The sequence below is a fragment of the Gymnoscopelus microlampas genome (assembly GCF_963454915.1).
Source record: "Gymnoscopelus microlampas genome assembly, chromosome: 4".
NCBI lineage: Eukaryota > Metazoa > Chordata > Actinopteri > Myctophiformes > Myctophidae > Gymnoscopelus > Gymnoscopelus microlampas.
This window is the reverse complement of record NC_139941.1, coordinates 41,522,517-41,633,781: the sequence shown is the minus strand read 5'-3', so window position 1 is coordinate 41,633,781 and position 111,265 is coordinate 41,522,517. Positions and strand designations below refer to the sequence as shown.

The 111,265-nt window shown below is 40.9% G+C and overlaps 8 protein-coding genes across 14 annotated transcripts; 4 read left to right on the top strand and 4 right to left on the bottom strand.

Moving 5' to 3' along the window:
* The first annotated feature begins 1,909 nt into the window (after window positions 1-1,909).
* Window positions 1,910-15,417, top strand: ggt1a (gamma-glutamyltransferase 1a). Its single transcript, XM_084054701.1, has 13 exons — window positions 1,910-1,993; window positions 5,897-6,073; window positions 7,719-7,849; window positions 7,960-8,049; window positions 8,697-8,889; window positions 9,060-9,220; window positions 9,501-9,650; window positions 10,376-10,512; window positions 10,958-11,145; window positions 11,967-12,094; window positions 13,024-13,136; window positions 13,238-13,351; window positions 14,001-15,417. Exons 1-13 carry the CDS (start codon window positions 1,968-1,970, stop codon window positions 14,145-14,147), a joined length of 1,755 nt encoding a protein of 584 aa, XP_083910827.1. The 5' UTR covers window positions 1,910-1,967; the 3' UTR covers window positions 14,148-15,417.
* A 2,650-nt stretch (window positions 15,418-18,067) lies between these two features.
* anapc5 (anaphase promoting complex subunit 5) lies at window positions 18,068-31,912 on the bottom strand. Its single transcript, XM_084055049.1, has 18 exons — window positions 31,775-31,912; window positions 30,340-30,622; window positions 30,144-30,223; window positions 29,896-30,002; window positions 28,775-29,021; window positions 28,346-28,412; window positions 27,944-28,045; window positions 26,738-26,928; window positions 25,792-25,873; window positions 25,403-25,495; window positions 25,108-25,289; window positions 23,367-23,502; window positions 23,101-23,175; window positions 21,774-21,895; window positions 20,704-20,811; window positions 19,751-19,898; window positions 19,134-19,296; window positions 18,068-18,837 (listed from the first exon to the last, which is right to left on the bottom strand). The coding sequence occupies exons 2-18, from the start codon at window positions 30,535-30,537 to the stop codon at window positions 18,626-18,628; spliced, it is 2,313 nt and encodes a 770-aa protein (XP_083911175.1). The 5' UTR covers window positions 30,538-30,622; window positions 31,775-31,912; the 3' UTR covers window positions 18,068-18,625.
* A 2,710-nt stretch (window positions 31,913-34,622) lies between these two features.
* On the top strand, window positions 34,623-47,242 carry rnf34a (ring finger protein 34a). 3 transcript variants are annotated; one of them, XM_084053929.1, is made up of 8 exons: window positions 34,623-34,757; window positions 35,777-35,995; window positions 39,297-39,689; window positions 40,183-40,239; window positions 42,173-42,374; window positions 42,979-43,008; window positions 43,699-43,749; window positions 44,998-47,242. In XM_084053929.1, the coding sequence occupies exons 1-8, from the start codon at window positions 34,752-34,754 to the stop codon at window positions 45,183-45,185; spliced, it is 1,146 nt and encodes a 381-aa protein (XP_083910055.1). In that variant the 5' UTR covers window positions 34,623-34,751; the 3' UTR covers window positions 45,186-47,242. The 3 variants fall into 3 exon arrangements, with proteins under 3 accessions (XP_083910055.1, XP_083910057.1, XP_083910056.1); XM_084053930.1 differs by having other exon boundaries at window positions 34,644-34,757; window positions 35,754-35,995; XM_084053931.1 differs by lacking the exon at window positions 43,699-43,749.
* Window positions 47,243-47,562: 320 nt separating this feature from the next.
* Window positions 47,563-61,295, bottom strand: kdm2ba (lysine (K)-specific demethylase 2Ba). 5 transcript variants are annotated; one of them, XM_084054274.1, is made up of 12 exons: window positions 61,241-61,293; window positions 58,971-59,331; window positions 55,091-55,315; window positions 54,610-54,753; window positions 53,267-53,353; window positions 52,360-52,647; window positions 51,104-51,915; window positions 50,641-50,804; window positions 50,087-50,248; window positions 49,416-49,634; window positions 48,937-49,022; window positions 47,563-48,762 (listed from the first exon to the last, which is right to left on the bottom strand). In XM_084054274.1, the coding sequence occupies exons 2-12, from the start codon at window positions 59,022-59,024 to the stop codon at window positions 48,757-48,759; spliced, it is 2,247 nt and encodes a 748-aa protein (XP_083910400.1). In that variant the 5' UTR covers window positions 59,025-59,331; window positions 61,241-61,293; the 3' UTR covers window positions 47,563-48,756. The 5 variants fall into 5 exon arrangements, with proteins under 5 accessions (XP_083910400.1, XP_083910398.1, XP_083910399.1 ...); XM_084054272.1 differs by having other exon boundaries at window positions 47,563-49,022; window positions 55,091-55,312; window positions 61,241-61,295; XM_084054273.1 differs by having other exon boundaries at window positions 47,563-49,022; window positions 52,360-52,638; window positions 61,241-61,294.
* Window positions 61,296-62,120: 825 nt separating this feature from the next.
* On the top strand, window positions 62,121-65,907 carry orai1a (ORAI calcium release-activated calcium modulator 1a). Its single transcript, XM_084054596.1, has 2 exons — window positions 62,121-62,417; window positions 63,335-65,907. Exons 1-2 carry the CDS (start codon window positions 62,304-62,306, stop codon window positions 63,878-63,880), a joined length of 660 nt encoding a protein of 219 aa, XP_083910722.1. The 5' UTR covers window positions 62,121-62,303; the 3' UTR covers window positions 63,881-65,907.
* An 8,838-nt stretch (window positions 65,908-74,745) lies between these two features.
* Window positions 74,746-89,808, top strand: LOC311044077 (histone-lysine N-methyltransferase SETD1B-A-like; the record flags this gene model as incomplete). The annotated part of the gene is made up of 16 exons (XM_084055498.1): window positions 74,746-74,883; window positions 75,031-75,135; window positions 75,728-75,998; window positions 76,115-76,227; window positions 76,404-77,501; window positions 77,966-78,313; window positions 78,455-78,659; window positions 79,284-79,495; window positions 79,797-79,911; window positions 80,564-80,980; window positions 81,274-82,326; window positions 82,864-83,021; window positions 83,835-83,960; window positions 84,450-84,569; window positions 88,449-88,586; window positions 89,635-89,808. The coding sequence occupies 16 exons, from the start codon at window positions 74,746-74,748 to the stop codon at window positions 89,806-89,808; spliced, it is 4,791 nt and encodes a 1,596-aa protein (XP_083911624.1).
* A 107-nt stretch (window positions 89,809-89,915) lies between these two features.
* Window positions 89,916-96,680, bottom strand: hpdb (4-hydroxyphenylpyruvate dioxygenase b). Its single transcript, XM_084056245.1, has 14 exons — window positions 96,621-96,680; window positions 96,406-96,432; window positions 96,078-96,140; window positions 94,954-95,058; window positions 94,647-94,689; window positions 94,178-94,260; window positions 93,962-94,051; window positions 93,621-93,724; window positions 93,393-93,470; window positions 92,172-92,334; window positions 91,722-91,793; window positions 91,521-91,643; window positions 91,272-91,388; window positions 89,916-91,113 (listed from the first exon to the last, which is right to left on the bottom strand). The coding sequence occupies exons 1-14, from the start codon at window positions 96,621-96,623 to the stop codon at window positions 91,003-91,005; spliced, it is 1,182 nt and encodes a 393-aa protein (XP_083912371.1). The 5' UTR covers window positions 96,624-96,680; the 3' UTR covers window positions 89,916-91,002.
* Window positions 96,681-102,559: 5,879 nt separating this feature from the next.
* Window positions 102,560-104,929, bottom strand: LOC311043046 (cullin-1-like; the record flags this gene model as incomplete). Its single annotated transcript, XM_084054179.1, has 1 exon — window positions 102,560-104,929. One exon carries the CDS (start codon window positions 104,927-104,929, stop codon window positions 102,599-102,601), a length of 2,331 nt encoding a protein of 776 aa, XP_083910305.1. The 3' UTR covers window positions 102,560-102,598.
* Between the last annotated feature and the right edge of the window lie 6,336 nt (window positions 104,930-111,265).

Here is a 111,265-nt window from a genome sequence, read left to right as displayed (position 1 = left end):
GGTGGTGTCAGGGCAATAACCCAGCAAGCTGATAACACCACGTTCTGCATCTTAAAACCAATGCTGGAATTTATCATGATGTCTATGTCATTTGTCATACTGACACTTTGTCATACTGACACTCATATATTTAATCTGCACCCTATACAGAACTCAGGCAAGATGTTGGGTGGGACAGCCATGCAGCAAGGCATCAGCGGCCAGCAGGGAAGGCCAACAGGGGTTCAGGCGGGGTGTGAGTAGGAAGAGGGCTCAATGAGGGGAATCGGCTAGCCTGGGATCCAGCCTGCTTCCCTACGTTCGGCGGACTTTTTTTTCTCTCTTCGTTTATCAGTCTGGAAAGCCTCCTATTGACTCGTTTTGCAGAACTACACTGGAACTACATATGTTACGTTAGGCAACGTCGTTGCTGATTGGATGTTGTTCAAACGAATGACGAATCACAACGATCACACCGTTTTTTTTGTCCCGCCCTGCACCACAGACCAATCAGAAGCCACGGCACGATTCCAGCCGTATGCCATGTCCCGCCTCCCTTGGAGATAGGAGGCTTTCCAGACTGATAAGCGAAGAGATAAAAAAAAGTCCGCCGAACGTAGCGAAGCAGGCTGGATCCCAGGCTAGGAATCGGCTGGAATGATAGACCTTTATTGATCCCGCAGGGGAAATTCAGTCGCCAGAGGCAGCATAGAGTTAAGTTACATATCTCTGCTGTCCGGCAGGAACCAGCCAACTCCAAAATGTTCATTTTTCAGGAAATGAAAAAAACAAAACAAAAATGGAGTTAGGAGGTTTTGTTCATCATTGATAAGAAGAACAGCTGAATGGACCTCCAAGCTCACAATGAGGTTGGAGGTCAAAATGGGGTGGAGCCTGGAGTTAGCAAAACCAGCTAACTCCACTCCCCTTTGCTGGAGTTAGCTGGTTTAGCAGAAAGTTTGAGGATCCAATGGAGTTAGCTGGTTTTGTCAGAAGCACCTTTTAATACTTTTCATTGGTTCAATATTTTTTTTACCAACACACAGACGTAAAGGGTGTTCAATAGCAACAATTCAATTTATGGGGAAAAATGCAAAAGCGGAAAAATGGAGTTAGCTGGTTCCTGCCGGACAGCAACGAGAGAAAAGTAGCCAACTGTAGGGTACAGCAAGGGTAACAATACAAACATTTTTTGGGGGGGGGTCAAACCCCCCAAAACGCATAGAAAACGATGCATTATACCTATAACACAATACAAACACAATGGTCTTACACCTGCATTAGGGACAGGTCGATTTTTAAAGAAGGGTACCCCTGGAGAAAATGTATGTGCCCTGATCTAAAATGCCATGACCCTCCCTTTGACTAAAAAATAAAAAAATCAATGACCCTCCCCAAGTGATTAAAAAACAAAGATTAACCCTCCCCGCCTATAGGAGTGTCACGATATATTCGTAATATTTTTTAAATTATTTTTCTTTTCTTTATTTTATTTTTTATTTTTTATTCTTTATTGTCTCCGCCAGGAGACTATGTTTTCACTTCCCAATATGCAACACATGCGGCAAAGAGTACTTAAATTGAGTAAAAATACTTAAAAGTACTCAAAATTAGTAAAATTACTTAAAAGTTGAAAAAAATAGTAAAAATACGTAAAAGTGGATAAAAAAGAGTAAAAATACTTAAAGGTTGTTAAAATGAGTAAAAATACTTAAACGTAGTTAAAATTAGTACAAATACTTAAACATAGTTAAAATGAGTAAAAATACTTAAGTTGATAAAAAGAGTACAAATACTCTTTTAGTACCGCCTCAATACCAGCACCCACATATCAAATAGAGTAGTACTGTCTGAATGCCAGCGCCCACACATCAAATAGATTTGTACTGACTGAATGACAGCACACACTCATCAAACAGAATAGGCACCGCTTACTCACACTGGTTGTGATTTTTTTTTGAGCTGTTGGAAATAACTAGGCTGTCCAGATGAGGCCAGATGACAAAAATATGAGGTTTGTGGAATTTATAGTTATGCAGTGTTATATTATATTTGTTATATTAGTGTCTATCTGTCCTCTGAAACAATGGGTTTATAGTTAGTGAGAACTTCACTTCTCCCTTAAGCTTGCACAAATGTATTTATTTGTGTGTACAAAGTACAATTGTTTTTTAAAGTGCTTATAATTGTTATTTTAAACTAAAGATGATGGCCAATGTTGATGATACATGAGAAAAGAACATTAATAATGTATCATATCGATATCATATGCCCAACATCATGTATGTATCGTGAAAGTTGTGTTATCTTGACACCCCTAACCCTCCCCATCAAATACAACAACATGACATTTAAAACTGATAATATGTCCGATGTTTTGCTTTCCACATTGATTAGAACATTACTGTAGTCAGTCTTGCTAAATGCACAGTGTAGTGTCTGTAGTGGTAGCAGAATGGACAGTGTTCTAAACTCACATGTGGGAAACCCATTGAATCCCATAATTATTAACTACGGTGACAACACTGTTGCCTACATCATGGGGTTTCAACTGGTGGTCCATGGAGGTATTGCATGTGGTCCCTGACCATGCATTTAGTAATGTAGGAAAGTGAAGATTTGTATTATATTTTATTTTATCGATGGTGGATACTGTTAATGTGCGTGACAATAGAAAGGAAATTCAACTCAAGGATGACAGTTTTACACACGCACACAGCATAGTGTTTATTTAAGGGAGGCTTTAGTACATCAAGGTAAATACAGGCTTTTATTTGATGTATGATGACGCATCAATGTTGTCAGTTACTCGGAAGTCGGACATCCGACTGAGTCAGACATCCGACTTCCAAGTTAACTGACAACATTGATGCATCATCATACATCAAATTAAAGCCTGAATTTACCTTGTGCAATTCGAAAATGGCCCCTGTCTAAGTCTTAACAATTAGGCTATCAATTATGGCCTGATGATTCTGGTTTTACTTGTGGAGCTAGGCTGGCATCTTTGCACAACTGTCCATATAGATCCAAATTAATCACTTGCACAGAATTACTTCAAATGATTATGAATATCCAGTTATAAATTGGTCATTGTAACCTACCTGGTGTATGTAATTCTATGAGCAACAAAAACACTTAAAAGAGGATATCTCTGTGTTGGATAATGCAATATCCCAATATATCCTAATATGCCTAACACCTGTTGAAGTGTTGCTTAATTGTTCAACTACCATTGTTAAGACGCTGAATAGATTTGACTGGGTCGTTCACACTTGCTGTGTGTTGATGGCTTGTTAACGACCGTCATTGATTCTAAATAGACCAAGGTGTTACTGGATTTGAATCCTTCATATCATTTGAAATAGAGAGGGGTCATTGACCACTGTTCTGCTGTACTAAAAATGTATATAAAAAACAGACTATTTCATCAATTCAAAATTGCATGATCCTCCCTTGGATTCAAAGTAAAATTAGCTGACCCTCCCTTGTACTAAAATTAGAAAGGCATGACCCTCCAATATTTTCCTCCAGGGACCCCCTTCTGTAAACTTCGCCTGGTCCTTTTTAGGCTACTATTCATGATTATTTTATTATTTACTGGAGCCAAGGTATGGCACCTGCCATACCTTGCCATACCCCATACCATAATTGACGCCCCTGGCCACAATATACCCCAATACTAAAGGATGCACTCCAGGACAAAACAAACACAGTCACAGTGACCATACAGTATCCTGCCCCAAGCTTAGGCAAAAGCGTGCACAAAAAAACATGCAATCACAGTGTCATTATGACATCACAGAAGATCCTGATATCGCTACAGTGTCAACAGTGTAGTTCAATAACGGCACCCTACAATTTTACTGAGAGAAACACTGGCTATATTACGATGCGGTCTCTGTGCTAGAACGTCAGAGTCAGTGGCCGTGCGGGAGTGAGTATTTCTCTCGAGTTATTTGACTGTTGCCCGGGCAGAGAGAGAATCATGTGCTTTGCTGTAAATCCTCATAGGTACCGGCACAAAGGACATGCCAAGTCTCATACAGTTCCACCCAATGTAGATTAATCTATCGTTTCCCCTCCTGCTCAGTTGCCCCATGATCTCCATGTGCCAAACTGGGTTTCAGGTGGGTTGTCGGTGAGGACGACTCACAGGTTTTCAGACGGGCTTCGGCAGCGTGCTGGGCAGTGGGGACTCTGTGACCCAATAAACACAGGTGTATAAGAATGTGGGAGGGGCTGGGCCCAATAAGGGCTGGGGAAATAGGGAAGATGACAGACAAACGGGAGTGGCCAGAGGGGAGAGAGTGACGTGAGGTGTCAGGAAAGAGGGACCAGCCACAGATTGACGAAACAGGAGAGGAGAGACAGAGACAGGAGAGAGGCCAAGCCAGAGGGGAGAAACAGAGAGACACTATATCATGATATATTCCTCTTGAGGTAATTAGCTGGCCTTTAATTAATCTATCAATGTTGGTCAAATAACTCGTGTTCATAACTTGTTTTAATTTGACTGCCAAATCTTAACTGTACTTAACTCTTTTTGCTTTTCTTTGTTTCCATAAATGAAATCTACATGAGGGGAAGAGGTTAAATTATGCAAAGAACACATCAATGTTTCTTGGAAATGACGCATGTGCATACTGAGCAAAGGTGGGAGACTCAGAACTGGATGGTACTGATTAGATTTTGACCACAATCACAACAGCAGCAGCAGCCCACAGGTTCATTTGTCAGAGCTCTATCAGTGCACCCTAGCAACAGGAGTGCATGGCAGATTAGCAAAGGTAGCAGAGAGGGTGGTCTTTTAAGAAATTCTTGACATTCTGTATGTCAGGTGGGAACTATGGCGCTATGTGATGGCTCAGGCATCTCAATCGGTCCGAGGATGCCGGCGAAGAGAGACATATTGACCGTGACGCAGGTACCGCTACTGTTGGCCTAGGCCTAGCCAATCACAATGCCCCGTGTCATGGCTGGCAACACTGCCTGCATCAATAAGCAGATCACCCACCCCTTCATTTTGGCGGGCCCACGAGACGCATATCATAGTGGAAAGTAAGGTTTGAGGGTTGGGGAGACAAAATTAGGAGTTTCCTTCCAAACTGAGTTATTGAGATTTTTTGAGGGGAAAAAAAAGAAAGAGAGAGAGAGAGAAAGGGATCATTTAGTATTTCAAATCAGTGTAAACTGTTGTGAATTTAGTTGTAGAGTGGTGAGAGTGAGTGAGAAGTTTACTAAGTACATGCATATTACAGTATGGTTCACATTACGTGACCAGAAGATATGAGTTGTAACAGATATAGAAAGGAATAATGATGTCAATGAGTGCACAATAAATCATGATGTTCTACGATGTAGATTAGTTGTCCTTGCATCAGTTGCATCTTGTATCATTGGGCATATAGTATCTGATAAAGCAGTGACTATATTATTCAGATGAGAGTGAATCAGTACAAATAAAGGTTAAGCACGTCTAGTATTCACGTCCAGATATCCAGATATGAGATCATTACACCAACAATATTCATATTAATTACACAAATCCTATTTTTTCTCAGGTCACAGTATATATAACAACAACACATCACAGATCATCTGAACATGATGTCTGAAGTAAATGTGGAGACAAAATCCAAAGATGATGCATGATGCACCGCAACCTATAATGACAGCACTGGCCACAAGTCCTACTGTGTTATTATTGTTAGAAAGACATGCTTAGGGCACACATTGATTCATGTGATGATGACAATGTACTGTACGTAATGACAGCAGAGGCGCTGATGTCAATGATGGTAATGATAATAAAGGCAGCAGACAATTCATTCTGCTGTTGGAGGTGGAGGAGAAGGTGGTGGGTAATAAGGTTTCTGACTGACTGACTGAGGTGATTTTGAATTTTCCTGGGCAGGAAAATGGTCAGGAAGTCCCTAGTTGCTGGGCTGGTGGTCCTGCTGGCGGCTACAGTGGGCCTGTTTCTGGGAGTGTTTATGGGCCTGGGAAGGAAGAACACAACCGTTCCTTCAGACCACTTCTACTCCAAGGCTGCTGTGGCAGCAGATGCAGGAACGTGCTCAGAAGTAGGGAGGTAAGTGTGTGCGTGCGTGTCTGTTTCCAACAATCTTGCAAGGATTGTTGGAATTTGTGGAAATTGTGTGGGGCTTTTCAGGTTTTCTTAGGGTTAAGGCCCTAGTTCTGGTATTGATGTGGAGCTATGTGTGTGTACCGGTGCATGTTTATTGTACAGGTGTGTGTTTGTATATCGGCATGTATCTGCAGTTATGTGTTTGTATGTCTGTGCATGTGTCTGCAGGTGTGTTTGTACTTTGCACTGTGTGTGTGTTTGTAATATGTCAGTGCATGTGTCTACACTGTAGGTGTGTATTTGTAGCCTCGCGTAGCCAGACTATATCACTGCGTGTATATGAGTCTGGTGCTTCTATGAGGACGTTTTTTTCCCCAAAGGGCGGCATCAAAACAATGGCTCTGGACGCAATAGACCAATTATTTGTTTACTAACATTGAGACTGGACGCACAGGTGATTGTTTCACGCAATCAATTCACAACCTGTTGTTTCGGGGTGCGCTGGTTTCAGCACACCCCAACCCCCTCTTGTGTGTTGGCTGGTGAGGCGCGTCCTAGCGAGACCTGACAGAATGGGTTTCATTGCGCGCATACTGGTTGCACGCATACTGGTTCTTATCAGTGTGACGTCGTCTGTTAAGGGGTCTATTGGTTAGACCTACAACCAACTACCAATTACAGTCTCCCATATTTTAATACTGGGCCCTGATTGGTCACCCCAGACTTCGGGAGCAGGAAATGGATTCACAACGGAGCGGTGCCAGACCCAAATCACAAGTGCATTTTTTTTTTGCACTGGCAGATTAGTCTGGCTAGTGTATTTGTATGTCAGTGCATGCGTCAACAGGTGTGTGTGTGTGTGTGTGTGTGTGTGTGTGTGTGTGTGTGTGTGTGTGTGTGTGTTTGAATGTCAATGGCATGTGTCTACAGGTGTGTTTCTGTGTTTGTATGTCAGAGCATGTGTCTGCAGGTGTGTTTGTATGCCTGTGTATGATTAATCGTCGACGGTCATCATATCGGTATCAGCAATATCATCCTTAAAAATACAATATCAGTATCAAACAGCTGCAGATTCAATCAGTGTTTTCTGGAGATGCTTTCAAAAGGCTCAAAAGTTGGGAAAATTATCAATTTATATTGTTTGAACTTATATGTGCACCAATAGGCCTAAAATACATCTGGTAATAAGAATGCACTGTTTATTATAATTCTGCTTACTGCAATTACTGTATAACAGGTGTAAGATAAACCCTACAAAAAACGTTTGTATTGCAATATCAGTATCTTTGGATTTGACCATGCAAATAGTCAGTAATGGGGTATCGACCAAAATCTCAATATCGTGCATCCCTAATGCCTGTGCATGTGTCTGCACTGCAGACGTGTGTTTCTATGTGTGTGTTTGTATGCCTGTGCATGTGTCTGCAGGTGATATGTTTGTATGAATATGTACATGTGTCTGACTGTCTGTAGATGTGTTTGCATGTCTGTACATGAGTTTGCAGGTGTGTGTGTTTGTATATCTGTACATGTGTCTGTAGGTGTGTGAACGTGTGTTCAGGCGTGTTTACACGCCGTATCTGAACATGTGTGCAGGTGTGTGTGCTCTGTGAGTCCATTGGTTTCTAGTGTGTATTTCTGTTCTCAGAGACATTCTAAAGAAGAATGGTTCAGCGGTGGACGCATCGATCGCCGCTTTGCTCTGTGTTGGTCTTTTGAATGCTCACAGCATGGGAATCGGCGGAGGGCTCTTCTTCATTATCTACAACGCTTCCACGGGTGAGCTTCTGCCTTTGTCTGTGCTTTTATACAGGGGACTCCCCTCCATAATTAAAAGATAATTAAATAATTTAGCCCTCATCAATCTGTCTTCGCTTCCTGCTCAACAGGGAAGGTTGAAACGATCGACGCCAGGGAGACAGCCCCAATGAATGCCACTGAAGACATGTTTGGCAATAACACCCAACTTTCTCGTAAAGGTATCAACTGGGTCCGTTGTTCTAGAAAATAGAACTAGAGATATTGGTTCGGCACAGATCTCACGTGATAACGGAACATTAATTGAGAAGCAGATAGAATACAATGTTTTCATAGAGTTGCTGTGTCATGGATATATTTCAATATGGAAATTATTTATCCACCAATTCTGGGCATAATGCTAATAAGTAATCAAATTCTTGATGACATTGTAGACATTTTCTTAAAGGCATACTAGGTAACTTTGAGCCTAAAACTTAAAATATATATTTATATATTTATTTTGCATTTTTCCCCTCAATCAGCCACAATATAATTATGCTGGTGTGTTTTGTGAGATCTCTGAACCTGCCATTTTCCCTTTAAGTCTGCAAAACCTTACCAAACCTAAATGTATACATGAAACTCGTGTTCACCCATTACATGCTGCTAACATGTAAAGTAAAATAAATAAATAAATAAAACAAAACGACAAAGAAGCCAGTACGGTATATACAATACACAGTCATTGGTATGAAAATGGTCACATAACTTACATAATTGCATGGTGATGACAGCCTTACTATATAGTCACTCTTCACAAGGCAATCTAAAAAGGCACGGAGAGAGCTTGTGAAATTACAATACTGCTGTTGTTGTTCTGTGACAGGTGGATTGTCCATTGCCATTCCTGGTGAGATCCGTGGTTATGAGATGGCTCACAAGAGGCATGGAAGGCTGCCATGGAAGGAGCTGTTTAAGCCCAGCATTGCCTTGGCACGTGACGGCTTCCCTATAGGAAAAGCCTTGGCTCATGCCCTCTACAAGAGCAAAGAGTCTATTCAAGGAGATGCCAATATGTGGTGAGGAGAGAATGTTAAAGGAATTACATTCTTAAAACAGCTTTTTTTAATTTTCTTTTTTTAATTTATTGAATTCCTGTTCAATAGCTCCCTGGTTTTATTTAGCTAATTATCATGCAGGCTTCTTCATTGTTGGAATTTCTTTCTTTCTTTCTTTCTTTGCGTTTCAGTGAAGTGTTTTGTGATTCACAAAAGAATATCCTGAAGGAAAACGATATTGTCAGGTTTCCCAGACTGGCTGACACCTACCAGAGGATAGCAGAGGAAGGACCTGATGTTTTCTACAACAGCTCATTGGCCCAGAGCATCGTAGAAGACATACAGGCAGCAGGTCAGTCTTTCCTCATCCGTTACTCCTGAGCACGATTACATACAGGAAATCCAGTAGGAGACTGAGAAAAGTAAAACACAGTAAAATAATTAGCACCAATTTAACCCAAACAATGTACAAATGAAACCAAATGGACCCGTAGCCATACATGGTTTCACTAGCACTAGTCTTCTGTGTTAAATTAAGACTTCACTGTGTCTGCAGTGATAGTCAATAAAGATGTAATTGTGTGCTATATCAGGGTTATACCTACAGATACAGTAACTGTGTTTTATGGTAGGTGGAATTATCACCTTGGATGACTTACTGGAGTACCAGCCGGTGCTGAACGAGAATCCCCTGAAGCTGAGTGTGGGGGAATACACCATGCATGTTCCAGACGCCCCCTCCAGTGGCCCAGTACTGGCACTCATCCTCAACATTGTAGATGGTGAGAAGCCAGGGCAACAGCTTGTGCAGTCGTGTGGAACAAAGGTTTCCCATCAGGGTTCTTCCTCTCTCTGCCTATATGGGAAACACAGAACATACACAGTAAAAATCCTCTGTGTTAATTTAACTCAGATAATGTGCAAAAGTAACCAAATGGATTGCTCTCTACTGACAGTATTACTGTGTAATCCCCATACTACAATGAGTCGAGTCTGCCAAAGTTCATTCAGAATCAACAGAATCATTGTACATTTGGAGCAAAGACAAGTGCTGAATGATTTTCTGGCTGAATGAGTTTCACAGTTACATTTGATGACTGGGACTGGTCACCAAGGTGATAGATCTGGAATAGACTTATAGCATAGTGATGGAGAAATGTAATAGTAGTTTAATAGTTCCACTCAGGTGTCAGCTATCTGCCCATTGAAAAAAAAGGTAGCTAGTTATAGCTACTGGACAAAGAGATGACTGTCAAAATGTACAAAAGCAAAAGGCAAGTATATCTTTAGATGTGCAAAGCAGAAGGCACACATATAGGCCGATACATCAAAATCATTTGTTTATCAAGCACACTTCAGAAGGAAGCATGACCCAAATTTGGATACAGTACATCATGTTCTCGGTAATCAGAAGGCATCTATTCCACTCTGTAATTCTGAGTCTAGTCTAGTCTCAAATGTGATTCCAAATGGGATGATAGACATATTTTCTTCTGATGTTTTGCAGGCTACAACTTCACAGGGACAAGTGTATCTACAGCCGAGAAAAAGACCCTGACATACCATCGTATTGTTGAGGCATTCCGTTTCGCGTACGCCAAAAGAAGCAGACTTGGGGATCCACGTTATCTCAATATTACAGATGTAAGAGGCATTGTTAACATTTTCTGCAGGCTATGTAATTGAGAAGATTTGCTGAGTATGCATTGTCTTTTTCGCCACTGGTTCACTTCCACACAGTTTACACACATTCTGCCCAGTACAATCACCATTTTCTCCTGTAGGCCAATGAATAGCTGGAGTGGGGTTGTGGCTTATTCAAGGACACCTCAATAGAGAGGGTTTGCTTCATCAATATATCAACCGTTTATTAATTAGAATTCAGGCAATATTGACTACTAAAGGGTGCTGCCTATGACATACATTTTCATGATGAAGACAGTAAAATCATCATCATCAGTCTCATCCTGTATAAAGATCTGCATCAGAGTGTAGTGGCTTGCCAACAAAATAAATAGTTTGCTATTTATAATCTCCACGACAAACCCTAACATGTCCGAGTCTCTGACTGATTGCTTTGTTTTCCCAGCTTATCCATAACATGACCTCAGACTACTTTGCTGACGGCATCAGAAGTAAAATCACGGACGACACCACTCACCCGGACAGCTACTACGAGCCAGAATACTTTGTCCCAGACAACCACGGGACGGCACACCTGTCTGTCATTGCTGAAGATGGAAGTGCCGTGGCAGCCACCAGCACAATCAATCTATAGTAAGAGCACAGAGCAAAAATATTGGGGGCAACCTTGGGGGAGGGTCTGGGGCCCACCGATTACCCTTAGGACTCACTGAATGCATCAAATAAAAAATGCTGAGGGGGTCCAGACAATAGGCCTCAGAAATATTTTAATGCCCTATAAAAGCTATCAGTCATTCAGTTGGCAAAGGGTGTTTCCTCTTAAATATGGTACCTACATACCCTGAAGTAGTAGGGAGGGCGACCCCTCTACGTGCACACGGTATTTTCAGCCCTGCAAGGAGAGGTTTTGTCAGGTCAAGTGCAACATATTTAGGGATATCTCTTTAGACAAAAAAAGTTGTGACACACCCTCTATTAAAATATATATAATTTTATTATCTACAAAAATGTTGGTAAAAACATCATATGACTTGACGTTTCACAGCCTACAACAGATGATCATCTGATGGCCAACATGGCTGAAATGTCATGATTTTGTAGATTTAAAAATATTTAATGGCGTGAGGGTTGCACTGTTTTGTGTGATGGCATCTCGAATAGCTGTTCGAGCTCAAACCTTGGTAAACTCTGTAATATGTCAATTATCAAATAAATCAGACTGCTGTTGTCAGCAGAAATGTATACTGTATATGTTCTGAAAAGCCATGCCTGGTTGAACATATAAATTGGGTTTTGACTGTTTAAATAAAAAAATGTGTCAATCACAGAAACTGGAGTGATCCATTCATACTTTTATTTATACAATAAACACAGGTTTGCCTGTAATGCTAGCTGAGTTTTACATGTAGTAATGGTAATATGAAACATCAATAACACCTGTTCCATGTCACCAGCTTTGGTTCCAAAGTCATGTCCCGATCAACTGGCATCATTTTCAATGATGAAATGGATGACTTCAGCTCCCCACATATGACCAATGGTTTTGGAATACCTCCATCACCCAACAACTTTATTCAGCCAGGTAGGACTGGATTACATTGACATATCGAAATGGTATATCTTCATAACCTACTCAGTCCAGGTCATCCGTGTATCTGTCCGTTTTGATTACGTGATTGAACAGTGTGCGTGTGTGCGCGTGTGAATCGACAAGTGAAGTAGTTCTCACTGTACTTTGAACTGTAAACCACATTGTTTCAGAGGATCGATAGACACTAATAACAAATATAATATCAATACTGCATAAATATAAATTCCACTAAATATAGTGATAAAAAAATAACACCCCAAGGAGTGGGGACCAAAAATAATTGATGAATTAATTAATTAATTAAGTCATATTGCTGCCATCTGGACTTCACCAATCAAGAGTAGCCTAGTTATTTCCAACAGCTCCAACAAATAATAATTCTATAATACCAAAGAGGGTTGCATGTACAAATCCTTGGCTTTGATGCCATCTTTGATTAGATGAACTGTTTTTAAATGTACGCCGTTGTCTACTCTATAGTGATAGAGTACTCTATAGTTACTCTATAGTAACGGTAACTCCATTTGTCACTGGTGTCATTACTCATACTTTACTGTATTGTTCCATCTCCTGTACTATGTCTACTTGTCTTGTATTGATAATATGTCAGTTTTTGTATGGATAGTTTTATCACCACTTTTTAACAGCCTGCTCAGGAACTACAGATGAAAATGAGCTTCTGGCTAACTCTGGCTCATTTACGTGGACGTGAAAAATGACATGTTGATTAATGTTTATTTTAGTTTATGCTATTTATATTGCTTTTGTTATTTTACCATTATTTCAATATTACAACCGCTGTACTGTACTGCCAATAAAACCATGATGTACAGTGCGGCACACTTTACCCTAGATAAAGACATGACAAAAATGTCTGTTCATTAAATAGTCCATTTTGTTCCTCTGCTACTCTGTTGTAGGCAAAAGGCCCCTCTCTTCCATGTGCCCTACCATCATCTTTGACAAAGACAACAGAGTTAAAATGGTCGTTGGAGCCTCTGGGGGAACAAAGATCACCACAGCCACTGCCTTAGTAAGTCTGACTCATCATTCATTCTCCACACGATTAGTCAGACTCAGACACGCATACAAGTGTCTCATGTGTGTGTACCCTTGCCCTTTATGCACACACAGGTCATCCTGAATTCCTTGTTCTTTAACTACGACCTAAAGAAAGCTGTGACCGAACCTCGGTTTCATAATCAACTCAACCCAAACATGACAGTGGTGGAGCAGGGTTTTGAAAAGGTAAGTCAAAGATGCCACTTGACTCCAAGGCCTAATGATTGTGTTTTCACCCGTCTGTCTGCCTGCCTGTTAGGGGCTAATCTCACAAACCACTGGACTGATACAATTCTGAAATAATTTATCTAACTAAACTTATATAATGGAAGTGAATGGGCTGAAACGATGTCCAAATATGGAGTCAGATACATACTGTAGATCATGACAGACGTCATAGACTGGACCTGGTGGAGACTAGCAGGATATGCGCTCCAATGAGCATATGAATCTCTGCAGTTAATAATTAGTCATAATATGACAAGTGTTGCTTGCCAAAAATAACAGATTCACGGCGAGTGACGCCATCGTACAACAAAAGTACGATTGCTTTACAACAACATTAAATGCAAAGCCATAACTGTATGTATTATGAAGAATATACATAATTATTTACATAAGAGATTACACACAATTGTGTTAGCTTGCTCTGGAATATTTGTGCATTTAAGATGATTAAGATGTGACGTTAAGGATAATGATGTAGTTCCTGATAACAATGACAATATTATTTATGCTGAAGATACTGACGAGTTAATAATAGCGAAGATGCCAATGATCATAATGACAACGATGTTAATGATAATGGACAATAATGTCTATGACTGCATGGCAGACTATCCTAGATGGCCTGGCTCAGAAGAACCACGTAACAGAGCTGCTGAGGATTCCCGATTCGGTGGTCCAGGCAGTGGTTAGACAAGGGGACCGCCTCTGTGCCGAGTCTGACCCAAGGAAAGGAGGCTATCCAGCTGGGTATTGAGTCTGACTTCAATCAACCCCCCCTCCCCTCTCTCTCTCTCTGGAGTATCCCCCTCAAAGACACAGCGACAGAAACAAAAATATGTGTCTGCAGTGAATGCCTCTGAGGGACAAACCAGTGCTAATCTAAGCTATGAAGAGAAAGCCACTCTTTCCTTTTTGAGTTTAATTTATTTGACTTAATCGTGGAAAAAGACTCTCTCTGTTGCAATACCTCTTTCACACTGTAGAATCCTGGGTGTTAATTCAACTCTGAGATAATATAAATGGATAAATTAACACTGAGGATTTTACTGTGCATGCAAACCAAATATTCAGCCTTTCTGCTTTCCTTGACATTATTTATATTTATTACTATTTGTGTTTTGAGAAAAAGAAGTGAGATTGTGCCAGAGATTGTGGCATTTTGAATCATGTAACAAGAGATCATCACAACTAATTATTGATTGTAAGACATTTTGAAAGCCGAAAAGCACATCAATCTTGACTTTTTGGATCTGAGATTGATTTAGAAATAGTAGTCAAATTATTAGAAATGAAGACTATGTGGACAATGAGATAGACTACCCCGAAATTTGGCAAATGATACTATGAATGAACTACTTGTTCTTACACTCCACATTGCATCAGTATGTTGTAGGGAAGAACTTCGGAGATAGGAGGTTGTCAGTGTAGTTTGTTTGTGTGTAAGGGGGAAAGATTTTAAATTATCTTGTGTCAAATAAGGCTTTGTTTTCATACGATGACCATATAAAGCGACTTTACTGGTCACAGAAGACCAGTCGTCTAAATTCTGGGCATGTGATTACATGAAAAAATATGCAGAAATGCATCGTGATGCGATGCGTTGTAAGCTGGTAGATGAGTTTTTTTCAAGATAATTTAGAAAATGTTTGTGGTTAAGTGGTTGAGAAGCTGATCATGTGCAAAACTGTTAGTATGGGCGCAGTGACTCGGGTCTATTTGCTACCATGGATCTAATTAAATTATTACTTCTATTTTTTGTGATGCAGAGTGTTGTGAAATGCTCATTGAAGTTGTAAATGTTTAATACCGAGTAGAGGTTAAGTGAATGTAAAGGGTGTTCAGAAAATACATTTGCAGATATATTTTTCTAAACATGCATTGTTCTTATGCTATGCTTGTTGCCATGCTTGTTATTAAACATTTTGATCAAAGATGTTATTTTTTACATGTGGAACCTCTGCCAGTTTCTGTACTGTACTGTCACTTCTGAAATCCCAGCCTTAAAGGGGGTACAGAAAAACAAACCTGAGTTATCATGTACCTCATTTCTCACCTATTTAAAAAAAATATAAAAATGTTGTGCAATTTCCATTTTGGTTTGGGAGTTATTTAGTATTAATGAGTCTGAACTTGTCCTTTGGTGACACCCAGACTTTCAGGAATGGACATTCTAGATGGATCAGTTTTATGAACTTAACACAAGGTATGGCCAGAGGCGAGTTAAGATGTACAGTTAACTGAAAGAAATGCCACTCTTACTAAATGGAGTATAAAACAAAATGTCAGCCTGTCACAGAAAATGGCAGAATGTGGCATCCCTGAAGCCAGCAACCGCTTCTACTTTCACTGTAAACTGATGTACAGAATACTAAGAAGGCAATAAATCACTAAGTTGGTACTCGGCCTTAATACCTACACTCCATCAAAGAGTACTTTTCAAAGAAGCTCCACATACCTCAGTGCCAGCAGCAGTGCCTGGCTTGAGTCGAATTAAAATTATTCTATTGCATTTTCAGCACATTGCTATTAATGTATTCCAAATAGTGTCCATTTATGTGCACATGCTCCATCTGGTGTCTGGTACTTATTTTTTCCTGTTAACATACAAGCCTTAACATTCGCTCTATTACACTTTGCTTATCGTGGGATTCATGCAACCTTCTACTCCTGCAAACACTCAAGTGTAAAAACTGAGCAAGATCCAAGATTCATGCTCTTATTTACATAGAAAGCCTGTATCATGTTCCACAGACCCTATATGATCTATTTGTTTATAGAGGGCAGTGACATGAAGCCAAACAGTGTTTGAAAGTGGCACTTACTGTACATTCAGCCAATAGGAACTTTCAGCATGGTGGACCAGATGGTAATTGGCTGAGGTAGCTGAAGTCCCGACTAACCCTGAGGATTCTTAGCACATATACATACATTATTTGTAAATAAAACTAAAACAAAAAAACATACAAGATTGAATTGCAAAACAAAAATGTGATTAAGTTCTAAACTACTAAAAAAGTTAAAAATAATATAATTAAAATGAATGTAATTAAATGCATACCGGTAGTTCTGTCTGTGCTAAATACGGCATCACAAAGGGCAGCAAAAGCCACGCAAAGATTAGTAAATTATACACGCTAAAGTGTAGGTTGCGTATTGCATTAAACCTAAATACTAGCGCTGTTCCAAATTGCTTGCATGTACCTAATATACTGCAAAGAACATTCGCTACCAGCAGTAAAAAATATGTTGAAGATTTCCCTAGCATCCTGTACATGATAGATTAGATAGGATAGATAGAATAAATAGACAGACACACACACACACACACACACACACAGACCTCCAGGCCATTAAGGGGCCGTTCCACTTATCTGAGGGACAGGTCTTCATTTTCCCATACATACTCCCAGAGTCCTGGGTGTTTTATGGAGGTTTTTTCCCAGAGGGGAACAGCCTAGGATCCTATGGGAGAGAAATGTATCCTATAGGGAGAAACGGAGCCCCCCAGGTAGGGTAGGAAGCTCAAAACAAGTCAGTAGCAACAGCAGAATAGCCATTTGACATTGGCGGAGATGTTTTTGCGCCCATGACACCCACATACTCAGCCGCACTGCTCATCTCACAAATGCTTGTTCCCTACAAATGATAGACAATTATTCATATACTTGACTCAGTTTAACTAATGGGTCTCACAGACAGAGGAATATAAATTATTTTGAAATACAGTGTAGTACAATCCTATAGCCCATTAGTTGATGTGAGCTTGCAAGTGCAACCTATTACCCGTTACATGGGTGTTGGGACAATTGAATTTGGCCCAGTCATTTGTATAAAGCTCATTCATCATTTGTTGAAGGACATAATGCCTGAAGGACTTTGTCCAAAATGCTGTATTTCAATAAGATTTCAGCAAGAGCGGCATTGCATTCTCTTAGATCAGACTCTCAAAAGAATCTAACATCATTGCTCAGATCTGTTCAAATAAATTGCATTTCCCTCACTAAGATATCTCATGATATCTCATTTCAGGACGGTTATTTTACAAATGTGATCATGATCCAGAGGAAATGTTTCTCCTCAACAGCCACAGCAACCAAAATGGACCCCATCCTCATCAGTATTCTTTGAGTGGAAACAGAATCATCTAACTCACTGAAAGACATTCATCTTGTGGCGAACTGTGATATTACCATCATTCATCAAAAAGCTGAGGTTGACGCAGCCCCCTAGCCATGACAGCAGCCCGATAAACTTTCAGTGTGACACTCTGTAGAATCGCCTGCGAACATTCATGTTTGACAAGCTGCGGTTGACACCGACAGACGGAACACATTGCTATTGTTATATTGTCAACCTAGGCCTATCAATCAAGTTCCTCCCTGATCCAACAGCAGAAGAGACAACGGCTCTATTCTGGTAGCATTAGAAAGTCTGTGTTAATTGGACTATTGAGTCGCCTGAAATTCAAGGTGAAGAGTTCTAGAATTGTCCCTAGGCCTAAATAGTACAAAAGGAATGTAATGTAGTTCTAACAGGGGAGGCCAGATATTTATCACCATCTAGTGGCGATCAGGCTTTAAAATCATAGCAGTAATTAGAACAAATATGGCACAACAGGAAAGCTATGTTGTGATGAATCACCTCAGTATAATGTATTGTATATGTATTGTACACTTTATTGGTGCATTGCAAAAAGAACAATTTGCTATTTTACAAAAGTGCCAAAATTGCTTATTGAAGAGTAAATCACTTAAACCGGCAACTAAGCCTCTTTTAAGGTTTCCGTTTCATGAAGTCCAGAAACATTATGGTGAGCTCAATGCATCAACACTTTTTTCGGTTCTCAGAAAATATGCCAGTCTTGTAGAGCGACTTTGTCAAACAACACCTTTCCACTGAAGACAAGACTGCTGAAAGTCTAATTCATGCTTCAGAGGATTGGTATGACAAAAGAACATTTTAAAAGGTGTCATTCAACTCTTGAGCAGTCCGCAAATGTCATAGTGTGTTACCCACTTAAGCCTGACACAGTCACATGACGAAAATAGCCTATGTACAAGCTCACGTGTCGTGATGTGAGCTTAAAGATCTGCTATTTTCACTGCGCAACACTGGTGTACACCGTGTACTTACTAGGACTAGGCTACTTTTACTGCGATTTCTTGCCTATAACGACATGCCCAATATAGGGATACCACGGTTAATGTGGTTAAACCTGTGACGAGGGAACAGCTACAGTCGCATGGCAACTGATGCTCCTGGTGACTGCAATTCCAGGTCCAGCAGGCGGAACAGCATGGCACATTTGTTACGTTGGGGTGTTTGTCCCGAGGCGTGGTAGAGCCGAGCCTGCAGGTAGTACACGTCACGGAGACGCTCCTTACAGTTCAACATGGAGAAATATGACGCAGCCTCTTCCAATGTCTGGACTGCCAAACTCAGAGCTGGAAAGAGAGAACAAAAATAAAGCCATGAAAGGAGGATAGTGCAGGATAAATATTATTTGGTAGGTATACTGTTTGGTCACCTTAAATAATTGTATAACTTGATGTGACCTATGAAATTGGTAAATATTGTGATCAGGAGGATTGAGATACCTGAAATTGGTAAATATTGTGATCAGGAGGATTGAGATACCTGACATTACTGAGACATTTTGATTTTGGCAGCAGATCATTTTGCTTGGTTAATGGTAGCTATGATAGGGATCTGTATTTGGCAAAGCGCCTATGGCTGTTACCTGCTTGACCTTGTCCATTTGGCCTGAACCCAGCCATTGCCATCTGACAGCGGGCTGCCAGCAGGAGAGCTCGGCCTTTGTCCATGACTGCTCCGTGTGCCAGAATCGGCTCCATGGCTTCATTTAAGACACTCAGTGCCTGTTCAGGTACTCCCAACATCAGCTACAGAGAAGACCATGAAGAACAATGTAAAAGAAAAAAATGAAGGAACAAAAATGAAATAGGTATGTATTATGAACCTGTCACTATGCTGTTTGCAGTTTGCATATACTATTATGTGTGGGAACAATAATGGAATGGAATGGGCAGCTTGACGGTACAAAATTAGCCTGGCATTGCCAGACTAATCACATGGGATCACACACAAGTTGCCCATCGTGGGGAACTTGTGAGTGATCCCACGTGATCATTCACAAGCAATGCCAGTACAGTACATAATAGCACTAACAGCAGGTTAGGATAACTGTCAGCAACACGCTCAAATGTTAGTTGTACCAAAATCAGGCTCTGGAAACACGGTATGTGCATCAGAGGAAGAAGATTTGTCCCCGATAACAGCCATCCCATAGTAAGGATAGTTATGGTTAGACAATAAAGATGCCTGTCTGTGACTGACTTGAGTGAAGGCCAAGTGGAGGATTGTCTCTGAAGCCAGGGCCTGCAGATGGTGCTGTCTAGCCAAAGCCAAGGCCTTCAACAGGAGGGGGAGGGCTGTGGAGAAGCCAGAAGACTCCCAGTGGAGCGCAGCAGTGGAAAGCATCACCCTGCAGGAGATATAAACAAAACAAATTAAAGACAACAAGGCAAAGATAAATCACTTACACACAAAGCAATATATTAAAACCCTCAAATCAATATACTATTGAAACCCTCTGTCATCACTCATTGCTTATATTCATAATCTAAAATTATAAAGCAGCCGTTGATGACAGAGATGCTTTGGTAGAGGTTTGGGTTGTGTAGTTATCTTGCCATGATGTAACTCCAAATATTGGCCAGACATCTTCAATAGTTGCTCCTCTTAGATAAAACTTACTTTCAACAGGTCTGAAATGCAGACTTTTAGTTGATAAACAAATTGGATTCTGCCAATGTATAAAAGTACATAACATAACAGAGTTATGATTTAGGTCAACTTTGTGCTGATTTCACTATTCGAATAAGGAAGAAGATTCAGTCGTACATACACTTCTCCAACTGAATCGCTCCATTTGCTATAACATGTGTAAGAAATGACAGTACAGTATCTTTATCAATTATTGTAAACAGATGGGACAGAAGAGAAAAATAAGGTTTGTCATTTTACACATCGTCAGAATACACTTTGTTCGTTTGTGTTCTAAAAGTCTTACTTTGAGACCTGTTTGACCATGCAATGTAACTCAATGGGGAGGCTATTTTGGCTGATATATTTTTATATCAGACAAAAACTATTTTTGTAGTTACGTCATGGCAACTACACACCAAAACCTCTACCAAATGTGATTGTGTGTTAAGAAATATTTCAGGTTGCCAAAATGAACACAAAATGTTGTGTTAGACGCAAGACAAAGTCTCCTATCCTCTTACCTGATAATCATTTCTGTACATTTTGACCTCTCACAGTGTACTTGTAGCCTCTGTAAAATGCTGTAGGCTTCAGTGGTCCTGTTAAGGGCCTTCAGCACTTGAGCTTTCCTGTTTGATGACAAAAACAAACATCATTAGAAATGGAGCACACACACTTCTAAGTATGACACACCCATCATTATTGATGTGGATTAAAGACTTAAGTTGGCCTTAAAGGGGCAAGCACTTTCTTTTGTGTGTGTCCGAGTATATTTCTCGGCTTGAGTATTCCATCTACAGATAACGTTCAACTGAATATGAATACTCACAAGATGCACATAAAAGACAGAAACATAAAGTCTACAGTGTGTCTCTATGTGGTAAAATGCCCATACAGTTGACGCAAAATGTACCTACATTCTAAGTCAAATGTTAGCCGCTTATTTCTGCACATTTTGGGCTAGAGCCAGGCGACGTGGGGCAGCTGCGAATTTAGACGAGGTAATATGGCGCATTTGTGGAGGTTGAAAATAACCAATGCCAGAGCAAATACATCTAATCTAAGATTGCTTTAAAGGATTTACAAGTAACCCTCATGGACTTTTGTTTGAGCCGCTGTGTTTGAAATAATTACACTTTTGAACAAGTTCATGGCTGGTAAAGTCAAGATGACAACAACAACTTGAAAGAAGAAAGAGTCCATAGCACCATAGCCCTAATTGACCATAGGTAAAAAACACAGATTTCAAAAACAAAACAATTATATTATGTACTGGGCTTGTGGTTAGAGTGTCCGCCCTGAGATTGGGAGGTCGAGGTTCAATTCCCCGGCCGGGTCATATACCAAAGACTATACAATGGGGACCCAATGCCTCCCTACTTGGCACTCAGCATCAAGGGTTAGATTGTGGTTAAGACCCTGCGACATACTAGCGTCATGTCCATCTACATTATGTACATCTACATTATGGTTGGGGGATGTACTTGTACATCAAGCCGCCTGATGGTGGCTCGGGAATCGTTGGTTCCCAAGGCTACTTACATATACATTTTAGACTAAGTTTGTATTTGTATTGGCTAGACAAATATACCTGTACAATCCCTCAGAGTTGTTTAAGGCAGCGATGGCAGTGACCTGCGGCTCTGCCAAGTGGTATTTCCCATCGTTCATGAATCTTTCAAACTGGATTTTCAGCTCACACAACATCCAAAGCTGTTTCAGACAAAAACATCATGGCATCAACAGCACTTAGAAAAAAATGTAAGTGCACATACCAGATATGCTAAATGTCAGGACAACAAATTTCATATTTATCACTAACCATGGTTCATCCCTAGCGTCGATCCCACTTTTCTATGCTAACTAAAGCAGAAATGCAAAACCAAGGTAGAACTTAGAAGTCGACTTCTGGCTGGACCCTGAAAACAACTGAAAGCAGGAATTTTCTTGTTTTTCAGCTGCCCTCTATGAGAATATCTTGCATTTGGACTAACCTGTAAGATATCCGCAATACAAAAGCCGTAATATAAAGAGACTTTATATGTCTGTAATTTGATATGTTGAATGTGCGCTATGTTTGTAGATATATATTGTGATGCAATGTATGTGAGGATATATATTGTACATTCTTCTGTTCTATTCATATTTTTATATTTATCTTTGATTACTTCTGATTCCCCCCCTTTCCTTTCTTTTTCTTTTCTCTTTCTTCATTCTGGTTGTCTTTTTTTTGTCTGTTTTTTACTTTACTTATTCTTCTTTTGTTGCTGCTGTCTCACTAGGGAAACAATGTGAAATACTGGATATGAAGACTGTATTGTGAATATGATGCACTAATATTATGCATAAATGTATTGTCTCTCCTGATGATAATAAAAACAATAATTTGCAACAACAAAAAAATACACAATATACACACCACTGCATTTAAATCAAATAACAGACGCATAATTATCAGAGTCTGATCAAGAATCTATATAATACCAAGCCCCCTTTGGCAGCTCTCACACAGTAGCTCTAACCAGCATTATGTTGATGCATATCCTGACAGCATTTTACGACAATGAAATAAAATGTCAGCAAAGGCGAGAATTACCCTGAATCTGGCCATGTAGAGTGTGTTGAGTGTATAGTGAGGAACAGTCGACAGCAGCAAGTGTTGTCACTACTCAGTGGTTACAGAAGACCGTGCACTCCTTATGAAGATCCCGTCAAGATCCCAGATTAATCGCTTTCTTTTTAACATGGTTGGTCAATTGCTCGACTTAATTTCAGCCCAATTTTATACAAATAATTTAAAATGTGATAAACCCCACATTGGATATTTTTTTACGTTGCTGTCTGAATGACAAAATGTTTTCAGCACATATCTGACCAGGGACCAGCGGTGCATCAAACTGGGCGGTAGTTCAACTCACCTTAGCATGTTGCGTGTGAGGAGGAAACTGTTCCTTCAGGTGCTTGAGAACCTCTGACACGGCACCATACAGGCCCTGTCAACAGAACAGCCGCATGGACAAAAAAAGGCTTACTCTAGGGCCAACACTGGAACTCAGCCCAGGGGCGGGCTGGAAAGGAGATCAATGTTGATTACCTTGCAGCAAGGCAGGGCATACAGACTAATGGGGGGTATTGTAACAGCAGGACAGCAACCAGACAGATGAGATTAAATCGGATGCGCTACCTGCTCAGCATGCAGCTCCGCCAGGTGGCATAGCGCCACAGCGAAGGCCTCGGTGTTGTTCTGTTGGACGCCAAAGTTGACTGGCTCCAGACTGCTCATGTTCAGAAGAAGCTGGGCCTGTTGCTGAGCCATGGTGCTGCACAAGACAAGGTGATGGAATAGGAGGAAATATGTGAACAAGCGCAAAGTCAGAGAATATTAACTTGTTCAGTTATTGTCCAGTTGGCCACTCGTATAGTTCACTGCAGCTCAACATACAAGTAAAAACATGCTCATAGGCAGTGGCGGAAAAAGTACTCAATTGCTTTACTTAAGTAAAAGTACCATTATTGCAATGTAGAATGACTCTGTTACAAGTAAAAGTCCAGAATTCAAAATTGACTTGAGTAAAAGTACAGAAGTATTGGTATCCAAATGTATTTAAAGTACCAAAAGTAAAAGTACTAAAATGTTCGCTAAATAGCAATAGCGACGCGTTGTGAGCTATTTTCAAATAGCCTAGGTATAAAATAGGGCTAAAGTGGTTAATGTATGTTTTATAATGTAATAATTTATATCTGCAGTAACTAAAGTTTTAAAAATAATTGTAGTGGAGTAAAAGTACAATATTTGCCTCTCAGATGTAGTAGAGTAGAAGTAAAAGTATAGACAATTGGAAATACTCAAGTAAAAGTACCTCAAAACTGTACTTAAGTACAGTACTTGAGTAAATGTACTAAGCTACTTTACACCACTGCATACAAGTAAAAACATGCTCACTGGTGATTCATAGCCAGCCTAGTGGAGTTGTCCTATGATAAGCATGTTGACAATTTCCAAATATGTTGCAATCTGATTTGATCCACAATTACTATTTTGCCTACAAAACTACAATTAAAGTCAAGCTGTCGTTATTTTTAAGTCCAGTTACTTTTTATATAATTTTCCACTGGTATATTTTTCACAATAATTCCATTCCACATAAATGTGGAAAACACATTTTTTTGTGTCTGCCCTGACAATCGTGCCAAAATGAGGCAGGCAACAGAAATCTACCAGAAATGTATTTACTTATGTATTTTAAAGTTAATACATGAAGTTAACACATCTAAAATATCCTCAGCGGTAGGCACCTACATAATTAGCTTTGGAGCGGTATCTCCGTGGTTGTTTTCAAACTGGGGAATACCAGTTCTAACCATACAGAACCAGAGGTGTTGCAAAAAAAGCTACTAAAGTGAATGGTATGGCTATTATTTAGCATCATGGCTTTTAATAAAATTAATATTGCTTATGAGCTTTGCCTTAGCTTTTTGGTTGATAGCAACAACTGACATTAAGGTAACGTGATATCACAAAGTGCTATGGCCGCACGATTATGACTAAAATGATCATCCTGATTATTTTGCTGAATATTGTAATCACAATTATTATGATTATTTAGTATATGCATGATTATGATATTTGCTTCTTAATGTTTTTGTTTCAAAATGTGCTTCCTGGTACCATATAGGGAAATAAACCATTAGCCAATAAGAATAAAATACACTTTAGAATGGACGAATGTCTGAGTCACTCAGTGTTCCTGCCAGGAAAGATTTGAACTGTAAATAGTTCTCATGGTCAGAAACAGCAGATAAACCAATTACTCTTTAGCACAGATCAGAATGTGTGGAAGCTCTTTTCTCAGTAAATTAGCATTTTTGTGAGACTGAATGCCAAAGAACTGTAGTCTCAGCAAGGCAAGGAAAGGGAGACTGACCTCTTGCCATACATCCTCCATATGGAGGTAGTCTGGGCTAGGCTGATCTCTATCAGCTCTGACAGACTGTGCTTCCAGTGCAGGATATCTGTGTCCTTCAGTGCAGCCATCAGCTCATGGGCTGTCTTGCCCTGTACCGCCCCCTGCTGGACCAATGACTGAATCCCCAGAGAAGCCAAATACTAGAGAAGAGAGAGCATAGAGAAGTGTGGGTGGTGCAGTTAATGCACATCTAGGTAGTATTAACTGCCACTGTCCTGAATTGTTGCTGTCTGAAGGCTCATGCTTTTCTTACCGGAAGACAGAAATGTGCAGCCATTTTCACAGAATCCGCAGTCAACACTGAGCTGTTAGATCCTTTCATCTGTTCCAGTGTGTAGAGCCAACTCTGAGGCATGACAGCGCAAAAGAAAGAAAAAAAAGAGTAGAGGGAAAACAGTTTGAGATAGAGAAGAGACACAAAAGGTGCATTCAAAAAATATTTAAAAGAACATATTTTATTTTACCTTTATTTATTTAACTAGGAGAAAAAGAAATCTCCTTTCCAAGGCAGCCTTGGGTCATAACAGGCAGCAGTGCAATTTAAAACACACATGAAAGAAGCAATACAATAAAAGCTAAGAATAAATCAAATTAAAGTAACAAAATTAAACAATAATAATAAAAAAAAGAGCATCATTTTACCAGACAGTGCTGCAAGCACACATGATCGTTGGACTCCTGGGCGATGCGGATAGCCTCTTGTAGAGCCAGGCCAGCTTGCTGACTGCAGAAGAAACAAAACTGTATCAGTCACATTTTAACCAGAAGGGAGGTTGGCCTAGAGATAGAGGCTGACTAACTTTAAATACTCTGGTTGTAGCCTCTGCACCTCTGTAAGCTGATTGTATGACGTTCTGTATAGTAGTGTGTATATCTGTCTGTCTCTTATATGTCATCATGATTTGTATGCGTGGGGATCTCATTTTAAACAAGCTTAGTGCTTTATGAGCCTTCCAGTTTAGTAGACCTTGTATTGTGAATTTGTACTTCCATGTACTGTTGTTCTCATGTCTTACTAAATAAAGTACATCAATCAATCAAGCCACAGGTGTCCCAGTATTCTGACCTCAGTAATTAAACAATGTATATTGCATAGAATGCTTTGTGCGTGTGGGTACGTGCGCCTTTGTCTCTACTAACAAACCCATGCATGCATGTGAAAGGGAGAGTTCAACAAGTCTATTGCAACATTCACACTAACAGCGACAGGCTAAAAGTCATTTACAAAGGAAGACAGTGGCATAAACCCAAAACTTGTCGCTGCTTCGGGGGTCAATCTTGAACTGGCCTCAACGTTTTCAACGCTCCACTGACAGGGTGAAGGATCAACACATTTTGTTGCACCGTTTCCAGTCCCCTTGACTCACAATTCTTGCTCTGTACTGTAAATGGAAGGGTCAGACTCATTCTTGCCGGTAACGAGATGAGTTCCCTTTATATTTATGCAATGTCTTCAGCAACACTTGGCGATTCTGCGGCAATGTTTTGCAGCAACAATGTGAACGCAGTATGTCTGTGTAACTTGACAATAAAGCCTAATCCAAATTATTCTAGATGTGTATAAAGGCTTTCATTAAACATCACTCACTAGTGGCCAAAGCGACAGTGCAGACTGGCTAGATTGAGGGCAGCGTAGCGAAGGCTCCTGCCATAACCCTCATCCCCATTGCTCTTTCCTTCACTGCCCGACAGGATGAGGCGGTCAAAGTAATGCAGGAGACTGTGTGTGGAGATGTAGATGTCCTGAACTCGTATGCTGTTCAAGTAGTTCAGGTAATGCTGAGGAAGAGACACAAGGCAGCCAATTAAAGACAAACATCTGCCTCTCTGGGTTCTCTCTTAAACCTACTGAATGACATTCGCAATAATGATGTTTCCTTTTGTTTGTTTTTCTGCTTTATTTAAATAGGACAGTAAAAGAGAAAATGGATGGTGAGCATAGAGGAAAAATGAGAGGAAATCCAGTTTGGCAAGTAAAAAGCAAATGTTGAGACAGCTTGTTTATACAGACTATTTGGTTTGTAGAACAGTTATGGTGAATGCTAAAATCCATCTGCCCCTACCATCGACGGTTAACTTCTTAAAGGGATATTTCACTTTCAAACATGTTTGGGGTAATTTTAACGTCTACTCTGGCTTTTGTGAGCACCACAGACAGTTTTTAAGTTGCTTGATTCAGTATTTAGATATTTGATATTCATTTTATCAGACATGCCCCCTTCCTATACTGTACAAACCCATTGTAACTTCAAACCCCATTTTAACCATGTTAGATTCATCGAAAACACCTGTCCTTGGTTCTGGTGACTGATATTGTCCTTCTAATGCGTAAGGAGCCGTGTTTTTTCAATTACTTTTTTCATAATAGAAAAAACATATTTGTGAATGGCTAACACAGAAATCCATAAATGGGCATAAAAGGGACACAGTGAGCCTCAACAATGGCGACTCCAGGGCCACATATGCAAATTCTGTGTACCGTAGTTAGACAACAGTTTCCGTTGTGTGACATCAATGAATTTTACGCTTGTGACGTCCACCGTCGACCCAACATTGACATTGGAAATTAGGGATAGCGAAAATAGCCTATCTACAAGATCAGAACATGTTGCATCATGATGCGTTTTGATCTTGTAGAGCTGCTGTTTTCACCATTTTTATTTTATTTTTGGAAATCTTTTTGAAAAGATGCACAAAATAGGGACACCGGGTAAAAAAAAGTGGCTAATAAAAAAGCTAGTTTCCAACTGTGATGCAAATTAATGTGAGGGAGTGGATGAGAGTGGACCCTCACCGCTTCGGCAAAGTCTGGGTTAAATTTCAGCATGTTGTTGAGCTCATCCTGTAAGGCTGCTGGCTTTAGAGATTTGTTCTCATCATTCTTCAGAAGATAGGCCTGGGGAGAAGGGATGTTTGAAATCAATGCCAAATACCACTCATTGCTACTGCACAAATCTGTTTGCTCAACAGAACATAGTTGAATACTGACTAATAATCAAATAAATATACAGTATCATCAGTAATTTGTGCAGATGAAATAAAAACAAGTTGATGTGCAATGTACAGTACATAAAGTGTACAATATCCATTTGCTTTATTCTCAACAGCATAGCAAAGTTATAGAACTCAGGTACCGTATGGCAATGGCCTACCCCTGTCCTTAAAATGACAAAGAAAATTGTTGACCCTTGCTCACCTGCCTTGCAAGAAAATACTCTGCTTGTTTTTGTGAAAGGGGACCTCTACTTGGTGCATCATCAGTTCTAAAATGCAGAAGAACAATAATAAAAAGAAAATACAGAACTTCATTGTAGTATATGGTGTGAACTTCAAAAAAAAAAAGCTTCTGTGCAGTGGCTAATGATGATATATTCTAACAGAATAGATTATAGTTTGTATTCATAGAAGCATTAACAGCATTGACTAATTTAACTTAAAAAAAAGCATTCTCAAACCTATTGGGACTTTTAAAGTGCAATACATGCTCCTTTAGACATCCAAACCCCCCCCCCCCCCCCGGGAAGTCAGGTGAAATAACTACTTTTTGGGGTTAAAATGGGTGTTAAGTGGTTAAAAGTCAATTGCATATGATAAATAGGCACTGTACACTTTTTTTTTTACCAACCGAAGCTCTGACTCGTGCAGCGGTGTGTCTGCTGGTTCCTCCTTCTTTACCCGGTCCACTATGGCGTCCTCATTACCAGTGAGGTCCATGTCTGCGTCATCTGCAAACAATGGGGGAGGCAACTCCACCTGGCCTTTAGGCTTGCTGTAGTGGCTGAGGTAGTACTGCTGCAAGGACTTGTAGAGCTTGTACACTTGGCTGAAGGACAGTTTGTTGTAGGCAAGAAGCATATGCCTCATAAAAAGACCTAAAAACACGGATTCAAGGAGAATAATTAGCTTATTGCCTTAATACAGTCGATCTGAACCTTTGTAATTTGAAGGATCCTCAGTTTGATATGCATTACCGCAGGCCACGGACCCCCATTTGATACGATCCCAAACGACACTATAAAATCCTCAGTGTTCATTTAAATCCGAGTTGAGGACCCATAAAGAGTTTATTTTATTCCTCAATGTAGTATTAATCATTTAGCTGGCAAAACCCTAGAACCCTCTCAAGGACCCTGGACCCTACATTGAGAACTAGTGTAGTACAGTGGTTCTCAACCTTTTCAGGCTGCAAGCCCCCCCCCCAAAAAAAAAAAGATCCCCCACCCCGACAAGCACTTGAAATTGTAGGAGTTGAGGCATTACATTTAGTTTAACTCGGTTCCACAGATAAATATTGTGAAAATAGCAGATCTACAAGTTCACAACGTCTCGCGAGGCTGAGCATGTAGATCTGCCTCTTTATCACTTAATATTTCACAATTTGGCCAATGGATGTTTTTTATAGTATAGTTTGTTGATTACTTTTGACGCATAAATGGTGTAATTGTTTAACTTTAGTGGCATTAAAAAGGTCTTAAAAGTCTTTCATTGTCACTTTACAATGTGCAAATACCCTGTATACACTTATACTGTATGTTGGTTTGTTTACTGTTGAGTGAAAAAAAAATGTTGCACTAATCATCTGGGGAGTGGGGAGGGGACCACCCCCCCCCCAAAATGACCCACAGGTTGAGAACCACCGTTTTAGTACACACAACAACATACTGTATATGAGACAGCCTAGGCCAAATCACTGAATTGACAACTGGCTTTCAACCAGAATGTTAAGAGTTACAAAAGATTACTCACCAACAACACTGGTTTTATAAGCCTCAGATTCAAAGGCATTGTAAGGCGTGGGGAGAGTGGAAAAGAAACACTCCATGTGAAGAACTCCATCAGTCATTTCCTGTAGCCTTTAACAAATGAAACCAAACGGTATACAAGATGATGTATGGTCTGTAGTCAATACAAATGGCTAACATGTAAAAAAAATTAAGAGATTGAGAATAAAGGGGAAGCAATCAACAATACAATATTATCTCCAAAATGTATACCTGTATTTAACACCATATGCAGTTTGAGGACAACAATCTTCTACAGTCTTAATAAACTGTCCAAGAGTCAAGTCTGGTCCCTAGTGATGACAGAGGTGACCACAACTTATGAGAAACATTCAGATTCAAGATACATGCAGAGGTTGAACTGTATGCAATTCCACAGCTTTTAACAATATGAGAGCAAGTAACTAACCTGTTGTAGAGGCAAAATCAGTTTGTTAAGTCGCCTTCTTTCTGGCAGAGCAATCTTAGACGTGGCCATCTCAGAAAGCAAGGCGAGGACAGAGATCTTATACGGCGTCACCCAATCTTTGATACCAAACACATTGGCGTGGACGACACCGTTCGTCATCATTGGGTTGAAATACAAGCTTTCGTGCACACTCGCCATAGTTTAAAGGGCTGTTTTCAGGTCAACCTGACCCTGGCTGTAGTGCAGTGGTCGTCCAACGTTTTTCAGTCCAAGGACCCCCTAGCTGAGAGAGAGACAAAGCAGAGAGCCCAACGACATGGTATAAAAAAATGTGTTGCAGATTAAACTTCTTCATAGATTTCATAGAGCTTCATAGACTTGACACTGTCATCAGTATAATATGTTGGATTCATGTGTATTTTCAAACATTTAACCACTTGACACTTATAAACTTGACCTTTCACTCTGTACTTGGTCATTGGTCTGCTCTGTTTTTTCCCCCTCTACATTATTGATTGATTGATTGAATACTTTATTCAGAAGCTTGCAGAGAAAAAGCACATGGAAGTACAGTTTACAATACAAGGTCAACTAAAATGTATAGCCCAGGAAAGCCGCAATGGCTTGTTTCAAATGGAATCGTCACGTATTCATGGAGACAATAAAAGACAGACAGATATACACCACTATGCAGAACATTTTAAAAAGGTAAGAAAAACAAAAACAAAACAAGAAAAAACAAAGAAGCAAACCTCTTTGCCAAAAAAATAACCTATCTAAGCTCACAACGACTCGCAGCGCGAGGCGTTCTGGGCTTGTAGATCTGCTATTTTTGGTTAAAGTTCTCCTCAGAACAGGGATGCTAGGGTTCAAGTGGTTAATGTAAAACAAAAACAAAAAATTATCCTATCACACAAAGATTTGTGTGATAGGATAGTAGTAACTGTACAAAGTAAGTGTACAAATGGAACCAAATGGACCCGTTCCATTTGTACACTCTCAGAGTTAAATTGACATAGATTTTACAATATAAATTGCGGTCCAAGTGATAGAAATGCTATTAAATGGGGGTCTGTAGCCCTAATGCAAGTCAAACTGGGGGTCCTTGAAATTAAAATGTGTGAGAATCACTGCTAGGGCCGTAAAAAATCTTCTCTTATGGGGGTCCCTGGCATATCTTTTGAAATGGGGGTCCGCGGGCTAATAAGTGTCAATTTGGGGGTCCTTGACATGAAAACGTTTGAGAACCACTGCCCTAGGGACCCCGAACCCCTGTTGAAGACACCTGCTAGTAGGGAATTATACAAGCTGCTGTCTATAACAGCTAAACAGTCAGCTAACGTTAGCTTTAATAGCTAATGTAGCTGCAGACAGCCGCTCAATGGCAATGTGTGAATTAAAGCCGGCAAAACCTCAGTAACTTAATGCACGGTACCTTGCAAACGAACCGTCTTTGTGAAATCCAGCAGCAGACACTTTCTTTTACAACTTTTCCCGTAGAAGAGTGTGACTTTATGTTAATGTTTACATCAGTGTTATTTCTCTCACGCTTTGCTTCAAACCGCCCTCCTCCTGTCCACTGAAACATATGTCATAGACCACGTGACGCCGAACACAGATCCCCTCGATGAGACAACTCTCTAATGTGAAAATTTCACAACTTTACATTATTTTATTTTAAGAGGACCACATTGGATATAGTTGTTTTGTTATGCGTTGTTGATTTATATTTTGTATGTATTTTACATGTAATATTAATAATAATTAAAAATACATATATTATTATAAATATGTATGTATGTGCACTGCAGATACGTGTGTGTGTGTGTGTGTGTGTGTGTGTGTGTGTGTGTGTGAGAGAGAAAGTGTGAGACAGGGTATCAAGAAGACTCACCTCAAAACCAACTCACCTCAGAGGTAGGAATACTCACCCCGGAAGACTCACCTCAGAGGTAGGAATACTCACCCCCAAGATTTTCGGGGGGTAGGAACACTCACCCCATGACCTGAGAAAACTCACCTCGGAAGACTCACCTCAGAGGTAGGAATACTCACCCCAATGTTTAAAAAAAGGTAGATCTACCGGCTTGTGAGCTTTCCATTTTCACAGAATGCTTTCATAATGTGAGCTTTCCATTTTCACAGAATGCTTTCATAATGATGTTTAATCCATATCTGGATTAATCCATATCTGGATTAAATTCTTTCTTTGAAGGTATAGAATTAATAAAGTGCTTTAAATAGTGCTTTAAATACAAGGTAGATTTCATCAGAAAAGGTAAAAAGGTAGATCTACCGGCTTGTGAGCTTTCCATTTTCACAGAATGCTTTCATAATGTGAGCTTTCCATTTTCACAGAATGAATGAAAGGTAGATTTCATCAGAAAAGTGAACAAGGAATGCAAATAGCAAATAGCATGGTCATTTGCTATGTGTCTCCAGCTCCACACCTTGCCCCATCCACCTATTAGATATCAAACAATGAATCATTAAGTGGAATGGGATATTAGTGTTAAGTGGTCAACCCCCCTCCTCCCCTTCACTCCTGTGCCCCCATCAAACAAACAAACAAACAAACAAAGGTAGGAACCCAGAGAAATGAACATTCCAATGTCAATGTATGTTGTTAAATTACATTTAGCTAATTAAAGTGCTTTAAATACAAGGTAGATTTCATCAGAAAAGTGAACATTCCAATGTGTATAATGCAAACAAATACTTACTTAACAAAGAAAAATGAAGAAAAACTCCAGTGAAGGTAAAACACAGGTATAATGTTTTGTTTTCTGTGTGAACACATTTGTGAGAAAAGCTTTTGGTAAGCATTATTGAACTTTAGTTACTTTAGTTACTATTAGATATACATTTCACTATTGTAAGCATTATTGAACTTTAGTTACTATTAGATATACATTTCACTATAGTAAGCATTATTGAACTTTAGTTACTATTAGATATACATTTCACTATTGTAAAACATGCATTAAACACTTTTCCCTATTTTTACCTAGGATATTTAGTTACCTACTACTTTGCTGGTATAAATGATAACAGCATAGAACATTGCATTGCACACATGCATTGTTTGAGAACTTTAGTTTTTAGAAATATTACTTTTGGTACATTTTGATGCCTTACTCTTTGTGTGTGTGTGTGTGTGTGTGTGTGTGTGTGTGTGTGTGTGTGTGTGTGTGTGTGTGTGTGTGTGTGTGTGTATTTTAAACACAAATATATCATTGAACAACATAATTTGGTAATTCTATACCTTCAAAGACAGAATTTAATCCAGTATGGATTAAACGTGTCTCATTATGAAAGCATTCTGTGAAAAAGGAAAGCTCACAAGCCGGTAGATGTGCCTTTTTTAAACATACAGACTTGGTGTAGAGGGGAAAGGTTAAACCCACCCAAAAAACAAAAACTCACTGTACATTACACCATTGAGTTTTTCTGGGTGAGTCTTCCTACCCCCGGGGTGAGTGTTCCTACCCCCGGGGTGAGTGTTCCGAGGTGAGTTTTCTCAGGTCCTGAGGTGAGTTTACCCACCCCCCGGGGTGACTGTTCCTACCCCCGAGGTGAGTATTCCTTTTTCAGTTGAGGTGAGTTTGTCTTGAGGTGAGTCTTCTTGTATTCTGAGACAGTGGACCACAGCATAATATGCTGTGTACATTAGTCCTTCCAGAATGTAATGCATCCAAAGCCCCGCGTCCCCTCCCACCACCCTTTTCTTTTAAACTAGAGGGGAAAGTATTAAATTAAATAATGGGATAATGAGGATTGTACTTGTCTAACCTCGCGTCACCAGTAGTTGTCACTCAGTCTCTAAAGTCAACAGAGTCTGGCCAATCACAGTGCCACCAACTCCCGGGCTATGGGTCACTGTTTCCGTGTTATGATTGGTCCACTCCTTGCATCAAGTCACTCGCACCAGTGTTGCCATGTCCGCTTACGATTAAGCTACTCTGGGCTTGTTTTTCTGTCGCTTGTAAATATTGGTGGTTGCGCGGGTTGCCTTTTTTTGGGCTTGTTTCAAAAGTGTAGTTGTTTATTTGGTCTTGTTTCCCAAATTCCCAATGTTTTGATTTGTGTTGTTAAAATGTCAAATTGTTTTCAAGATTTTTTTGAAAAGAAATAGCAGATCTAAAAGCTCACAACGCGTCGATCGTTATTTTCAAATAGCCAATGTGAATGTATTATGTTTAAAGGGCGATGCATGGGCTCGCTTCTTTTGGCCTTGTTTTCATAGACCCTGGTTGCTTATTTCTATTGCAGAATCTGGCAACACTAGTTCTGTGCAGCCGTTGGGAATGAAGAACAGACAGAATGACAGACAGTTCGTCTAAAGAAGTCAAGCTCCTTGTTGCAATGATTCGACTATCAATCTATTCTCACACATTACACACATTGGGGCAATGAAGGTACGATTACATTGATTTATATGATGGCTCTATTTAGCTCACCTTAATTGGTCTCTCGACTGTTGTGGCTAACGTTAGCTAACGTAGCAAACCAAGCTTCATGTTGTTGTCTCTGCCAGCTGGCATTAAGGTTAGCTATTGCTTGCTGTGTAACGTAATTCGTTTAAGTGAAACATATGTTGTCTCAACTCTGAATTATGTTCTTTACTAGCCATGGATCAAGACATCATAGATGATTTTTTTTATCGAGTCTGACTTTTACTTTCGTATCAGATCTTGATCATCATAGATGTGCAAATGTCAAAATCGATCAAATACACCTACGATAGTCTTGATCCAAGACTAGTACTTTACTATCCCCAGATGGTTTAGGTTTCAGTGTATTTTTCTATCCCTGTAACATCGTATAGTTAAATCTTAAGAACCACATAAAATGCAAGTGTTGTTTTGTCAGTGTTTATTGATAATATATGCCCCCCCCCCCCACATTACTTTGCTTGCCTGCTTTGTTTATTACGCTCTTCAACCACTTGGCAAAATGCTTTGAATTGTACCCAGCTAGCCTTGGATCAAGACTATCATAGATGTGTTTTTTTTTAATCGATTTTGACATTTTTATGTATCCAATACGAAAGTAAAAGTCAGACTCTATAAACTACATCTATGATAGTCTTGATCCAAGGCTAGAATTGCACCCAGCCACAATCAGCTTTTATATGAGGTCATGTGTCAGTGTCACTCATATAAATGTGCAATAACCTGTGTGCAGTGCACACAGTATCAAAGCACGACACCTATTAATTTCAGGTTGATTCTGGTATGCACAGATGGGACTCCCCTGAAGGCAGATATGCAGACTTGAATATATTACAATATATTATATCAATCCATTATTACGTCATATCTTCAAGTCTTGATCTAACTCTAACTAGAGAGTAGAGACCCGACAGCTCATTGAAGAAAAATATGTCGTGTAACTAAATGCATTATAAACAGGTATCTGTTTTTGGGAATGCCAGGCAGGGGCCACGTCCATGTGGGCTTCATGCTGTGGTCTGCTGAACGAAGTCATGGGCACAGGGGCAGTTAGAGGCCAGCAGCCAGGGTTTGGTGCTGGTGCCGGACCCTTCCGCTTTGCCCCCAGTGCAGGATACTCCACATACCCGCCCACCACCTCAGGGAGCCCCAGTGTTGTGTGTAAGGCCTGTGGCCAGGCCTTCTCCGTCTTCAGGAGGAAGGTACGTTCTAGGGCCTGTGTGATAATCCAGTGGTTGGGGGCCCCACATGATTTTGGGGGGTCCCCAGATGATAGTGAAGTGACAATTTAAGGACGTTTAAGACCTTTTTAATACCTAAAAATAAAGAAAAGAAAAAGGCCATTACAGCATCAAAAGTAATCAACAAACTACTGGTCAAACATGTTTGACCACTATGAAAACTGGTTACACAAAACTGGTCAAAAACAAGCTTTGTGAGCTTGTAGATCTGCTATTTTCACAATATCTGTGGAACCGAGTCAAACTAATGTAAGGCCTCAACTCCTACAATTCCAAGTACTTATCAGGGTGGGGTGTCCTGTAGCGGTCCCGGCTGGCCATTAAAAGGGTGAAGTCTGACTGATGATTTCTTGGTGGTTCTTTATTAAATCAACGTAGAAACTACAAAAAAAACATAAAATACATAACATTAATCAATTAATCAATACAATAATCCATAAACATCTCAAGCTCAAAATGGTACAATACATTTTCCCATAAAACTCATGGGCCTATATCAAAATTATCTAAATTAACTTACAGAATGCATAAACCATCTTAATAGAAACATACATTAAAAAGGTACAAACTATAGCAATAACCCTCAGACAATAAAAGCCAACAATAAGATCACTCAGATAACAATAAGACCATATAAACAGTGCAACAAATCCATCAAACAGAGACATATACCTTGTTCCCTTCCAGCTAGGTGCTAATTGTGGTAGACAGTGGCATGGTGTGAGGCTTCCATTCGTTCCATAGTTTGTCATTTTAACCTTCCGTCCGTCCGTCACCCATCCTTCCAGGGTCCATTGGCGTCCGTCCTTAACCCATCCTTCCAGGGTCTATTAGTTTACAAACATTTTTTCAACACTGTGCAGTCATTTTTGCTCTTCACCACCAAGCCCATTTTATTGTTTGCTGCAGCCCCACCCTGGCATCAGCACCAGGTGAACTTGATTACTCTAATTGCAGCTGATTTGCTCCTGTGAGCAGGAAACTCTTCAAGTAAAAGCCTCACAGACCTGATGTTTTGGCAGGAAGTCCTTCAAAATAAAAGTATCAGGGACACCACATTTATACTCCTGGAAACCCCCCTTCGGGTCCGTTACAGGTCCCCAGTTCAAGTTTGATTCTTTTGGGTGGTCACGGCCTGAAAAGGTTGAGAACCACTTCGATAATCAACCAGGGCTAACCTGTGATAATCCAAGTGTGAGTTTTTACATTTTGTTGATAAATGTTCAAGAATTAGGTTTACTCCAATTTATGGCGGAAGAATGGAATCATTTGGTTATACACATTATTTAGTCATTTACAACACAGGGGCAGCCTGTCCTATTTGTGTGTGGGGGTGTTAATGGATTGGATTCAATCTGGAAAATATGTTTCTAATTATACTATTATGCAATTCCACCTTCCTTCTTCTGAAAGTGCCAAGGTGTGCAGACGAAATAAGCCTAAATCTAAACCACTATTCCAAAGGGATGTTTCTAATGCAGAATCAGTGGTTATGGTACAAATGTATATGTAATATTATGATTTGTCCTCTGAGACACTCAAGGAGAATGCACTGACCACTGGATTTGAATTAATTCCATATAGTTAAACCATATGATATGATTCTGTAAAAGAAATGTACTGTGTTAGAGGATAGGAAGTAACCTAATTTACGGCTACAATCTGAGGATTTTTTAAAAGTAATAAAACATAATTTTTTAACCAATATGTATGGTATTGAATTAATGCATTTCATACATGCGTTGTAAAGGTTTGCTGTCACAATCCATTAGATCTTCCTTGCTGCATGTGACGTTGTGTGTAGCAGAGCCATTCAAGGAGAGTTGCGTCATCTCCGTTCACTTTGTCGGGCCAGGTCTTCTACATAGCATTCTACTCGCGAATAGTGACAAATCCCTAAACCGGAAGTTTACGGAATGCACTGGAGTTTATGAGCATTTGTAACTATTTCCAGTTTACATGAACCACGTGACCGGGGCTGTTTCTGCCCCCTCATTGGCGGAACTCTCTAATCCAAGGCTCTGGTGTGTAGTACGTAATTGCATCAGTCAACAAATGTCATTTTTGATTGATGTAAAGCTCAGATATTTATTCAATTCGAAATCTATTTCAAAACACGGTTTTATTCTGCAAGAAGACATTGTTTTGACAAATCCCACGGCAACTTCCTGAAGTGCACATGGTTCATTATTTCTCTGTGTTGGTACGTGTATAAGGCAGTAATCATACATCAGTTTGCAGCTTAATAACATGGTGGCTGCCTCCATATGTAACTTAAGGGGGGGAAATACTGAAGCCAACAAAAACACACACAAAATAAAATGTACTGTTTAACTGATAGTATTAATGGTTAATTATTAATATAATTACTGGACAACAAAAAAAATCTTAGGCATTGTAACTTTAACATACGTCCTGAGTATACTGATTTTTGGTGAGAATGCTCCACTGGATGGTTGCAGTCTCACAGACAGAAGGACTGCTGCAGATGTCTGTAATATCATCTTTTTGGAGGGCAGTGTTATGTTCATATGGCAGCAGGTTAGCATTCAATTACTGCTGTCTGAACCTTGTGCTGCACTTTCTCATGCCAGCTGAGAATCTAATCCCTCAGCTCGCATTCGTTACTGTTTGATGTTTGTCACTTAAAAGAAATGGGCTGCAGCCTGCCTCTGTGTCTGGGGTAGCAGAGCAGATGTGGATGGTTAAAACATGCAGCATTGGTACTGACATCGATATGCTTTCCACAGGTCTTGGTTTGTTTGTGCCAGCTCTCTATACCTCTGTCATGTACACGGTATACTGCAAAGCAAAGAGCGCATACTGTAGGCGAAAATGTTCTAATTTTGGGTATTAAATGAATCGTGATCTTTTTAGCTTCTCCCATGAATGATTTATGACGATACCAAACATAGCAATTGCACAGCAGAATGCGCATGCTTGCCGATGTGGCGGCCGAGTGGGTAGAGAAGCCGCCTGGGAAACAGAAGGTTCGCGGTCCTGGCCCTGGTCTGTGTGTCCAAGTGTCCCTGAGCAAGACATGTAACCCCTAACTGCCCCCCGAAGCGCTGCCCCCATAGCTCCCACCGCTCCTGATACTTAGGATGGGTTAAATGCAGATACCTCATTTCACTATATATGCAAATATACAGTGACAAATACCGCAAAAGAGTGCAGAGTAGACCAACTATATTGTTACATTATAACCCACACGTTCGTAGCAAGCCTCAGTCAATTGTTTTTTGTTTCGTTTTTTACACAGCATATCTGCTGTGACTGTAAGAAGAGCTTCTGTTCGCTCTGCTCCGTGCTGCAAGAGAATCTGCGCATTTGTACCACCTGTCACCTGCTGAAGGCCACGGCCTTCCAGAGGCCGCAGCTCATGCGCCTACGCGTCAAAGACCTTCGCCAGTACCTGCTGCTGCGCAACATCCCCACGGACACCTGCAGGGAGAAGGCGGACCTGGTGGACCTGGTGCTGTGCCACCAGGGTCCCGAGGAGGAAGACGAGGACCCCGACACGGCCAGCCTCACTTCCCGCTCCCTCTACACCCCGCCGCCTCCATCAGCCGCCCAGTCTGCCACGGAGTTGGTTGCCCTTGCTACCTCTCAGGAGGAACCACTCAGCAGGAGTGACAGCTCTGATACCAACCAGGTAGAGTGAACCATGGGAGCATAAGACGAGCTTGTATTTCACTTTTAAACATCTGCGGTCATTTTGAATTTTTGAATTTCAGATATAGCAGATATCGCGATGTGGTATGTTGTGAACTCGTAGATCTGTTTTTGGAAAGATTTGTGAAACTTTTTTTTTTTCAAAGTCCAACACATCCAAAGAGAGAGAGAGAGAGAGAGAATGACAGCGGTTTGATATAATCTCTCGTTAGAGTTGCCACTCTAACGAGAGAGAGAGTGACTCTAAGTAGCCAAGATCCACTATAAATACTTGTACCCGTTCTACTTAGGGAGCAGTAAGCTTGTCTATTAATGGATGGTAAGAAGTATTGTTGTCCACCCAGGTATCAATGGTTCAAGCCAAGGTGTGACTAGTCCTAATCCTTTTATTGGCTTGTCTTGGCCAAGTAGTAATAGGGTGCTATCCTTGTAGCGCACAGTAACATCTGTGTTTGTTGTTGATTATGTTGCAGGATATAGGTGATGCCACATCAGTCTCCCTCCTCAACTTGGACCCCAGTACTCCTGAGGTGATCTTTCACCTAATTTCTTACTAGGCTGCACAATAAATAACTTGACGCTATGCAGGCACGGAGATCCCGGGGGGGACGGGGGGGATTTGTCTCCCCTTAGCTTCAGATTGGACCTCCCCCCAAGTCCATTTTAGAATAATAAAAATAAATGATATAAAAATTACTTATTTAATAGAACCTAAACCGACTTATGCATTGTAAGTAACGTAAGTTCCGCGGCCCGAACGTCTAGCGTGACGCGTCGTTCACTTTGCAGTGCCACCTTACAGGCACCTCACAGTGTGAGAGAGAGTTTTGTGCTCTCCTAAATCCACGGCAGGCTTTGAAAGTACCCACTTCAGAAAGAGGTGACGTGCATCACCTCTCCAATGACCAAAACCCACTATGGAAGCCGTCGAACTGGTGCGATCTGACGGCATCCTAGAATTTATAGGTAGGATGTGATGTCATGCGTGATGTCATGCTGTCGTGAGATTACGTCACACTGGCTACATACAACGTTACAACGTACATACTGACAACCGACATGGCGCAGGATTCAAATTGTATATATAGATTAATAATGAAGAATTAACATAACACAGTGTCAAATTAGCTAGCTTAGATCGCGTGCGGGCAACCCCTCCAGCCTCAAGTCAGATTTCCGCCCCTCACGCTATGTATTACAGTGCCCGTTTTGATATCACCCTTAGCCGGGTGTATGACGTTCGAGAAAAATGGCTGCCGTGGTAAGAATATGGTCAATTGCAACGGCAATATCTACTGTTTGAATTTACAGACTGCATTCTGATGCAATTATTCTTTTCAGAGAGTAATATTGTTAAAGTCAGCTTCCTAAACAGGCTGTATGGATGCGAAACAGAATCCCTGGCCTTTAATCCAGTCTGGGCAAATCCTTTGTTGAGGCCTCCCCTGGCCATACTGTATGCATCCACGTCGTACCCACAGGTTACCTGCTAAATAATAACAATAACAATTTCAGTGTTAGTCGCAACGATTTCCCTCTCTGAAGGCAACAGTATTTACATACTCATGTTTCTTGATTAGAGATCACTAGCTTCTTTAATCCCTGTCAAATGAATGTCATAAGTAATGCTCTGCACAATATTGACGATGTGTGGGTGTTTGTGTGTGAATAATGTGATTGCCATCGAATCACAGTCCACATGACACCCCTTTTTGTGCAAATTTGGTTTTCACCACATGGAAGAAAAACAATTGGTTGAAGAAATTAAATGGTAATGCTTTGGTTTGTTCAGTTTGAAAGTAATAATAAACTTTCTCTAAAGTGATTCGCATTGCACATCATCACCATAAAATGTTGTTAAAAGACCATCTGAAACACTTTTGTCTCTGACAAATTAAGTGCAGCCTCTTCCCAATAAGAAAATTACACAAAGTCCTTAATGTGCAAAACCCCCCAATAAATAAAAGCAATAACGTATAAAACGCATAAAAATCCCAGACTTTAATTTTAGAACAGGATTCATGAAAATCCAAACGGACCAATAAAGAAAATGATATTGTTTTGTTTCATGGTTCATTATGGAACCATGAGTGAGTGCATGCACAGGTCTCTTTACGGTATGTTGACTAATGCATAATGTATACTCCATTGCATTGGTTCTCAAAATGGGGTCCGGGGGACCCCCCGGATTAATGTAGCGTCACAATCATTTTAACCACTTTAACCATATTTTATACTTTGGCTATTAAACAATAGCAGATATACAAGCTCATAGCGCCGTGCTATGAGCTTGTAAATGTGCTATTTTTGAAAAATCCCTGGCTCAAAACATATTTGAGATGGGGGGTCCGCAGCCAAATAGATATCATTTTGGGGGTCATTGATATGAAAAAGTTTGAGAACCACTGCTCTGTAGTATAACAAAGTGTCAGGTTTCATCCAGCTCTCGTGCTGTCTACTCAGGTGAGCCCTCAGACACGGCGGCGGGCCAGGGCATCCCTCTCGGACATCTCTAGTCTGAGGGACATCGAGGGCCTGACGGTCCGGCAGCTGAAAGAGATCCTGGCCAGGAACTTTGTCAACTATTCAGGGTGCTGTGAGAAATGGGAGCTGGTGGAGCGCGTCAGCAGGCTGTACAGAGAGACGGAGGAGAACAGGAAATCAAGTGGGTACTACTTATTGTCCTGTAACATTTACAATTTACATCCTTAACGGGAGCGTACCTTTTTGTTAAAACACGTGTTGAATAGCTCTATATTCCCATAGCATTCACTGTTTTAACGTGTTTGTTAAGAAACGGGGATCTCCCTGTCTCTCCAGATCTTTAGTAAACAAAAAATACATTTACAGGTCGGGATACCAATTTCATCCAATCAGAAGAGAGAACTCATACAGGAATCCAGGATAAAGGAAAATTAAATTGGAATTGATGAAACAAAAACAAAAAATCATACATAATTGGAATTGGAAAATTATTAAATTGAAGCTGATAAATTGGATCTCTATATGATTTGAGGAAATTGGTGACACCACTGAAAATGTATTTTCTGTTTATTAAAGACATGGAGAGATCCCTGTTACTGAACAAACTATCATAATATAACAATGATATTAGAATACTATTAGAATGTAGAGCTATAACCTTTTAACAAAACATTTTGTTTTAACCAAAGAAATATCACTTACAGCACCTTTTAATAATTGAGCATGGTATGAAAGCTAATGTTTACTCTTTTAAAGAATGTGATTTGTCTTTTTTTTTTCTTCAGTGGAAAATGTGAGCGGTGCTATAACTGCAGGTAAGAGATTGATCCTGTCTGTGTCTGGGTGTGTGACAAGGTTATTAGAGTTAAGTGAAAACGTGCTGTGTGTGTGTGTGTGTGTGTGGGGGGGGGGGGGGGGGGGGGGGTTAACTGAAATAAATATAAAAACTTCAGACAAAAATGAAAGTTACTGAAATTAAAAATAACTAAAATAACCTATAATAGGTTTCTTAATAGACTTCAGAAAGTGCTGTGTTTTGGTAATACCTATTCTGAACTAGTCCATTCTTGCCCCTAACAAATCCCCTCATATTGTAATGAAACAAATACAACTAATACGGATAGTAATAAAACCAAAATAAAATATATTAATCAATAAAAACAAAACTAGCCAAATTAAATAAAAATCTAAACTAAATACAAAAGGAAACTATAATAACCTTGATGTGAGGGAGAGAATCTCATGTCTATGAAGCATGACAGATCAGTACAGAGGAGAGTAGGTAGTCCACCCCCTTTATACTTTATACCGAAAATAGCAGATGTTCAAGCTCATAATGGAATATGTATGTACTGCATATTAAATGTAAAAATGTAAACGGTATAGTACACATGAGAATTTCCTCCTATACCACTGATCTAATGTCTCATGCTTTATTCTACCCCCCCCCCCCCCTCCCCACACACACACACACACACACACACACACACACACACACACACAAGTGGTTGCCTATCCACCTCCACCTCCTATCTGCAATGGAGGTGCCATGGGAGGTAAGGTTTACTAATACTTAGCCACTGTTGTTTTTGCCCCTGTGTGTCACTTATGCCATCTGACTTGCCCACTCCATTGTCCAACGAGTGTCACCTTTCACCTGTCATCTTTGCCTGCCACAGTCATTGTACTCATCGTGATCCATTGCTCATTGTTGTCATGTGTGATGCAGTCCTGAATTGCTTGGTTCATGCTGTGTTGTCAACATGAGTGATATGTATTTTAATCGTGCATGAGAGTAGCCAGCTTCTCTGCTGGTATATCAGGAAAACCATGAAATAGGCTGCATTCTCTTTTGTCATGTGAGAATTGGTTTATCCATTCTCCTATTCTACTTAAGAGGCCCATTATTATGTCCACCTGTTCTTTGTCATGCACAGAAGGCATTGAGGAGCATGATATGAACCATTCTTTGTTTAATCTGACGGCTCCGAGATAAAAAAGAAAATCTATTATATTGACTGTTAGGTTTCTTATGTTAAATGGGCTCAGAATTGCAATATTTTTGGGCCATTCACTCCCTTACTTAACACACCTGTCAGTGATAAAGATTGGCCAGTTGTCATGGAAACACCTTGTCATGAAGCTGTAATGAGATGATGATGACATTTTCCTGGAATTGGTTTTCCCCCTGTGGCTTACACCAAGCACAACTGTGCCAAGATAAGTCATTCTGTCTAAGGCGAGTTATTTTAGTTGTAAAAAACAAAACACAAAAACAACCTGGTTACAGTGTTCATGCTGTGCCTCATCCAGTGTTCCAAGCTTTCTACTTCAGTTCAAGACATTACTATCCCAAATGGTACATCTGGTTTGCAGCAAAGCATGTAACAGTACATTTTGAAAACACATGATCCATTAAATGAAAACATTAAGATGCATGAAACGATGTCAAGTGCAGTAAACAGTCATCCCTGCGGGTGTATGGCATCTCAACTGAATGAGAAATTCAATCTGTTAGATTTAAGCCTAATTTATAATTCATCGTATGACGTGTCATGCGACGAAAATACCCAATCTACAAGCTCACAAAGCGCTGGCGGATTCGCCGCATTGTGATCTTGCAGATTGGCTATTTTGGCATGCGACTCCATCATACGACAGAGCATAAATTAGGCATTAGACTCTGGTCGCTTGAACCCACAGGCTAAAGTGACGGGCTCAAACTCTGCACGCGATGGATGACTAGTACTGTATATATGATACTATGTTGACATTCTTCTCCCTGTCTTTGTTTTTCATGGCAGACGGTGACAAGGGTCAGCTGACAACTCTTGATGACAACCTCTGCAGGATCTGCATGGACGCCGTGATAGACTGCGTCCTCCTGGAGTGTGGTCACATGGTCACATGCACCAAGTGTGGCAAGAGGATGAGCGAGTGCCCGATATGCAGGCAGTACGTGGTGAGGGCTGTGCATGTCTTCAAGTCCTAATGCTCTGCAACACTGCTCCAACCCCCCCTCACCTGTCATCCTTCTTCACAGAAGAAATGCATCTGTGTGGGCTTGTCACTAGGAGACTCAGACTGTACCTTAACCCACACCCATGCAGCTCAGCAAAGTCTTACCCGAATGCCCCAAAATATGTTTTATTTGTGGATGTTTAATGTTTATATGCCCACTTCACCCTCTGAAACATAACTCACATTATTTGCACATTGAATAATAAATAATATGAGAAAAGTGTTCTTTTAATTTTGACCCTGAATTTTGACTTTCTAGTATGACCAAGGAAAAAAAATGAACCCAGGACTCTAATCCGTAATTAATTATTCATTCCATTACTAAACATATCTGTAACATGTTCATTCCTGAAACGTCTGTGATGCTTTTCTTACATGTGTTCTAACCTGAAGAGGAATGTGTGGCACGCGACCACGTGCGATCTTGTCTAATGCAATTTCTCACCCTCAGATCTGCCTATGAACTGTAGCTAGCACTACTCTATTGTCTGAGAATCTCCAGCAGGGCACTTCTCTTAACAATTGCTGCAATTGACTTACATATCTTAGTAAGGGTCGAGGACAAACACATGGAGCTTCACTTCATAATAGAGTTAGGGTGAGTCAACTAGGTGCCAAATAATGGGGAAATCCCTTCATGCTTCTCACTCTCTTTCTCTGATCTGCCTGTGGTTGCTAGTGTGTGTGGCTGTTGATCGCCAATTTAGCATGTTCTACCAGAAAGCACTTTTGTAGTATCACACACTGTACTAATGCACCACCACTCACATGCAACTGCGAAGTATAACCTGTGATAGTGGTGTTTGAGATGGCATGTCTTTCATGATGGCATCTTATTCCTTAGTACCTGCTAGACATTGAACTGCTTTATTTTTTTTTATTTTTTTTTTAAGGTTAATATCAATATTATGCAAAGGAGGAAAAGCAACATGAGCTCACTGCTCCCAAAATGTATTTTTCCAATTATGAAGACACGTCATCATTCACATGCTAGACTAGATATTTGATTAAGTCACTTCAGCAAATAATTGGCATTCATATCAACTTAATAGAAATGGTTAATGATGTAAAATCTACCCCGATTAATCAAGTCTACCTCTGGTCGGTATCACAGAGATGAGGTCTTGAAATCCAACATGCACAGTAAAACATCCTTGGTGTTAATGTACCTCTAAGGGTCCATTTTGGTTCGATGTGTACACTCTAGGAGTTAAACACTTAAAATTTTACTAACGGCAATATATGGTCTCTCTGCCACACCCTGTTTCAGTATGTGAGTTTTGAGACAACAAGGAAAACGGTGCTATTTCATTAAATCATCTTCTGTGTTTTCTGTTTGTGTTGTGGATGCGGTTTGTCTACTTCCCCCCCCTTTTTTTTTGTGTCGTATATCATTGGGAGTGGATTGAAGTGTCTTAATGCTTTTAGACAATTTTATTTCATGTAGTTGTAAAATATTGAACTAACTATTCAAAGATATAGCAACAAGTTTACTGACACCTGTGGTATAGATAGTATATTAAAAAATGAGTTGCTGTACAGTTGCATATATTAATATCACTGAGATGTATATATCTATTTTTTTCCATTTGATTTAAAATGTGTAATATCAGATTATTGAAATGGCCCCTCAGATTGGGTTAGTTTATTACTAAAGAATTACGTTTTACTGTCAAGTGATTTGAAATGCGTTATAACTGCATCGGTTTGCTTGAAGTGTCTGTCCCTATTGGAGAACCAGAGCATGACAATGTTTGCCTGTGTGGTGATGGGTTTGAGACATGCTCCCCTACACCTACATGATCTGATCTCCTGTCCTGCTCACTGCAAAACATCAAAGTCTGTACTGTACTCAACACAAAGTCAACATTGCTGCTATCTCAGAAAAGGATGTCCCATATAATCAAATACAGTAGCTCAGCAGGTTGCACTTTCCCTGGGAAAGGGTGTAATTGTGTGCAAGGTCTGTTCTTTGTATTTGGGAATGTTGAACTTTTTATTTTGGTAATTAAAAAGATTTTTTTCAAAGTTGTGTGTTTTTGCATAATTAGAGAGAAAAGAGTTGCACCTTTTATTTGTGGGTCCCATGGCAGCTGCTTCAGTAGAAATGTACCAATTAAACCTTTTACATTGGGTCACATAAGGCTGGGGAGTCATGTGTTATGTTACAACAGAACCTTCTGCACAGATTGTGCTACAACATAACATTCTGTACAGATTTAGTTTGAGATGTTAGGTATGTATGGATGCTGCTGGCAAACTAAAGCCTAGACCTATAGTATACATTTCTTCACAAATTACATTAACATTCAGAAAGGGAGCCATTTCTCATAAAATACTCAATGCGGTACAAAGGAGATAGATTTTTAATGACATAATACCAGCACTTGGTTTTAGATTTACAAATATAAACAATGTTACCACATTCACCTGAGGTGATATCAGGGCTATTACAGCACAACACGTGCCCCCAAGGGGCCAAAATATACACAAATAACATCTATTGTGGTATTATTTGAACAGAAGCAAACATATTTGCATTAGGTTCTTGGTGTTTGTTTAAATATACAGATAGCCAGATGGGGTGGGGTTTACCACATCAGGATAACAAGTCAGGTAGCGTAGGCTGTCAGTCATAGTAAATGAACTTCAAATGTTTTCCTGTAATTGTTCCAAGCTTCCTGGCAGTCATTGTTTTTGCCCTATGTGGCAAAACCCACCCATTTGGCGCTGCAGTGAGCTAAAGCAAACCACCAACGTTAAGTATTAGCAAATATTTGACCCAGGTTTGTTTCACACGATACCTATGTCAAATATTCATTACTAAATAGCTTAATTGAATAAATACAAAATGAAACATCAATAAGTTAATGTTGGAGTTCTTAGAAAAAGTTCTCAAACACACCACTCATTTCACAAACAAAAGGTGTAAAATAATAAAAGGGTAAATAAAAAAAAGGGTGTCATCGAGAAATATGAAAATCATATTTTACTATTTATTTTCATTATAGTTTTTGAAATAAAATTCTGGATATTTCATTTCTATTTATGATATTTGTTCAGATATTTATTACATATATCCATCATCCATCTGCAACTGAGGTTACATTAAATTGCTTTTGGCACACAATTGACATTTGTACACAGCTGTATAAAGGCAAATTGATAAATAGGATGATACTCAACACTTGCTGTGATGTCTATCTGGAAAAAATGCTTATTAACAAATTGTTCTCCAGAGGAAGTGTGAAAGGACACTGTAAACCCATGAAATGATACTTGTACAAAAATATTTTCTTTTTCCAGAAACAGATAAACCGACAAAGTTTAAGTCATTCTACAAGCACAGGTCTTTGTAAAAGTACAATCATAAACACAAATACACGCATGCTTTGTTGTTCGTCTTCCTGCTTCAATGTTCAGAGAACGATCCCCTTTCAATTGATGAGTCAGTTGCTGCGGATTGCAGCATCCAGAAAGACATGTGGTAGAGCAGTGACATTCCCTGTCTCTCCTTGTAACTCGCTTAGTGTGACATTGAGTCAGATCTATCACAGAGGAGTTAAAACAAAAAGTCTTAATTTGTTCCATGTAGTGCAAAGGTCGTCTTTCTCGCATGTTGGGGACTAGCTGACCTTTTGGAGCAATTTGTCTTCTTTCAATCCAAACTGCACACTCACTGACATCTCTGCAATGAACCTCTCACAGGCCATCTTGCTCACCTGTTTACAATACCGAAGGTCAATTTGACAGATGCTTCCACAGCGCTTGAAGAAGGTAAGGGAGTGGTCTGTGACCCTGTTACAAACTGAAGGGAAAGAGAGAGAAAGAAGAATCTAATATTAGCCTAGCACTTAGCCAGGAACTTATGTTGGACATTTGCTCACTATAAAAGTGTGATATACATCGATGATGCTCGGCTCCAGAATGCTCATTAGCTGCTTTCAAGGTAGGACAATTAATTTTCTTTCATTCACTTTACAGGAATATCAAATGTGAGCTCAATACACTACTAGAGCAATGATTTGCAATAGTCACACTTTTGTCACTGCTGTAAACAACACATACATGTCTAGCAGACGGGCTGCTAATGATTTTAAAGGGGCTCCCAAATTGTATTAGATATGAGCACGAAACAGTTCACAGCAGCCATTGGCTGGTGGAAGAAAACACAAAATGATCATGAGGCGAGGTGTCTCACCCGACAGGTTGATCTCTGTGAGGGAATCCCTGGTTGTGGTCCCTGCAGCTGTCAGGAGGTTGACAGACTGGTCGTTGATGTGGTTGCAGTAGCTCAGGTCCAGTTTGGACAGGGAGGGCATCTGTCGACAGATAAGCCGCAGGGATGTGTCCGTGATATCCAGCCCGGCCAGACGAAGGTCCACCACGTTCCGAAGCTTACTGCGGTTGTCCAATTGGCCTTAGGTTGGACAGAGAGAATCATTCCCAACTTACATATAGTTCTGCACGATTGTGGCAAATCATTATAGTGATACTGATTAAACATCTATAATGTCACTTTCTTTTAAGTTGACATTTTTAACAGCAGCAGGTGGTTTTGTTCACATAACTAGTTTTGTAAGCAAAGTTCAGCAACAAATAACAAAATTTGCTTTCATAAAAAAACACATTTTGTACAACTAGGGGTCTATTTTGCTAAATGAACATTTTAATCTGTCCATTTGTTTAACCATTGAGTAATCACACCAAAAATAAATCATGGTTAATTTAATTACATCCAGTAGGGGGTGCTCCAATATATTCTCAATTGGTCTGATTATTACATTCTGTTAGCAGACGATATAAGACAGCATGGTCCATTCACTGGACACATTTATCCAAAAGTCCAACACAGCAAAACTGAAGTGCTACCAGGTCTGTTGTCTGTGGGTGGTGAGAGAAGGTCCCTCATCTGAGCATCTTTGAGTCCCTCCACCCACTGCACGTCCAAGGTGCGCAAGAGTGGGCAGCTGGATGTGCAGAGAGCGGAGACAGCCACCCAAGAGCAGCCTGAGAGCTTAAGGACACGCAGACCTGGAAGATAAAACACAACACACTGGTATAAAACTGGGAATCACACATGGGAAGTATCAGTTTTATATCAAAAACTAAGATACAAGCTCTTCTGAGTCCATAATATGTAGAGCCAATTTATAATATTATTTCTTGTGGTAGAGTGGCATTTTATTAATGCTAAATGCACATCACATCAACACAGTGTTCAGAGTTTGCAATTTACAATTTAGGCATTTACAGTAGAAGACAATCCTATCCAGAGTAAAGTTCAAGGTCAGAGTTAAGTGGCATAGGCTAGTCAACTAACAATCACCCCATTCGGATGCTATCAATGCATTGAATGGGACATTATGGGTAAATAGTGGAGAATTTAGAGTAGCCAGTCATGCACCTGGCTGTGGCTCACATACCTGGCAATCTGTTAATGAGCCAGCTTAGCTGTTTCTTAGAGATATTAGTCCAGCTGAGGTCCAGGGAGACTGGCTGTCGACGGATGATGCCGCTGAGCATGAGTGGAGTGACAGAAGTACACCGGTTCAGATCTATCTCCACCCAAAGTCTCTTGTCACAGCACCTGCCAAAACAAATAAACAAACAACTCACTATTTGCTAAAGTTTTCTATGCATTTAAGTCCGGGATTAGTACGAGCCTTAATCTTTTATTTAGTATATAATATAATGCCCTGTCACAGATATTTAAATGGTGAAGAACAATTATTTCTAAGTTTTCACAGCAGAATAAACATTAAATAGGAAACACGCCAGTATATCAGTGTTTCTGCTGTTTAGATTTTTTTTTTTAAAGGATGGTTTTTCAAAATGTAATCATTACAAAAGTCAATGCAAACCCCTGTACTTGTGCTGTGCATTTACCATCTGTTCCAGGTCTTGCTAACTCTCATGCAGACACACATCTCCTTGTGTGTGAGATAGCCAAACACCTTCATCCACAACTCCCGCTGTAAGACATGGGTCTTCCCATCTCTCAGGGGCAGTCTGTCAGGCGGCGGGCTGATTGGGGGCGGCCGGATGACGTGGCGCTCCATTTGGACACACTTGGGCGGAGAGCGTGGCGGCACTGGACGAGTGGTCGGGGAGCTCCTGTTGAATCCCAGCGGGGTGATCTGACTGGGATAGAAGTGGCGGAGCTCCCACGGGGTTCCGTTCATCTCCTTGGTCCTGAGGTGGGGCCTCTGATCCCCCAGCTCGTTGCCGTTGCGGAACACAGATCTCTTGGGCTCCTCGTTCTCGCTCTCGGGCTCCCCCTTGAGGGGCTGCCGGTTTTCGTTGGCAAGGCAGGCCTCTGTATTCTGGATCTCCTGGTTCAGTGCTTTGCTCAGTTCTTTGCTCAGTTCCTTGTTGGGTAGGCGCCGCTTGCGGCGAGCTTTGGGTCGAGGGCCTTTCTCCTGGGTCTCGCTGCCACCCTCACTGCTGGGGCCGGCCTGCGGAGAGCTGCAGAGAGACTGGTCGCTGTCCGCGACAGGCGTCTTAAGGGCAGGATTTAAGAATTCTGTCTTGAAGTCCCTATCTTCTGTGTCTTCCTCAGCCTCACCCAGGCGCCCACTTCGCTCTAAGCCGCGCCGGAAGTCAGCCTCCCGTTCTTCCTCGTCCTCCTCTTCGTCGTAGTCCTCTTCCGTCTTGATTTGATGCAGGAGTTTGGGAAAGAAAGAATCGTCTGACCTCTCCTGTAGCATAAAACAAAACAATAACAAATGTAACGCTTAAACATTGCTTATACAACTCAATGCAAATGCAATTATTTTTACATGCTGGTTAACCGCAAGCAACTTACATGCTATCTGCATCAAAGTTGCAATACAAAAACAGAAATCTGATTGTATTAGACGACAATGAACTCCCCAATATTGCACCTGCATGGACAGCTTGGGTTATCCTTGACAGAGACAAAGAGGATAACCCAAGCGGTCCATACAGGTGCAATATTGGGGAGTTTATCGTCGTGTAATACAATCAGATAGGACTTTTCTGTTTCCTAATTTGCTTAGAGCAGTAAAATATGACGTAATAACCTTCACATGTGTAGCACAACATGTCACATCAGTTGCAGAGCTGTACAAACAACAAAACCCATCAATAATAACTAAAGACCAATAAAAAAGAACACAGACCTTTTTCCTCACACTGAGATCATCCTCCTCGTCATCATCAAAGAGCTTTCGTTTCTTCCTCAGTTTGTCCTCAGGTCTGGGTCTCGGTAGGCCACTGGGGGACAGCAGCGGTGGCTGTCTGTGGAAGGTTTCTTCAGGTCTGTACCTAGGGGTCTCCTCTCTGTCTGGTCTCCTCTTGGCTGTGGATGGCATGTCACCCTCCTCCTTCACAGGCTTCTGCTCCCTCAGCAGGGAGCCAGGGAGGTTGGAGGCGTACTTGAACCCTGGACCTCTTTTTTGCTTACATGCCAAAAGGGACAAAATAGGGGGAAGACAACTTTATACCTTTAGCCTATCATAACTCGATGAGCTACAATGCCACCCTGGGTTTGATCAACTGAGCTCTGTGTGCCCAAAAGCACTGATATATTAGACACAGTTTCCTGCCTTTGTGACTGACGGAGAGAGAAGATTCATATGATAGAAGTGACTAGAATGTAAACAGGAAGTGGCAAACACCTGACAAGCTTTGAGATGAAATACACAAATATAAATACATCATTTACACAAACACAACTATATACACAGTAAAATCCTCTGTGTTATTTTAAATCTGAGTGTACAAATTACATTTACACAATCTTAGTTACGATCACTTTACAAATGGATAAATGAACTCTGAGGGTTTTACTGTGTATTGTGAGGATCAATTCATTGTTGTTCCTGTGCTGCTGTTGTCATTTGCTTATTAAACCACCAAATGTGCTGCAACACTATTGCATCACAAGTGAAAATATCTTAATCTCAGACACGCAAATTCAAGACATTGAAGCATTAATCTCAGACACGCAAGTTCAAGACATTGAAGCATTAAGCTATCACATAATGTAAATGCTGCAGTTCTTAACACATTTATATTGGTACTCACTTTTCCTGTTTTCCCAGCATGGTTACACTTTGGACATTCCCAACAGTTAGGAAGTTCATCGTTCACCACGCCCGAAGCATCGTTTACCTGAAACACCAATGAAATGTGTGACTAATGTGAGAAACAATTGGACATAAGAGAACTTCTTCTTCTTTTTTACCAAAGAACACTATAAAAGGGGAAATGAAAGTAGCTGTTATGTCAGTTTAACACATCCCCCCTCAGTAAGAACTCACTGAACAGAATGTGCCAAGTATAAACCAACTTATTATACAATGACATGTGTGCACGTCAGTCAAAACTTCAACTTTTGAGTGATCTGTCTAGATCCTCTCCTGAGGATAATCCAGGTGCTTTTTGTCAAATGTGAGATTAGCTTTCAGAGATAGCAGTTATTGGTGCAGCTTGCTTCAATTACTTTCTTACAAAAGGAGGTGTTGATAGATTTTTAAGCAGTTACTTTTACACGATCCGAAATATTGCATGCATTTGAGTACAACAGACAAATGAAAGAAGCACCAGACTTTGGTGTCTGTTTTTCTCTCACACTCCCTCTAAAAGCTGCTGCAAACCACAATGAGGCTGATCAAATTTGACATCCTCTATAAGCTACTGCAAACCACAGGTCTGAACAATGTTCACTGAAATCCTGCTGTATGACTGCTGTTTTGTGTATTAACACAAAAACAGGATGTGATATACAGTACTGAAGCTGTTATGTGCTACATGACACTGTGGAAGTCTAAAAACTGGTTTGGCCAAGCCTACCAAGACTGCTAAACCAGTAACAACTTGCTACATTTTTGACAGAATAGTTACCAACAGGGTGTGTACTGCTTTACATTTTGCTTTGCATTTGGTTCGTGAAATGCCATTGGACTGTAACTATTATGGCCTACTTACAGTAGTATCATGCGATTTCCTCTGGCCCAGGCATATCCTTTCCAGCAAATATGAGTCATGTTAAACGTGCCATTTAGTGGATGCTTTCATCCCAAATGTCACACAGGACTATTATGGCATTATGGTTTTATATGGGTAGCAAACCAACTCTGCCAGTATTGGTGCCATGCCATATACTATCCGAAGAGTTATCCAGGACTAATGCTAGATGCTGAATGAGGGTAGAGAAATGAGTGGTTTCAGTGCAACATAAACAGGAAGTAAACACTTGATGCCTCATCAAATCGTATTTCACCACCACAGTCCAAACCACTGAGTCATATAAATTAAGAAGGTAAAATGGCACTCAAAGCACATTCCCGTAGCACACGAGTCAGCCGCGTGAGTCACCTGACTCAGGTGAAGTGCTGCTCGCTCCGCCTAGTTTGTCCTTTCCTTACCTTGAGGCAGTTGGGGTGGACGATCTCATTGCAAATGGAGCACTCCATCAGCATGAAGTTGAACTTGTCTTCCTCTTCCTCTAGAGTTTCCTCCTTGCCTGCCTCTTTACACACCACACACACAGCTGTATGGGGCAGGACTGGCTGCAAAGAGCAAACGTATGTTTTGTCAGGAAAAACTAAATACCTCACAAAGCATACAAATATATTAAAAGGTTAAATGTTTTCATCAATTATGTTTCATCTTTAATAAAAGGAACTGTTGAAGTGCAACTTGGTTTTAATTGGATGCATTACGTACAATCTAAATTCTGCTACATCTTCTGAGTTTATGAGTTTTGTGATCTGCTAGTCTATAGAGTTCTGTTGTGAATGTTTTGTACAACACAAGCAAATAAGTCGGCAAAACATTACATGCAATATGATAATATTAATAATGTAATATGTTTTTTTTTTAATGTTTTTGAAATTGCAGACTGACCGCAATGCACTGTCTCATGATGCAGGACTGCTTCATGCGGCCCGGCCCCCCAAACTTCTTCATGTCTTTGCAGAAGTGACATTCGCCGCACTCCGTCCGCAGGCACGCCTCACACTTTCGGCAACGCGTCCTCCTGCGCCGGGCGCCCGACGAGCTGCGATTGGACGGCAGTTTGACCGCTGCCGACACCCCCATCTTGGGCTTGGGCCGGTTGGCTGCCCGCTGCTGAAGAGAGGAAATCAGAGAAAGACTTGGTGAAATGCTGGTGATCAAAGAGACAGAAGGTTGCATGTTTGATCCCTGCAACAGCAAATGTGTCCATCCTATGTGTCATTGAGCAGGACAAATATCCGTTACACCTCCAGTGGCACCGATCCTAGTTGAGGTTGTGCTCTCAGGTTGAATGTGTACATGTACGTATGCATGCTTGTGAAATATACACAAACATAATTCAACAGTGATTGAACAATATGCAATATAGCAGTAGATGCGATGTTAAGATGTTCCCGTTTAGAGAATCAAGGATGTATTTAGACATCACCCCTGAAAGTAAACCTTTGAAGCTGTGCAAAGCAAACGTCAAGTCTCTGACAACGCCATACCGATCAACTTCAGTTCAATGACAACATATCCACAGAGTCCACCACATCAATGAGCTTTTCAAATTAATTTCAATTCTCTTGCCAGCTTCTATGCAAGAATAATAAATCCACAAATGTAAGACATTTCATAAACCATTAATCTGGTTCCTGCTGCAGAAACGAAGGTTACCTTGGCAACACGCTTGCTTTGCTTGTGGCAACAATTTGAAGAGGGTAATGAAAAGAGATGGGGGGAAAATAGGTCTATAGACGGGGGTCAAGTAATGTGTGAGTATTTTATCATTTCATTATTTGTTATTTTCTCATGGAGAGAAGATGGTACATTCAAAGTACACTGAAAAATATGGTAAATACAGTGTCTTGTTTAATTAAAATCCTACCTTCTTTAAGTCTTCCGTAATTATCAAATGCTATGACTCTAAATGACTGAATCTGAGTTAAGGGTTGTCCTTTGAGTGAAACCATGCTTAATATGAGCAAGTCTCATCGCAAAACAGGGAGAGAAGCTAATAAGATGGAAATGCACCACGGCATTCCAGGATAATCTGTAGTAATTGTTTCTGAATCATAGGACCTGTAAAGAAGTGAAGCTAGTGCAGAATCTGATGACTTTCAACAGAGAAACCTCTCTGACTATCTTTAACATGCCGTCCTCATTTTATCCCTTCAGACAATACTCAAAAGCCTGGCATTGGTCATAGAGGAGATTTTTGTCAGCAGTATATATGGATACAAAGCTACATTTTTGCAAATTTTACAGTAAGTGCAAAACAAATTATGACATGACTCTTTGTTAGTTATATAAATCCAAAACAAAATAGGCTACCCTATTTGGAGAACAAGATTGCTGCAGCATGGCTACCTGTGCCTTCTTGAGCATTTCCCAAGATGAAGCTATATTTTAAATCAAGCAATCCATCATGGAAATATCCATCAATAGTATAGCATGATGGTTTAAATAAAAAAGGTCAATGATTTATTCACAGCAGCTCACTCCTCTCCTCTGTAACACTCTCTCACAGTCATTATGTAATATACCAGGACATTCCATGAGGAACGGATATGTGTAATAATAACGAAATAACTCCTGAAAAGCCACAGAATTTGGGCAAAGCTTAAAATCACTAGTGAGTTACAAAGAACAACATGTTCCTTCACGTTTAGCAGAACACCTCCTTCACAGAATTGCTTCATCAAGAGAACTTTTGGACAGAGAGAGAAAGAGAGAGATGTTGATAACCTGTCCCCATGTCTCAACTTTGGCCAACCTCAAGCTCATTACCTTAACCTTGGAACCATAACAAGAGGTTGTTTTCAAAGTTAAAGCAGATGAGTTGGGGTAAAAATGTATCTTACATTTTCTGTACAATCTGATCAACTGTGGCGGGCATAATATCAGGAAGACATAAGAGGAAGGAGTTACAAGACCTATGACTTACTGTAACAACATAACACCATGTTCAACTGTGTTTACGTCATCTCATTCCAGGATTTGTCTGAAACTGTTGCTATTCGGAACCTATTGGTAGGGGACCTTTAAACGGATGATTGTTGTGAGACAGATTTCAGTAGCAAAAGAGGGATAAAAAGCTGCAATGACTTGTTAAAATAGACATTTATAGAAGCAAACAACATGCACCATCATGTAGCTCACACAATGACGCATCTTGAGAGATCATTCTATTGGAATTCAGTTCTAACATTAAAAGCCAAACATTTTCACAACACCCACAGAAGTGAATGTTTATCTACGAAAGACTTCACTCACTGCCAACCTTTTCAACCACTTGTCTGAATGCTATTACATGCACTTATTTTACAGAAGCCATGTATCTTATTATAATTATTTCTTAAATGTTTCATTATCCAAAGACTATGAGATTCTGTTGCTGTTTTAATGGACCCTTTGTTCAAAACACTGACATAATCTGATTACAACAGATTACGGCATCAAATAATTGCTGTTTACAAGACAAGAACAATCCTGACCTCTTCGGTGCAGGTAGCCTATAAAAGCAAAGATCAGTTGACCAGCATTTACTGTAACTTGTTGAGTAATGTGTCAAGAATTCGCGATTGGTTTGCTGCCTAGGCCCCATGAACAAAAACATGGCCCAAATATATGAGTACAGCCCTCTGACTCAGACTCAGCGTGGATTTCAGTGGGAGGAAGTCACAAGGCTGCTTGACTCCAGTGGACCTTGTTGCCACACTGGCTGCACAAAAGAGAGGGAAATGTTTAACACCTCAATCACTGTGCAGAGAAGAAGAGCTCGGCATAGTAACCCCCCCCCCTCCACGACTGTGGGTAATGTTGGAGCATTGTACTTGTTTAAGCACAACAAGTAGTTTCCTCAACTGTTTATTCAAGCACAGGGCAAGTATCTGTCTATAAACTGCCAAGAGAGAGCCGAGCTAATGCCGTGCTTCACAAGTCTACACAAATCAAAAGGTTTCTGAAAACCTGGCTGGTCAAGTGGGCATTGGGAGCCCTGTGGAGAGGCCTGTAAAAGTAGTCCAACAGGCAGGAGCGGTAAAGTGCTGTAAGAGCCTCCTCATTGTTCCCTCTCCCCCATCCCCCTCCCCAGTTCCTGCTGAACAACATCGCCTAAAGCCTTCTTAAAGGCACAGAGTAGGGAAGTTTGAGAAGTGAGAGAAAATGAAAATAGGTAAAAACAGCCTCTCGGAACACGTAGAGAGAGAGTGTGTGTGTGTGTGTGTGTGTGTGTGTGTGTGTGTGTGTGTGTGTGTGTGAAGGGTACAGACAAATCAGAGCTTTTACGAGGAAGGAAGAAGTGTAATGTTTATATGTAGTGGAGTGGAGGCTGCGCAAGGTTTCTTCAAGCTACACTGTTCAGATAAACTGCGTTGTCTGCCACATTTTAATTCAATAAGAAATGTGTCTATGCGAGGCTAACATAACAAATTATAGATATTGGATCCACCGATGTAGGGCAAGGGATGCATAGAGAGCAAGAAATTCCCTCCAATGACCAACTTGGGCATTCCATTCAAAACAATACATGATAGGTGACACCAAAACAACCGGGAGAATAAAGGTAATAGGCTTCTTTCAGACACACTGTGTGACTGTGCTGTCTCTGTTCCTTGCTACTAGAGTAGATAAGGGCAGAGAGGCAAAGACAGAAGGTGATTAGGGAACAAAACAGCATTCTTCTCAAAAAAGGATTAGTGATTCATCGCACACGCTTCACAAATACATAACAACAGTGTGTCCAGTGAAAAACACAAAAGCAGAAAGATCAGCAAGCACCGACCTGTTCCGATTCTGAATCATAATCCTCTTCGTCTCCACTCAGTGACAAGGCCATGGTTACTCCTCTCTTCTCTCATCATTTGTCCACGGCACAGAAAACTGACATGGCTGAAGCCTCCAAGCTCCTTGCTGCTCTGCTCGTTTCCTCCTCTGCTGTGGCTCTGGGCCGCCCCCCTCTCCCTTCTCCCCTCCCTTCTACACACACGCACACACACACACAACAGCAGCTGCACACAGACACACACAACAAGGCGTCAGGCAAACCTCATGAATATGCCTCTATGCGTCGTAGGGAAGGTCAGGCAAAGAAGGGGGCAGGCCAAGCCAATGGTGAGGCAGATGGCTTTCGGTTACAAGGTGGCCTACAAAGGGGGCGCCCAGAAGCAGAGAGGGGAGGGATCACTGATGACTATGGGTGGGACAACAGAGCAGGGCTAGTAGGCAACAAATAGAGTCAGGAATAGCTCAGCAATGTAACACGTCACAGGAACAGTAAAAATAAATGTTTATAATAATGTTTATATATATATATTTTGTATTATTATTATTATTATTAAAAAAAGTTTTGTTTAAATTCTGTCTCCCACTTTTTGCTGTAATCCTGTGACAAACAATAATGATGATCAGGAAGTCCATCAGTTTCTCTGGGTGTGATTGCTTTGTTTTTAATACCCACCATGCCCCTCGGCTATGATGGTTACTCACAGGATGATGCTTTATGACATTCATCCCACAGTTATGCAATAAAGTTATGCAGTTATGCAATAAAATGCATTTATCCTGGTATTATCATTACAGTTAATTACAAGTACTATCGCTTTTTAGTCCTCTTGAATTCCCATGAGATTTTGTATGCATGGTTCAAATAGTTGTCCAACTTGTTCTGACATAATACAGTTTGTTTGTCCCTCTTGAGTTCAAAGCATTATCTGAAAGGGCCATGTCAACCACAACAAAACAACTAGTAACTTGTCAGATGAGGGAAGAGAGAAAAAGATCAATTTACATACTAATAGATGATGAGACATAAATACACCTTAGAATAAGCATTGTGTAAATGTCAGCATTAAGCATCTATCTGCTTCTCTATGCTCTAACACTATGCAATTATTGTAGTGAAAATGAGATAAGATAACCTGATAACCCAACCTGATAACCCAATATATTAACTGTGCAGGAAATGGCCTTGGATCAAGATTATCATAGATGTATTTTATCGAGTCTGACTTTTGCTTTCGTATATCATAGATATGAAAGCAAAAGTCAGACTTGATAAAATACATCTATGATACGAAAGCAAAAGTCAGACTCGATAAAATACATCTATGATACGAAAGCAAAAGTCATACTCAATGTCGATCCAAGGCTAGTGCAGGAGTATATTTCAGGACAGGTACACTATTAGGGGTGCTCCGGCGAAATGCACCCACACTATTATACACCTTTGAATATGCAGCTAGTTTCTGACTGATAAAGACTGATTATATTCCCTCCCTGTTAATGTATTGTGCACAATAGGCATTTCATATCATATGTGAACATGGTAAACCTCGCATGACTTGGCTGTTTTCTGCAGCTGCCACTTGGGAATGGGATGGCTATTAGGAGCAAAGAGACAGGTGTTGTTGTAAACCTGGCTGGTGGTAGTGAACTTTAGAAGCAAACAACATAAGTAAGAAAGTAAGTCTCGTCACTACTGAATATTAACTGGTTTTCAATCAGCTTTCAAGTGATATGGGAATAACATTTTGAGTAGCCTAAAACAAATACTAGTTTATAATGAAAAACATGAATTCATTAAAAAATACGAGTTGAATTCGGCCATTCAATATGCAATAGAGGCAAATGTATTTAAATACTAAGGTTATCATCTGATGATATGTGATGCTGATGATGTCTGACATCATCACAACCTCACCTAACCTGCTGGCTGGCACTGGGAGGGAATAGCTAACTAGCTAAGCTAATAATAGTGAGTGCAACTAACTAGACTATAGCTGTAGACACGCAGACCTTTCCAATAATATAGAATATAGTATATCGTATTATAACGTTTTGTATAAAAAGGCTTGTCTTGGAATTCGGAAGGAACCATTTTGGCACGTTGACCACTCTTAATAAACCCCCATGTGACCATGTTCCTCCCGAATGACTGTGCACAGTCAGTATCACAGTTCATTTAAGCTTTAATCCCTTGGAATATGAGAGGGGGGGAAACTGTCCGAGTATAAAATACCTATTTTTGTTGAAAAACGTGGGCTGGATACTTACGCTTAAATTGGCGCAATGTAGCGGACTGTTGTTGTTGCTGAGACGGTGACAGATTACTACATCGTGCGCTCCGTGAGGGTCACAAAAAAGCAACCTACACAGCCGTAATTAATACAGTCTGAGATTAATTCACTTTGTAGGTTACAGATCCGGTGTAGAGCGGATAAGGAAACAAGCTGTGTGTCTGCATGTATGTGCGCGTTGCAAAATGAAAATACCGAATACAGTAGGCGGGCTTTAGACCGGATCTGAGCTTTGAGCAGTAAATAGAAACCCGGGCTTTCCGCTGGTACTGCGGAACAAGCCTGGTGACGCCAGAGCATTGCACTGTGGGTAATGTATGTTTTGTTTCCTGCAGTGTTGCCATGTCCGCGTATTATAAGCGACTTTGGACTTGTTTTTCTGTAAAGTTGCTTGTAAATATTTGGTAGTTGCGGGTTGCGTTTTTTTGGGCGTGTAGTAGTTGCTTATTATTTGGGCTTGTTTCCTAATGTTGTTTAAACCAGTTTTTCATGTCACGGACCCACATATTAATATATATTTGTCTGCAGACCCAACCTTCTGAAAATATTTTGTACCTGAGACCCCCATACAACATTTTGTGGATTTGAAAAATATTACTACATTTTCACTTTTCCCCCCCAAAATAAATCTTTGAAAATAGCCGATCTACAAGCTCACAATGCGTCGCATTGGGACACGTTGTGGGCTTGTAGATCGGCCATTTTCAAATAGCGGGTTAGAGCGCTCTGGTGGCCGCTTCTTTTGGGCTTTGGTTTCATAGACTTGGTTGCTTATTTCTTTCACAGGATCTGACAACGCTGTGCCAGAGCAGTGCACTATGGGTAATGTAGTATGTTTAGTTTCCTGGTAGGTTGACAGTCAGCTGTTGCACCGAAAGTTTCTTGGCAAGAGACAGATTTTCGTGTTTCTTGCGTTGTTTGTTCCATGCAACACCGTAGCGAATCTCATATCCAAAGTGCGGTGGTCATCGACGCGAACGTCGAATATTGTACTTGAAAACCGTAAAATAACTGCGAAAAGTAAAACATTTACTATCGGAATGAGTTTGAACGAGCACTCCTTACAGGCACTGTCATGGAGAAAACTTTACTTGAGCCGAGCGAAGTTAAAAGCCACCAGCAGGACTTCGGCTCTTTTATCTGGTTTCGCCATGGTGAGTAAAACTTTGAAGATCCCGATGATCATTTTTGTAACATGTTAAATATTTTGCATATCTATACACTTGATTGATTGATTGATTGAATATGTTATTATGTTATTACACAGACATGCAAAACAGCACGCGTACAGTCAAACACTTGGTCTAAAAGGATAACACCAAGAAAGACCTTGCGGTCTTATTTCCATTGTATTCTATGTATTCAATTCATCAACATAACACTAAAATTCAATACCATCACAAATATAAAACACTGTATGTACAAAGTAGGGGGAGGGGTGATGATCACCTGTCTAATCTGATCAGAATTACTTGAAGGCTTGCCCACAATTTCGTATGTAAAAAAGAAAAATCAATAGATGACGCATAATGTGTGATCTGGCCATGTTCATGAGATGCGGTTAATCAGGGCCAGTCAATTAAGTGTTGATTGATTGAATACTTTATTAACATTTTGAAAATAGTACAGTGGTACGATTATACTATGGTGCTAAAAGGATAACACTAAAAGCGCTCCATAGTAATCTATTAGGATATTAATAGAATATTAGGTAAGACACTGCTAGTCTTGTTCATCCCAAATAGAGCTATTCTCTATATGAAGAATACCAACTACTCTTAAAAATAGACTAGGCATATTCAGTTGAGTCTGTGGCAACTGGTGGGTGTGTGTGTGTGTGTGTGTGTGTGTGTGTGTGTGTGTGTGTGTGTGTGTGTGTGTGTGTGTGTGTGTGTGTGTGTGTGTGTGTGTGTGTGTGTGTGTGTGTGTGTGTGTGTGTGTGAGAGAGTGTGAGAGAGAGAGAGAGATATTGCCTAAACATGGGTGTCACATAATATGTACCATTCTGTTACTGCTCACATGAAAATGATGACTTATACATTTGGGAAAATGTCCTTTCTCTTTGTCTCAGGTTGCCATGGTGGAGGTACAACTGGAGACAGATCATGAGTATCCCCCAGGTTTGCTGATAGCGTTTAGTGCCTGTACCACTATTCTGGTTGCAGTGCATCTCTTCGCCCTTATGATCAGCACCTGTATTCTTCCTAATCTGGAGGCCGTCAGCAATGTTCACAATCTGAATTCTGTCAACGAATCTCCCCACGAGCGCATGCACCGTCACATAGAACTGGCTTGGGCTTTCTCCACAGTCATTGGCACCCTTCTCTTCCTCACGGAGGTGGTTCTGTTGTGCTGGGTCAAGTTCTTGCCTCTCAAACCCCCTCATGAGAAAAATGCCACAATCAGTTCTGGTGAGGCGGCAGCCATTGCTTCAACGGCCATCATGGTACCCTTTGGATTAGTATTCATTGTCTTCGCTGTTCACTTCTACCGCACGCTCGTGAGTCACAAAACAGACCGTCAGATCCGAGAGCTGGAATCGGTTATTCGTCTTCAGACCCAGTTAGACCACAGGTCTGAGAATGATGACCTGCAGTCGTCAGTCCATTATCCCTGATGAGGATGTGTCAGCTGACTCTCAACAGTAGCTTTATGGTCAAAAGTTCTGTTGAAGAGGATGTGAACTGTGCTCAAATGCATTTTATTGTAGATACAAAGTAAAAAGATTATATTCTTTTGTTACAAAATGTGTCAATCCACCTTTGGATATTGCATGTTCATTGCCCTTTCTACATTGTTTTTAATGCAAATAGACCTGCCACTGATGCCAAGGTAAATCAGTTAACCTTGAGTAGTAAAGTTACAGTTATGCGTAACATCTTAAAATGTATGTTCAATGCAGAACTGTTATATAAGTCTGACACTTCATGCGTGTGCAATATCATGCAAATGTAATGGGTTTACATCAGTGTTTTTTATAGTAGTGTTGTAATAGTAGTCAGTGGAATTTCAACAGCTTGTTCATGTTTATTTCTTATCAGTTACTGATATTCAAAAACGTTGCAACAGGAAACAAACCTGTACTCATTTACAATGTTTATGTTGTCAAGAGGTTTTTACTACTTTATTAATGCAAATAATACCGTAGTTCACATGAGGCAGCTGTGTAGTTGGTTGGCTTAGACCTATATAAGGTGAACATAAACATTGACGCTGGAGCTATTATTAATGTTAGCACACAACTGGACAGATTTGGATTTATTGTTATTATTTTTGGTCATATTCCATTGCACCGGATGGAAATGTGTCTTTTTGCTTTCCTCCCCTGGGGGCGGTCAAGCAGGGTCAGACCATAGAGCAGCCGCAGGAGTGAGTCTTGATGTGGTAGGGATTATTGGAAGGTATTACTTGAGTGCCATCATGACTGATTTGATTTCAAATATCTGACCATTAACCCATTAAGACCTGAGGCCGATTCTACAAATCCCTTCTAAATCAGTAGTTCTGAAACTTTAAAGATTTTTCAAAAATGTACAAGCTCGCAGCGCGGCACGAAGTGACACGCTGTGAGCTTGTATATCTGGTATTTTTGAATAGCCAATGCATAAATCTAAAACACGAATGCTTTCCCTGTTTAATGGATTAAAGTCACTCATCCATATTTTGATTAATAATGTATAGTAAAACATAACGTTGCCAAATGTCTATGCTGTTGCAGAACTGAAGTTGTTTTAAAACAACTAAAACTGGTCAATTTAATTGCCGCCTTTCTGTTTGTATGACTGTAATTGTATTACTCTCGATTCATGATCTACGGATTGTAAACAGGATTTTTTTCAGTATGTTCACTTTTGATGTTTTAAATATACTGTATTGCCTAGTGCTATTGGAAGAATGATGGTGTATTGTTGTAACTTAAGTGTTATAATATAGACTCTGATACCCTGGTTGAAGTAACAATCTATTCTACTCCAGAAGATTAGTGCAGCTGTGATCTGAAGGTTTTACTTATGTGAACAACTTGCAGATGCTCTGATTAGTTTTACTGTATCATTTGCAGAATTAGGATGCTGTGTTGTTTGTTCTCAAGCCATGAGAATAAATACAGTACACTGGAGAAAATGATTATGGTGGAAATTGCTGGGAAAACAAGGAAGCAATATTTGAATGTTGATGGACACCAGTATTTTCCTCCTCTGTGCGTAAGGTTGAAAATATATATGCTGTTTAGTAGAGCTGGGCCACATATCAATATCATGTAATTTGACAGGATATTGTCTGGGATTTTGGTTATCGTTATATCATGATATACTGTAACTTAAATGTTTATCTTCTTGGTCTTAAAGGTGCTTTAGAGTAAAGTGATAATGTTTTATGAAGTTATTAGACTGTCCTGGCTGGCATATTCACATTATTCATAATTTATAAAAGAATGTCTGGTGTGTCAAAATCTTTTGAAAGCACCAATAATCTTCCCCAAAATATAATCACATTATTGATATTGAGTTATTCGGTCAACAATATTAGATTTTTTCAATATCGCCCAGTCCTACAGTGGTTATTGAACGCTATTATCCAGAGTGTTATAATGTACTGTGAGTATTTTTTTACCTTGGTCATACCTTAAATGTTTTTGAAAATGGCTAGCTATATATATATATATATATATATATATATATATATATATATATATATATATATATATATATATATATATATATATATATATATATATATATATATATATATATATATATATATATATATATATATATATATATATATTTATATATATATATATATATATATTTATATATATATATATATATATATTTATATATATATATATATATATATATTTATATATATATATATATATATTTATATATATATATATATATATATATATTTATATATATATATATATATATATATATTTATATATATATATATATATTTTTATATATATATATATATATATATATATATATATATTTTTATATATATATATATATTTATATATTTAACCCTCACACCCTTGCTGTTTTTGAAAAGTATGGAAAATCTTTTGCCTATAATGACATGCCAAAATAGGGATGGCAGGTCGAAAATGATTAAACCAGTATATGAACTGAATGTTAATTCAGGCAGTATTGGTGTTCTGTGCAGTTGAGTTCCATGGCGTCACATCTTGAGTATGTTGAAGGAGCCTGTGACTGTTATGGTTTTTGTAGAACGCACGCCTATCTGTCAGTTCCACTACCACAAACAATGAAAATAGTCTATCTACAAGCTCACAACACAAAACATTGCGATGCGTTGTGAGCTTGTACATAGGTTATTTTCACTAATTTGAAAATAGGATTAATGTGTGTATGAGAGATTTGTTTGATTCAGCATAATTCTTGCTGCTCAACATTAATACAAGCCATTAATGTGGTGTTGATGTATGGGGAAATAATATTCCAAAGCATGCTGTTTGTTTTGGTTTTTTTTGTTTGTTTTTTACTTTTTGTATTTTGGAGGCTTGAGCAAATACTCTGCGCTAACTTAGTACAAAGTATGGAATGCATACAGTATATTTTTGTCATTGTCCTGTGGCGCATTGTTGAATGAATTCCTTGAATGTAGTTTGAACTTTATATTCTCCGTTTTGCATGAAGTCCCTTAGTAGTTATCACAGTTGTCCGAATCACTGACTGTTTATGTATGTGAAGTAACAAAGGTGAAGAATGAAGTGAGGAGTGATGTTCTTGCAGATATTCATGCAGTCAACTTTGTATTATAGATGTGATTTTATTGAATTCAGTCAATTCACCGTTTGCAATGCACAGGAGATCATGAAAAGGAGGGGAAGGAAGTTGATGGAGCCGTTCTTGGTGAAATTGGCAATCATTTGGAAACCCTTGGAACCTTTGTTCCTCAGAACTGCCGCATGTGTGCCTTTCTTAAAAAAGAAAAGACAAATCAATTGATGAATTAAGAATTGATGACCACTCTTTCTTCGTTCCATTTGATTTTAGCATTCGTAGTCTGTGCTGCTTATTTATTTGACCTACTGTAAATTATTATATAAGTTTTAGCTGCTTGTGTGAATATACACTTTTAAGTGTGTTTTCTGTCTCATGTTGAAGTGTCTTTGTATTTGATAGTGTTGCACTGTTTGCATATCTGTGGTTTACTAGACTTGTTTTTCACCTGTTTAGGTCGTGCAGCAGCATTTGTGTTGCATCTTTGAATAAAAGACATATTTGTGTTGAAGTTTGTGAGTTTATTAATATTCAATAACTGACGTGCGTGCGTGTGTGGTATTTATTTTATGCCTCCGTTTTATTTTACATAAAAACCTCAAGCATGATACCAACATTGTTGTGGAAGTCAGAATGAATATCACACAGGAAACGTGTGCAGACCTCCCAGCTACAAATGTGTTGCTGACAAAGTTGATAGCCATATATAGACATTACAAGAACGCACAGAGACTCCTCTTTCTGGATGTTTTTGTCTTCTTCATTTTCCATGACCTTGGCAGTGCATTCAACACACAACTTTGTATTAATTTCCCTTTGGTTCCTTCTTCTTGAGAGATGGATTTGAACTGAAGTTACATTAAAAGTCAAAATAAAAAAGTCCCACTTCCAAACAGGTATATGCACTTGTGAATGCGACCATCACATCAGTATAATCACTATGTTGAACTGATACCAGAATTAAGGAATATCCGATCAACAAAATGCTGGAGTTTCTATCACGTTTTCTGCCCAAAGACCTCAAAGTGATACAGACAACAAGCCACTCTGACCTACTAACTCACTCACTTACTGATGTCCCATGAAAGTAAGGCTTTTGATTCGTATTCAATATGACAGTCAGTTAAAGCTTGTTATGACAAATTGATTTCAACGATACAAAGTCATATGTATCCATTGTAACCAGCCCTGCCATTCAGTTAGTATTGTAGTAATGCTTACTACTGTATATACATCCTAGGGATTCACTTTCTTAGGGCACCTAACGGTTTGTGATTACATTCTGGCCAGATGTCCATAGTTTCCTGGCCATAATCTTGTCTTTCCACAGGTCTGCCTTGCACCCTATGAGGATGATTGGCACGTCATTGCATAAAATGGTGCACACTCAGGGTTGATTCTACATGAGAATACTGATTTTGAACACACAACAATAATTGCAGGGAAATAATACTGTGTGCACTTTGCAAAAAGGATCATTCCAGGTCAGTGATTGAATGGAAAGATAACTGACCCCAACTTTGATACCAGTGTTACTGAAAGGACACCGAAGCAGATCAGCAATGCTGCAGACTCCATAGATACCTTCAAGATGTTCTCAAAGCTCACAGGACACATGACACTGAAGCAGATCAGTACCAAGTTCACATTCAGGTAGGAGAGTGGTCGGAAACAGAACATAAGCCTCTTGACCAGTTGTTGATAACATCAAAACTTGTATTTGAAATGGCATTACAGTATTAGCCAGTACCAGGTGGGCCACCTTCCTTATTGTTAAAGTTACATTCAATTTTATTGCAACTAGGAATATACAGACTACAGAGTGTCAAGCTGTGCTATTGTTGAGAGACATTGGGATATCGAGTGAGAAAAAAATGAACTGCTGTGGTTATGACCAAAGTATGTAAACGATACATTTGACATTTGGTCGAATCATCACTTAAAATATCTTAAAAGTCCAAAGGCCTGTAATAAGGTTGTACATTTTTAAATGTTTTTGATTCATAGTACGACATGACATAATGACGTGACATAATGCCAACAGAATTGGAATTCCTGTTTAGAAAGGTATTTTCAAAAGTATATATTTTCAGTCCTTTACTGCTGTATAATAGAGATATAGACTAAACCAGGGGTCTTCAACAGGGGGGCCGGGACCCCTAGGGGGTCCTCAGAGTTACTACAGGGGGTCCCCCAAATCTTTGTGTTATAAGATTTTTTTTTTTACATTAACCACTTGAATCCTAGTGTAGCAGGGCTAGGAAAAGCAATGACTACGCCACCCACACATATAGGAGTGAGGGATCCTTTAAACACATTAACCATATACTGTATATGTATAGATATATAGGACTGAACAAGGTAAGGTTCCCCAGGATTAACAGAACCAGAGGCTGATGTATCAAATGTGTCAAGTTTATTCAACAGTTGTTATAAAAATAGTCAGGTTAAAATACAGAACGGAAGAAAGCGGTTAGTGTTAGAGTTCTGCAAAAAGGGACTGAACTCAAGAGGCAAAGGGGGCAATAAGGGTAAGGGCTTCGGGGCCTCTAAAGGAAATATACAGAAATTAAACAAATCAAATACAAATAATGCAAAACCAAAAGAAAATAAAGTAAATAAGTAACCAAAAGCAAATAAGCAAATCAAAACAAACTACAAATAAGCAAAACCAAAACCAAAGTCATGCAATGCTAGCTAATGGCCCAGTATAGCTCTGTCCTCAGTCAACCCTATTGCACTCAGTCTAAATAGTATTTATATATATATATATATATATATATATATATATATATAGCACGGTGGGAAAAACAGTGATTTACAGTTCAGCTCCTACAAAAATCAAATAATAAAACATTAGACCAACCCTCCAACAATTCATCACTTCATTAGGCTCCTATAGCAAGATGACAAAATACAGAAAAATAACAAACATACCCAAATAGTCAATGTATGCTCATGGCTCCAATTGATAAAGGCCCGCACAGCCACAGAGTACTGCTACTCATGGAAGACTGTTACCACTCAAAGGACCTGGAGGCTTCTGGAAGTACAGATATATATTAGTATAATTAACAACAGGCCTAATATTGTCAGCCTATCTAAACTCTTATACATATACTATTGTTACAATGAGTTATAAAAACCTTGTCATTTGTTTCAGATTGTCTTACCGAGAATTAGTCTGTACCCCTCATGCCTTCAGGTCTCTCTCACAAACACTCAAACCAGGCTTCTGGCTAGACAGGAGGCCACAAACCTGGCCACCCCTCTTTATGCACTTTCCTTAAAGGGCCAGTGCTACACTAGTATCCCTTTTCTGAGGAGAACTTTAGCCAAAAATAGCAGATCTACAAGCTCACAACGCCTCGCGCTGCGAGGCGTTGTGAGCTTGTAGATCGGCTATTTTTGGAGTTATAGGTGCGTAGAGGGAAAAAAGAGCAGCAAAAGTTTATCTGACTGAAACACAATTTTATACAATATAGAGGGGGTCCCTGCTTCATCTCTCTCTCAGCTAGGGGGTCCCTGGCCTGAAAACGTTGAAGACCCCTGGACTAAACTGTTCCCCTTTGTACCTCACATTGGCAACACATAGTCTTTTCAAGATGGGATGTACTACTGTTTTGGTCTTTCTCTACTTCATGTTTTTGTCGTGCTGCTTTGTCATCCACATCTCGACTGAAGAGATTTTTAAACTCAGTTGGGTAACCTTATTAATTAACTAATAACAAATCAATTCAAAACCAGAATTAAATTCCCATTCCAAACAATCTAATTTTAGCCTACTTCTATTTTGAAAAAAAGACAGAAATAGCAAAACACAAGAACGGATGATTCCTTGATAAAAGCTAAATGAAAAGTGTTCCATGCAGCTTGGCGTATCTCTGGAAAGTCTCCTTTTGTGTATGCCATGACAAGGGACGTTTTCCCTGAACCCTCATCTCCCACAATAACAATCTTGAATTCTTCTTGCTGGTTTGTATACCCTCTGCTTACACTGGATCCTTTCTGGGGTATGTTCCTGTACAGACAGATGGGAAAAGGTGCTTCCACATACAACACAACCTGTCTGGCTATGCGGAGCTAAACCAGAGATAAACAGTGACTGAAGTGAACATTATTTAGCTTTTTGGAAAGGTGGAATTGGACATCTGTAGAGAAACAGCCTCTTTGTTGCTCTCTTTATCCCCCCTTGAACATCCATTATTGTGAGTAGTCGTCAGACCAGATGAGAGGTCTTTCAAATGCTGATAAAATTAAACATAGTTATATTACCATTACAAAAACCTTTTTGCACCCACTCCTGCCAAAACCTGTTTGATGGTCTCACAGTGTAGGCTGCCCCACCTCGCTACTGCAGGGCAGCCTTTAGTAGTTGCTTAGTAAATAAGTGTGTGTGTGTGTGTGTGTGTGTGTGTGTGTGTGTGTGTGTGTGTGTGTGTGTGTGTGTGTGTGTGTGTGTGTGTGTGTGTGTGTGTGTGTGTACTGTATATATATTTATTTATTTACTTACTTACTTACTTTTAATTTTAAGTGAATCTCAGAGGTAGAGGAGGTGCTGCTGTCCCCAGTCTGGCTGCCGATGCGTAGAACCATCGCCGCCATTAAACTGCAGAGGGCTGGCACAGTTCCCCTCCCACTAAGCATTGGTCAGATAGGCTAAGCTAAAGGACTTGAACTGTAACCTGAAAGGCTTTTGGTGCCAAGCCCTCATTGACATGAGAGTTTCTTTCTCCCTGGTCACTTGACTCCCTGTTCCCACTTGGTCACTGACGATGAATCAGATTGAAACTGAGACAGAGGAAAAAGTACTCAATCAGGTAGCCGTGGCCAGTAAGAACCTGCACCACGAGTTCTGGCTGGCTGACATAAGATGCGTGCCTCAGGCTTGGACCTGCTCGACCACTGGGGAGCCATTGTGGATGTGTGTCATCTGGGCTCAGAAAACATAGCACTTCAGCATCGCCGCAGAGCTAAACCGAGGACAACCTGTATTCTCATCCACACCAGCTGCCAGATTGGGCACTGCTACTGTACATCAGCCAACGGGGGGTCCCGCTAGGCATCCAGAGTGCTACGCCAGTAAATGGGGGTCCATACAGCCGAGCTCGACTTCACTGAAGACAATCGAGCTGTCAATACCGACACCACCCCAGGGCCCATGAGAGGAGACGCTCTTAACAATAGCTGCCTAGCAGTTTTGCGTAGACCAGGGGTCTTCAATAGGGGGTCCGGGACACCTAGGGGGTCCTCAGAGTATTTTCGGAGAGTTGGTGTAGAGGGAAAAAGATTAGACTCTCTGAGGGTTTAAACGGTTAACTGTCTAATACACATTAGCACGAACCCAAGATATTAGTAGAAAAGGTAATGTGTAAACAGTAAACACAAAGCTTTAATGTACACAACACTGATGACAGTACAGTCGAACAAGTCTATGAAGCTATCTAGGAAATCTATCAAAAAATGTATCTCCAACACTTTATACAATATGTTGTGGGGGTCCCACCATCCCTGCTTCATCTGTCTCTCAGCTAATATAAGGGGTCCTTGGGCTGAAAAACGTTGAAGACCCCTGGCGCAGACTATAGGAAGCTTAATGCTGTGACTCACAAGGAATTGTACCTGCTACCCTGCATTGATGACGCACTAAACCACATTACCAGATGCAGTTAGTTCAGCTTTCTGAACGTCCACAGCTGGTACTGGCAGGTACAGTAGAGCGTTCCCCTGACTGAGGCTTGGCCCAAATCCATCTTCTCCATCAGTCAAGGGCTGTGGCAGTTCAAGGTCATGCCCAGGCCTCTGCAATGCCCCAGCCACACACTTGGCAGGATTTCCCAGCATGCCTCAGGCCCCCATACTTACTGTTCATTGTTGTACTTGTTGTTCTATTTAGAGAATGCTTTTACGTGTCTATTGTGTGGTTATTATTGTGGTTAACCATGTTCAAACAAGGTTAGAAATGCTGCACTCATTTCATCCTCCACTGAAACCACAATGAACTCACAGTTATAAGCACAATTTCCATAATTATTCTTCACAAAAGAAACTCCACATCTATCTGCACATTTGCCTACTACTAATGAATGCATCACAATAAGGCATCTCGTTTCAACCAATGACCCCACCCCTCACATATTGTCCCCAATTGTTTTATCTGTGAGACCTTCAATACAAGTTTTTCTATATAAATTAGTTAGAAGTTGCCATGATCTCTTCCTACCGCTCTTCAACCCGCTGGCCTAGACAGCAATGTATGGTAATCGGAACAGTGGGCCCCTGACAACACTGGGCAGTGTGCACCATTGCAATTATTAATTTGTTTATTTTATATTTAAAATTTGATTTGATCTACATTTATTTTACAAATGAGGGGTCAAATACGGTACATATAATATGTTTTTATTACATTTACTTTTTGTTTGACTAATTGATTAGACTAGATTATTTCAATAATTAAAAAAATCTACACACATTGTGTGTGTGTGTGTGTGTGTGTGTGTGTGTGTGTGTGTGTGTGTGTGTGTGTGTGTGTGTGTGTGTGTGTGTGTGTGTGTGTGTGTATGTGTGTGTGAGAGAGAGAGAGAGAGAGAGAGAGAGAGAGAGAGAGAGAGAGAGAGAGAGAGAGAGAGAGAGAGGGGGGGGGGGTAATTATAAAGAAGCTTTTTTAGTACTGTAGGCCTATATTAGTTAGTTAATATTGGTCTATAGGCCTATAGCAATAGATTATCCTTAAAACTGTCACTTTATGACCTGTTTAGCACGGACATTTTTTTGTATTTTCTAAGAAAAGCAAAGGACCTATATTTCGCTCCTCCTGGATGTCAGGTCACCGTCACCAGGTGCGGAAGGATCCGTAAACACCTGCTCATCCTCCTGCACTGCAGGCTAAACATCGGAAAACCCCCGAACTCCGGACAGGTTTACACCATGTAGGTCCAACAAAGGATACCGTTCTGGTCCAGGTAAGAGCGAAAAAAATCATAAAAACATTTTTTAACCTTCGATTGTTTGGGGATATTCTTACTATTACGCAATTTGCAGTCTATACTTATTGTGTGAGAAGGATACGCTACAGGTGATGCTCTCCATCACCTGTTGGGGCGTGTTATTATAGCCCTGAAACATGACTGTCATATATTGTATAACAGTCACGGATGAACTTCAATCTGGTGTTTGCACTTTCTCCTTTTTTGGCCCGTACATCTGTATAGACGTTCAAATTTCAAATATAAAGTGTTTACCCCATGGCCACGGATGTTACAATTATGTACGGGTTCTCATAAATAGCCATATTTTCCGTATTGTTCAATAAAAAGCATTTTAATCCGATAGGTGGCTATTTTCTCCATATGATTTCAACTACATGACCCTATCGGTTGGGAGGTATATTGCACTCTGATACATTATAACTCTATGAAAAGATGGCCACCAATTGGATTAAAATGCTTTTTATTGAACAATACGGTTTGTAGGTAGGGTTTGTACAGAATTGTAACATCATTGGCCATGGGTAAGCACTTTACATTTGAAATCTGAACGTCTATGTAGATGTACGGGCCAAAAAGGGAGAAAGTGCAAACATCAGGTTGAAGTTCATCCATGACGGTCGTGACAGACGACCGTCGTGTGATCCATGGCTAGGGCGTGTTACAATGGAGGACCAAAATGAACCAGACAGCGACAATATTCGGCATATTATTTCCTTACATTTCCAGGTTTGGTGAATGTAATGGAAAGCGACCAACAAGATACTCCGAGAGAGACGCATCAACAACAGTGGAGAAGTTGCAAACTGATTATAGACCCCATGTTGACAAATGGACTGTACAAAGTGTATCGTTATGATGGACAGCATTTTAACATGCCCGTGAGTGTATTTCGTTTTTTATTTCTATTTTAATGTTGGAGCTCAGTTATTTGTTTTTATTGATGCAGTCATGCAGATGTTCTTTTATCATGCTATAGGCTAGACATAGTACAACATATGGAATGATTGTGTGTCTTATCTTGTCAGGTTCATGATTTAGGAGTGTTTCCTGTCGATGCAGTAAGAGACCCCCGAATCTGTCGCCTCTGGAGTAAATGTGACATGATTGACTTTTTGGTTCCTAAATTTAAGGTGACACATTTTTTGTCAATTATTGGCTATTATCAGTGATGGAATAAGTAGGCTACTCAATTGTTTTACTTAAGTAAAAGTATCAATACCACAATGTAGGAGTAGCCTACTCTGTTACAAGTAAAAGTCTGGTATAAAACATTTACTTGAGTAAAAGTACAAAAGTATTGGCATCAAAATAGTACAAAAGTTAAATTATTCAAAATATGCAGAATGTCCCCATTTCAAAAGTTTCCAAATAATATTATATTTAAAAAAAAAACTTTAAGCTGAAGTGGTTAATGTATGTTTTGTAATAATAATAATCAAAATCTACTAGTAAGTAACTAGTAACAAAAGTTTTCAAATCATTGTAGTGGAGTAGAAAGTACATTATTTGTCTCTGAGATGTAGTGGAGTAGAAGTAAAAGTATTGAACATTGGAAATACTCCAGTAAAGTCAAAATACCTATTTTTTTTAACTTAAGTACAGTACTTCAATACATGTATAGTACTTAGTTACTTTACACCACTGCCTATAGTAGGCTGATATAGGCTGACTGACAAATTGTGTTTGAATCATGCTTTAACAATTACCTATGTTATATTTCAGATTGATGAATGCTATGTTGGCCCCATTCCCCCCAAAGAAGTCACATTCGCCAGATTAAATGACAACGTACGGGAGGATTTTTTGACTGACATGTGCAAAAAGTATGGACAAATCGAAGACGTGGAAATATTATACAATCCTAAGAACAAGAAGCATCTGGGAATTGCAAAAGTAATTTTTGACACGGTCAGGGCTGCAAAAGTCGCTGTTGAACATCTACATGAAACTTCAGTGATGGGAAACATCATTCATGTGGAAATTGATCCAAATGGTAACACGTTTAAGAAACATGACGTAGATTTTTTATGATAAGAAGGTCTTCATTTGTATTTTGCTGTATGTCATTTGCCCTCAATACAATTTATAACTACCTGCAACCCTTCTCAGGTGAAAAAAGGATGCAATATGTCCAGCTCCTATTGAAAGGGCTGTATACTCCTGGGACATTGCCAGTGGGAAGCAGTGAAGAAACGCTTCAATATCTCATTGACAATTTGCTGGTAGCTGCAGTTTTTCATTGAATATTTTCTTTAACTCTTTGTTAATTAATTTGACTATTGCAAAGTAAGTCATGTTGACATATTTGGTATTTTCAGCTGTTAAGTAGTCTTCATACATGTTTTTTTTGTGTGTAAAATGATACTTGCAGTCTTATGATGCCGCTTGTCCTCTACAGAGCAACAAACCTTCACAAAGACAAGGGCCCATTTCCAGTCCCACCAGTGTCACCACTCCTCTCTCCCTGGACACTGCCTACTCCAGTATTTGGCAGGACACACCTGGAAGCTTCGGGTTGACCCCGCTGTCTCACGGGACCCCTCGCACTCCTTGTCTGACAGGGACTCCTCTCTCCCAGGACTCGTGCTACTCCAGCCTGCAGACTACTCCTGTCCAACAGGGGGAGCCTTCCACCTTCAGTGTTCACAGACAGTTGAGACGTAAATCGGGATGGAATTGTAATGGGAGATCCTACAAAAGCTCAGACTTGAGCTCCATTTTTAAGCACTTCCAAACACAACCTCTGCTTCCCGCCCATATGCAGACTGCAAGCAACACAGACCACAAGCCAGGTGGCTGGCATCAGAATGCACAGTCCTCTAAAGAGTCTTACGTTTACTTTAACTCTCCTGATCAGGAATCCAACGATGTATTCACTACTACCTCTAAGTCTGGAACTCTGAGCTCCAGCCCTCCCAGTGACTTAAGCATTAATATGGAGCGGAGAGGCTCCATGGAGAGGCTGGCAGCAGCATCCTCCCCGCCTGACTACCTAACATGCATTACAGATCATCTCCCCTCGCCTCTCGATGCAGATCCTAGAAGCCCCAATGAGCAAGAGATGAAGAGCTTGGACTCCCGAATCGAAATGTTACTGAAAAAACCCCAGACCTTGGACACGTCTGACCTGGAAGAAATGGGCTGGGAGGCTTGTGTGCATAACCAGGAAAGTCCCGTTTCACCTCAGTCACCTGAAAACTCTTCTGCCTCAGATAACGCACCTGTCTGCCCCCCAGCACTTGGTGGATCCCTCTCAACCAGCCAAAAGTCCTCCCACAACAGTGCAGAGGATATCAGTCCAACGCCTCTCTCTGCCAGTGGAGGGGACGAGACGGCCCAAGTTGTGGCTTCACTTTTGAGAAACTCACAGTCTCCTTCATCTCTTTACTCACATATAGAGACAGGGGGTTGGACCAGGAGGGTGGACATGTGCCACGTAAACCAGCCTCCCTTGGACAGAGATGATATAGAGAATGGATGCTCTGCATTGTCCAAGGTTATAAATAATAATAATAACACAATGATCAGTCCTTGAAATGTCTACTGTACACATTTTGTTCATACATCCATTGTACAAAATGATCAATATCCAAGAAATTTAAACCATTGCTGTTTTCTTTCTTTCTTTTTTGGGTAGTTTAAGTTTTTTCAAAAGTGGCGGTTAACCTGAATCATTCACTGCTAAATGCTTTACAGATTGGATCCTTCATATTTGATATTGAGTGAAATAACTGTTATTATTATTATTATTATTTTTGTTATATTATTATTATTATTATTATTATTATTATTATTATTATTATTATTATTATTATTATGTATTTATCATCAGGAACTTGTTCACAAAAGAGGGAACAGAAATATATCAGAATCAGTGTTATGTTATAGATAATATGAGTTACATGATCCTCTGCTTCGGTCCTAAATCTGAATCATAATTCTGTCCTGTCACCCTCACAGCAACTTCATGTAACAAGTGTGGAGCATTCTGAGAGCAAACAGTCTGGAGTCAGGAATCCCACCAAAGGGAAAGCCTCCCTGCCTTGGCGTCCTCCTCTTTCATTCATCAATGGCGCCATCCAACGGCCTCCCTCCAAGCCTCCCCCTTATCCCATTCCTGGACGCTCTCACCCACCAGTCGCTCCGTTCACTTTCCCCATTCCACCCATTCCGTCCATTCCGCCCTCTATCCTGCCATTTCCAATTCGCCTGCCAGACGGCACAATTCCCATTCCGCCTCCAGGCTGGATCCCACCTCCAGGCCATCCTGCCAGCTTCAACATGCCTCCTCCACCTATTCCTCCACACGTACTTAGACCCCCTCCACTTTTGATGTCTCCACCCTCCACCATACTCCCTGTTCGGGTCTTCCCCCCAGATAGGCAGTCTGCTGGGCATTCAGACATAGTGTGTCCCTCAGAGCGGGGTGGTGTGCCCTTGCCTTTACAGGGACTGGCCTGGCCCAATATACCCTTGTTCAACCCCTTTGTGCCACCCCCAGGCTACATGCCTGTGAGAGACGACCCCCATAAGGTCACAGTGGAGAAGGTTTTGGGCGTTGTCATGGAGGAACTCAGGTCACTCATTAAGAAGGATGTTATACGTAGAATGGTTGAGGTTGTCGCTTTCAATGCGTTTGATGTGTGGTGGGAAGGTGAGGAGCAGAAAGCAAAGGTGATTTCACTAAATATCACAATTATGGCACACAGCAATCACATTGATTACTTGAAATCCTCTTTGAAGACACTCACAATGCATTACTGTATTAGCTTGATATATTCAGTGTTAACTTGCATTTTTTGTGTCATCAGAGTGTTCCTCCTTTGAAGGCCGGAATAGAAATAGTGGAAGAGAGGGCCAAGTTAATAAATCCCCTCAGCCACATTATTGGCCAGCGAAAAAACACTCCACTGCCCTCCTTCAAGGTATTAAAATAACACATTGACTTAAAGACAATGAATGGTGATTTCATTTGTGCTATATATTCACAATGCTGGCTAACATTATTATGCAGGTAAAGAGGAAAACAACCCATCCCAGCACCTCAGATGTTCCAAAGAATTATTCAGAGGGAAATGATATTCATCGTGACAGTGCTAGTAAGTGCTTATTATACCATGCCGTTAGTTTGCAGGTTCATCAATACATTACAAAACTATTCTGTTTGTTTGTCTGTTTGTCTATGTCACTCTGGCTGAAGGCTTGTCCACCAGAGGGTGCTGCGGCTCAACTTGTTTAATTGTTCATCTAGTTCTGAATAAAGTTCTCCTTTTTCTAGATTTGGACCAGGTAAGTGATACAACCAGACATACACCTGTGAAGACGGCACCAGTTGGAGGTACTGCTCCAGCTCTGAAGCGCAGACATGCAAGGCCGCTTGAGCTTGATAGTGATGGGGAAGAAGGGGAGGAAGAGGACAATGAACCAAAAGATGAGAGATCAAACAAAGTGGAGAGTCCCTCAGTCATTGGTGATACTCCTGAAGCCCAGGTAAATGCAGATTTTACATGAAGAGTTATTCAAATAGTATAAAAGCTCCAGTGTATGAAGCATTGTTGCCCTACTGTTGACTTTGTTTACAATTAGAATTGTTGAACATTGAATTTTTGTCAATCTGTAATTGAATGACTTCTGATGCTTGGTCCGACAGAATGACACAGATAGGAAACATTCAGAGATGCAATTCCAGGTTATGAAATTGAGATGGCTAAATAAATGTTTGATTTACCATTAAACCAAAAAGTACACATGTACAGTATATTGTAAGTAGTTCTGATGGTCCTTTCAATAGTGTCTCATAGTTGATGATGACCAGAAGGATGATGATACACAAAAACCAGAGGACATTGAGGATGGAGATGTTTTTGTCTCCAGAACTACTGAAAGAATGCATTTCTCAGACACTGGTAAGTTAAAACACTCAGCTCTAAGTTGAGGTACCTGTTCAGAGTAGTGGAAAGTAACTAATCACAAGTACTCTCATTACTGTAATTGAGTAGCATTTTCATGTGATCAGCAGTTCTACTTTCACTTAAGTTGATGAAGTATTCTACTCAACAACCTTTGTAAAGGCAAGAAATGCAGAATACCCTACAGTTATGCTGTTATGACACAACCAGGTGGATATTCCATTAAAGTTTGCTTTGAAACCCTTTTTGTATGTACATATATCTGCGTAGCTGTTAATCAGAGCAGTCTTCAAAAGAGCTACTTTTGTATGAGTAGTTTTCAACAGTAATTCAACTTGAGTAGGATATTCTAGTATTCTTTCCACTTTTGCATTTATGTTCAATAAGTACATAATGTGTCAAAGACCTTATTAGGTTTTAATGTCATGCGAGTAGTGAGCAGGACCCAAACACATACAACTAGATGCAGGATAGTTCGACTCAAAAGGGTTTATTTAAACTAACGTTATCTGAAAAACTGGGCAGGCAAAAGATAAATATGTACAACTTCAGGTAGTAGATGTACGCCCAACAACAGAGAGAGATCGAGAGAAAGACAGACCGACCGTGACGGTTAATTAATTTGCGTTCTTGTTTTTGTTTTTTTAAGCGAGTCTCTCAGAGGTGGAGTCTAGCTCCTCTGAAGACTCATTATACTCTGACTCATTAGAGTCCTACTCCTCTGAGGGGAGCGAGGACTCGTCCTACCAAGACTGTAGTTCTACAGAGGACGAAGACGCACCGGAGGATGGCATGGAGACGAGAAGCATCGAGTGTGTGGTGATATCGTCAGACGAGGAGTCAATGGAGCTCGAGCCGCCTGCCACCCCCTCAGCCCCCCTCACCCCAGGTGCACAGCTGGATCTTGACCTGAAGGAGTGGTCCGAGAAGGACCTGAGGGAAGCACCAGGAGGGGGACTGCATGCCGTCAGTCATTGTGACACCAGTGAACTTGACCTAGTGAAGGAGTTCCAACCAAGCGCCTCTCCAGACCACCTCCATCCCCCATCACCTATAGGAGTTGCAGGTCACATGTCTGATATACTAAACACCATAGACTTGAGTCCTAAAATGCCCACCAATTGTGCCATTAACCACATGAACCCTATCGTCCCTTGGAGCGAACATTCAGCACAAATTGCAGATCTACAAGCTCACAATTGTGAGCTCGTAAGATCGGCTATATATTAGAGATTTGGTGTAGACTTGGTCTAACAAGGGTTTAAGTGGTTAATTATATTATTAGTGACATAAATAATAAAATGTTTTATATTCATTCAATAATTGTATGCTCTTAATGTTCAAATGTTCTCTCTGTAGTTGTTGAGCCTGATTTTGATGTAGAGATGGAGAGCCCTGAATGGAGAGTGGAGTCACTGGAATACGTGGAAATGGAAAACCTTAGGCCCCTCACCCCTACTGGCTCCTTGGTAGAAAGTGACCCAGACCTTCTTGTACATGGCAAACCAACCCCTCCTGTTGCAGAGGAGATGGAAAGGCCACAAACACCAGGCCTGGGAGTAGAGGCTCAATTGGAGAGTGAGTACATCCTGGCCGAGCTCCTTTCCCTCTCTCCGACAAACAGCGAGTCAGTGCCCAGCAGTTCCCCATCAGAGATCCAGGTGTCATACCCAGCTTACGAAGATATGCCCAAAACACCTGGCAGAGAGGACAGAGGATTGTGGACACCCCACGGCTCTCTGAGAATCCCAGCAACACCTGGCAGAGAGTTAACCTCTTCAGAGGAAGGTGTAATGCTGAGCCCATCTCTTTGCAGCCATTTCCCCCTTCCACCCCCGCTGACAAGCCACCTCTACATCTGGACTCCACAGACTCCTGGAAGAGACATGAACCGACCCCACAGAACCAAGGTCCGCCGGAGGAGGATGCAAATCATGACCGCCTCGCAAGGAAGGAATACTGGAATACCTTTATTATGCTCCCTCAGCGGTTCCCCCGTCGTAACGTCTTCTCCCTATAACCTCTCTGACTCCTCGGTAGAGACTCCTGATCTGAGCGGTGAGCGGGTCAGTCCAGTTGCTAGAGCAGGGCCCCTGCAAGGGCTGGAGAACATGCCTGGACTCCTTGTTGAGGAGAATCGGAGAGAGACGGTGAAGTCCACACGGAGGAGGGAGCGATGGAGGAGGAGGAGGAGGAGGACGTGCCGAGTGTGGAAGTGGAGATCACTGCCGAGATCTTCACACTCCTCTCGCCGTCCTCATGCCAGGTGCCGTTCGAGGTCTGAGGAGAGGAGAATACTCCACCGTTTTTGGAGGAAGGGTCTTGATGAGGAGGACGCAAGGCTGCTGCAGGCTACACACGACGGGCTGCTTCAGCAGGATAACGGCTTTAGTTGGTGGCTCAGTGACACACGTTGGATTCCTCATCCTTATATCCTTTTGAAGACATAAACCAGAAACAGTGCAGCGACTATAAGTAAAAGTGTTAGTTAGAAATCAGTGCTAGGCCAGTGATCCTGTCTCTTCCTGTGAAGAGAGCATGATGATACTGCCTCGACAGATCCGTCAAGTTGTGGTTTGTGTTCCCATACAGCCACAATTCACAAGCTGATAAAACCTTTTGTTAACCCATTCAATTCGGGAACGCATCCGTGTCATTTTAGATGTCTTTGGCTATTTTTTAAAAGTCGTGAAAATGTGTGAAAATCTTTGAATACATATTTTTTAAAGCGAACGTTTGTAAAATATTTTGTTCCAGGGACCTCCAGAAGCAAAGATGAGTTAGAAATGTTCGCTTTAAAATATATATATATTCAAAGATTTGGACAAATTTCATGATTTTTCAAAAATAACAGATCGACAAGCTCAGATTACTCTGATAGACGTTGTAACAAAAGTCATAATTGTGCATCATAACGTGTTCTTCCTTAATCTCAATCACTGAGTGGAGCCTTGGCAGAAAGTAGTGAGGATCACAGCAGCTGGCAGCAGAGCCATGTGAGTGGATGTGCCCGTGCTGAGGGTTTCTACAAAATCAGTAGGATGGATAAAATAAGATACCTCAACGATGCACTACTGACCACAGACCTTCCATCTACGAGCACACAGGTATGCAGTGAGAACACGGCACGCACCCCTCTCTCTCAAGTACATTCACATTACATTTTAGGCATTTAACTAAAGCTCTTATTCAGAGTGCCTTATGATTGAGCAAGCATTCAGCGTCTTACTCTTAAGATAACGTTTGGGCTTTTCTGCCTCCATCGTTTGTACATGGAGAGAGACCATGCAGGGGAGTGACACGCAGAAAAACAGGGGCCCAAGACTTCAGGGGACTCCTAAGCGAGAGCCTTGAAGTGAATTGTTGCCATTAACTTTGAATTTATTGTCAAAGGGCTTAGTTATGTTATGTCAATAATGCTGAAAAACTGATACAATAAAGAAACCCATCATGATAGAGGGGCTAGAGGGGTTAGAGGGGCATGCAAAAAGCAAGTGCAAAACAGCATTGGAAGCTCTGAACTCATGTTGAGATGCAGGTGCTTTAATATGGTGTTGGCATTCTGTGTAGCCTATGCATGTGCACTGTAGATCCTCTTGCAGTTCAAAATAGTTATTGTGTGTTGACTGCAAGTCAGTGTACCTGCCGGGATAGGGGGCCTTTCAGAAGTCTGTGCCTAGGGGTCCATTTTGTCATGATCCGCATATATGCGGCCCAGGAGTCGAACTGGGGACCCACTGTCAGGCATCAGAGCCCACTGTATATGGTACGCGTCGTAACCACTCGACTTTCAGGCACCCCAAGGACAGTTTTCTTAAGTGCCAGAGTCTAGTCTGGACATCAGGGTAGTCTAGCAGCTAGATAATGTCAAGTGCTTTTTGCATGGACAGTTTTTGATTGAAATCTGTGTTTTCCCACAGGGAGGGACTGTCCCAGCCCAACCACAGACCTCCTTGCGCTCTGGGTCTGACTTCAGATCTGAGCAGCGTCGTCTGCTGTCCTCGTTCAGCTGTGACAGTGAACTGGTCAGATTCAACCAGCTCAAGGTAAGAAAACAGCTTAATTTGTTCACTGCTAATAATGCAACCGGTTACAACCCAGCCTAGGAGTTACTAGGTGTTAAAAGATGGACTCCCTCCTTCTCAGTCTCCAAACAGCCAGTCTACAATATTCTGAGGAAAATACTGTGCATCGTGACAGTGCTAGTCAGTGCTTATGGAGGAGATTGTCAGGAGGAAGCAAACTGTTCACTTGAAGTTAGGCACCTTTATAGTCCAGTCCATGAAGACAGGAGCCAATCACCTGTGAGGTTCCACCTACTAGTTACCATAGCTAGTTACCAGTCACACTCAGACACCACTCAGTCACCATTCATACCAGCTGCTAGTCAATCAGCCACTCATCACCACTCAATCTCACAAGGACCAATGAGGTGAAAGGACAGGCATAGGGCAATACAGTACATAACCACAGTACCAGAAAATACACACATGATCCTGGGGTTATAATAACAAATGTTTACCCGTTTGCCCCAGTTCCGCAAGAAGAGGATCCGTTTCAGCCGTAGTCACATCCATGACTGGGGCCTTTTTGCCATGGAGCCCATAGCAGCTGATGAAATGGTTATTGAATATGTTGGCCAGACCATCAGACAGGTGAGACCAAATAATGAGAAAAACACAAATATGTATAGCTAAATCCTGAGTGTTAATTTAACCCCTACATCCTTCTATTAAAATTGACTAGACCATACCCGTAGGGGAATATGAGCACCCAACGTGTGCAGTTTGGCTTATGCGCCGAGAACAGACAGTATCAGCGATCGAAAGTGAGTTTGTACTGTTTAGTGGAGTGGTTCGCAAACGTTTTTATGTCAAGGACCCCCAAATTGACACTTGTTAGCCCGCGGACCCCCATTTGAAAAGATATGCCAGGGACCCCCATAAGAGCGTTTTTTTTTATGGCTCTAGCAGTGATTCTCAACCATTTTAATTTCAAGGACCCCCAGTTTGACATGCATTAGGGCTATGGACCCCCATTTAATGGCATTTCTATGTCTATGTCTATGTCTTGTCTTATATAGTAAAGTCCACGGTACATGCTCCTGTCGCGAACACGAACACACACACACACACACACACACCACGGTACATGCTCCCGTCGTCCCGTCGCAAAACACACACACACACACACACACACACACACACACACACACACACACACACACACACACACACACACACACACACACACACACACACACACACAGAGATCGTCCAGCGCGTTTGTTTAGATCCAAGTGATTATCAATGATAGCGGCTACACCAGGCGCGCGGATCTCTCTCTATCTCCCCCTCTCTCTCTCTCTTTCCCCTCTCCTCTCTCTCTCTCTCTCTCTCTCTCTCTGTGTCTCTCTCCCCCTCCCTCCCACGCTCTCGCTTGCTCTCTCTCTCTCTCTCTCCCTCCCTCGAGCCGTGTATGCGTTGACACGCATATAGGCCGCGGACCCGTCCACCCCCCCACCACACACACACACACACACACACACACACACACACACACACACACACACACACACACACACACACACACACACCCACACACACACACACACACAGAGAGAGAGAGACATCTGTAAGAATGTTTTCTGTGTAAACGTGCGTAAATGATGTCACCGCAGTTGATGTGCTGCGGTGAACGGAACGCACTCGCGGTCTCGCAGTGAATGGAATCATGTGTCTCGGTGTTGCGGTGTTGCCATGTTCGCTTATTGTAAGCGCTTTATTGGCAATATTGGTGGTGTTGTGTTTTGCCGTTGGTTGAGAAAGCGCAGGTGGGTGTGGGGACGCGTTGTGAGCTTGTAGATCGGCTGTTTTCCAATAGGCAAGGTATATGTGTGAAGGCGCTTCGTTTGGCCTTCTTTTGATAGACCTCGTTGCTTGTAGGGTTCGTTTGGTTTGGCCTTGTTTACTGCTTGTTTCTCTCGCGAAACCTGGCAACGACGCATGCGCAGTTTGATGAAGAGTCCCCCCAACCAAAACCAACCAAGACTCCACCACCGTGAGGTTACTAGAATTATAGTAGGAAATGGGAGGGTGGGCGGGCGGGCGAACCTCTGACGTCATTCTGACTCAGCCATAAACAAACCATGGCCAAGTCACTATGACAACATAAACAAACCACCGCCACGTCACTATGACAACATAACCATAAACAAACCACGAGTCAGCTCCATATATGGGCACAAAAGCGGGCATGCCCATATATGGGCATACACTGATGACATCAGGAATCTTCATATATGGGCAAGGACTGACAGATACAGAGATCTCCATATGTGGGCATAAAAGGGGCAAGGACTGACAGATACAGAGATCTCCTTATATGGGCATATCAGCAAGCCCATATATGGGCATATACTGTACTGATGACATCATGGATGGGCATAAAAGGGACAATGACAGATACAGATATCTCCATACATGTGAATGAAAGAGACACAGACAGACGGGTACTCTGACAAAGCCCCCGACATTATGACTCAGACATATTGGTCGAATCGGCAGTGCGACTTAGGGCACGTACACACTGCAGGACCTTAAAGTGGTCGGGGGGTCATCTGATCGTTAAGCATAACATACTGCAGGAGTTTATTTCTTGAAATCGGCTGTCATAATGTCGTTGTGGTTTTCACAACACGATTGATCCCCGACAAGGGCTGACACACTGTAGGATAGTTCACTAGGATGCTATCTCCAGAGTCAGACCCAATACATACATTTGTGTTTATTCCAATTCATTTTAATCGACGTATCCCGTGATATGCCTCTCTCCCTCTCCCTCTCCCCCCTCTCTCGCTCTCTCTCTCCCCTCTCTTGCTCTCTCTCTCGCTCACACGTCAAGAGCGCAGAAGCGGTCAATGACAGAGTTGCCATGTCCGCTTATTATAAGCGACTTTGGGATTGTTTTTCTGTAAAGTTGCTTGAAAGTGTAGTTGCTTTTTTGCCCTTGTTTCCTAATGTTGTTTGAACCAGTTGTTCTCAAACATTTTCATGGCAAGGACCCCCAAATTAATAATAATAATTAATTGTCCACAGAGGCGCAGACCTCCCCCTTCTGAAAACATGTTGTGCCATAGACCCCCATACAGATCTGTGTGGATTTGGAAAATACTCCACAACCCCCCCCCTAAATATCTTCTTTAAAAATAGCCTATCTACAACGTGAGCTTGTAGATCGTCTATTTTCAAGTATCCAATGTATTTTTATATAGGCTTGAAGTGCTCATAGTCGCTTTTGTTGGGCTTGTTTTCACAAAGTTGGTTGCTTATTTCTCTCGCAAAATCTGGCAACACTCACAGACTACGAGACACACACACACACACACACACACACACACACACACCGCTCACTCTCTGTGTCTTTCTCTGTCTCTCTATCTCCTCAGTGCAATAGTCTCAAATAAACAGCCCCCCTTTGAGCACGCTTGCTCACTCATTCTGTTTTATAATAATGTTTAACTTAATACAGGACTGGACGGTAACTGTGTGGGGGATCTGTTTGTTGTGGTCAGGTCCACCGACCTTCCATAGCCACGGTGGCTGTAATGTGCTTTCATTGGCTGTAGCGTGCATCTCCTCGCAAGGTGCTCGCAGCCCCGTTCATAGTGTATGATATTGTCTGTTGTCCTGTCCCAGACAGATCTGAATATCTAACAATTTAGATATCTGAAAACGGTCGGAAAGCCGTCGCAGAGCGGAGAATCGCGGCCACATCGGGTCGCAGAGCCTTTCACACACACAGAGCATTATCTCGCCGATCAAAGGCCGATCTGCGTCAGGTCGGGAGGTTTTGTCGGCGAGCGCCAAAAAATGTCGGCGACAGCAATATCGGACCTAATGTCTTGCAGTGTGTACGTGCCCTTAGGTGTGAGGGCCCCTCACACAGAAATGGCCGCGTAGCGGCCCAAACCTCTAATTGTAAAAATGACCCATACACTCTGACAAATGACCCATCATCATTTATGTATTTAAAACTTCAGAAAACACATCATTTTCAGTGGTGCTGAGGCATGTAGACACGATAAAGATCATACTGTGGATCACAAGAATACGTTGCTATATCAAATTAAAACACACTAAAAATATAGCAGCACTAACTAATAATAACAAATACATAAAAGTGTGTGAATTGACAATTCAACTAAGATGAATAAAATGGGAATGAAAAATCGGTTGGATCGGGATTGTGAATGGCTGGGATGAGGATTAGCATCTGCAAGTCTGAGGCCATGCTTCTCGGCAGGAAACTGCTCCAGTTAGCTCCAGAGACGTTGCCCCAAATGAAGCACCTCGGGGTCTTGTTGAAGACGAGTGAGGGGAGAATCAGAATCAAATTTATTATCACATCACAGGTTTTCCGGTGCAAAGAATTGGGTGTAATTAGTTTTTGAGCTCCTATAAATGCGAAGCAGGGTGATAGCACAACTTCTCCCCAAATTATTAAAGGTTAAATGTGTTACTTTTCCTCCTCAGGTTATTGCAGACATGCGGGAGAAACGATATGAAGATGAGGGTATTGGAAGTAGCTATTTGTTCAGAATTGATGATGATACCATCATTGATGCCACAAAGTGTGGGAACCTAGCCAGGTTCATCAACCACAGCTGCAATGTGAGTAAATCCACAGAGGCAATACAGACACTTTGTCTCTGTTGGGCATAAACCTTGTATCTCCGTGTTTCATCCTTTCATGTTTTTTTTCATAAATTAACATAGCTTGTTGTTCTTGTACATGGCCATGTGTATAAGCCACCATGTGAACTGTGACCTTATTGTCTCCGCCAGGCCAAAGGCGTGGCCGAGACTGTTTTCGCCGCTGTCTGTCTGTCTGTCTGTCTGTCTGTCTGTCTGTCTGTCTGTCTGTCTGTCTGTCTGTCTGTCTGTCTGTCTGTCTGTCTGTCTGTCTGTCTGTCTGTCTGTCTGTCTGTCTGTCTGTCTGTCTGTCTGTCTGTCTGTCTGTCTGTCTGTCTGTCTGTCTGTCTGTCTGTCTGTCTGTCTGTCTGTCTGTCTGTCTGTGTGTGTGTGTGTGTGTGTGTGTGTGTGTGTGTGTGTGTGTGTGTGTGTGTGTGTGTGTGTGTGTGTGTGTGTGTGTGTGTGTGTGTGTGTGTGTGTGTGTGTGTGTGTCCATCCATCCATCTGTGCCCCAAGTTTCTCACATCGACATGTTATCTCACAACTTATAGGCCTCGTTTGTGCCAGATTACGTTTTTTGCGTTTTCTTCAAAACACACTTTTTACTACTACTCCTACAGATTTTGTCCAAAGTTAACACAAATCGTTACACATTATCTCTGTTGTCATATGATCAAGATGTATGAGTCTATTTTGCAGATCCCATTACAATTGGCTATGACTGCCTTCCAAACTTTGCAGGCTCAGTGCAGGCACACTTTTCTTGTTAATGAATATGATTCCACAGTTCACTTATCAAAAATTTATATTTGTTTTCTTAAAGGAGAATGAACCTACGCCACATTGATCTGTTTGTTGTTGATTGACTTTTTAAATTGATATTGAGGGATTTATTGATTGATATTGAAGGATGTGCAAGACTCTAGTGTGGTTCTGAAGGCAAACGTCTTACACACTTAGTTACAAACACTAACAAACATGATTGGAACTAACTTAATGTGCCTCCTGTGTCTGTTTTGCCGTTCAGCCTAATTGCTATGCAAAGGTAATCACAGTGGAATCTCAGAAGAAGATAGTGATATACTCCCGGCAGCCTATCAGCGTCAATGAGGAGCTCACATATGACTACAAGTTCCCCATTGAAGATGAGAAGATCCCTTGTCTGTGTGGGACAGATACCTGCCGAGGGTCCCTGAACTAAAGATTGACGGAGGGCTTCATGGCTAGGCCTTCTTTGTGCCTTTGTTGTGCGAACAACACTTTAATGCCAAAGCAGAAACCTCAGAAATATGAAAAAGAGAAGAGACATTTGAAATATGTCAAGAAGAGATTTATTTAAATTTTAAATACTGATCCAAAAGCAGTAAAATGTGAAATGTCTACAGGTCACTAAGGAGCACAAAGATGGACTCTTTGGATTTTAATAGGAGTAATGCTCTTCTCTATTGACCTGCTCAGGTAGTTCATTGTCACAATGAGTAAGTATAATACTGTTTTCACTTATGAGAGCTAATAATGTTTTGCTTGTGTCAAGCATAGTTCTCTTGCGTATAGTTTGAGACCTAAAAATGAAAAAGTTGATGTTATCATTAGTTGACAGATATTTTCAGCAAAATTCTATCATTTGTGCTCTCTCAAACAGGAAACATTATGATGCAATATGCAATAAAAACACATGCAATTATAATAACATGCTAAATTGAATAAATCTACGTAAATCAGAAAGTAGGAGAAATGGAGCAGAGATTAATAAACAGGAAAATGAAATGCTATGTTTTGTATTTTTTTACATAAATAAAAAATGATGTTCTGTGCATTCTGATTGTGCATCATACTGATCTAGAGTAACAGGTAAACATGTCCCTCTAGCAACCATGTCTTCAGAGAATAGTATACAAGTGTAACTAATTCCACGATCCAAGCTCTCATAGCTGTTCAGTGAGCTCACAGGGCGAGGTGAATCTCTGAATGCTATATAGAGTCTGGATCTCTGGAACTACACCTCCCGAAATCCGGGACAGGAAGGTGGCATTTGTTCGTCATTTCCGTTCCATTCTGTTTTATTTTTTAATTCCCATTTCTGCTAAGCAGCAAGCTATATATGCTTTGATGGTTTTGATTTATATTTAGATTTGCGCGTCTGTAAAGACGAAACGGAAGTGGGGGGAGGCGGGGCTTCCGCTTTCCCCCTTACTCAACAACAGAGCTTCCGTGCTCCAGACTGTATGATCGGAAGCATTTGGAATTTGTGGGAGGCAACAGTCTGGCCACGCGAGACTACAGTAAGAGTGATTTATACTTGGTCGGGCACTAGTGTGGCGACGTGTTGTGAGCTTGTAGATCTGCTATTTTAGGTGTGCAACCAAGTATAACAGGCCTTTTTTTGGGTCTGGGTTTACATGCTCTTTGACACTCCATTTGGTGTCAGGATGGTCAGGTTCCCTCTTGCATTCTGATCTGCTTCGATGGCTTCAAAAAGTGACTTGAAATTTCCAGCACCAAAGCCCTTTGGGAAAGAAAACACAAGCCATGTTTTTCAGCAAAGCCATTGTGTGGATTAGAAACATCTACATAGGAATTATTATTTTCTTTGTCTTAAATAAACATCAGTAGATGTAATATTTTCTCCAGTAGATGGTGTTTCAGGCCAGATGTTTCTCTCACCTGGTGGTTATGCCTCTGAATCACCTCCAAGAACACAGTGGGTCGATCTTGAACAGGCTTGGTGAAGATCTGGAGTAGGTATCCATTGTCATCGTAGTCCACCAAGATCTTCAGTTCCTGGATAATAATAATAAACAGCAGCCATTACTAGACAATGTTTCTCTATGGAGATTAAAAATGTTTTAAGGAGAAGGCTGAAGAGTCATGAAGACTGTTAAAGTATATATACAGTACAATCACTGTTCTGACCTGTAGGACATCCAAGTCTTCTGCAATCTTGACTTGTGAGTGTTTCAGGTTCTCTCTCAGCTGTTCATAGTATGTGTCTGGCACAACCATGAACTCCATGCCACGCTCCTTCAGGTTACGAATCTGCAATTTAAATGGTTACAGAATGGCCATGTAATGTACAGGATGTGACCAAATAGAGGGAGCTGTCTGTGGACTTACTGCAGTGATGATGTCAGATGAGTTCATAGCAATGTGCTGGACTCCAGGACCTCCATAATACTCCACATACTCCTATTATTAAAAACAAATGATACCAGATACTTTGGTAATGGATAAGGCTTATACATCAAAGTGAGACACAGGATCTAAAATGTTAAAATGTTCCCTTGTAGCAAAGTGTCCCTGTGTGATATATTGTACATGTAAGTAACTTTGCTGACACAATTGCTGGAGCCCTGTTGCCTGTTGAGAGTTGCGTAAAATATGAACCATACTGTGTTAAATATTCTTTTAAATGTGTGTACGGTTTTGTGAACTATTGACTACTGAGATCAAAATGTGTATCAGTTTGTTGAAACTTGTTGCTGTTATTTTATTTTGTGACAGCATATAGTATTACTATGTCTCACTGGTGAAAAGTGGTGTCGGTGATGGTTTAAAAGAACATGCCTGGATCTGTGATTTGCGCTTCCCAATAGCAGGCTCGTTAATGGGCATCTTCACAGTCTCCTCATAGTTGGCCACTACAATGGAGCGCAGTGCACTGAACTCTGTTTGCAGCTGCTTATCATCCACCGACCAGAAACGATGGAAAAGCAGGTTCCTCCGATACCTGTGGCATTGCAAACAAGGAGTCAAGAACCATAACCACTTAAGTACTGTGTACTTTGTTGCACGACAAATAGAGAAAATACTAATAGCTGATCTGCAAGATCACAACGCATCATGATGCGTTGTAAGCTTGTAGATCTGCTATTTCTGCAAAAAACAACAAAGATTTTAGAAAACTTAAGTTTTTTAAAATCTTTTTTTTTTTTTTTTTAAAGCCAGGGTTAATTAATGGGGTTGAGTGAAATCAAACTGTAATACTACTGTAATATTAAGCATTTAGTGGCACTAATGGAACATTACATATATGTAATACATGTGAACTGCTTTGCTTTAGGAGTTTCATATAAACGTTTCTAGTGGAGGACCTCAAAAAGCACTGCACCCATTTTCTAGAATCATCCAATGACCATGTTCACTTGGAAAGGTGCCTTGCCCCTCCTTTTGATCGCAGTGCTGTACTATGGGGCCCAAACCAAATCCAGATGTCCATCACCACAGGGACCCCATAACAAAAGAAATGCCAAGTCATGGCGGTGCTTGACTCTTGCCAAACAGGCGGAGTAATGCAATACTCGCACCTCCCACATCCAACTCCCCCAAAACCACATCTGGAGCCATGAGCTGGGACTCTGTTGTTATTTTCTATGCTCAATCTATATGCATTTTATATTTAGAAATGCAAAAAAAATATATCTAAAATAGCAGGTCTACAAGCGCTTTTTTCAGAAAAAAATATGTATTTTTTTGCTTAGAATGACATGCGCAAAATAGGTTGAAAGTGGTTAATTATCTATGCTGCGTACATTATGCAAGCCAGTGGTTCTCAAAGTGGGGTCTGGGGATAGCATCAAAATCTTGTTTTAATATTTTAGAAACATCTTAACAACATACATCTTGTATGGGTGTCCCTGGCACAAAATATTTTCAGGTGGGGTTCCGTGGACAAATACATATTAATTTAGGGGTCCTTGACATGAAATAGTTTGAGAACCACTGATGTAAGCAATTCTAATTGCATGTGTGGAGATGTCTATACAGAAACATCAGGCATTACATTACCATTCCACCACAGGAACCATCTCATCATCCGGTTGGTTACCAACGACATGGTCAATGAAGTCTAGTTTCCCACTTGGCCTGCAAAGAATCATTGGTGTGAAATCCTACAAAGCACAGGTGCAACCTCCAGAGCTCTAAGACTGTCTGAAACGGCCGTGGTGTAAAATGGTCATACATTCTTCACCATATCTAGGTGTACAAACACCACAACAGAGTTTCTATACTCACATCTTGGCTAAGGAAGGGTCCTTGTACAGAGGAGGATGGAAGCCTGGAAGGAACACACCATTGTACCCTGTTCTCTCCACAAATGTGTGTGTGGTGTCTCCATACTTTAACACACAAATAAAATTAAAGAATGATTACCATCCTTGCAATTAGCTTACGGACACATTCGCTTAATTTAGGACTACCTAAAACATTTTTTATTGATATTTTCTTCAAGATACTTGTGATGTCAGAGTGTTCATTTCTCTGGCCCATGAGGGTAAATGTTTACACTCCCAGAGTTAAATGAACACACACTCACACAGTACAACTGCACATGCATCTATATGAATGCTCCTTACCGTTTGAAGTACAGCCAGCCTTACTCTACCATGTTTGTCCTCTAGTGTGTAAGGCTCCTTCAAAATAACAGCCCCTCGCTCCCGAGCTTTCTGTTCAGTAGCACAATAACAGTACATCATTTCAGTAAAAGATGTTACCAAAATAAATAAATAATAATAATTCATGAAGTAGAGTGAGATGTTTTGAGAAGGTTGCAAAAAAGCCTGCAGTTTTACCTGCACAAGGAAGTCACAGTTTTGTACTGTAAATGCAATGTCCTTGACTCCATCCCCATGCTTGATCAAATGGTCTCCCATTTCTGAGAACAGATTTTTTTTCATTCAAAATAAAAAAAAACTGCTTCTTAGTAATTCAATTAAGATTAATTAATTAGATATTAGGAATAAATACCAGTGACTGGTTCCCAAAATCACATGTAACTTTCAGGAGCTCTTTGCTGTGTCAAACGCATGCTTTTTCTTTAAATCAATATCCAGATATCCAACACAACATTAAATAGGCATAATTTAATATTAATATGTAAGAGTTTAATTTTGCCACTTTTGTGTCTTTGGTCTGATTTTGTCAAACCTAGCCTTGGATCAAGACTCTATATACTCTGTATTTTATCGAGTCTGACTTTTGCTTACGAAAGCAAAAAATACATATATGATAGTCTTGATCCAAGGTTATGTAAAACCATACCTTTGTTTCCTGGATTGAGGGCAGATGAGAACACATAGATGATCTGTGAAAGAGATGTTACAACTCAATTAAAATTCCAACTTATTCAAGAAAAGTACAGTCATATACTGTAAGTCATATAATTAGATACAGTATTACTTTGGAAAACAAAGCACCAATAAATGTTATATACTTTTTTGTCTAAATACTTGAATCATAGACCATCTTTCCAGAGGAGTCCCATAATTATGACATTGAATATGTTTCTATTTCTAATAGATTCCTGGATTCATCTATACTTTGGGCCTTAAAGCTAAGGGGACATTACCTTTCCTTGTTTGACCACATGGGACACCACTTCACGTGAACCTGTCTCCAAACCCTGGTATACCATAGGCTCAAACCCAAGCTTGTTACAATAGTATGATGCAGCCTGTTGAGAAAGAAGAGAAGATGCTTTTAACTCATACAACATCACTAACTCATAACATCACTCACGTCCCTGTAATGGCTACTACACCAGTTTTTTTTTATTTTATAAAAGATGTAAACAGAATAGACAACTGTTAGTTGGTTAGCTTGATGAAAGACACTGATGATTCAAACATGTGAAAGTTACTATCTAACTGTCAAAAGATACTGTTGAGGGAATTCATAATGGTGGGCGTGTTTAATACATATGGATAGTGGATGAAAGATATGCATTAAAAGCAATTATCACAATGGAATGTAACAATAGCAAAGACATGTATAAAACCAGACAACTATGTGTCTGATGAAAGATAAATATAATGCTGTATCAATCCCATGTTTTGTACTATGGAATAAAGCAGCAATAATGGGAGATTTCCCCTCTGTGAGTCAGTTTTACTCTTTTATCATTAGCTACTTTTCAGCTGTGCACTTTCACTTGGTGCAATCTACAAATGTGCTATGTTAAGTTTTATCTGATTGACTAGTACTAGTACTAGTACTAGTAGTAGTAGTAGTAGTAGTAGTAGTAGTAGTAGTAGTAGTAGTAGTAGTAGTAGTAGTAGTGGTAGTAGTAGTAGGAGGAGGAGGAGGAGTGTATTATTATATTTAGTCCTGTATCCTACTTATGAATGAATTGTCATTGTGAAATAAAGTGGATTTAAATAATTTACTCAAGGACAATATTGCACATTCTTATGTTGCTAACTGTAATAGTGCTTCAACTGAATAGTACTGCCACCTCCTGGCAATAAACTGTAAGAGTCACAGGGAGTTAGAAATGATATTCCACCAACAGCAGAAGCATTAAGGTCTGGGGCTTCATGATCATTCCCCCACCCCTTTGCAGAGCCAATAGACATCCTCAGAACACATAGCCTACCCCTCCATCCCTGAACAATTTAAGGAAAACTTTCTCAATGTGCCCAAAGCAAAGTTTGACTAAAAGGGTATAGTGATGGAGGATTACCATAGGCCTACCTGTTTTGCATTTCCAACCCAGAAAGTTAGATGATCAAAACAGAGGAACTTCCCTTGATCGTGCTTAAGAAAAGAAAAATGGTTTCTTGTTGAGTGTAGAAACATAGAATCAATGATGGCTTTATACACAATTTAATTTACAGTAGGCTACTCAAGTTCAAGTAGGCTATAGTATTCAAAACAGTAAAAGAAAATGCATAATCTGTTAGCAATAGGCCAACAAAAACAACAGAACATAGGTGTTGTTGTTTGTTATCTTCTCCATAGCAGATATAATCATCACATAACCTCTGTAGGCTGCAATAAAATGTTTTATGTGATAGCTTACCTTTTCACCTTTGTCAGTGTACGTTGTCTGAAAAGTGCATAATAATGCATTTTAATATAATTATATTTAGTTAGGCTACATCAATGAAATATGCTACATAAAAATAAAGTATGGGTTATTAAATAGGCACACCTTTAGACAAACAAAAGTAGCCTGTGAAATAGCTATTAAGAAATAGATTATAAAACAATATTAAAAAGTGGGTATTTACTTACCATCTTGCTTCCGTTGACCCACAATGCTTAAAAGTTATGTGCAATGAAAAGAAAACCCAGCATTTTAAGTGATCAGAATGAAGTGTACAATTCCACGCCCATGTGAGGAGGAGGAGGAGGAGGAGGAGAGGAGGTTCAGGTTGGTAGAGAGAGAGGGGATGAGAGAGAGGAGGCGGAGAATGATGCTTGTTGCATAATGCTTACTCGCAAAACATCAATATCAAAACGCCACCTGGTTGTGCTGCTGTTCCATGTGCAGGTGTAGGCTATTGTTATACAAACTATTTGCTTTAGCAGGATTGGGGCGATAATGGCGGGGGTACTGCAGTGGTTCTCAAACGTTAACATTTCAAGGACCCTCCTTAACTCTGACAGTGTATCGAACCAAATGGACGGGTTAGGGTCCATTTGGGTCCATTTGGTTCCATTGTATACTGTCAGAGTTACAGACTTGTAAGGGTCAATTTAAAACCTCCTCAAGGAACCATGAGAGTCCCATGACCCCACTTTGAGAACCACTAGGCTACTGTATTGCAAGTTGCACCGAGATTACTTTGTTTTTTGTACAGCATCTGAGTTGCGTCCCGTGCTGCTGCATTTTTGGGGGTAAAACTCCATATGTTAACAATTAGTCTTGAGAGGAGGCTCACTCGTGCAGGGATTTCATTGGCTCGTAGCAGTTGAGTGGGTCAACCACCCCAAAATGCCCCCCATTCCATCCCGACCTACTTCAGGAATTTAAGATGATTCTAGAGTAGACCTTTATCTCTGCAGATACAAGTAACATAATAATTGTTACATAAGGACACATAAGCAAAGCTACCCAAAGCAAATTGTGTTAGCTAAAGCACTATGTAATTAGGGTATCTGATAATCTAATGCCTTCTTAGCAGTATACAGACCAGTGTGTTTATGTCTCTTGATAAAGTGAACTTATGACTTTAGACATTACCTGCATCTTATGGCATGACATAGCATTTTTTATTTTGAACAAAATTATTCTTCATTGTATTTATGTCTTTGGATTTAAACAATTATGTATTTACAGATTTCCATTACATAAAGATAAGCATAGCAGAGAGAGAGAGAGAAAGGGGTTATTGCAAAGCAGCATACAAGTTAGCTATTTCAGTGTAGCCTAGACAGTAAACTGAGACAAAGAAAGAAAACATGCAACACATATTCCACTAAATGAAATTGAGCCTAGAGTAAAAACCCACACAAGCACGCACGCACGCACGCACGCACGCACGCACACACGCACACACACACTTACTTTACTGCTTTGTGGTGACATAGTTGCCTATAGTTGGTTGGTAGCCTACATTACTTTGTGTTGTTGATATAGTATATTACTTTTTGCTTTTTAAATGTTGTTGCTTGTTTAAAAGTATGGATTTCTTTTTTGAGTTTATTATGCAAGGATTTGCATAATGAATAAAACATTATTAACAATGTCATTAGGCAATGAATCATCAGTCAACCACACCTGACACCTGACCAGACGCTCATTATGAAAGTCACTATCATATGTCACTATCATATCTAATGAGTGTATCGCTCTCTCTCTCTCTCACACACACACACACACACACACACACACACACACACACACACACACACACACACACACACACACACACACACACACACACACACACACACACACACACACACACACACACACACACACACACACACACACACACACACACACACACACTTTACTGCTCCCACTGCACCTGTCCCCAGATGTCTTTGTTTTTCATACTGAGTGGCATCCTGAGAATACTGTAAGCTATTGGTGTGTTAATAATGTGGTACTCAACAAAACACATCAGTGTGTAGTAGCAAGTCAGTGAGAACATTTTAAACATACAGTATTCAAATTCCATGGAAAGGTTTCATAATTGTCTTTCCAGCAGCTCTGCACCCGGAGGCAAACATTTGATCCATAAGTTGTTCACACATGTAATCTACTGTACCTGATGCACATGTGTTTGGCATTTCTCATAAGCACATCGTGACATCAATTGATAACAATTTCTTTAATATTTTTTGACAAAAAGTACTTCATTATTTTCTATCTTATGAACCAATACCTCCTTATGAACCAATTAAATAGGTTACATCAGGCTACATTACACAATGTATTCCCCTGATATTCACCACCCCATGGGGATAAGAGAAACTCAGACAATGAGTATGAGCCTCCCACATCTAGGCTCATAATTGTACTGGCTCAGTTCAAGGAGCAAGACAGACACACAAACGTATGGTTAGAATGAGTGAATTATCCTCAGAAACAAAGCCACTACCAGTGGAGAATGAAGAAGTGAAGGAGATACAGCAGCATGAGGCAGCAGGCACTGAAACATCATTGAAAGTATCCCAGCCAGAAGAAGGGCAGATCATCTCTGTCAGTCTCAGTGACAACGGCACAGAGGACAGCATTCCTGCAGACATGGAGATGCAAACAAAAATGCAGTCTGTTTTCCAACAGGTACGGAACAAGATAAAATTACATGTGGGCACAAATGTCCCAAAGATCAGCATTACGGAGATAGTACAGATGGTCAAACACCAACAAGAAATGGAGATGGCATCAGCAAACAACAATGCCGATAGTGATCAAAGCAGTGATTATGAGAAGAATACAAGTGGACAGTTGGGTAAGAGGTGCTCTGGCGAGTCAGATGTGAATGGGACGGACCTTGCTGTGATTTTTGAGAAAGAGATAGAGGAAAGCAAGAAGGCTTTGAGAGATGAATTTCTAGAGCAGATTTCCCAACTGCGTAAGGAAATGCAGGCTTACACTGACCAGGCTGTGAAGAATGTGGAACGTAGGATGCAGAGCTGGTACTCTCACAACCTACAACGAGGGCGACACACCAGAGAACAAGCAGAGGGGAAAGGCCCAGATAAGAAACAAAAGTCTCCGACAGCTCCTTTGCTAGCTTCCAGAAAGACTAGAGTCCTGACCAGGACCATGACTACCATCATACCTAAGACATGTGCACCTCTCATCATTGGACCACGGGCACGAGCAAAGTCAGAGACACTGAGCTCCTCAAGAGATAACTGTTCACGGCTTCTACTGAACGATCCAGACTTCTGTGTTTTCACATCTCCAGGTACTACTAAGCGCCCCCAGAACCGCAGGCCTCTACCTCTAACTTGCCCCCCAATCCATCCTCATCTCCAAATGCCAGTTTGGACAAAAGCAAATCCTGGAAACTGACTTTTAAACTATGAAGCAAAGCCGACTTTCACATTTCTAAAGCGATTTTCTAAGATTTTCTAAACCGTGATTAATGCTAAAGCTTTAGGACAATAAGGATTGTGGTCAAATTTGTTAAAATGATCTGACAGATGTGGTCCCTATCAGCACTGCTGTATTTGTTGTGTTCTTTGGGTCAAAACTGACAATATACTGTAATTCCCACTGTAGACTTTTTCATCTAAGCAAAGGGTGGTAAATAGTGTAAATGTTTGAGGACCATTTCCTTACCTTATTACATATATAATAAGGATACATTAATGGGTCATGCAATAGAAACTGATGAGTATACGTAGTATGTAACAGAGATTTATATTTAACAGACAGAAACACCAAAATAGACTGTGTGAGCTTGACTAATTATGGGTCTATCAACCCACCTACATTTACTCAGTAGCATTATTGCTGCTTAGTGATTTTCTTTATGCATTTCTTTGTTTTATTTCAGATTCAGATTTTTTTAATTTATATTTGAACACATAAAGCACTTTGGAAGTGAACTGTATGCTTTGAAATGTGCTAGATAAATAAAGACACCCATCTATAAAATGTTACTGTAAGTATTATGTGTGTAATAATAACTATATACTGTATGTATACACACACACACACACACACACACACGCACACAAACATGCACAAGCCTGAATCCCTGTGGGTACATACTCTTTTCACTCCTTTCTTTTTACATACAGGTGCAATATACAGACATGCACACGCAGGGCTTATAGACTTGCAAATGTGGAGAGATGGTGGTGATGGGCAGCAGTTCAGTGCACTTATTTTCATTGTGGTCCTTTAAGTAGCCTAAGTTAAGTACAATTTCAGTAAATTAGCAAAGAACAGAATGGCCTGATGGTTAGGTTGGAGGTCCTGTTCCGTTACCTTGACTCGAGATCCATCATCAGGCAAAACTTTCAAATAAAATAAAAAGTAATGTTATAATAATAAAATAAAAAGTAATGTTATAATAAATGTTTGTAGTTTAGATCCAAGTATTAAGAGGACACTCAGGGCAGGGTTTGAATATTATGCTGATATTTGTGTGTGCTTGTTATTGTAGATATTAAGAAACAAAAATATTTGTATTTACATAGATAGCCTACCTACCCACAGGATCAATTGTTGAAATTCTAGCTTTAGCTTCTTGTTGACCCACAGGTCAATATAATCGGTCACAACTTATACCATAAGGAGCAAATTCATACACGTAATTAATGATTCATACATACATGAATTCACCATTAGTTTATCATTAATTCATCATTAATTCCTGTTAATTAATGATGAAACCACTATTACCATTATACGTATACGTACGTGGTGGGTTTGTAGATCAGTTTTGGCCTCTATGCCCAGGATGAGTGCTCATAGGCGGGTAAGAATAGTGAGGAGATCTGGTGGTAGTTTCAGTTTTCAGTTTCTTCCTCACTAATCTCTGGCAATGTTGCTTCAATCCAACAGTACTCTCCTCCATTAAACCCAATGGTGCGCATGATTTTACTCTTTACATGGCTTTCACTTCTCATCAGTCACTTCCACACACACTTAAACCTGAGTAATACTTTGTTTGTGTATCGCACCGAAATTAGCCGATCCACAAGCTCATGTCGCGCTGCAAAGCTTTGTGAGCTTGCAGATTGGCTATTCCAGGCGCAAGACACTGCAAAACACAGCCATTAATTCAACTATACCCAAGGCATTGCAGAGATAAAGTGAATCATTGACCTCTTGCTTCAAATGTAGGTAGGCAGTAAGTAGCATGCAAACCCCGTAGACTCCGGATAAAAAATACGGAAGTTATTTTTGAGTGGTGCCGAAGGCAACCACTCCTATATCTGGCTTTGTCCGTGTGTCCGTATGTATGTATGTATGTATGTATGTATGTATGTATGTATGTATGTATGTATGTATGTATGTATGTACAAACATTGATGAGAACATCAATACGGGGGTCAATACGGGGCTCATCAAAGGCACCACTCACTTCACACAGGGTGTGATTTTTGATTTGCAGGATTGATATCTTTGGGCGGTGCAACAGCCCCTATATGTGAGGTTTGGACCCCCACCCATTGCACCCCCCCCAACCCTGCGCTGTGATTGGCCACCATTGTACCCCCCTAGCCCTGCACCGTGATTGGCCACCATTGTACACTGGTTGACTCTATTCAGGACCGTGATTGGCTAGTGAAACACATGACACATGTGCAGTCCTATAAATAGGACTGTGCACTTAAAAAAAACACATTTATGTTTTTTTTAAGTGAATCACCCACTGTGATGACCACTGTGACCACACTGCCCACTTCACACTGGGTGTGATGTTTTTTTCTTTTATGTTGACTTGCAGGGTAAAGATAGAGGGGTAATTAATGTCTTTGTACTATTTACAGATTTTTGAAACATGTTGAGATCTAGAGTGATTCTAATGAGATATGACTGACAGTCAATGAGGCCAATCCCGTCACTGAGTTCTCTCAAGGGAGGGCAGGTTGTACAACCCAAAAAAGAAAAGAAAACAGAACAGTCCTGTAAATTTGCCCTCTTCAAGTGTGGGTGTCTTGCATTCCCGACATCATCAGCTAAGAAAGGAATCATGTTTGCAAACCTTTTCAGGAGACAACCTCTGGAAAAAGCTAATACAAACAGAAGAGAGAGGGGCAGTGTGATGGAAAGATGACGAGGAGTGGCTGGACTAAGCCAGGTAGCTGTAGGTGTCCTTTTCCCCGTCCACTCGTTCTAGGTATTCCTTCTCGATCAGGATGTCAATACATTTCTTTATAACAGGGACTCTGGGTTTAAATCTTGAGGAGAGCTGGTTGAGGACCTCTGCCAGAAGCTGTTGATGTTTCAAGACTTTCCTCATCTTCATAATCCGAACAATGGCCGCCTGTATTATCAACTTCCTGTCCTCCTCAATGTTCTTATGAGTTGTTTCCTGTTCCTGTTTTTGCTCCGTCTTCATTGGCACATTGATGTTCACCCGCAGTTTCTTATTCTTGTAACCCAGGAACAGTTTGATGAGAGTGTCTGGTTTGAACTCCACCTCATCTATGTTGGCATTTTCATCCTCAAGCACCAGTAATTTAGACTTCAACAGGATTTGTAAGACTTGCACCAACATGTCAATTTTGATCTGTGTACTGTCTGTGAGCTGTTGGACAGTGTAGACATCCTCACTGTTGTACTGTAGTAAGATGGCCATCTGGAATGTAGACGCCTGCAGTGTGTGTCTGTTCTTGAAGCAGTTGGTGACCAACTCTCCTTTGGAGTGGTTATAAAGCCAGGTTAGTTTGCGGCCAATGTGTCTACTGGCATAAAAGGCTGTGAAACGCTGGTAGCTTTGTTCCAACTCAGAGGGGAGAGCGAACGTATAGGAATTCTGGAACGGCCAAGAACCTGAGCTCAACACCTGGATACTGAAGTCCAAGGCCAAGGGCTCCGAGTTGACGAGATGCTTCTTGAATTGTTCATTGAGGTCTTTGCTGACTCCTATCTCCTGGAACATGCGCTGCAGTTTAGACGTGTAATCAAAGCCACAAGCTTGCTTCAGTTTAGAGATCATACTAGCCTCTGGATCATCACTAGCGCTGTTCAGGTGAACTAGCCTCTTGACGAGCATTTCAGCATAGAACTTCTGAAAGACATCTTTGTCTTCTATGTACTTGAACACCACCATCACTTGGTTGAGTGCGTCTTCCAGTTCTGCCTCTTCTGGGTTTTTAGAGCTCTTCATGAGCAGAGAATCACAGTATCTCGCCAGCAGCTCAGGTGATTTACTGGAAAATAAAACCATCTTGGTCACAGCATTATTGTTGATGAAACGACAGCAGGCCTTATCCAGAGCAGCTACAAAGCCAGCATCGTTGTTAAACGCTGACATGACTAAGGCGTTGTATTTCTTGTGGACATCGAGGATAGTCTGGACGTACATCTTAGGGTCATTGAGAGCCGAGTCACCACACTTCTCGATTGCAGCCAGACCCTGATTGTAGATATGCGTCTCTAGCGGCTTCTTCAGTTCCCCAAGATCATCGGTGATCCGAGAAACCAAGTTATACATGCGACCCAGGTCTTCATTCTTGTCTGCGTCAAGTAAATTCTGGAACTCGGTATGGAAGATCTCTAGGTGTTTCTCTATGAGGACCTGCTCACATTTCCTGGTCAGTTCATCCTGGGTGATCTCATGGAGGTAGACCTGAACACGCCGCTGCTCATCAAGAAGACGGCCTTCCGCCTTCTTCATGTAATCAGTAACAGGGTTTTGCAGGAGGAATTCGGTGCTCTCTCTGGTGTAGAAGCGCTCTGTGTCTGCGAGGAACTGTATCTCAAAGAACTCCTTGTACACCGACAGTGTAGGGCCTTTGGCAAATGCATCGTCCTCATTTAGACCCAACTCCACATAAGACTGAACCACTCCACTGATTAGTCTGGTGTTGATGGGCTCTCCATTACGTTCTTTCTCGATCATGTTCAGAACAGCATTGGTTACCTGTTTATTCAAAGGTCTAAAAAGACATTCTCTCCACGTCACCAGAGCAAGTAAGTAAATTTCATAGATGCCCTTGCGGCCTTCGTCACACTCTCGTCGAACCCAGTGGCGGTTGAGGTAGGCACAGATCCCATTCAGCACCTTACTGGAGAAACGGTAGTCCTCCCACTGCTGTGTGTAGAATTTCAACACCCCCTCATCCATCAAGTCCTCCCCATCCTTGAGGAGGCTGATAAGGTAGGTCTTGAGAAACTCCTCAAGCCTCTTGTAGAGCTCTAAGCCAACAAACTGGGATCCTCCAGGAGTGGGTGATTCTTTAGAAGGCTTGGAAGTTGGGGGTCCTGCCCCATGTGCCTGGTTTGACTGGTGAACACTCGTACAATAGTTATATACATGTGTGTACAGTTCCATGTATGACTTGGCCATGCTTTGTCTGGTGTAGACCTGCTGTATTCCTGCCCTCAGGTCATCCCAGATCTGGTCCAGGCCGATCTGTTTCAGACCATGTGGGTTCTGGTTTCTGTTGGATGACATGACAGCTTCCTCCTCTCTACTGAGTCCACTTTCTGAAGTCTTGGGAGTGAATATATGGGCATAGCTGCATTGGGAACTCCTTATATGGTTATGGCTGAGTCATGGTGACATGAGCGTGACGTCAGATGTTCGCCAGCCGGAACAACTACCACCAGATACCGACTCTCTTCGCTATTCTTACCCGCCTATAAGCACTCATCCTGGCCATAGAGGCCACCAAAAAAAAGAAGATCTACATTCCCACCATGCATCCCCACATTCCCAATTAATGATGAATCTATGTATGAGTAAATCATTCATTAATTAAGCATTAATTGGATTTGCTCCCTATAGTAAATTGTGACCATAAAATCAATGCAATGCGGCGGCCGTGATTTTAAGTATTTTGTTGTTGTTTTTGTAGTGCCGTGTAGGAGTTCAGAGACAAGAAAGGGGCGCTTTTCAGAGCAAATAAGTCACATTAATGATATAATATCTGTCCGTAAACAACCCCAAAGACAGAGTGTGATTTTCGAGCCGCAAGATGGCGCAAGGGGGGCGTGGTTACATGCTGTGAAATTGCACGTTGTTGCTAAGTGAACCGTTTGTTGATTGGTCAAGAGATGCCACGTCATGCCTTCCTGCCAGGTATTTAAGCTGTAAACTGATCAAGCATGTTCATTTCTCTTCAAACTAGGCTACTGAAGCCACAGCAGCATAAACAAAATAACAAATGATGAGTTGCGTTGGATCTACATCTACCATGAACAACAACAATGCTAGAGGATGGGAGAGGGGGCGTGGCCGCCACATGATTCCGTGTCGGTTCGATCCTAGGCCTACTGGCTGTCGGCGGCGAGACTGTCCCTTCCTTCACAAACCACGGCTGGACAATGTCCAACGCCCACCCAGCAACTCCCATCCTGTCAAACCACGTCTGGACAATGTCCAATGCTCACCCAGCAGCAGCAACCCCCATCCCGTCACTGCTGGCGTGATGAGGGTGAAGACACTGGACCAGATCCGTGAGGATAAAGTAGCCAGGATTCAGGCCCAGCAGCAAACACAGGGGCCTGAAAAAGCCAATGAACTTGGTTCTGGAGGACACAAGGATGAACCAGCTTCCCTACCAACAACAGTAAACATCGCCATAATAAAGACTGGTGACGAGACAATGCTGGACATCTCCAAGGAGGCTCCCTCACCACCATCAACTCAGGAGGAGGAGGCACCCTCACGTAAGAGAAGCCCGTCACCACCATCAACTCGGGAGGAGGAGGCACCCTCACGTAAAAGGAGAAGCCCCTCACCACCATCAACTCAGGGGGAGGAGGCACCCTCACGTAAGAGAAGCCCCTCACCACCACCAACTCAGGAGGAGGAGGCACCCTCACATAAGAGAAGCTCCTCACCACCACCAACTCAGGAGGAGGAGGCACCCTCACATAAGAAAAGCTCCTCACCACCTTCAACTCAGGAGGAGGAGGCACCCTCATGTAAAAGGAGATGCCCCTCACCATTAACTCCAGAGGAGCCAGCCTGCATACAGAGGAATGAGGGTCAGCAGTTCAGCCCCACCTCCTCCAGTGCAGAGGACCAGTTGATCCCTGCAGGTCAAAGGAACCCCACCTCCATGATGGAGTCAGGTACCATCACCAGCCCCCCGATAGAAGAAGGGGAGCTCCATCAGGAAGATGAGGACCTTGATGTGCTCTTCAAAGAGTTCCTTGACGACTACAGGAAGGAGGAGGATGATGGGCTCTCCAGCACGGAAGTGTTGGAGGAGCTGTTGAAACTGATCAACACTTAAAGACAGCTAGCAAAAGGAAACACGGAACAATCCCAAATAAAGAGGCAGGTGTGCTGAGCCTGAAAACAAACAAGTAGGAAGAAAACTGCTGCCTCACTGCTGGTAAACAGTTTTATTTTTTTAAATGAGTGCTTGAATGACGTTTTGAGCTACACACTCTTTATCAAAATGAGCTGTAGCTAAAGGAAAAAAAGGAGAGAAGAGAAAAATAACGGTCCTTTTCAGGGCCACTTTCTCTCCGTGGAGAGACTCAGTGATCACTACCTGAGAGTGATGCTGGTGGGGCGATTTGAACCCCTGACAGGTTCAATATGGTTGAAACTGTCTGGGGGTTTGAACTGTCAGTATTGCTGGACTGTCACAGATGAGAGTCCAGACAACAACAGCAGCAAAATCTATTTTGTCTATATTTTTTCGTTCAGATATGGCATGTAAAAAAAAAAATAGGTTAAACAAAAACGTTATTTTGATTTCATTTTTTTTAACACATAAAGCACTTTGAAATGCTAGATAAATACAGACACAGATCTATAAAATGTTATTAACTAGGGTGGCCTGTGTTATATAGCATACAGGCCATTTTACTGAATTATCATATCTGCCAACATTAGGCTGTGCAAAAGAGGGAGATTTTCTCGATTATCAGGTGTGGGGGGTATCTATATATCTATATCTATTATATCTACATAGTATCTATACTATATAGGGGCACGCATACTGTATAGGTGCCCACTTCAGGTTGTGTGTTCAAGCCCTGTTGCTCTTAACTTCAAAGCATTTCAGAAAGACAATGTTTAAAGCTCTTGGCGAACATGCATCTGGACAGGGTTATCATATGGACCATATGATTTGGGTGGTTTTGTTTGATTATTGACAGAAAATGCATACATATCTGTCAAAAGGATAGAACACAAAAAAAGCTAAAGCGCGTATTTCCACTGTATCCTTTAGTAAGTTATAGTAAGTAGGCCTACATACAATTTCAACTTGTTAGACAAGTAAATTAGCAAATAACAGCATGAGCATGGCCTACTGTAATAGGCAAAAATAAACAACCCCAAAGACAGCTACTTGATGGTTTAGGTCCTGTTCCATTACCTTGACTTTAGCGCCATCGTCAGGCAAAACTTTAAAATAAAAAAGTAACGTTATAATAAATATTTTGAGTTTAGATTCAAGTACAGAGGACACTCAGGGCAGGGTTTGAATATTGTGCTGATATACTGTAGTAGTTGGCTGTATTAATACAATAACAGTTAATTAACATAATTATGTACATACATCTTCGAGGAATGAGGATAGAATGTAATGTTGTTTGGCTGGCCAATATAGAGGAGATAGGAGACAACATAGGCTAAAGTAATGTGAGTCTCGTTGTGTGTGCTTGTTATTTTATTGTACATATTAAGAAACGAAAACATTTGTATTTACATAGACAGCCTACCTACCTACCCACAGGATCAATTGTTGAAATTCTAACTTTAGCTCCTGGTGATGATTCCTCATATAATGGGACCCGCGGGTCAATGAATGCAATGTGGCGGCCGTCATTTTAAGTATGTTGTTGTTATTTTTGTAGCGCCGTGTAGGAGTGAAGGGACAAGAACAAATGGGACGCTATTTGGAGAAAATAAGTCTAACAATACACAAAGACCGAGTGCGATTTCGAGCCGCAAGATGGCGCTAGGGGGCGTGGTTACAGTGCTGTGAAATTGAAGGCTCCGGTCGTTGCTAAGGCAACCGTTTGTTGAGGTTTGCGTTGATGAATGTCACACAAACGATCAACGATTACGTTTTATGTTCCGACCTCACGTGATTGCAAGAGATGCCACGTCACGCCTTCCTGCCGGGTATTTAAGCTGTTATTTTTCTCTCTTAACTCTATGAGTTTTCTCTTCAGCTAGAAGCCACAGCAGCATTCTTTTATAACACGATGACGTGCGTTGGAGCAACATTCACCATGAACAACAACAATGCCAGAGGATGGACGAGGGGGCGTGGCCGCCACATGGTTCCGTGTCGGTTTGAGACTAGGCCTACCGGCTGTCTGCGGCGAAACTGTCCCTTCCTGCACGTTCACAAACCACGGCTGGACGATGTCCAAGTCCAACGCCCACCCAGCAACTCCCATCCTGTCAAACCACGTCTGGACAATGTCCAACGCTCACCCGGCAGCAGCAACCCCCATCCCGTCACTGCTAGCGTGATGAGGAGGGTGAAGACACTGGACGAGATCCGTGGGTATAAAGTAGCCAGGATTCAGCCTCAGCAACAAACACAGGTGCCTGAAGAAGGCAATGAACTTGGTTCTGGAGGACACAAGGATGAACCAGCTTCCCCACCAACAACTGTAAACATCACCATAATAAAGACTGGTGAGGAGGACACAATGCTGGACATCTTCAAGGAGGCTCCCTCACGTAAAAGGAAAAGGTCCTCATCGCCATCAACTCAGGAGGAGGAGGAAGAGGAGGAGGCACCTGCACATAAGAGAAGCAAGCCCTCACCATCTCCTCTCTACAAAGAGTTCCTTGACAACTACAGGAAGGAGGAGGATGACGGGCTCTCCAGCACGGAAGTGTTGGAGGAGCTGTTGAAGCTGATCAACACCTAAAGACAGTACCTAAAGTACCTAAAGACAATAAAGAGGCAGGTGTGCTGAGCCTGAAAACAAACAAGTAGGAAGAAACTGCTCCTCGCTGCTGGGCTTCAGTTAAAAAAAAAGAGAAAGTTTTGAGCTACACACTCTTTATCAAAATGAGCTGTAGCTAAAGGGGGAAAAAGTTAAGAAGATAAAAACAACGGTCCTTTTCAGGGCCACTTCCTCTCCGATTGCTGTGACCTTGCCGTGGTGGAGAGGCTTGAGTGACTCAGTGATGACTACCTGAGAGCGATGCTGGTGGGGGGGATTTGAAACCCTGACAGGTTCAATATGGTTGAAACTGTCTGGGGGTTTGAACCCCCTGCCAGTATCGCTGGACGGTCACAAATGAGAGTCCAGACAAACAACAGCAGAAGAATCTATTTTTTCTATATTTTTCATCCAGATATGGTAAAAATAATTAAATAGGTTAAATAGTTATTTTGACCCCATAACATATATACTGTATAAATTATATCTATAATCTCTCTTTCTCTCTGAGAGATGTCCAAGTTAGAGACAAGAGACAATATTTTTGTAATTGCACAACCTGACCCACAGATGGCAGCAGTTAGCTCTCCTTATGAGATTTGTTCTATTTGTTGAGACTCTTGATTCCAGGAATGCTACTAAGATCAGATCAGATCAGGTATGCCTTTATTGATCTTTGTGTGGAAATTCAGGTGTCAAAGCAGCAAAAAGAGGTGCAGTAACTGGTTAGCTAAATCTACATAGTAACTTGCAACTGCAGTTTTTAAGTAATTGTAGTGGAGTAAAAAAGTACTATATTTGCTTCTGAGATGTAGTGTAGGAGAAGAGAAATTGTAAAAGTGACCGATTGGCCAAGGCTCCAAAAATTGGACAAGTCCGGATATGCAAAGTTACATTTCTCACCCATCGCTATATATATTCAAAAGACCATTCAATTATTGCTCTTGAATACAGACAGACCACCCACCCCTCCTCCTACAGTACTTGGCATCCTGCAATCTAGGACTGCCAGCACTGCAGAGGAGAAACAGTTGGGGTGTCCACACCCATGATTAGCACCACTATCAATTATTCAATAAACAGAACAACTTACAATGCATTGGGATGTTAAGAACTGAACACTGTCCATGAACCAACACTTCCACACATTTTCAAAGCCGGCCGGCAAAGTTAGTCAAATGGAAGCCACTGTGTGTGCATTGTCCTCAGTGTTTGTGTATAGGACACGGGCTGCCCCGTGACAGAAATACTTAAATAAAGTAAAAGTACCTCAAAATTGTAACCACAGCTCTATGCTCAATTATCACATCACTTCTAAAACACATTATCAACCGCCTTTGTCCTGTACAGTTTATGTAATACAGCACATCATCCCTGCAATGTCACTTTATGCCTCTTAAGGTAGCTCTCCACCAAACAGACTACTTCAAGTTCAGACTACTGCAGACTGGCAGTCGAATGAAGTCGGGAGATCAGGCGGTTGTAAGGTGTGAAAAAAAATTATGCACCTGAGAGCCGACACCGACAAACGGCTACTATGGTGCTAAAAATAGCTTATGGCTTGATGTCTTTTTCAACAACAAACACATCGACACGTACATGCTAAGCTTAAATAATTTGAGAACGTATCAAGATAACTACTGCACTCAGGGTGCTTAGGGCATGGGCACAAGGTTATCTGTATTAAGATTGTTTTGGTGTATATCTTTTGTATTTAATGTTAATTAAAACAATAACCACTGCGTGCCTACAACCAGTGGCAGCGCAATGCGCACACAGCCATATCATTTTGCTTCAACTGCTGATCAATATAATAACCGAGCAAGTTTGGTCGGCTTTCGACGCTTCCCTACAACTTACGACCCGACCTGACAGTGTGCACACCGCCCACAGATTTTCGGCCACAGACGCTTCC

Excerpts from the sequence above, each read along its gene's own strand:
- ggt1a (XM_084054701.1), top strand. The coding sequence starts at position 1,968 with ATGAGGCCAGATGACAAAAATATGAG. Across the intron at positions 6,074-7,718 it reads ACGTGCTCAGAAGTAGGGAG|AGACATTCTAAAGAAGAATG; the intron begins GTAAGTGTGTGC and ends TTCTGTTCTCAG. Across the intron at positions 7,850-7,959 it reads TATCTACAACGCTTCCACGG|GGAAGGTTGAAACGATCGAC; the intron begins GTGAGCTTCTGC and ends CCTGCTCAACAG.
- kdm2ba (XM_084054270.1), bottom strand. The coding sequence starts at position 59,024 with ATGGCCTTGTCACTGAGTGGAGACGAAGAGGATTATGATTCAGAATCG. Across the intron at positions 54,754-55,090 it reads TCATGAGACAGTGCATTGCG|CCAGTCCTGCCCCATACAGC; the intron begins GTCAGTCTGCAA and ends TGCTCTTTGCAG. Across the intron at positions 51,916-52,359 it reads ATCTCAGTGTGAGGAAAAAG|GAGAGGTCAGACGATTCTTT; the intron begins GTCTGTGTTCTT and ends TTTATGCTACAG.
- anapc5 (XM_084055049.1), bottom strand. The coding sequence starts at position 30,537 with ATGGCGAGTGTGCACGAAAGCTTGTATTTCAACCCAATGATGACGAAC. Across the intron at positions 28,413-28,774 it reads CTGCACGAGTCAGAGCTTCG|AACTGATGATGCACCAAGTA; the intron begins GTTGGTAAAAAA and ends TCTGCATTTTAG. Across the intron at positions 25,290-25,402 it reads CTGCACATTTCTGTCTTCCG|TATTTGGCTTCTCTGGGGAT; the intron begins GTAAGAAAAGCA and ends TCTCTTCTCTAG.
- rnf34a (XM_084053929.1), top strand. Across the intron at positions 40,240-42,172 it reads TGGACCCCAGTACTCCTGAG|GTGAGCCCTCAGACACGGCG; the intron begins GTGATCTTTCAC and ends CTGTCTACTCAG. Across the intron at positions 43,750-44,997 it reads CAATGGAGGTGCCATGGGAG|ACGGTGACAAGGGTCAGCTG; the intron begins GTAAGGTTTACT and ends TTTTCATGGCAG.
- orai1a (XM_084054596.1), top strand. The coding sequence starts at position 62,304 with ATGAGTTTGAACGAGCACTCCTTACAGGCACTGTCATGGAGAAAACTT. Across the intron at positions 62,418-63,334 it reads TTTTATCTGGTTTCGCCATG|GTTGCCATGGTGGAGGTACA; the intron begins GTGAGTAAAACT and ends TCTTTGTCTCAG.
- hpdb (XM_084056245.1), bottom strand. Across the intron at positions 94,261-94,646 it reads CCTCAATCCAGGAAACAAAG|AAATGGGAGACCATTTGATC; the intron begins GTATGGTTTTAC and ends ATCTGTTCTCAG. Across the intron at positions 93,471-93,620 it reads GACCCTTCCTTAGCCAAGAT|GCCAAGTGGGAAACTAGACT; the intron begins GTGAGTATAGAA and ends GATTCTTTGCAG.